This window comes from Microtus pennsylvanicus, chromosome 11 (assembly GCF_037038515.1).
Source record: "Microtus pennsylvanicus isolate mMicPen1 chromosome 11, mMicPen1.hap1, whole genome shotgun sequence".
Taxonomy (NCBI): domain Eukaryota; kingdom Metazoa; phylum Chordata; class Mammalia; order Rodentia; family Cricetidae; genus Microtus; species Microtus pennsylvanicus.
Window position 1 is genome coordinate 58,790,305 of NC_134589.1, and position 141,127 is coordinate 58,931,431.

The 141,127-nt window shown below is 48.5% G+C and overlaps 5 protein-coding genes, 1 long non-coding RNA gene and 3 other non-coding genes across 20 annotated transcripts in view; 2 read left to right on the forward strand and 7 right to left on the reverse strand.

Moving 5' to 3' along the window:
• Positions 1 to 18,009: 18,009 nt before the first annotated feature.
• LOC142860669 (membrane magnesium transporter 2-like) lies at positions 18,010 to 35,179 on the reverse strand. 9 transcript variants are annotated; one of them, XM_075992235.1, is made up of 4 exons: positions 35,045 to 35,156; positions 30,970 to 31,059; positions 29,690 to 29,733; positions 18,010 to 19,667 (listed from the first exon to the last, which is right to left on the reverse strand). In XM_075992235.1, exon 4 carries the CDS (start codon positions 19,483 to 19,485, stop codon positions 19,111 to 19,113), a length of 375 nt encoding a protein of 124 aa, XP_075848350.1. In that variant the 5' UTR covers positions 19,486 to 19,667; positions 29,690 to 29,733; positions 30,970 to 31,059; positions 35,045 to 35,156; the 3' UTR covers positions 18,010 to 19,110. The 9 variants fall into 9 exon arrangements, with proteins under 9 accessions (XP_075848350.1, XP_075848346.1, XP_075848352.1 ...); XM_075992231.1 differs by having other exon boundaries at positions 29,571 to 29,733; XM_075992237.1 differs by lacking the exon at positions 30,970 to 31,059 and having other exon boundaries at positions 35,045 to 35,179.
• Positions 35,083 to 76,604, forward strand: Lrrc75a (leucine rich repeat containing 75A). 2 transcript variants are annotated; one of them, XM_075992215.1, is made up of 4 exons: positions 35,083 to 35,748; positions 63,537 to 63,665; positions 70,913 to 71,028; positions 74,571 to 76,604. In XM_075992215.1, exons 1-4 carry the CDS (start codon positions 35,083 to 35,085, stop codon positions 75,100 to 75,102), a joined length of 1,443 nt encoding a protein of 480 aa, XP_075848330.1. In that variant the 3' UTR covers positions 75,103 to 76,604. The 2 variants fall into 2 exon arrangements, with proteins under 2 accessions (XP_075848330.1, XP_075848332.1); XM_075992217.1 differs by lacking the exon at positions 70,913 to 71,028 and adding an exon at positions 64,005 to 64,011 and having other exon boundaries at positions 74,578 to 74,984.
• On the reverse strand, positions 76,034 to 77,894 carry LOC142860670 (uncharacterized). The gene is made up of 5 exons (XR_012912385.1): positions 77,623 to 77,894; positions 77,376 to 77,425; positions 76,888 to 76,936; positions 76,402 to 76,482; positions 76,034 to 76,195 (listed from the first exon to the last, which is right to left on the reverse strand). It is a non-coding gene; the product is annotated as an uncharacterized LOC142860670 (long non-coding RNA).
• On the reverse strand, positions 76,264 to 76,335 carry LOC142832066 (small nucleolar RNA SNORD65). Its single transcript, XR_012907157.1, has one exon. It is a non-coding gene; the product is annotated as a small nucleolar RNA SNORD65 (small nucleolar RNA).
• LOC142832046 (small nucleolar RNA SNORD49) lies at positions 77,013 to 77,082 on the reverse strand. The gene has a single exon (XR_012907139.1). It is a non-coding gene; the product is annotated as a small nucleolar RNA SNORD49 (small nucleolar RNA).
• LOC142832047 (small nucleolar RNA SNORD49) lies at positions 77,504 to 77,572 on the reverse strand. Its single transcript, XR_012907140.1, has one exon. It is a non-coding gene; the product is annotated as a small nucleolar RNA SNORD49 (small nucleolar RNA).
• A 1,031-nt stretch (positions 77,895 to 78,925) lies between the features above and the next one.
• Trpv2 (transient receptor potential cation channel subfamily V member 2) lies at positions 78,926 to 101,155 on the reverse strand. Of its 3 annotated transcripts, none has more exons than XM_075992212.1 (16): positions 100,951 to 101,155; positions 100,469 to 100,669; positions 98,092 to 98,373; positions 95,557 to 95,690; positions 93,528 to 93,818; positions 92,139 to 92,437; positions 88,610 to 88,783; positions 88,217 to 88,372; positions 87,327 to 87,425; positions 86,762 to 86,832; positions 86,171 to 86,336; positions 84,596 to 84,662; positions 83,477 to 83,808; positions 82,294 to 82,421; positions 81,210 to 81,289; positions 78,926 to 80,272 (listed from the first exon to the last, which is right to left on the reverse strand). In XM_075992212.1, exons 3-16 carry the CDS (start codon positions 98,277 to 98,279, stop codon positions 80,184 to 80,186), a joined length of 2,274 nt encoding a protein of 757 aa, XP_075848327.1. In that variant the 5' UTR covers positions 98,280 to 98,373; positions 100,469 to 100,669; positions 100,951 to 101,155; the 3' UTR covers positions 78,926 to 80,183. The 3 variants fall into 3 exon arrangements, with proteins under 3 accessions (XP_075848327.1, XP_075848328.1, XP_075848329.1); XM_075992213.1 differs by lacking the exon at positions 100,469 to 100,669 and adding an exon at positions 100,301 to 100,436 and having other exon boundaries at positions 80,077 to 80,272; positions 100,951 to 101,068; XM_075992214.1 differs by lacking the exons at positions 100,469 to 100,669; positions 100,951 to 101,155 and adding an exon at positions 99,867 to 99,885 and having other exon boundaries at positions 80,077 to 80,272.
• Positions 101,156 to 121,311: 20,156 nt separating this feature from the next.
• On the reverse strand, positions 121,312 to 123,580 carry Ubb (ubiquitin B). The gene is made up of 2 exons (XM_075992220.1): positions 123,196 to 123,580; positions 121,312 to 122,612 (listed from the first exon to the last, which is right to left on the reverse strand). The coding sequence occupies exon 2, from the start codon at positions 122,604 to 122,606 to the stop codon at positions 121,461 to 121,463; it is 1,146 nt and encodes a 381-aa protein (XP_075848335.1). The 5' UTR covers positions 122,607 to 122,612; positions 123,196 to 123,580; the 3' UTR covers positions 121,312 to 121,460.
• Positions 123,581 to 137,011: 13,431 nt separating this feature from the next.
• Cenpv (centromere protein V) overlaps positions 137,012 to 141,127 on the forward strand; it is a 14,557-nt gene continuing 10,441 nt past the window's right edge. Inside the window, exons 1-2 of the mRNA XM_075992228.1 lie at positions 137,012 to 137,629; positions 140,098 to 140,196. Of these exons, the coding sequence (XP_075848343.1) occupies positions 137,286 to 137,629; positions 140,098 to 140,196 (443 nt within the window). The 5' untranslated portion in view covers positions 137,012 to 137,285. The remainder of the gene's footprint in view (positions 137,630 to 140,097; positions 140,197 to 141,127) is intronic.

Genomic DNA, 141,127 nt, shown 5'->3' on the forward strand with positions numbered 1-141,127 from the left:
AGGTGTTTGCCACGTAAGTCTGGTAAGGAAGAGAACCAACTCCACAGATTTGTCCTCTGACCTCCATGTCACACAGAGTACATAACAACAAAGGTTTGTTTTCCAGTGCTACCTAGGAGCTGGTAGATGTGTTGATGGGTAAAGAATTGCCACACAAGGCTGATGACCTGGATCCAACCCCTGGAACTCACCTAAAGGTGGAAGGAGAGAACCATGTCCTTACACCTCCAGACAGACACACACCACGGCACATGTCCTCCAGACACACATACACCACGGCACATGTCCTCCAGACACACATACACCACGGCACATGTCCTCCAGACACACACACCACGGCACATGTCCTCCAGACACACTCCACGGCACATGTCCTCCAGACACACACACACCACGGCACATGTCCTCCAGACACACACACCACGGCACATGTCCTCCAGACACACACACACACCACGGCACATGTCCTCCAGACACACACACACACCACGGCACATGTCCTCCAGACACACACACCACGGCACATGTCCTCCAGACACACACACACCACGGCACATGTCCTCCAGACACACACCACGGCACATGTCCTCCAGACACACACACACCACGGCACATGTCCTCCAGACACACACACCACGGCACATGTCCTCCAGACACACACACCACGGCACATGTCCTCCAGACACACACCACGGCACATGTCCTCCAGACACACACACACCACGGCACATGTCCTCCAGACACACATACACCACGGCACATGTCCTCCAGACACACACACACCACGGCACATGTCCTCCAGACACACACCACGGCACATGTCCTCCAGACACACACACCACGGCACATGTCCTCCAGACACACACACCACGGCACATGTCCTCCAGACACACACACACACCACGGCACATGTCCTCCAGACACACACACACCACAGCACATGTCCTCCAGACACACACACACACCACGGCACATGTCCTCCAGACACACACACACCACGGCACATGTCCTCCAGACACACATACACCACGGCACATGTCCTCCAGACACACACACCACGGCACATGTCCTCCAGACACACACACACCACGGCACATGTCCTCCAGACAGACACACACCACGGCACATGTCCTCCAGACAGACACACACCACGGCACATGTCCTCCAGACACACACACGCCACGGCACATGTCCTCACACACATCTTGGAGTCACATCACAACAATAGATTGTTAAAGCAGTCCTGGAAAGTGCATCCATTCTGAGGGGTCACAAGAACCCCTAATGTGGAGATGCTCCAGAGTACTAGGAAAAGCGAGGTGGTGGTGCAGGCGCTCGCCTTTAATCCCAGCACTCCAAAGGCAGAGGCAAGCAGATCTCTGAGTTCAAGGCCAACCTGATTTACAGAGTGAGTTCTAGACAGCCAGGGCTACACTGAGAAACCTTGTCTCAAAAAAACAAAACCAAAAAAAGAGTACTAGAAACCATGCCTACGGACTCACCCCTCCTAGGGGGGGAGCAGCATGAAGGGTTCACTTGCAAACCAGAAAAGCACCAAGAAGCACACGAGGCAGTAAGGGCTATTTGGATGAAAGAGTCATTCAAACATCCATTATGCAAAGTCCTAGCCACAAAAAATAAAAGTATTCTATGGATTTACTGTCCTTGGGTCACCGCTGCTGTGATGAAACACCATGACCAAAAGCAGCCGGGGGAGGACAGGGTTTATTTTGCTCACACTTCCACATCACTGTTCATTGTAAAAAGAAGTCAGGGCAGGAACCTGGAGGCAGGACCTGATGCAGAGGCCATGGAGGGGTCTGCAGACTGGCTTGCTCCCCATGGTTTGCTCGACCTGCTTTCTTCTAGGACCACCAGCCCAGGGGTGACACTACCCACAGTGGGCTGAGTTCCCCCCATCAATCACTAATTAAGAAAATGCCCTAAGGGCTCACCTACAGCCTGATCCTATGAGGCATTTTCTCAACTGAGATTCCCTCCTCTCAACTTTATCTTCGATCGAGTTGACATAAAAGTAGCCAGGACAGATACTTCTAGGATAGACTCTCAACCATACAATTTATGATATGAAGTAATTTATCATTAAAACATTCACACAAGCAGCCGCACAGGCCCTGAAATTAATATTAATAATGGCCCCCAAACATATCCAAATTCCTGAACTTGTGAATGTGGAACTCTTTGTTTTGCTTTGCTTTGTTTTGTTTTATGCAAGTGCCAGGAGAATTACACTGGGGATTGGACTGAGCTTTTCGTGAGAGCTGGGCAAGCATTCTTACTTAACGGAAAGTGGTGGGGAAAGAGGGCTCATTGGGGATCTAGAGATAGGAAAAGTCATCCTGCATTGCCTGGAAGTGCTAAGTGAAGTCACAAACGCATTGGAAGAGACAAGGGACAACTTCGCGAAGAGAAAGTAACGTGAGCGCACTGAGACCAAAACACACTCAAGCCACAGAGGAATACCAGCCACCGGAAAACGGCCAGGACGCGGCTCGATTTCACCACTAGAGGGAGCAACGGCTCCGACATCTTGAGGCCTCGCTAGTGAAACCAGCAAACTCCTGCTCCGATACCGCAGTCCAGTCAGTTCACTTGCTCAGCCATAGCTAGCCATTGCCAACTTCATGATTTATGCCCCCATATCTTGACAGAAGGAAATATAGACACAGAGTCATTTTTCTGCTGCTCTTTGTTGGAAAACAAGTCGCACACGGTAGACGCATCTCTCCGCCTCGGGTTTTCACCTGAAAAGACACCGCAGATTCCCAGGAACTGTGTCTTAGATTCGCACCCCTCCATGTGCCAACTTTCCCTGGATTATTTTCAAAGTCTATCTAACACAAATTTCTGTTCTTCCCCACCCTGTTTCCCGCCCGCTCCTAATCTTAGTAACTAAAATCCTAGCACACACCCTCCCGCTCTTGCTCCTTCATCCTCCATTGTCTTACTTACAGACTACACGATTCTGTATATAAGATGAGGAAGACTCCACTAAAAAACCCTTGGTATTGATAAACACTTTCAGTCAAGTGACAGGATATGAAATTAGCACACGAAAGTCAGTAGCCTTCCTACCAACCATAATAAATATGCTGAGGAGGAAATCATAGAAACTGCCCCATCCCAACAGCCTCGGGTAAGGGGACCACTTTGAAGTAAACCTAACAAAGGAAAACAAAAGACCTCTATAAAATGAGAACTTTAAAACAAGAGAGAGACATAGAAAACCAGGTAGAGGTGGCACATGCTTTTTAATCCCAGCACTCGGGAGGCAGAGGCGGGTGGATCTCTGTGAGCTCACGTCCAGCCTGGTCTACAGATCGAGTTCCAGGACAGACTCTAAGGCTACACAGAGATACACAGTTGAGAGAGAGAGAGAGAGAGAGAGAGAGAGAGAGAGAGAGAGAGAGAGAGAGACTGAAGGCGACACTATGGGGTGGAAAGACTTCCCATGCTCATGGATCAGAAGAAACAGTATTGTGAAAATGTCTCTTACCTATGGCTATCTATAGATCAATGCAATCCTCATCAAAATCCCAATCTTGTTCTTCCCCATTCCCCGCCAAAAATAAAAAAATCTTAGAATTCATTTAGAAGCACAAAAGATCTTGGCTAGCTAAAGTAATCTGGAGGCAAGAAGGAGGAGGGCTGGATAACTAATCGGGTTGTATTTAGTTGAGTCCTAGGAACCAAGCACATGGTGCCGCACAATGACAGACATGCTGATGAATGGACAGAAGGTTCGGATACAAACGTATGCAGCTAAGGCCTCCAACACGATGCTGGGAAACCTGGGTATCTACATGCAGAAGAACAAAACCAGAGCCTTACCTCTCACCCGAAACAAAAATCAAACTCCAAATCAGTCAAAAACCTTCATATAAGACTTGAAACTCAGAAACCATCAAAGGAAAAAGTAAATAAAACACTTCAGATGTCTGTGTGGGTAAGGACTCCCTGAAAAGGACTACAGTCACTCGGGAAATAAGGCCAACCGTTGATAAATGGAACCCCCTAAGATTAAATAGATCTTATATGCCAGAGGAAACCGTTAATCAAGTTAAGACACAGTCTACCGAACAGGAAAGCAATCTGCTCGCTACACGTTCAACAAAATAGCAATATCCAGAATATCAAATAACTGAGAAAAACCAAGCCACTGGGGCTGGAGAGATGACTCGTGATTCAAAGTACTGACTGCTCCAGCAGGGGACCTGAGTTTAGTTCCCAGCACCCGTGTTGGGCAGCTCACAAGTACTTGTAACTCCAACTCCAGGGTATCAGATGCCCTCTGACCTCTGCAGGAAACATCACTCACATGCCCAAACCCACGCATAGGCACACACATATACCTATAATTAGACTTTTTAATTCTAAGGAAAGAAAAACTAAGCAACAAGGAAATAAACAGTCAGTACACATTAGTATCGGGCTTTCTTTTGGGCCACCAGCCAATTCCCAGATCATGGCACTGGAGACATTATTAGTTATGAAAGCTCGGCCTTAGCGTATGCTTGTCCTGCTAGCTCTTATCATTTAATGTGACCTGTTTCTCTTCATCGATGTTTTGCCTCGGTGCTTTTTACCTTTCTCTCATTCTGTATGTCCTACTCCACGTCCGGCTGGCTGGCGACTGCCCGGCTGGCTGGGCCCAGGCACGCCCTCTCTGTGCCCCTCATTCTCTTCTCTCTTCTCAGCTGCCTCCATCCCTCCTCCTTCTTATTCTCTCTGCCCAATTCCCCACTTATCCCTCTACTGCCTAGCTATTAGCTGTCCAGTTTTTTTGTTAGACCAATCAGGTGCCTTAGGCGGGCAAAGCAACACACCTTTACTTTGTTAAACAAATGTAGCATATACAAATGTAACACATCTTTGCCTAGTTAAAGTAATATTCCACAGCACATATTTTTTAAGTGTTCAACATCCATAGCCATCAGGGAGAGTCAAATTAAAATTATCTCGCCCTGTAAGAATGTCTATCCTCAAGAAAACAAATGACAATAATGCTAGCAACGCTGTAGGGAGAAGAGAACCTTTATCCTGGTAGGAATGTAGCCACACAAAAAAGCCTAAAATGGGACTCCTGTGTGACCCAGTTATTCTACGCCTAGGCATTCACTCGAAGGACTCTGTATGCTACCACAGAGACGCTTGTACATCAATATTTATTGCTGCTCCAGTCACAATACCCAGGAAATGAAATGGGCCTGGATGCCCATCAGCAGAGGAATGGCTAATGAAAAAGTGGCACATCCTCACAATGGAATTTTATTCTGCCTTAAAGAAAAATAAAATGATGAAACTTACTGTAAAATGCATGGAACTGGAAAATATTATATTAAGGGAGATAACCCAGACCTAGAAGGGCAAACATCACATGGTCTCATATGCAAGCATAGGCTCTCTCTCTTTTTTTTTTCTTCCCTTTTTTGGTTTATTGAGACAGGTTTCTCTGTGTGTATAACTGACTTGTTTTAGAACTCCCTTTGTAGACTAGGCTGGCCTCCTGCCTCTGCCTCCTGAGTTCTGGGATTAAAGGCGTGCGCCACCACTGCCCCACCCAGCTTCTCATTTTTATGTGCGTGTATGTGAGCCTGACTGTGCATAGAGGCCAGAAAATCAAAAAGGTGTTTACGAGGGGAAGAAATAAGAGGCTTTCAGGGACTGATAGAACACATCATATGGGGGGGGTGGTGGAGAGATGGCTCAGAGGTTAAGAGCACTGGCTGCTCTTCCAGAGATCCTGAGTTCAGTTCCCAGTTCACAACCATCCATAATGACCTCTTCCGGTGTGCAGGCCTACAGGCAGACAGAACACTGTATGCGTAATAAATACATCTTTAAGAAAAAAAGAACACATCATTTGAAGGTGAACGGAGCAATGCCAAGAGTAGGAAGGGCGAGGCCAACCAAAGCTAAGTATCTGTGAAAAAGCAATAAGGAAATCCATTATCTTTTAAGATAATCAAAAAATAAAGGTCAGGCAGTGGTGGTGCACACCTTTGATCCCAGCACCCAGGAGGCAGTGGCAGGTAATATCTATGAATTCAAGGCCAGCCTGGTCTACAGAGCAAGTTCCCGGACAGCCAAGGCTACACAGAGAAACTGTGTCTACACACACACAAACACACACAAGAAACAGGGATTTTGCAGATGTAATGACTAAACGAGTTTTCTTGACTCAAGTGAGTCCTTTTCCAGGGGCTGTGTCATCTTGGGGACAGAGACACCATGAGAAGAGATCACATGAAAAGCAGGGGTCAGAGTGCTGTGCCAACAAAGGAACACCCAGGTCCACTGTCAACCACCGAAAGCTGGAGAGAGCAGGGAAGAGATGTCCCTCAGGGCCTCCAGAGAAAGCAGCCCCACTGACATTAGCACCATGGGAGAATACATCTGTGTAGTTTTAAGCCACCTGTATGTGGGTCTTTTTATAACACTCCTACCACACTAATGAAACTGGGAAGCAAACAGAGATTAAAGGCCTGTAGCAGTTACATTACACACGCCTTCCCACTCTCAAAAGCCCTAATGCCATTTAAGAAATCCATTTTAACAGTATGGAATACAGGCTTCATGGACTTAGTTAGTGGGGCTCCTAGTGGAAGATGCTGACCTTGCCCCCAACTCTTGGCTTTCGACAGACTATTTTGTGTGTGTGTGTGTGTGTGTGTGTGTGTGTGTGTGTGTGTGTGTGTGGTGTCCCAGCCTGTATTTGTAATGCTTGACTGTTTAAGTGGAAAAATCAGAAGTAAATATGACAAAATGTTAACCACTGTTATGGATGACAGGCATGTAGGTGTTGTATTTACTGTAGGTTTTGGAATGTGAAATACTCTAATCAAAATTATATTCAAAAATCATTCAAACAGAATAAAGAAACGGTTCACTCAGCCTAAGTCATTCTGTGGAATTTCTTCTGATAACAGTCTTCAAGTGACATTCCTGCCAAAAAGCCTGTAATGATTCATAATGAAACTCATTATTTGGTATGCTAATGAAAAAAAAACTTTAAAAGAAAAAAGAAGCTGGGTTTGGTGGCTCATATCTGTAACCATAGCACTTGGGAAGCTGAGGCAAGGGATTACTTTAAGTTCTAGGTCAGCCTGATGGGCAAATGAGACCCTATCTTTAAAAACAAAACAACCAAAAGTATCCAATAACTGTTCCTCCGTGTGCGTGTGTGTGTGTGTGTGTTCGTCTGAAGAACAGCATGCAGAGGTTCTAGAACATTCACACTGTTAACAGGCCTCACACCATCTAGTTCCATACTACCATTCCCCAGCCCTCCCTTCTCCAGCTCCTGCTGGCCTCTGCTCTGCTTTCTGTCTGTGAGTTTAGCTGTTCTGGAAACTTCGTGTGAATGGAATCACTCAGAAAGGCCTCTTGTAGACAGCATCTTTGAATTATCATTTTGGGGGTTCACCCACATTGTCACACCCGCTGGCTCCTCCTTCCTTCTTACAGCCGAGTGACAGCCGCCATGCGGATGCGCCACACTCTGCCCACTCATTGTGGGGCTTCTCCGCTGTTTCTTTTTTTATTATTTTCTTTTTCTATTTATTTATTCATTATGTATACAATATTCTGTCTGTGTGTATGCCTGCAGGCCAGAAGAGGACACCAGACCTTATTACAGATGGTTGTGAGCCACCATGTGGTTGCTGGGAATTGAACTCAGGACCTTTGGAAGAGCAGGCAATGCTCTTAACCTCTGAGCCATCTCTCCAGCCCCCTTCTCCGCTGTTTCTGCCCTCTGACTTCTATAACTTGTATGTTATGAAAGTTTACGATCGGTTTGGTTTGGTTTGGTTTGGTTTTAGAAGTTTTGTTTTCAAAAGGTAGAGCCAAGTGGGAAGAAATGAGGCCTGTCCTTGAAGGGGATATTGGGAGGGCAACCCTTTCCTGTTCTTCTCTTTGCTGGCTTCTGGGAGGTGAGCAGCTTCGCCCCACCACAATCTTCCTGCCCAGACACTCTGCCCTGCTGTGGAATGCTTCCCTCTGACCACAGCAGCTATTATCGTCTCCAACGGAGAAGCGGTGACTGCTCACAGGTGACCCTCAGGATCAGGCCTGTTCCCTTCCCTCACAAAGCCAGGTGAGGAGGAGGGTCACTGGATCCCGGGACTCCCATCTGAGATCGCAGCCCCTTCCTCCCCACCCCTGTCTGTACCTGCTGGTAGCTGCACTAGGCTTGGAAGCACAACTGAAGGGGAGACTCTGTGCAGCTATGAGGAAGTCACTACCCATGCTAGGATGAGATGCTCCAGGAATACAGCTGTTTTGGAGTCACCTCCACTCCTGTAAGTAACTTCTCACCCATGAGCCTATAAGCCAAACAAACTCATTGAATCACAGAGGTAGACCTGGCTAGAACCGTCCCTTTGGTTGGCCACTGGTGCCTTGTCTGGGATAAGAAAGTATGTGTTTCGATCTCCCCAAGGAAAGTTCCTGTGACATTCACCACAGGCCCAAAAAGAACAGAGTGAGCTAACCATGGACTGATACCTCTGAAACCGTGAGCCCAAACAAATCTGCCCTCTCTGTCTACACAGAACAGAGGACACACCTCCAGAGCAGGTCTTTGCAGCCACCTCATCCGTGCTGAGTTAGCAAGCACCAATTCTGCATGCATGCAGTTATCCCCCTCACCTGAGGGGCTGTCTTCCAAGACCACAGTGGGTGCTCAAAGCAGAAGACAACCGCAGCCCTACCTACGCTGTGCTTTTCTTTCTACACACACTTAGCACACAGTTTAGTTTACACATTAGACCCAGGAAGAGACTAACAGCAACAATAAGATAGATGGACCATAACAAATTGCACTTTGAGGACATTGTCAAGGAAAATATAGGCACCTGGAGCACAAGCATGGGTGACCGCGGCAGTCACTCTGACAAACGGGATGGGCTATTAGCATATGTTCACACAGATACACTGGACAAAGGGATGGTTAATGTCCTGGGTGGGACAGAGCAGGACAGAGCCAAATTCATCATAATATCCAGAATGAGGCATGATTAAACATTGCTTACTTCTAGAATTTTCCATTTAAGGGTTTGGGGGGGCATCAAATGGATGTCTGTGAATTCTGAACTTTTTTTACATTTCCAAAGGCCAGCCTCTGATGGCATTTGCAGCTGGTAACATAGTTATGGTGACATAGTCCTTGCAGATGCCAAAATGCCACAGGTTTCTGTGTACTGCTGATTGCGTAGCTGAAGTGACCAGGAGCATGTTGCCCGGGACTGAGTATCAGCACAGAGTGGTCCTGCGTTTGCTGCTTTCCTCTTTCCTCCCCCTGGAAACTCTTTTCTCCTGGCCATCCCGCCTATGGTAATCCTCTTATCCACCCAGCAGATGGCAGGAGAGGGATGCCTAGCAAATCCTCCACCTGCCCTGCACCACTGTCCACAGGCACAGGCATTCTCAACCAGCCCTGACGGCCTCTCTACCCACGCTTTTGAACTCTCAGGAGCGCAGTCCATACTGACGGAGGTTCCTCTAAGATGAGGGAGGGTTGTTTCCTGAGGTGCAATGAGAGCAACAGCCACGTGGAAGGAGACCTGGCAAAGGAGGATCACCGAGCAGAGGTTCTGGACTGAGCTTCCCTGCAGCCTGGCTGGCCACCATGGCAGAAGTAATAACCCTCCACCTGCTCTGTGACCCCACCTCGCTGCTCTGTCTCCTCGAGAGGACTGGACATCTAGGTGTGGCAGTACAGGCCTGTGATCCCAGCACTCACAAGGTAGAAACAGAAGGAGTCACCCTCAGCTACATAGCAAGTTCAAAGCTAGCCTGGGCTACATAAAGCTCTATCTTAAAAAAAAATGCTAATGGTGAGGATGATGATAATACCACCATTGGGTAGGAGAGGCTCCTCCCAACCAGGCAGCCCGACCTTTTCACTGGGCTCCTCGGGAAGTTTGAGGACAGAGACACAGGAAAGCAAGCACACAGACAGGACCTGGCTTCTGAAATGTAGAACGCGGCAGGTATGCATTAGGGCACCGTTCTGCTGAATCCTCCTGAAACTTTACTTCTTCCTGGTGTGGTGTGAAGATTTTTCAAAACATTTTCTTTTGCGAGGGGTGGAGGCAGAGACAGGGTTTCTCTGTGTACCCAAGGCTGTCCTGGAACTCGTTCTGTAGACCAGGCTGGCCTTGAACTCACAGAGATCCACCTGCCTCTGCCTCCCCCGCGTGGTGTGCACCACCATGCCCGGCTTCAAAGCATTTTTTTTTCACATATACACTACTGTCAACAACGTCACCAAGGCCAGGTGCAGTGAGTGGACTGGACCAGTTCCCAGATTCCATCTTCTCAGAGGACTCTGTGGCACAGGTGACGTAGAGGACCCCCTGCTCCTCTGAATCACCAGACAATGTTCATGCAACAGAACCTCTCTGAGTTCTGGAAACTCAACTCCTTTAGTTTTACAGTTCCAAACTGTTCCAGGACTCTGGCTACTCAGCGTTGCGGCTTTGCCTCTTTGGGCCCTTCAACATCTGTGCCAACTATTTCTTATAGTAAAAATTCAATTTTGAGAGAGAAAGAGAGAGAAATGGGGTGGGCATGGCTCCCGAGCTGGTTGAAGCAGGGATGAAATTAGCAGACGCTGGCCCCTGCCTTCCAGCTATTCTCTTCGTACCATAAAGAACTTTAGAAGAGACGCTGATGGATTTTCTCCAGCTTCCCCATGTCTTATCTAACTCAAGCTCCATCGCTTACCAGCAGTGTGATCATGGCGATGTGATTTGACGAGTCCAGGCCTTGGTGCTTCTGGGAAATGTGGATTTGGGTTGTACCTATATCTCAAGGTTACGGTAAGAACAAATGAGACTGTGTGTGCCCAGGGCTTTCCATGAATACAGTACTTTATAAATGACAGAATTTAATGCCACACGGAATATGTAACGGTCAGAAAAAAACTATTCATTTTTAGATGGTCAACGATGGGGCTGGAAAGATGATTCAAGCAGTTAAGATCACTGGCTGCTCTTCCAGAGGACCCGGGTTCCATTCCCAGCCCCCACGTGGCAGCTCACAGTACTAAGGGATCAGACACCCAAAGACATAAAATAAAATAAATAACAAAGTTAAAAAATAATAGCAAAAGGCTAGGTGAGGCCAGGCGATGGTGGCACACGCCTTTAATCCCAGCACTCGGAAGGCAGAGGCAGGCGGATCTCTGTGAGTTCGAGACCAGCCTGGTCTACAAGAGCTAGTTCCAGGACAGGCTCCAAAGCCACAGAGAAACCCTGTCTCGAAAAACCAAAAAAAGAAAAAAGAAAAAAAAAGGCTAGGTGAGGTGGTGCACATAGTCTGAGCGCTCAGAAGGCAGAGGCAGCTGTGTCTCTTGAGAGTTAGGGGCAAACCTAATATACCTAGTGAATTTCAGGCCAGTCACAGCAACACTGTGAAACCCTGTCTGATAAACGTAAATAAAATTAAAGTGACCAAAGGACTTGAATAAACATTTCTCCAAGAAGAAATAAATATAAGCAGGCAATGAGCAGGGCTGGAAAGGGAGTGATGGCAACGCTGGTAACAATGAGCAGGGCTGGGGAGTGGCAACGCTGCTAACATGTTTACTATCCAAGCATGATGACCTGAGTTCCGCCGCCAGCACCCTCAGGATTTTTTTAAGTGGCTGCGGGGTTGTGGTGGCAAGGCGGTGTGCATCTGTATTCCCAGAACCAGGAGGTGAGACAGGAAGATCGATTCCCCTGGGCTTTCTAGTCCATCAGTCAAGACAAATCAGCAGGCTTGAGGTTCAGAGAAAGATGCTGTCTCAGAGAAATCCGGTATAGAGTGACGGAGGACCATGTTCTGTCTGTACCGCTGGTTTCCACATACAGGAACACTATGGGCACACACAAGATGTGGGGGGTGTGGAGAAAGGAAGGAGAGACAGAGAGACAGAGGCAGAGGCTCTCAGAGAGGATCAACATCACATCTCAACAGGGAAATGCAAGTCAAAACCACAATGAAATGCTGCTTCATACTTCCTGGCACGGCTACCATTAAAAAACGCAGAGGACTTGGAGCCGTCGGGGTATAAAGGATTTGTGGTGCAGGGGTGCGGAGCCCACACAAAAGCCAGCAGGCATGGTGACCACAGGAACACTGGGATCACAGCATTTAGAGGCAGACAGGGGATCCCCAAAGCAAGCTGGCTAGATAAGCTAGTCAATCCAACAAGCTTCGGGTTCAGTGAGGCCTGAGAAAATTCAGGAGAGTAACCAAGGAATCGACTCGGGGTCAACCCGACCTGCATGGACACACATACTTGGCCACACCACACACGGATACACACATGAGAAAACAAAGGAAAAGAAAGGGATGCTGGGAGTGTAGCTCAGCATAGAAGAGGCCGAGTCCTGTCCCTAGCAGAGAAAGAGGGAGGAGGGAGAATGTGGGACTTTGAACATCACCGGCAGATTTGGGAAGGTGTGCAGCCACTAGGGAAAACACTATGGAGTTCCTCAAATTAAGAGTAGATAGGACAGCAGGATGGTGGTGGCCACATACCTTTAATCCAAGCACTTGGGAGGCAGAGGCAAGTGGATCTCCAAGTTTGAGGCCAACCTGGTCTACAAAGGGAGATCCAGGACAGCCAGAGTTATTCCGAGACACCCTGTAGAGAAAGAAGACCAGATATGACACAGCCATCCCAGCCCTGGATATTTATCCAGAAGAACTGAGAACAAGGTCCCGCTCCACTCTTGGGACGTACAGCAGTACCCGTTAGTGGGTTTCTCATCTGTGCAGGCCTGTGTTCATTCACACCAGTGAACAGAAGGGAGCACCTCAGATGTCCATCAACAGGCGGGTGCATAGAGACAGTGAGGCATGCAGACCCTAAGAGCCTGCAGGTTTTAAAACTAAGGAAATCCTGTCCTACAGCACATGGATGGAGCTGTGAGGGCATTGTGCCAGTTACGGGACAGGATTGCACTTATACAAAGGATACAAAGAAACAGCCAAACGGGGGGGGGGGGGGGGGGGGGGGGGGGGGGCTTCCTCCCCTCCCGAGAGCCTGAACAGCACAGGAATCAGGAACAGAGGAAGGCATCCTTTCCTTCTACCACACTTCCTGTTGTTCGCGGTTTATTTACTGGATAAATGTTTGTCCAGGATCTATTGTCCGCTAAGCCCCACGGTTGGCTCCGGAAACAACAGTGGTAGGGAAGGCAGAATGCTGCCCTCCAGTCACCTACTTCCTAGTCAACAAAGTGACTTCCGGAAGTGCAGCTGTCATGCTGAGGAGAAACAGATCTGCCCGGATCAAGGAAGACGACGTGAGAAATACCAAGCCAGGAGCAATGCTAACTCTGACGGAGGAAACACATACGAAGCCCAGAGACAGAGGACAGTTCATCATGTCTAAGGAAGAAAGACCAGCATGGCTCGAGGAGAGGCATGGGAGCAGCGAGAAATGTGGCCTTAACAGACCTCCCCGCCATTGTAGGTGAGAAGGGAAAATGTCGGTAACGTAAGGGATTATCCTGTGAGAAAATCTCAGCTCTGAACAGCAGGACTTCCGGGAAGGATAGGCTCAGACAGCCCCACGGTCTCACTCCAGGTTCGTCTTGTGCCTCCTGTGAGCCCTCATCTGAGGTTTCTCAGAGTTGGGCATGCGCTTGGACCACCTAGTCGTATATAACAGACTCCTGGGCTGGCCCAGTTTGAGCAGGTAGATCTGGGCAGGGCCCGGAGTTTGCACGTCACACTCATACCAATACGCTGCTGATACCAACCGTTCTTCACCACACAGAAGATGACGCTGGTAGCAAGTCTGAGATCCTTCCAGAATGTCTCTTCTGTAAAGGTGTCCTTCTGTCCTGGTGGGCATGGTTACCAAACGAGAGGAAATATGTCTGGGAAAGTTGTGTATGGATGGGGGCGGGAGCACTATCTTCCTGTGTATAGTTCTGGCTGGCCTTGAACTCACTATGTAGCCCAGGCTGGCCTCACAGCCTACAGGGATCCTCCAGCTTTTGCTTACTGAGTGCTGTGATCGCAGGCATGTGCCACTATGCCCGCCAGGAACGCCTTTCATGAAAGGAAAAAGACAAACACATGGAATTACCACCTTCACAATGCGCCCCTCCGTCTGCTTCCTTCATGGGTTGTAAGAATTGTTCTCATCTAAGAGGAGCAGCTGATGGCTTAGGAACAAGGGCGGTTTTATGTCACTTATCCTAACTCCGATTCTTTGTGAACAAGGGAGCAGCTGTTTGCCCACAAGGCTAGGACGACAACTATCCTGCCCTGCCCTGGAGAAGCATTTCCTTACAACCACCTCTATTGCCCTCCTCACCGGTAGAGCTCCATGTCGCCTGCGACGACCCAGGGTTATTTTTGTCGACCATCATTTCATCCCACTCCTCCCAAACAAAGCTCTCCTGTGAGTCATCTGGGGAACCCGGAGGCACGTGACGGCTGCTCAGCTGGTATCTGACCATTCAGGAGGGGAGTATTAAGATTCCCTTGCGCTCGGTTGGAAAAACAATACAAATTCGTAAGCTGCTCAACATTCAAGAATCTAGAATATACATCTATGATAAACGCTTAGTAGGTGTATGTCTGTTTATATTCACAAATTCAGTAAATATTTGGGGACTATGTACCAGACACTGTCTTAGGTTCTACACGCACAACAGTGTACAAAACCACACAGCCGCCCTTCCGTGGGGTTTGTCTTGGAACACACAGCAGCACCCTGTCTTCGAGGCTTTGCTTTTCATAGTCTCAGTTACCTAGTGTTGACTACAGTCCAAAAAAGTATTAAAGGGAAAAGCCTAGAAACAGTGGATGCATTTTAAACTGCACGCTGTTCTGAACGTCATGAAATCTAGGCTGGCCTCATGTGAGTTCTCTCTTTATCCGGAGTATCCGCACAGTATATGCTCCCCATCTGGTAATCTCTTAATGGCTGTCTGGGTTATCAGACTGAAAAATAAAACAATCCATATCTAATGGACTCAGTACTTTGCAGACATCTATTCTAGGTCTTGGATGTCTTCCCAGTGGGTGAGGAGGAGCAGTGATTTCTGAATGTGTACTTGTGGGTCAGGTGTTGGCAGAGGAGACAGCCATGGAATCAGATAGGTAAAATTAAATATAACAGGGATTTGGTGGAGGTGAATATGCACCGGGGTACGATAAGGCATGAAGAAGGAAGAGTCCTAAGCAGGCAAGCCAATTAGGTATTCAATTGTGGGTGTCATTTTCCAGGTCACTAAGGGGAAGCTGTTGTGGGTTGAAACTGAACTCCACAAAATTCATACGTTTAGGGGTCCTAACATGTGACCTTTCTCGGTTCTCCTTTCCTTTGGACTTTGGAAGTCTAGGTCATATTTGCCCCACTAGTTCATTTTGAAAACGTGTAATGCATGGTCTAGTTTCATAGTTGGAGAGAAACTTTCACTCAGGAAGATCCATACTTGGAGTTTATCCAACACACAATTTAGGTGAGCTATTGGGAGTTTATCCAACACACAATTTAGATGAGATATTGAACTTAAAGATGATACAGGAAAGAGTTAGGATATCTGTGGTTGTGAGAATGGGCTGAATATATTTGCCTATGACAATTACATTTTGGGAGGTCAGGAGGAGGCACATTACACAGGCTGAACAGAGGTCCCCCAAAAGTTACACGTTGCCGTCCAATCCCTAGAACCTACCTAAGATTATGAGTGTCTTTAAGGACGTAATCATGCTAAAATGAGGTCACTGGTAAGGGTGGGAACCTTATGAAGAGGACAACAGGATACAAAGACACAACGTGAGGTCTACGTGAAGACAAAGGAGAAAACATCCACCTACAAGTCAACCAGAGAATCCTTGGAGGAAGGACCAAAGCCAACTCCCTTGATCTTGACTCCTGGCCTCCAGAATTATTGAAAACTAATTCTCAATTCTTGTCACCTAGTCTGTGGCACTTTATCAGCCCTAATAAACCAATGGAGTGTTCTAGTTTCATTTCTATTAGTATGAGAAAACTTCCTGATGAAAAGCAACTAAGGAGAGAAAGGGTTGACAACTCAGAACCCATTGCAACAGAGCAGAAGGACCATCACATCACACCCACCGTCAGAAACAGAGAAATAAGTATACCCACGTCACCTGCTTCCTCTCATCTACTCTCCTGTCCTACGTCATTCAGGACCCCTGCCTAGGAAACCTATCGTGGGCTCTCTTCCTAATCAGTTAACAATCAAGTCAAACCCCCCCCCCCAGACAAATCTGATAAAGGCACTCAAGTGCAGTTCCCTCCCCAGGTGTTTCTAATTCGTGGCAAGCTGACATTTAAAACTAACCTTCACAAGAGGCTTTCTGTGGAAAGGAAGCAGCCTGACACGCTGGGCACACCAAGCACCTGCAAGTGTCGTCCTGAGGACGTGGAGTATACCGTGCATGGGATGGAGAGGAGGCTGGAGAAGTGGGAAGGAGTTCAGCTGTGAAGGAACTCCAATGATGAGGATTTGGGCTTAATTTTTATTCATGGTATCCTGGTATTGGAAGGCTGAAGTCAAGAGTATTACAGTGCTGTGCAACAGAAGACCATTCTAGAACATTCTAGGACTGTACAGCTAAGGGAGATGGGATTATACTTATAACATAGGTTATGTCTATGAGATGTTAAATGATACAGCCTTGTACTAAACAAGGATTGCCTGGATGGAGGGGCAGAGTCCCAGAGAGAGGCAGAGAATGTAGATCTGACAGGTCTTGGCTCCCCTTTAAAATCCTGGGGGAAGGGAAACAAGATACAAGTCAGGGGAGAACACTGCTTCCATTCCACACAAATGGAGTCAGAGGCGGATGCATGTTGCCAAAGGACAGGAATGTGCACCAACTAAACAGTCAAGGACCAGCCCACAAGAGGGCAACTGAGCCCAACAGTGTTAATTTTGTGGTCTGAATAAGAACGGCCCCTTAGGCTTGTAAGTGTGAATACTTGATCCCCAGTAAAAACCATTTGGGAAGGATTAGGAGGTGTGGCCTTGATGGAGGTGTGTCACTAGCAGTAGCTTTGAGTTTTGAAAGATTTGCACCATTGCCAGAGTGTGTGTGTGTGTGTGTGTGTGTCTCTGCCTTCTACTTGTCGATCATGATGTTAACTCTCAGCTGTTTGTGCCACCGTGCCTTTGCTCTGCCACCATGGACGTCAACCCTCTGAAACCATAAACCCAATTAAACACTTCTTTTTATAAGTTGTCTTGGCCATGGTGTTCTGCCACAATCGGAAAGGAACTAAGGCAGGTGTCCTAGAATGGGGAGATGGCCACAGACAGGTCAGAAGGGCCAGATGGCATTTGGAGGAGGAAGAAAATCTCTGGAGAAGTGACGTCAAAGGAAAAAGGTACCAAATACAGGTTTTCCATTACTGCATCATGGAAGCCAAGGGCAGAAAATTCCAGACAGGAAGGAGCAGCAACAGTGGTAAATGTTGCAGACCAACCAACATGGGGTCTTGAAAATTGGGGTTCTCAGAGTAAATTGAGCCTCTCTTGATAAATAGATCAACTTGAAAAGTCAAGTATGGTTGTGCATACCTTTAATCTCAGTACTTGAGGCAGAGGCAGGTGGATCTGTGTTAGTTCAAGACCAACCTGCTATATACATATTGAGTTCCAGATTAGTCTGGATCTCTCTCTCTCTCGCTCTCTCTCTCTCTCTCTCTCTCTCTCTCTCTCTCTCTCGCTCTCGCTCTCTCTTTCTCTGCTCTGTCAGTGTCTTTGTCTCTCTCTCACACACACACCTTCCCCCTCCAACATACCACAAGCAAGGGCACACCAAGCACTCTGATGGGCATGGGGGACACCACAAGGAACCAAGACGAACAGGATCTGGCCCTCAGGGAGGTGACACTCTTGTAGAAGTGGAGTATAAGGACAGGTAAACAAACCAAACACAGACACAACCAACTGCTAACCAAAAATGGGGGGGGGAGGATTCCATCTGTACTGAACATATGCAGATGTTTCTTTATTATTATTCCCTAAACAACGCAGCATGACAACTCTTTACAGAATTTACATGGCATTAGGTATTACATGTAATCTAGCGATGACTAAAAGTACTGGAAGGGTAGGCATGGGTTATAAGCAAATACTATGTCATTTTCTAAAAACAAACTTCTTGAGCACTGGAGGATTTTGGTTCCTGTCGACGGTTGTAGACTCTGCTCTGTAGACACCAGGGGATAGTTTTACACAAACACGTACCCCTGTTGAGTCTTGTCCTCTGACAAACTTAACACAGTTGCAGATGACAGAGTCTCATATGGAACCACAAGCACAAAAGGGAAGTGGGAGGTTAGCCAGACCATAGCAAGTGACACATGGAACCGGCCACAGGGATGGCTGCTCTGGCGGGGGCAAGGCTCGCTCCACCTCTCATCCCCACTGTTCCGGGAATGCTGGCTTCCTTCTCTCCTTCACAGACAGGCCTCTTCACACAGCATGGAAGATCATCATCCTGGAGCTTATGGCTCCCAGAGCCTCTAGCTCATCAGTCTGAGAGCCTAGGAGAAGCCTGTGGTGAGAGAGGCAATGAAGAACTGGACCGCACACTGTGAGGACCTACAGGTCCCTCAAGACTGGAGTCAGCAGGCAGAGCCCAGCAGATTCCAATGCAAGTCTGAGAGCCAGCAGGTTCAACATGCAAGGGCTGACGTTTGGGTTTAGAGGACAGAGCCAGAGGAAGATCAATGTCTCAGCTCAAGCATGCAGGCATATGTCTTCCTTGCTAAGCCTTCGGGTTCCACTCAGCCCCTGGACTGGCTTAGGTCCACTTGCATTATCAAGAGCACTCTGCTTTACTCGAGCTGAGGCTCCAATGTTCACCTCACCCCAAATCACCTCACAGTTGGTCAGCTTCCTACAGCTGTCACGGGATACCTAAGAGAAAGAGCTTTTTGATTTTTGTTTGTTTGCTATTTGGTTATAGTTTTTTTTTTAAATTAAGTCTGAAATATCACTAAAATACTGATGTGTAGGGGGTTTTACATTCCAAATCCCAGTTCTTAAGTCTGCTTCTGTTCTATTTACTTGATGTGTAAAAAGCTGAACTTCAAAACTTCAACAGTATGTCAGAAGATGATGCGCTGATGTTTGAAGAACGAGCTGTATCCGAAGGCTGGGACAGTCCACGGACATGACGACGACGAAACACATAAAAAGACGGGCGACTCCTTAAGGCGTCAAACGTCTTACTCCTTAGTTCTGAAGTGGCATCCCTGTCCTTAAACTCCCCTGCCGTATGAACTACGCCATAACAGGTAACCACAAAGGCCAACAGCGTCTGCAGAACTATGTCCGCCGGCAGCGACTCACTCCCCTCTTCCGTTAGTCGCGCGTGCGAATGATGCTGCGCAGCCGAAAAGGCAGCGTGGGCCAGCGCGAAGAGGCCGATGCCTATCAGCCCCTTCCACAGCCACGGCACCATGGTTCAGAAGGAGCGGTAGTCCCAAAGATAGTCTTCCACACCGGGATAAATATCTTAGAGACAGGAAAGATTGGTCCTGGCCCACGGTTTCAAAGTTTCCGTGCCCACTGGGCCTCGTGGCTTCAGGCTTGTGGCGGTATCATGACAGGTGCACTTAGAACAGGGTGTTCAGCTCACGGCCGCTAGGAAGCAAAGAGAGAGAAAGGATCAAGGACATACCCCCAGTGACTGAACCTCTCCGCTAGGCCCACCTCTTTTCCTCTTTCTGTGTCTCATGGTGTAGCCCAGGTTGACCTCACACTTATGGCAATCCTCCTGCCTCAGCTTCTTGGGTACTGAGATTATAAATATCGCACCACCACATCCTGCTGGTCCTGCCTCTGAAATGTTTTCCCACTTCTCAATGGTGCCATAGGCTGCAACCAAGCCTTTAACACACGGGTCTTGCGGGAAACACTGCAGACCCAACTGGGGCACAGAAATAGAACAATTATTTGGATATCCTGTGGCTCAATCAAGCCAACCAACTTGATCTAACTGGATCACAAAGAGCAGGAAGGGCCCCTTAGTGGCGAGCTTGGCGTGGACACTAGGCCAACCTCTGGGACAAAGAGGACTTGCATGCTTCCCCACCCCCTCTTTGGTTGTTGGAAACAGGGTTTCTCTGTGTAGCTCTGGCTGTCCTGGAACTCACTCTGTAGACCAGGTCAATCTCGAACTCACAGATTTGCCTGCCTCGGCCTCCTGAGTACTGGGATTAACGGCAAGCGCCACCACACCCGGCTCTGGCTTGCTTCTCCTAAGCATAAGGCTACTTATGTCAAAACAGGTTAGAGGGAATCTACTTCTTTATTTTTAGTTGTGGGGGCAAATTATTCACTGAGATGAGATACGCTTTTGTGGCACCTACTGACTAAAAACAAAAGCTCCCTCTTTTCCAACATATCTGCAAGCCAGACAGAGTGGCTCGTGCCTCTAATCCCAGCACCTGTGACTCCTAGCACCTATGGTGGTCACAACTCTAGTCTGGGGGATCCGACACCCTCTTCTGGCCCCTGAGAATACCAGGCATGCATGTGATGCACAGACATTCATGCAGGAAAACCATGACAAACTAAAACTCCAGTTTCCAGGGGATCTGATGCCTTCTCTGGGCCTCCACAGGCACCAGGCATACATGTGGTACTTAGGCATGCATGCAGGCAAAACACACATACACATAAATCTTAAGACAAACATTGTTCTTTTTGGTTTTGTTCTGTTTTCAAAACAGAGATTCTCTACATAGCCCTGTTTGTTCTGGAACTCTGTAGATCAGGCTGGCCTTGAACTCAGAGATCTGCCTGCCTCTACTTCTTTTACCTCCTCGGGTTTTTTGTTTGTTTTTCAAGATAGGGTTTCTCTGTAGCTTCGCAGCGTGTCCTGGAACTAGCTCTGGTAAACCAGGCTGGCGTCAAACTCACAGAATACAACCTGCCTCTGCCTCCCAAGTGCTGGGATTAAAGACGTGCACCACCAGCCCGGCCACCCAGCTTGTTTTTACGAACTATAGAAATGATCCCTGAAAGTATAGTCTTCCAGCTTGTTTTTAAGCCAGATTCAGTAGCACACATTGTAGTCCCAGCACTCCTGTGGCAAGATGAAGCCTGTAAGCCTGGGGGCCAGCTAGCCTAGAATACATAGAAGGATGAAAGATGTGAGACCCACACCTCGACAAAGTGGAAAGAGAATCAGCTCCCAAAAGTTGTCCTCTGACTTCCATAAGTATTCTGTAACACATGTAACCAGCACACACATAAATAGTGATATTTTATTTGTTTTAATAAATAAACCTTGCTTGAAGGCCAGAGGCAAAGCTAAAGCCACTAGAGGTCAGGTAATGGTGACACACACCTTTAATTTCAGAATTTGGGAGAGTCAGACGGATCTCTGTGAGTTCAAGGCCACCCTAGGCTACACAATCTCCACACAGAAACAAATCCAGGTGGGGTGGCTCACACCTTTAATCCCAGCTCTATAGGAAACATAAAATGGGGAGAGAGGCTTAGTCTGCTTAGTCTGCAGTTACCCAGTCTTGGGAGAGGAAAGACTTCTCTAGTGGCTTGGCTATTTTGCTTTTCTGTCTCTGGGTTTTTATTATTCATGCTACACACATACACATCACATGCACACAGTAATACAATGCCACCTATATTTGCAGTGGATGGCAGCTGCCCCAGATGCTGACTCGGGGCCCAGGCCCCAACTGTGGCTCTCCCACAGACCCTAGCTATCATCTCTATCTCGTCAGAAGAAAGGGAGAGAATCCTCAGAGGGGCGTGGCACACTTCATTTCAGGTAATACAGCATTGGTAAAAACCAGTCACATGGTGACGCTGCAAAGGAGGTTGGGATACGTACTGGTCTCGCATGGGAATGAAACTCAATTCTGCGTCAGGCTTTTTTTTTTTAATTTTGCATATATATATATATATATATATATATATGTGAACTTCGTGTATGCCCCCGCGGAGAGCAGAAGGTGGTGTCAGATACTCTGGAACTAGAGTGACAGATGGCCTTGAGGCACCATGGAGGTGCTGGGAACTGAGCCTGGGTCCTCTGAAAGAGCAACAAGTGTTCTTAACTGCATGGTCAACTCTGCAGCGCCCATATCACGGCTTTTTAATTTTGACACCACTGACGTGTTAGATTGCATGATTCCTCTTTATTTTTTATCTTATTTTAGAGAGAGGAGGGTGTACAGTGCGGAGCAGGATACTGAATAACACCTCTGGCTTCTACACATCTGATGCCAATAGTATCCCAGCCCCAGTAAAAAAATGTATTTTCAATCAGGCAAGATGCCACATACCTTTAATCCCAGCACCGAGGAGACAGAAGCAGGTGGATCTCTGTGAGTTCATAGCCAGCCTGGTCTAGGACAGCCAGGGCTATATAGACAGACCCTATTTCAAAAAAGAAGTCTCGCCACACAGATATCATAGCAGCACACATAAATAAATAAGTGTAACAACGTTTTAATGTCTCTAAGAATTAGAAAATGTAACTGGAGTTACAGAAGGTTGTGAGGCACTTATGGGCTCTGGGAACAGAACTGAAATCTCTGCAAGAACATCAAGAGCTCTAACAGCTGAGCCAGCTCTCCAGCCCCACACCTCATGGCTACAACCCCGTGTCCACTCTTCTCTACAAACAGGGCAAAAACTCCAGCTTTACGACCTTTTCACTTGCTATTAATGCGTTTGGAAACCTTGGGCACAAACTCCCCCCAACACAACTAAGGACAATTGCTCTAGATAAGAAACGGTCAGGATATCTGTCGGCTAGATATGAAATGTAACGAAACAGCATGCTCGGTTTATCACTTACAAAGCTCAGGGGATGGCTGGTAGTTTTTGCTCACAAAGTGACTGACGGAACAGTGGAGGTGCTGAGCGAGAATCCAGAGAGAGTGCCTGGTGTTTCCTAGAATATGAGGATAATCTCCGGAGACACCGCGCTGCCTCCTTTGCAATTTAGTGTGACCATGTGACAACCACAAAGTGACCTGAAGGGATGTGTGCCACTCCTTGCTAAGGTTTCTAAGATTTCTCTTCCCCTGTGACTGGAAGTAAGCCGCCTTTGTTTGCTTATTTTGTGAAGAACAGACTTCCTGAGCTAATTGCTGCAGAGTCCCTGACATTTCTGCACAGAGACAAGAGTCGTTTTTTTAAATAATTTGCCTAATGTAAGACAATATTGGTCAGCACCAGGGCAATTTTTGTTTTTTTCGGGGGTGATGAAATGGATTCTCAGGAAGGACAGTATTTCCAGGAAATGCACTAACTGGTGAGGACTCCTCAGGAAGGGGTAAGAGCCAGCCAAGTCTTGGGCTGCCGACAGTTTGTTTTGTCTCCTAGACTCCTACCCGCGGTGTGCTGCTCTCCTAGACTCCTACCTGCGGTGTGTGCTGCTCTCTAGACTCCTACCCGTGGTGTGCTGCTTTCCTAAGCAGCTTTCCTGGCTGTAGCGGATGGGGCATTCCTTCACACTCCACAGAAAGCGTGGAGACAAGTGTCTGGGTTTGAGATAAGTGTCTGGGTTTGGTTTGCAGTCCCAATGAACTCCAGGTTTGCAGACAGCTACCAATATGAAGTATTAGTCTCTGTACTCAGAAAAAAACACAAGGATCTAGAAACTAAGTAAAGGTGGTTATTGGAAACAACTTGATTGTGAGGAAATGCAAGATGTTAACAACAAAGATGAATCTGAAACACGACTGAGAAAAAATAATCTAGCTGCTGGGGTTTCTGTGAGATAAGGGTTCACGTGTCAGTCCTCGTGTGTCCATGCTGCGTGGAACAATTTGGATCTGAATAAGAGAAAAATTTTTTTTTTTTGGATTTTCAAGACAGGGTTTCTCTGTAGTTTTTGGTGCCTGTCGTGGAACTAGCTCTTGTAGACCAAGCTGGCCTCGAACTCACAGAGATCCACCTGCCTCTACCTCCCGAGTGCTGGGATTAAAGGCGTGCGCCACCACCGCCTGGCATAAGAATTTTTTTTTTCCAGCTAGCCCTCATTTTATTGTTATTTTTTTAGACAGAGTCTCACTGTGTAACCGCAGGCTGGTCTAAACTTGCTCTGTAGGCTGGCATAAGAATTTTTTTAAGTTTTTTTTAATTTAATTTATTTATTTATTAAAGATTTCTGTCTCTTCCCCGCCACCGCCTCCCATTTCCCTCCTCCTCCCCCAATTAAGTCCCCCCCCCCCCCCAGCCCGAAAACCAATCAGGGTTAATGTGTTTGGGGGCAGGTTTGTGTATGCAAGAGCAGTGCCTGCAGAGGCCAGAAGAGGGCATCCAATTCCCAGGAACTGGAGTTACAGGTGTCTGTGAGCCACCATGTTCTTTTCAGGGGGCCTAGGCAAGAACAAGTACTCTTAACTGCTGAGCCTTTGCTCCAGTCCAACAATGGATGACTTACAGCCGCACATGTATAAACCTCTACAAACAGGCCTGAAAACACCTGTCTTTATTACTTTCTTGTTTGGTTTTTCGAGACAAGGTTTCTCTGAGCAACAGCCTTGGCTACCCTGGAACTCTGGGAGAGCACCTGTTTCTGCCTCCCAAATGTTGGCCTCCCATTTTTATAAGACTGAAGCAATACAAAAAGAAAATCATTTATATTACAAAGTATTATGAATCTGCTCACTAATTAATTTGATTGGTCTTGCTGTGTCCTGACATATTTTTTACAATTTAAAATTTTTTTCACCATGCATGACTAGATGACATTTTTATGTAGATGCTTGTCAGCTGACTTAGGTTAGCTGTTGTGAATTAGTTGTGGGTTTTTTGTTTGCTTTGGGTTTTGTTGGTGGTGGTGGTGGTTGGTTGGTTGTTTAGAGACAGGGTCTCACTATAGAGCTCTGGCTGTCCTAGAACTCTATGTAGACCAGGCTGCAAATGCACAGAGATCCACCTGTCTCTGTCTCCTGAGTGCTGGAACTGAAGGTGTATGCCACTATGCCTGGCAAGTTCTGCTGTTTTAACCTATCAAAACTGTGGTACTTTGTTACAGCCCTGACCTCAAACAACAACCCAAGAGACACAGGTAAGAATTACAGTCACTCAAGAGAAAAGGAAATAGGCGGGTGTACGAAGGGGTAGTCAAGGCTCAGGTTGGCTTAGCTCGTGCCAGTGTAACAAGCCCTCAGGATGGGTGGTAGAAGAACAGGAATTTAAACCCTCAGTTCTGAAGGATGAAAGCTAAGGGCTACCATGTGGAGTTCTAGTAAGGATCCTTCTCAGCTTCTAGCAGCTTCCTCCTTGCTGTGTTTGAAATGGCCTTTCCTTAGGAACAGGAGGGGACACAGCAAGCTCTCAGGTCTCAAGACTCAGACCTGTAGACTTCACCTAAAGCTAATTACTTTCCAAAAGCCAGGCCCTAAATAGCATCACAATAGGGGCTAAAGCTTCGGCATGTGACCGCTGAGATGAAGCTTTCCGTTCAAGGCCCACAAAGTTTCTTTCTGAAGAGATTAATTGCTCAGCAATTCAGAGCACTGCTGCTCCCCCAGAAGACCCAGGTTTGATCCCCAGCCCCCATACAGCAGCTCACAACAGTCTATAACTCCAGTTCTAGCGATCCATGCCACTGATTTGCAAGGCACCTGCACACAGGTGCACACACCCACTTGCAGGCACGCACACCTACATAGCTGGGCAGTGGTGGCACACACCTTTAATCCCAGCACTCAGGAGGAAGAAGTAAGTAGATCTCTGTGAGTTCAAGGCCAGCCTGGTCTACAAAGTAAGTTCCAGAATAGCCAGAGTGGTTACACAGAGAAACCCAAAAAAGCAAACAAAGAAAAAACAAATTGTTAAAATTAAAAATAAATCTTTTCTTTTAAAAAGAAAAAGTCAGAGCAATGCTCTTCACAAGAGCGAAAACACATGAACAAACTGAGCAGCACCAGCAACAGAGTGGACAGATAGGCAAGGAAAGCGCGTGCGATGGGGCCTTACAAGAAAAGCGCATGCATTGGGTCCTTACCAGGTACTCATGTGTGATGGGCCCTTACCAGGTACGCGTGTGTGATGGGCCTTACCAGGTACGCATGTGTGATGGGCCTTACCAGGTACGCGTGTGTGATGGGCCTTACCAGGTAAGCGTGTGTGATGGGCCTTACCAGGTACGCGTGTGTGATGGCCCTTACCAGGTAAGCACAAGGGGTCCACGCTGACACACCCTGACACACCACAATGCAGAGCTCTACTGATACACCAGTGCATGCAAAGTTGCCCCATGAAAACTTCATACAGCAAGATAGATTTTTTGTTTTTCGAGACAAGGTTTCTCTATGCAACAGTCTGTCCTGAATTTGCTTTGTAGACCAGGCTGGCCTCAAACTCACTGAGATCCTCCTGCCTCTGCCTCCCAAGTGCTGGGACTAAAGGCGTGCGCCACCACCACCAAGATGAATTTTTATAAAGTTAAAATTAACCTAAAGCAAGAACAGATACCCTTTAGAAACACACTGAATGCAAAACTACCAGAAAGATGAAGAAACCACTGGGCCAGGGGCACAGGCCCCCCATCCCAGAGGTTCAAGGTCCACCTGAGCCACAGAGGAGGTCAAGGCCAGTCTGAGCAATTTAGGAAAACACCACCTCAAAATAGAAGTGTACATAGGAGCCTGGGGCTGTAACTCAGGGGCAGAGCGCCTACCCAGAAAGCACTGGGCCCTAGGCTCGACCAAGCACCACAAATGAACAACCAAACAGAAATGGGGAGGGGATGAAAGGAGATAGAGCGAGACCAGACGATTCTCTTCAGCTGGGAATGCGTGAAGTTTTCCCCTTGAGTAAATCTAAAATAACACACAAGGGAAAAAACAAAGATTGATAAACGCCGGATTCAGGGTGTGGGTTACTCAAGCAGCAGGAGGCAGAATCTTGGAATGGAAGAGACACCTACAATTCCATGTCAGCTCCTGCCAAGTATTAGCTAACTTTCTGTTACGAGCAAAATATACCCTGTTAATCAACTTACAAAGATGAACGGTGTTTGGTGGGAGGGCTCATAATTTTGGAGGTTGAGATCCCAGCCCATGGTCCATGGCACCACTGTTTTCTGCATCTATTTTACGTGTGGGGGTGTTTTGCCTGCATGTGTATCTGTGCACCACTTGGTGCCCTCAGAAGCCAGGAGAGGGTATCAGGTCCCTGGGGACTGGAGTTATAGACAGTTGTGAGCAGCCATGTGGATGCTGGAGACAGAACTGGGATCATCTATAAGAGCATCCACTTAACCACTGAGCCACCACTCTAGCCCCTCCACAGCTTTGGAGTCTGTGACAAGGCAGCAGCATATCTCGGCAGGAGTAGAGGCAGCTGGGAAATGAGAGAAAGCAGTTTAAAAAAAAAAGGTGTGGGGAGGGGAATCCTTCAAGGGCATGCCCACAATGACCTAATACTTCCCAGCAGGCCTCGTTGATTACAGGGTCCACCACCTCCCAAGAGAGCCAAGCCTGGGACGAAGCATTTAGCAAACATCCCAGGCCCAAATGATACCATCCCATATCTGCTGTGGCTCAGTTTTGTTTTGGAGGGTGAGTTTATGAGTTCCTATTATAGAACAAACTAAATAACTAGATTAAAGCAGGCCATGCGTGGAACAATGAAAAACCAATTAGCAGAAAGGAGAGCATGAAGTCACTGTCCACAGCTCCTGGGTGTGTGCCTCTGGCTCTGTGCGGAGACAGCACAGACTGGAGACGTGGCTGCTAGCTCTCCTGTCCTTCCCTGACTCGCCCTCCCTGGAGGGCCGTTTCTTTCATCAGCATCTCTGATCATCGACTGTAGACTGACCAGCACAAGTCTGGGTGAAGTATTCTCAGACTTCTAGACTCCTGATTAAAAGAGGTGCTGGATGCTTAGGATGTCACATAAGCGGTTGGCTTGGACTACCCAAACTTCCGCCAACAAACAGAGGTTGACATCTGTCCCTGGCATATGCGTTTGTTTAGGGACTGTGGTTGTTAATGCTAACCGTCAACTTGCCAACATCTAAACTCACCGAGGAGACAAAGCTCTGGGCATGTCCGAGAAAGTTTCTAGACTGGGTTAACACAGAGGTTGGAAGATCCATCCTAAATGTGAGTAGAACCATTCCATGGGCAGAAGGCCTAGACTGAATAAAAAGAAGGAAAAAAAAATGTCTGTTGGACAGTGGTGGCATATCTTTAATCCCGGTACCCAGAAGGCAGAGGCAGGCAGATCTCTGAATCAAGGCCAGCCTGGTCTAAAGAGCTAATTCCAGGACATTCGGGGCTGCACAGAGAAACCCTGGCTCAAAAAGAAAAAATTGTATTTTTAGATAGGGTCTCTCTGTTATGCAGCTCTGGCTGGCCTGGAACTCAGAGAGACTGGCCTGCCTTTGCCTCTGCCTCCCGAGTGTGGGATTAAGGACATATACTGTCACACCCAGCCAAAAATCTAAGAAAAAAAATAAAGAAAAGACAAAGAAATCAAGTGAAGTACCAATGTCTATCTGCTTCCCGACTGCAGATGTGATGCGACCTCCGCTGCTACGACTTTGCCGCCATGATAGACGGTGAGCCAAAATGATCCCTTCCTTCATCAAACTGCCTGTGCCAGGCACCGCGTCACAGCAAGGAGAAAAACAACAAATACCGGGGCACTAAAGCATTTTACCTACCGAAAGAAGGTACCGGGTGGCACCAAGGTGCCAGAAATGTGATAGAGAAATGACTGGGCGACTGTGGACAGACACCCCAGAAAGGCCATGACTGGATTACCATGGCCACCCTAGAAAAGAGACAAGACTTCCTCTGAAGAGAAAATGAACCTGTCAAAGAAAAAAAGTTCAATACTTGTAAAAGCAGCACAAAGAGAGCCTTATTCAAGATCACGTCCCCAAACTGGAGAGCAGGCAACAGACTTTCAGTGCAGAGAGAGGACAGCACAGACGGGCGAGGGTAAGGGCCAGCAGATGGAAAATTCCCAAGAGGAAACAGGAAAAGTGAGAGGGAATCTGGCTAAACTGACCTGACAGGATTCTTACTGACGACGACAAGCCGGCATGAACAAGCACCGCCTGCGACTTGGTGCAAAATGAAAAAGACTGATCGTAGGCGCGATCACATAATGAAGACACAGGGTTCTGGACAAACGACCTGGGCAGAGTTCTTTGCTAAAACTGGATTCTACCAGGAAATACACAGATGGACCTAGGACAGAGCTCAAACTAAAGAGACTGGCTAACATTTGATCAAGCAGAAGATCGTTGACAAGAGAACAGAACCCTCTGTTGTACAGAGGCGGAGGGACTGATGTCCACTGAAGGTCGGTCCTAACGTCCTCATAGCCCAGAAAGGACCGTGAGACTGAAGAGTCAAGCTCACACTTCTTCTCCCACAGCCCAGTTCCTCTAGCGCTAGTGTGGTCCCTGCCTGACCCGAGCTGATGGGCAGCCTAAGCATCTACGACTCCTCAGTGCTCATGCCCTCAGTGATTCGGCACCACTCTGACCACACCAGCCAGAAACAACCGGAGCAGGGCAGGTTTGCTTTGGCTCACAGTTCCGGGGGTCTCAGGGCCTCACGGAAGGGAAGGCAGGCAGACAGGTAACATGACAGTAACAGCACATGGAGGAAGCTCAAGATCCTCATGTTTAACTTGACTGGATTCAGAATCACCTAGGAACACATCTCTGGGCAGCACCGTCCCATAGGCTGGAGTCCTGGACAAAACAAAAAGGAAGAAATAACAACAAAAAAGTGGGCTGGACATCAGCATTCCTCTCTCTGCTTCCTGAATCTGACACAACGTAACCAGCCACCTCACACGCCAATCATCATGCCTCTCCTTCTCAAACTGATTCAAAATAAACCCTCTTCCCTGAAGCTGCCTTTGTCAGGAAATCTCTCACCAGCAACAAGAAACCAACAACAGCTGTTCGAAGCATGGCGGACTAGGAAGCAGGGTCTCATTCAACAGCTTACTGAGCTCTCCCAGTGTTTTAGGCCTGGCTCTGAGCAAGCTCTGGACCACAGCTGCCACGGATGACAGCTCTGTTACTACATTAGCATCTGGTACAAGCAGAGGGACTTCAGGATGCTCAAGAGGAACACCTAAGCTTGGCTAGGAGGAGGCAAAGCAGTCCTGGAAGCCATCCCAGAGAAAGCGACACCAAGTGAAGTCTCAAAGATAAAGAGGGATTAGCTGATGAGGGGATGAAGGATATTTGAGGAAGAGGACCCTGTGCAAACAGAAGCACCAGAAACGCCACCGTCCCCAATGGAGTAGTCACCTAAAGGTGGGCATGGGGGTCTCACGTGAAGGAGGTAACACCTGAGTCTTGGGGGATGGCTGAGTGAAGAAGGAAAAGAACATTCCAGAAAGGATAACGCAATACACACAAAGATGCAGAGGCACCTTGGAAGATGCATGAGTGACGAAAATAATCAGGAAGAGGGCACAACAGCTCCTCGGGGTGATCAATGTCACTCTTAATAACTTCAAGTGAAAGAGACAGAAAAACCAGAAGAGAGGAAAGCACTATCCTTTGAATCTTAAATGCCCCCCAAAGGTCTCTAGTGTGGTACTGTTTGAAAGCAGTGAAAACATTAAGAGGTGGGCCATAGTGGGAAATCTTAAGGCCGCTGAGGTCGCAGCCGGTAAATGAACTGTAGGGCGCTGACTAATCCCTCTTTGACACACCAGACATGCAGTCAACAGTTTTGTTCCTCGGTGCATGCCCCACCAGTGCTACCAAGCACCAGAACAGGGACCTGCATTTGTGCAGGTAAAGCAGAAGGATGGTAAATTTGAATTCAGCCTGAGCTACGTAGTAAGACACTATCTGGAAGGAAGAAAAAAAATGTGTTTTAAAATAAAAACGGGAGCTAGAGAGATGCTCAGAAGCTGAGTGCACACTGCTTTTGCAAAGGACACAAGCTTAGTTCCCAGCACCCACCTCGGTGGCTCATAACCACCTTTACCATCACGCAGGGAACGTGATGCCCTCTTCTGGCCTCCAAGGGTAAGTGCATTTGGATGCATATACCTATAAACAAATAAAAACATACACAATTAAAAATAAAATAAATATTTTTTTGAGACGATGTTTCTTTCTGTAACAGCTCTGGCTGCTCTAGAACTCATTATGTGGAACGGGCTGGCTTCAAACTCAGAGATCTGCCTGCCTCTGCTTCCCAAGTGCAGGGATTAAAGGCGTGCACCACTACCACCTGGCAAAATAAATCTTTTCTAATAAGACAAAAACAAATAAATAAAATCATGAGCCAAGATAAATCATTTTTCTTTGTAAGCTGAATCTCAGGTACCTGCTATAGTAAAGAAAAGCTGACTAACAGAGAGAAGAGAAAGAACAAGGTCAAAGGGCAGATCCTCCACCAAGGCAATAGCTGTCTATCAGACAGGGATGCCTTCTACAAGAAAGACCAATGGTATGAAGGACTGACAACACAGGCTGCCAGACAGACCTCAGTTCGACTCTCTGCCCTTCACTATCTGGGTGACCATGGGCAACATTTAAAACCAGGCTAGGACCCCATCTTTCACCTGGGAAATCAGGAAGCACAAACAAAGCAAACCTCACAGCTGCAGAAAGGATGAAGGGCCAAAATATATGCAAATAACACAACCCAAAACACAGCCTGTGGAGAAACAGAGACAGGCAGCGGAGGGGAGCCGCCGACCTTGGTGTTGGTGTGAGCAGATTTGGTTAGTTAGGTGCAGGTACTGAAGGAGACGATCAAATGCACACTCACTCCAGGGTCTCTGGCCTGTCCCTGAAAGCGAACAGAGACAGGGGTGCTCTACGTGAGCAACAGGCCTGGGAGAGGACAAGGTCGCTGGGAGAAGGTGAAGGGCCCGCTGTTGAAAGACAGTCCTCCAGGAGTCTGGCCCTCTCTCGCATCTTGTGAATGGACAGACTCTGCCTCTTTTTCCCTGAGCCTCTTCTCAGGGTTGTGTTTATAAGAAGCAACCTTGAAGGATAGAGTACTACCTCCCTCTAGGATGAAGAGCAGTCTTATGTGCGACTTCCTTTATAAGCAGTAGGTCGTCCATCCCCCCCTCCCCGTCCCCCTTCCAAGCTTCATGTTTCTCAGCTACGACACAAACCATCTGCACATGAAGCATCCATCTGGGCCCACCACACTGCCCCTGCAGGACTTGGAGGCAAGAAGAACTTATACAAACATGTTGATGCTCCTGCTACTTGCTCTGCCCAAGCAGTAAAGTCCTAGGTCTCTAACCTCAGAGTCTCGTGTCTTCTGTCAATAACCGTGAACCAATGGCGAGTTCAGTTATTGGCTAATAAACTAGAAAGAACTGGAGCCATCCGTGTGTGCCTGGTGTGAAAGCCGTGAGTATAAACGGCAAAGCCTACAGTAAGGATTCATGCGTTACCTGTGTGTGCCAACACGTAAGACAGGGGTGAGAAAGAGGACTCCAAAAGACTCAAGGAAACACACATGAGGCTCTGGGTTCCAACTCCAGCAAGAGGAAACCCACAGAGTAGCTCCTTTTCAGTCTTTCCCTATAGCTCAAGTTGTTCCAGAGTTCACTGCGTGGCCTCAAACTTGCTATCCTCCTGCCTCAGCATCCCAAGTGCTGGCATTACCATCATTCCACACTAGAAAGAAGTTTCGACCAAAACTGAGTAGGCAACAGGATCAGATGCTGCATCTTCGTAAGATGAAGACTGAAAGTAGCCACTGAATTTAGCAACTAGGTCACTAGGCAAGACACATTTCAATGATGTGCTGTGGCCAGAAGCCAAACGGTAGTGGAAGGAGGATGGATGGAGGTAAAGAAGTTGGAACGATAAATACGAGGCGTTTCGCAAAAGCGTGGCTGAAACAGAGGGCAGGAGGGGGAGCCCTGGTGGCAGGAGCAGGTGGGGGCCAACTCAACTTGTCTCAACAAATGGAGGAGGTCTGAATGATCATTTCTGAGAACAAGCCCAGAAAGGGAAAAACTGGAGGAGGATGGATTCAGAGAAAAAATGACCTCAAATCCTGGGTGAGACTGCATCTGCCCCAATCATACATCCTCAAGCAGGTCAAACTGCTGGCTCAAGGTAGGGTCTGTCTCCAGGTAGATGGTGTCTACTCTTTCCTGAAAAAGGACCCGCCAACAGGGGTCCCTCATGGCTACTTTCCTGCAGAGATGAGATACAGGGGTACAAACAGGACTCTCAAGACACCAATAGAAGACACATAGAAGCACCAGAAATTTGGAATGCTAAGCTAAGCTGTGAGGCCGGAGTAGTGTTCTCAAAGAACGTCAGAGAGTGGGCTGTGCAAAAGGAATTTGGGGAGACCCAGGACCTCCTCAGGACACTCGGGGTTGGCAGAGAAGACACCTCTGGGAGGAAGGAAAAGAATTCTCCTACGACACTGATAAGAGTCTCTGCTTGGCCAAACTTGTCAGGCTCCATCATGTAGGTCCTTGTGTAATCCAGTTTCTGTGAAGCATTTTCTCCAGTCAGTTCAGCTCCGGATGGCTGATCACCTTCAATGTCTGATGACACTTTCACCCTCTCCCAGCCTGCAGGGGACATTGACTCACTGTCTTCAGTGATTCTGTTCGGCCAGTTGGGCCAGGGTCCCCTTCCACGTCGGGCTTCCACGTAGGCATTTTCCATCCATCAACACCCACCCGGCTGTTTCGCTGTAAACTCAGAACCAAGCTAGGTCTCTCTCCCCTAGTGCCAAGCCCCGAGGATGTTCCTAGCTAACAGGTGTCATTACAAAATTTTTCCGCGGGACTGAGAGACTGCTCAATTGGTAAAAGTACTTGCAAGCAGGACCTGAGTTTGATATTCATAACCTATTTTTTTTGGAAGAACTAAATTTTTAATTGATTTAAATTTTAAATTTAAATTTAACTGGGCAGTGGTGGCCTACGCATTGTCAAAGGCAGGTGGATCTCTGAATTCAAGGCCAGCCTGGTCTGCAGAGTGAGTTCCAGGACAGGCAGAGCTACACAGAGAAACCCTGTCTCTAAAAATCCAAAAATAACGAAATTAATTTTAGATTTAATTTAAAAATAAAAATGCCCCACACCTTTATTCCCAGCACCCAGAGTCAGGTGGATTTATGAGTTCAAGGCCAGCCTGGTCAATGTAGGAAGGTCTAGGTTAGTCAGGGACAGTGTAAAAAAAAAAATCTAGTGTCGTAGCGTTAATCTAACAATCCTAGGCTAGGAAGGAGGAAGACAGGTGGATTCCTGTGGCTCATTGGCCAACCAGCTAGCTTCAGACCAGTGAGAAACCTTGTCAAAAAAAAAAACAAAACAAAACAAACGAAAAAAAAAACAGAGAGAGAGAGAGAGAGAGAGAGCGACAGCGACAGAGAGAGGCAGGCTTTCCTGATATGGCTCACCAAGTGGTTGACTTCAGCCCTCTCGCCTAAAGCAGACCTAAAGAAACAAGAGCTAAGAAAACTGCGGCCCCTCCTACAGCTAAGAACCGGGCAGCCATAGGCCTCCCAATATGCCTTATTCAAGCACCATGGGTTCCCAGGGAGTTGGCAGAAGAACCCCGGGATGAAGGCAACAGGAACGTACAACTAGAAGCCACATTTCCGCTTTGTGGCAGCAGGACGACCTAAAGGGCCCCTCTCGCAGACAGAAAACAAGCATGCAGAATTCCCAACAAAAAAAAAAAAAAACCAGTTCGGAGGATCCGGGTCTAAGTCCGTGCAGCAGCCGCCATCATCGACCAGCACGCACCCTAAAAGCCACCGGGGCTCCAAGGAGTGAACATCGGAACCACCCAAGACGCTGGCTAAATGTACATTTCCAGGCCCAGAGAAGAGACTCATTCATTCATTGCGTGCCGAACCAGGCCTGCGAGGCTGCTCTTCCAGCCAGCGCCTCGGACAACCCGAGTACTGGTTCCCTGGGAAGCCCACTCGGAGAAACCAGACTCTGGGACGAACAGGGTCTCCAAGTTCCAAAGTTTCCCCCTCTCGCTAGGCGCACCGACCTCCTCCCACCACCACCACCCGGGGCCTCACCCGTACGCGCGGTCACGGAAGCTTCGGGGATCTCAGTGATGGGCTCAACGGCCTTTGCCAGGGCGCCGCGGGCCCCTAAAAGCGCAGCACGGTGGCCGGCAGGGGGCGCTGCAGCAGGGACAATGCAGGGCGGGGGCGCCGGGCACCCCCAGCCCAGAGCCGCGCGGCGGGAAGGAACGGGCGCCGGGGAGGGCGGGATCCACGCGGCGGCGGCGCGAGGGCGGGGCAGCCGGCGGGGCGGGGCGGGGCCGACGGGCTGGCGGCGAGCGCCGGGAGAGCGCGCCGGCCGGGCCAGCGAGGAGGGAGGAGCGAGGGGAGCGCGGGCCGCAGCCGCCCCCGCCCCGCGCCTCCCGCGCCTCCCGCGCGCAACAGTTCCCCTAAAGTTGCCGCCGGGGAGGCGCGCAGCCGGCGGGGGACGCGGCCTTGGCCCGGCGCGCGCAGCCCCGGCGGGCGACGGGATGGGCACTCGGCAGACCAAGGGCAGCCTGGCGGAGAGAGCCAGCCCGGGCGCGGCGCCCGGCCCCCGCCGCGAAAGACCCGACTTCTGGGCGTCGCTGCTGCTGCGTGCCGGGGACAAGGCGGGGCGCGCGGGCGCTGGGCTACCCCCCTACCACCGGCGGGTCGGCATGGTCCAGGAGCTGCTGCGGATGGTGCGCCAGGGCCGGCGGGAGGAGGCGGGGACGCTGCTGCAGCACCTGCGCCAGGTGAGCGCGGAGAGGGGGTACGGGGGGGGGGCGCGGCCGCTACCTGAGCGCCCCGCCCCTGCGAGGTGCGGCGTGGGGGGGGGGGCACAAGAGCGCCCGGCGGCACCGCCCAAGGTCCCCCTTCGGCGGGGGATGGAGCGATGTGACAGCAGGTGCCTCCGTGTTCCCGCTGAATTTGGGGCCTCAGGCTAGGGCGAGGAAGACTGACCCGGCGAGGGGACCTGTTGGACCATTGTCCCTGCTCCTTTCCTCCACAGGTCCCCAGGGATAGTTGGTGAGAGAGGACACAGAAATGCACGCCTGGTCTGGGCCAGGGCTCTCTTCTTCCTTTCTGCCCACTACCGATCACCCTCTTCCAAGGGTCCCCAGGGTTGCGCAGTTTTCTGCTAAAGCCGGCTTCTGAGGCATGTCCCTCGGACTGGTAAGATTTCCTAGGTCGTTTGCCACCTGGTGATATTTTGTATTGTAGTTTCACCTTCCCTAACTTTGGCTGGTCCTGGCAATGAGCTCCTACCGAAGTCTTGGCCGGAATGAAGCTAGGCTTGGTTTCTTGACCAGCAGGAACAGAGGCTGCCTGTGCCTCAGCCTTGTCCTCACCACTGGTTAGGGGCAAGCTAGAGATCTGGTCAGTTCCCTCAGTTCAAGGCCTGATGCTGTCACCCGCCTCTCAGTTTTTGTTTTTCTTTCTCTGTTTCTTTTGGGGAAGGCCATAGCCTGTACTATAGGGTCTTGTTGAGTGGCAGGGGCGGGAGGGCGCATAGTTTCTCTGCAGAACAGTAATGAAATTGCTTTGGTCTGGCTTTGTGGCCCAGAATCACAGAGACCCTGTATTTTTGAAGGACCCCAGTAGTCTGCTGCCTATAGGGGAGGAAGAACCTCAGCTGACCTTTGTGAGGTTTTCCCATTACTGATGGAAGAGGCTGTAGGAACGAACAACTTCCTGGGAGGAGCTTCCAGAATCTCTAATTGGATCCACATCTCCCTGGATTCTGTACCATGGCTTCCCTCACACCCGTATGTTTCTCTGGAGTTTGTTCCTAAGGTATGCACGGCTGCAAAAGAGAAGGAAGTAGAGGAGAGGGCACTTGGAAAGATGTAAGGCTTCCACCTTTGCCTCTCCTTTCCCCAACAACGTCCACAGCGATGCCCCAGAGGCTGCTGGAGCCTCAGGTACTCTTCCTGGGTTGAATCATCAAAGAAAGATGACATTCTACACCACATAACTTTAGTGATGTGTGCTTCTTTGTCTTTTGGAAAATTAGAAGCCAACCTTGTATGGCCTGCATGGTCACTCTGTTGCTTTCACACAGAAAATGGATTTTTCCAGACCATCGTAAACCATTTGCACACTAGTCAGTAAGAGGGTTGTACAGATCCCATGCTGTTTCCCCGGTCCTGGGAATGCCACTCTGACGAATACGAAAGCCTGGAAGGAGCAAGCCTTGATGAGAAGCCCACCGGAGGAGGCTGATGTTCTGGGTCTCTGGGAGAATCACACATTGCATTGTGGGAACCGGGGCGTCTCCCTTTAGGGTCTTCTGCTGGTGTGCCTCTGGCTCTCTGGCACCTCTCCAGCCACAGGCCTGGGAGGGCTAAAGGGAGGAGGCCGGGTTAATTAGACTTCCCTCTTCTCTGAGGCTCTCTTGCTCTGTGGCTGACAATGAGGGCCGTGGACCTGGAGAGCCACCCTGTGTTGCCTGTAATGTGGGATCAGGGCCCTTCCAGGAAATGGTCATTGGCCTTAAGCATGTGGGAGTGGAGCTCAGGGCTGTCCAAATGTCCGTGACAAATGAGAAGGGTGTTTTCTAGGACCCTGAAACCAACTAGCAGAATGTCTAGGCAGATCTGTGCTGCAGTCTGAAGTGGCTCTCCCCTCAGAGCCTATTTTCATCTTAGTTCATCTTCGTCTTCTCCTGGCAGGAGCCAGCGCAGCGTTGACCACCCCCATGCCCATAGTACTTTCTGCTATAGTTGTTAACATGTTGGCACTAAATGTTTGGGTTTGGGAGTTCTTTTGAAACAAGGTCATATATGTCCCAGGCCGGCCTCTAACTCAAAGTGTAGCCAGTGATGACCTTGAACTTCTGATCCCCCCAGCCTTCACCCCAAAGTGCTGGGATTATAAGCATGAACCACCACACCCGGTTTCTTCGGTACTGGAGATGGAGCTCTGGGCCTTGTGTATACCAGGCAAACATTCTTCCAATTGAGCGACTCCCTAGGGGTTGACATGGGATTTCTGTGTGTTCAGAGTGTATGCAGGGTTAGAGAAAGCGTTGGTCTGTAACTCCTGCGATCCTCAAGGAATTGAGTCCTTGATCTTTCTGAGACTCCAGAAGAGCCTCTCCTCGAACAAACGCACCTGACCTTGCAAAGACTTTGAAGAGGTTCCCAGAGCCTGTGAGCACCACCTATAGAACCCACGTTTGCAGTCACCACTTCTGTCTCAGATCGCCGTTTCCCCGGCTTTGCGGTTCGCATATAGAAATAATCCAGAAGCATGTGTGACAGCCAGTTCACGGTGAGCTGGTGCATTCTGGCTGCCGGTGCCACTTGGCGGACTCGGGGAGTGTTTCCTTGCTTGGAGACTCTCCAGCTTATCCTCTGTGGCAAGGCCTCACACACCGATTAAAGGGTGCAGGCAGCGTGCCAGGCAGTTGCCTTGAAGGATCCCAGAGCCATCCCTTCCCTTTAGGAACACTGTGAACTGAGAAAGGGCTGGGACCAATGATCGTGGCTTGCCTTTGGTCCTCAGTCTGCTGTGACCTTGGGCCCAGTGGTAACCTCCTGAGTTGTGTTTCCTCATTTCCCAAAGAGGGATCCTGGGTACTGAGCAGAGCAAGTGCGATCAAGTGTGTGAAATTTTGTTGGCACTGCCAATCAAGAGGTATTCTCATGGCAACCAGGAGAATCTGGCCTACTTTGGGTATAGCTGGGCTAGGGGCAAGGTCATGTGGCCTTTCTCTTCAGGCCTAAACCTGAAGCAGTCTGGAACAGATGTCTGGGGGATGAAAGATTCCATTCCCCCACCCTTTCCCTATCACGCCCCTCACCTCGGCCTTTGTCCACCATCGTGGGTTTGGGGGCTCAGACTTGCCGTCTGTAAGGAGTCCTGGGGAAGGAAAGGTTTGATGAAGGATAAATGCTGGACTACATGGAAGGGAGCATTGTCACTGTTTCAGCCCGGCAGTTTCTCTTCTATCCCCAAAATTCCAGACCGTGTTGTCCTGTTTCATGGAGCAGCAGCGTAAGAGGGATTGGCATGCTATCCGCTGAGGTGGCCCGTCTCTGAGTTCAGCAGCATCTCAACTGTGTTAGTCAGATGCTTCTATGACAAAATCCCCGAGGTGGTCGGTTTATGGGCAAGGCTCTGTTTGGGTTCACAGCTTCAGAGGTTTCAGGTAGTGGTCATCTGGGCCTGTGACAGGGCAGTACTTCGTGGCAGGGAGTGTGTGGCTGAGGAAGCTGCTCACCTCGTAGTGACTGGGAAGCAGAATTAGAGAGGAAGGCGCCAGGGTCCCAGGACCTCCCAAGAGTCCCCACTTCTTAAAACTTCCACAACCTCCCAAGAGTACCACAAGTTAGAGACTTGTGGCCTCTGAAGATGCTTCTCCAAACCCTAGCACCCACTTCCCTGTAGGGAGAAAGTTGGCTGGTTTAATGCTGGTTTGGCCTACCCGTAGTCGGCAGAGCTGTTCCTCTGTTTGCCTGACTGGCCGTGAGGACCTCAGTGTGGCCTGGATTCATGTCTCTGGGTGCTGTCCAGAAAGGCAGGACTGACCAGCCTCCTATGCCCGAGAGCAGAAACCACACCCACAAACACAAACAAGAACACGGGGCTCTCGAGCGTTACACACGTCACTGTCACCGACCCAAGAGGAACTGGAGACTCTTGCCCCAGAGGTGGAACAGTGACCTTTGAAGGTCATCTTTTCCCTTCTCTATCCCTCCTGGGAGAATCTCTAGGGTGTGCCCGAGGGAAGGCCACTGTCCCTTGAGCAGGCAGGTCCCCTCTACGACCTCTAATTCTTCCTCTGCCTGGAATGTAGCTCCTTGTTTCCACACGTGCTCGTCACCTTCACAGGCCCCCTTCTTGGGCACGTCAGCCCACGCTCTGGTGTCTAGTCAGCACCCCAGGACCACCATAGTGTGAGGTGTTTAGTCACCTGTAGCCCTCCCCGTAACCTTTTGTTTGCCAGACAAGGTCATATGCTTACTGAGAGACCCACCATCACCAGTATTCATGATACAGTATTAAAAACCGGCAGGCTGCCGGGCAGTGCAGCCCACGTCTTTAATCCCAGCACTCAGGAGGCAGAGGCAGGTGGATCTCTGGAGGCAACCTAGTCTACAAAGCAAGTTCCAGGCAGCCTGGGCTATGCACAGAAACCCAGTCTCCAAAAAACAACAAAAAAAAAAGAAAGAAAGAAAAAGAGAAGAAAGAAAACCTTCAGATTTGTGATAGTCCTTACTGAGTCTTTGTGCGATAGAGGTATGTGGATAGACTGTCACCACGGTGTGTCCTCAGACAGCACGTGGATGCCCTGTTTCAGCCCTGCATCTGCTTACCAGACTGCCGGTATGGCTGTCAGATCCTGTGCATTTGCTTGTAGGTTTCTGGGCATGTCAGTTTCCAGGAAATCCCCAATGGCCATAAGCTTGACTGTGCCTGGCATCCTGCCAGGCTGAGGTGTTCTTGGAGAGAAGAGTGGCATGGTGCCCAGCCTTGGCACCACAGGATCCCATTGGGCAGGTGTAGTCTGGGGCCTCTGCTGAGGTGGCAGGCGGAGAGCAAAGCCTGCTGGGATGGTGCCCCCTCCCCCCCCCTTTCCTGGCTGGCTCCTGCAGAATTGCATATATTCCCTTCACAAAGGAGCCTTCCTTTTTGAACTCTACCAGTCTGTCTGGGCTGCATGCAGGCACTCCCAGGGATGAAGGTACAGAGGCTTCTGATGGGACCTGCTTTGTAGCTTTCCACGGCTGCCAGAGACACTAGCCAGAGACACTTGGCCTCCAGTGGCCAAACTAACCACAGGGCGTATAGTAGGCTAGCTCTCTGACTTCGTGATCTGGTGGGGCAGAGGAGGGGTTCCTCCTTTTGGAACAAATGCCATCCTTTTGGAGATTACCAGAAGCTGTTTTTAAATCTGCTGTTTCTTCTGAGCTTTTGCCATGTCCTGGCCTCCGCCTCTGATGTGCAGGGCAGTGAAGCCAGACCATCCTTCCCCGAGTATCCTTTCTGCGTGCGCCTTCCTGGGACTGAAGCCAGAGACTGGGTACCTTGACACGTGGTCAGGTTTCAGAAAATCCTTGTAGACTTGTTTGTTTGGGTTTCTTCTCCTTCTTCTTTCTTTCTTTTCTTTTTTTTTTGGGGGGGAGGGGGGCTAGGGGCATCAGTGGCAGGATCTCATTTTGTAGTCCAAGCTATCCTGGAACTTCTTGTATAGACCTGGCTGGCCTTGAGCTCACAGATCCACCAACTGATTAGTATCCCTCTACGTAGTTCCCTCCTCTAAGTAGAGAGTTCAGGCAGCCGTCTGACTCTCCTTCCCCACCAGGAACAGGTCTGAAGGTTTTATGTGAAAAAACACAGGTGCACACAGGGATATCCACAGATACTTGTATTTGTGTGTGTTCACTGGTCCTGGCTATAGATCATCCTGGCTGTGTTTGTACCAGTTATGTTAGTTCCTTCAGGCTGCTAGAACAAAATACCAGAGGCTCACTAGCTGACCAACAACTACAATCCAGAGGCTAGAAGCCCGACATGAAGGTATCAGCAGGTTCAGCATCTGATGTGGACCCGGGCTGTGGTTCTGAGTGCCCTCCTGTGGGCAGGAGCAAAGGCTTCTTTGGGGATGCTTTTTTAAGGGCACTGGTTCCAGGACCCTTGTAACATTAGCCTGTCCTGAAAGCCCCAGCTGGGAGGTTAGGGCTTCAGCATATGCTTGCAGAGGGGAGGAAACCTAGCTGTTCTGCCTCATTCTCCTGCTGAGTACTGGAGGGGGAAGGGCCCAGTCATTTACTCAAGGAGTTGAGTGTTCAAATTGAGGACGAGACCTTGGCATGCTGAACAGGGGTGGGACCCTTCTGACAGCGCCTGCTTTTCTCCCCACCCCACCCATCCCGACTGAGTGGTGCCCACGTGGCTCTCTGGGAGCATTTCCCAGCTTTGCTTTTTCCTTTTTTTTTTTTTTTTAACTTTTATTAGCTCAGACTCCTGGCTGCTGCAACCATATGGAGTTCCGCCGACAGCTGCTGCTCAGAGGGATGTGGCATTTTGATGTTTCTAACTTTATCTTCACCAGGATAGACATAGGAGTCCAGCTGAGACCCGGGAGTACCCAAGTGTGTTTCCCTGCAGAGGCGGACTCACTTTAAGCTGGAGGTCCATGTGCCATGGTTTGAATGTGACCTCCCAAAGATCCTGTGTTGCACAGCTAACCCCCAAATTTGTGATGATAGTATATAGGGAATGTGACCTTTGGCAGGTGATGACAGTAAGATGAGGTCATGAGGATGCCTACAACAGACTAGTGGCTTGATCTGCCACATGCTTGCCCTGTCTCCCAGTCGAGACTGGTACAATACAGTAAGAATGCCTCTCCAGATGCTATGCTGTGGGCTTGGCTATCTGACCTTCAGATCTGCCATCTCAATAAACCTGGAACTCTGTTTTGTATAAATTACCAGCCTGGGACATTTTGTCACAGTAAACGCCCTGCTCACCCGGAGAGCTGCCCCTCGCCCTGTGTCTCCTCCCGTGTTCATCTTCATCTTCCTGACGCTCTACTTTTTGCCTCTTTTTTTTTTCTTTTTGGTTTTTCGAGACAGGGTTTTTCTGTGGTTTTGGAGCCTGTCCTGGAACTAGCTCTTGTAGACCAGGCTGGTCTCGAACTTACAGAGATCCGCCTGCCTCGGCCTCCCGAGTGCTGGGATTAAAGGTGCCACCACCGCCTGGCTTACTTTTTGCTTCTTGTGGCTTCCCTTTGAGCCTCTGTGTCTCTCTGAGTCTCTCCCCACTTAGCATCTCTGATTTCCCAGGGTAAAAAGCGGACTTTGAGGATGTCTCTTGGGACTAGATATGGTGGCATATGCCTTTTATACTGGCGCTGGGGAGGTGTATAGAGAAGGATTAGAAATTTAAGACCAGCCTGGACTACGTGAACCTCTATCTTAAAAAAAATAAAGCTAAGCCAAGCTTGGTGATTCACACCTTAGGCTGGTGGATCTCTGTGAGTTTGGGGCTAGCCGTGGCAGTTAAACAGAGAAGCCCTGTCTCCAAACAAAACAAATCTTTCTTGTTAGTCTGCCTGAGTTTGGTGGACTTCCCCTATACCTCTCCAACCCTACACACAGGAAGCTATGAGAACTGGAGGGTGTTCTAGGAGACACAAAGGGGTCTTGACTCGTTCCAGTTGTCTAGATGGAAATACAGTGTGTAGACAGGGCGAGCAACCTCTGGAGATGCAGTCTCTGTGGGTTCCTAGTCCACAAATCATATTCACTCATTCATTCACTTACACATTCTCTGTCTTCTTAAGTCGGAGTGTCTCATATAAGCCAGCTCGACTCTATAGAGCCAGAGATGACTTTGGATTTCTCATCCTGCTGTCTCCACCTCCTGAGTGCTGGGATCACTGGCACATGCTACGCTACCATACCCGGTTCATGCGGTGCTGGGGATCCAGCTCAGGGTCTCATCTAGGCTAGGCAAGCACTCTTCCAATTGCTCTGCATCTCTAGCCCTTTTTTAATTCCTTAAGTATCTGACAGTTTTTTCAGACAGAATCTATAGTTGTATGCCACCATGCTCCTTTGAAAAAAAATGTGGGATTAATATAGTGTTATTTAAAGTAAAAATAGTAGGCTTTTAAATATACTATAAAAAGCAGTATTCAGTCATTATGGAAAATACGAAGATATAGGTGAGCAAAAAGGAAAAAGAACAATTGGACTAATGTATTCGGTGATTGAGTGCTTGTTCTTCAAGGAGCGGCTCCAGATACAGGGGTTCCAGTACTCAGCCTGGTGGGAAAGGCCCCAGCAACAATTGTGCCCTATCTCACAGAGGGTGGCTGGGACCCAAGAGGTCGTATCAGGCATATGTATTCAGCCATGCAGCGTGGATGCTTTAGCTGGCAATCAGAGCCGGCCTTTCTGGGCCAGGGTGCTCATTCTAGAAAGGATTAAGGAGCAGAAATGGCCTTGGTGGCTGGTGGCCAATAAGAGCTGTGTATGATTCCAGCCCCTGACTTACTTCTGATTGAGAGTGGCCCGGGGTCCACACAGGTACACTGGCCACTGAATGCCCCCCTCCTCCCTGTGGGGCTTATAAACGCTCGCAGACGCTCTGGCCCAGCTGCAGAGAGCCAGGCCACCTGCCACTTTCTAACTAGGACTTTGTCTCACCTGTTGTGCTGGGTCCTCTGATCTGGGACTTTTCCCAGCTCCACAGTTGATGTCTCCATGGCTCACTGTCTGCCCATGAAGGTCCTTCAGACACCCCTCCTCCACCGAGGGACACCAGGCAAGGGTTAGGACCTCAAAGGGAGAACCCCCCACCTCCCACAAATCTCTGGCCATTTAAGTTCACTGTCTGGAAGAAGCCTGTATTTAAACTACCTGTTGGAAGGTGGAGCCTATGACTCCCCCTACCTGTTCTTACTTCTAAAGTTTGTCTATGTATCTTGTGCCTCATGGAGCTCTGGGCTTGAGCCTCAGGTTGTCTCCTGGGCAGGAGCGGAGCCGGATGCCCTCCCTAAGTGCTGTGGGTAGGTACCTAACTCTTAGACGTAAACAGTTTGAATTCTCACCCTGGACCTGTCCAGCCCAGCACCTCTCCTGCCATGACCTATGGTAGTCACAACACACCTAGCGCCCCGCCCCCGTGTCCCCTCAGTAATATAAGCGTGAAAGCTGGGGTTGCGCTGGGAAGTGGTGGCACACGCCTTAAATCCCAGCACTCAGGAGGCAGAGGCAGGAGGATCTCTGAGTTCGAGACCAGCCTGGTCCACACAGCTAGTTCCAGAATGGCCAGGGCTACACAGAGAAACCCTGTCTCAAGGAGGGGGGAGAAAAGGAAGGAAGGTGGGCAAGTAAGCTGGGGCTGCAAAGGATACTTGAGAAAGCTTTCTATTCCTCCTCCCCCTCTCCCACCACCTACACCAGGTAGAGCTAGCTCAAGGCAGTTCTGATAGGTTCCTTGACCACCTTACCCCACTCTGGCTATGATCCCAGCACCCTGGATCCAACAACCCTTTCTCTCTCACTAGAAGAATGGACGGTGGATGAGAGAAGGCGCTCCTCTACCCCTTTTCGGGGAGAAGCCTTGGAAGCCTGTGTCTTCCAGTGACTTGTGCAACATTCTTCCAGGCTCCCTGGGTGGGGACAGGTAACTTGGGTCCCCTGCCAAGAGCAGGGTGAAGAGCTCCTCCTAGGGCATAGAGGCCCCGCTGTGCTGTGGCAGGCGCAGGAGAGTGGTAAGGGCAGGGCAGACGTTGAAAGCTGGTGAGCACTGCTATCCTGAGCACGTTCTCTGGCTGACACATCTCTGGGCAGAACCTCATTTCTTAACCTAAAGTATGAGAACCATGAGGACTGGAATGATGAACTGGCATTTGACGGCTCATGACCTCATGTTGGAGCTTAACTGTGCCTCTGCCCCTGGCAGCCCAGCAACACCAAGAAGGTAGTAAGTACTAAAGCCGTTTGGTGAGCGAGGCCAGGTCCCCATCTCTTGGGTTTCCTGCACCGGCAGCTTTCTGCCCGGTCCGCACCATTGTAATTCAGCCCCACTCACGTCCCCGTGCCCAGCCTCCCCTGCACGGCTGCCGTAGGAGCAGCCTTGGTAAGCATGTGTAGAAGTTCACACTTTATGAGCTGAGGCTGGTCGGGATCCCCACTCCCTCTACCAAGTCCTTCAGCACAGCCTCTCAGATCACCTAAGAGGGCAATGGGGGAAAGGCAAGAACAGTGCTATGAGACAGGAGCCAGAGCTTGACTTAAGCGTCTCAAGCAGCGCCTGCCATTGGCCTCTTGACTCTTCGGGGCAGTGCTTCTCAGTCTTCCTAACACTGTGCTGAGACCCTGTAACACAGTTCCTCACGTTTGTGATGACCCCCAGCCACAAAATTATTTCATTGCTACTTCGTAACTGTAAATTCGCTACTGTTATGAATCGGTAATGTAAATGTCTGATATACGACCCATATGAAAGGGCCATTGGACCACAAGGGAGTCACAACCCACAGGCTGACGATTGCTGTTCTAGGAGGTCCAGCTCAACACTCCTACCTATTAAAGAGCGTCAGCTAGAATCAAAGACACCCTGAGTGGATCTGGACTGCATCTAGGGCTCTCAGGACACAAGCAAAGATATACTGAGCGCTCACAGACTGCCAGGGTCCAGGAATCCTCTCCCCTCTTCCCAGACTGCCCGCATTTATTTCTCCCTGTAGCAGTCCCAAGGAACTTCAGTCTGGGTGCGCCCCACACCATGTCCTTAATCCCAGTTCCTCCAGACTCTAATCCCAGCCCATTCAGTGTTCTGGGTTGTGCCAGTCTGCTGAACTTTTGTTATTCCCAGCTGTAGATGTGAGTCGTTCATGTCCTCCTGGAGCAGTGGTGGGCAGCACACTTGCCCAGGGGTTTCCAGGAAGCTGCAGACCCATCAACCTTCAAGAACCAGAGGGGGCTGGCTTGGGATATGGGAACTCAGACACAAAACCATCTAAGTTACCTTTTCCAAGAATTCCCACCTCTCAAGAATGGCTTTTGCTGCCTGGAGATCGGCCCAGTTTAACAGGGCGAGGATGATAGAGTAGAAATGGATTGGATGAGGTAGGACGTTTCATCAGGAAGTTGCTCCATGAATTCCATGAACAGAAGAAGGGACTCTGGAGAATGGGACCTCGGCAGGACGGGACCCTGGAAAGGAGAAAGAAGGCATTAGGGTGGGATTTCAAACAATTTTCCCGGCATAGAATATGTGTGTGTGTGTGTGTGTGTGTGTGTGTGTGTGTGTGTGTTGCTATCAGTCAAGCCCAGAGCCGGTTTCTTGCTAATTACACTATCACTGAACCCCACTTCCAGCAGCCAGAAATTGTGCTAGGAAACTGTCAAAAGGCCAACAAGGAAACACAGCAGATCCAGGACCACCATCAGAACAGGTGTAGAACAGAACTGTAGTGGGTTCTGCCTGGCTGTGCTTCTGTTGTGGGAAGTGTTGTGGGCAGTGGTAAAGGACACTGGCTGGGCGCACCGGACTGCTGCTAGCCTCTGACCTTGGCCGTTCCCCCTCCTGCATCTCTTTCTTTTCTACTTCACTCACTTCTTTCCTCCCTGCCAGTGTCCATGGAAGTGGTGGGCACGCTCAGGAGCCTTCCGGAAACCAGGTGAAGGTCCCTCCCATCCTTGGGGAGCATGACTGCCTCCTCCTGTAGCTTTGCTAGCTGCTTCCTTGCTGCTGCAGCAGTGGTGACAGTGATCTCTGGACCATCCTGGAGCATCAGGTCCTGAGGAACAGGGCTGTGTGGGGACGATTCTACCTGGCTGCTGGTGGGGGTTGGGGCGTGGTGTCCCATGATTCCTGCTGAGAAGCACTCAGGAAGAGCACCTGAGACTGTTCCCACTGTCCAGAGTGACAGACAGCTGAGCTCCACTCAGGCAGGGCCTTACTCAGCCAGCCGAGGGTCCTGGGGGATCCCTCCCCTTTCTGGAGCTGGGAGTGAGCTGGATTCCAACTGAGTTCCTCATCTATTCTGAGTCATTTCTCAGACCCAGAAGAAGAACAGCAAGAGGTCTGGGTCCAAATACTGGAGATTTGGCTTTGGCCTTGTCGAGATTTAAAATGATAAAGACCGTCGTTTCACTGTGGTACAAACTTTCTGTGTCCCCTCGGCTAGACTGTGACACCCACTTTGATCAGCCATTAGTCTAGATGTGTCTGGAGCTGTCTTTAAATGTAAGGAACATGTAAATCAGTAGACATGGCGTTTTAAAAAGAACATGTCTTCTGCAGCATGGATGGGCCACGTTCGGTCAGCTGAAGTCCTACAAGAAAAGACACAGGCCCCTGAGAAAGAAAGAGTCTGCCTCCACACATCCTATAGCGGCAGAAACAAGACAGCTATGCCAGGTCTTGGGTAGGCCTCCAGCCTGTCCTCCTGCTCCACAGATTTCAGAGTTGCCAGCCCCCACAATCACATGACCCAAGTCCTTAAAATAAACCAAGTTCCCTCTCCCTCTCTCCCCCTTGTACACATGCACATACATCTATTGGTTGTTTCTCTGGAGAACTCGGTCTAATATAAGTAACTCCCAGGGGCTGGTGGCCAGGAGAGGTGGAGTTAGACACTCCTGGGGGCTCTGGGCTCCTTCTGTCCTGACTACTTCCTCACTGAGGGAGACGACCCTCTCGACCTTATTTCCTCACTCTGAGAAAAGGGCTGTTCCAGTAATGTCTTCCTTGTGAAGGAGCCAGAGGGTCCTCCAAGTCATCCCTCAGCCTCTCCTTAAATCCTTTGATGATGGAACAAACCTTTCATCTAAATGGACAGACTTTACCATGGGACAGGATAATGGACTTGAACGGGTTTGCCAGAAGGTATAAACAGATGATTTTATTATTTCCCAAGAGGAAATGCAAAATGCCAAGAATTCAGGGAATTCAGGAGCCCAAGGACCTCTGGGACTTCTGCCCCTGCCTGTTTTTCTACAGAATCCCAATTGTACAAGAGGCTCTGGGAAAGAGAGAGACTTAGGGGATCAGTTGGGGGTGTACTGTGAATGCTACACCTGTCTGAATCAGAAAACCCAGGAGGGCAGCGAGACTCAGCTGCAAGAGAACCGCGCACAGAAGGTCTGTGCAGTCCTAGCACTGAGAGGAGAATCACAGGAGCCAGATGGGGGTGGGGAAGAGTGAGTTCTTGAATTCTTTGTGTTTCTGCTCCCCTGCTTCCTGCCACTGGGCTCTTTCCAAAGAATGACTGGGGAACTAGCCCAGAACTGGGTCTCATGTCTGTCTTGACCCTGGGGAATTAATCCAGTTCTCTGTTTTCTTTTTCCTTTTTTTTTTTTTTTTTTGGTTTTTTGTTTTTTTCGAGACAGGGTTTCTCTGCAGCTTTGGAGCCTGTCCTGGAACTAGCTCTTGTGGACCAGGCTGGTCTCGAACTCATAGAGATCCGCCTGCCTCTGCCTCCCGAGTGCTGGGATTAAAGGCGTGCGCCACCACCGCCCGGCTTTTTATTTGGGGGGGGGAGGGTTTGAGACAGGGTTTTTCTATGTGACAGCCCTCACAGTCCTGGAACTTGCTATGTGGACCAGGCTGGCCTCTAATTCAGAGATCCGCCTGTCTTCGCCTCCCAAGTACTGGGATGAAATCTGTGCGGCACCACCACCAGACTGTCCTCTGTTTTTCTAAAGAGAAAGCATTCTTTTATAGTTACTTATTATTACTGTAGTTTCTTAGGTTATAATTAAGTTACACTTGGCAATGATGGGGTATCTGTATCTAAAGAAGGCATTTTTTTTCTAAGACTTTATTTAATTTTAAATGTATGAATGTTTTGCCTGCTGTATGTCTGTGTATCCTGGTGCCCTTGGAGGTCATAGGAGGGTGAAGGATCCCTTGACAGTGGAATTTAAGGATGGTTGTGCACCAACATGTTGGTACTGGGAATCAAACCCAGGTCCTCTTGCAAGAGCAACAGAGCTCTTAGCTGCTAGTCCATCTCTCCAACCCCCAGAGTGTGTTGTTGTTTTAACCTTTCGTGGGTGGGGAGTGGGTGGGTGGGTGCATGCATGCCACAGTGAGTATGTGGAGGTCGAGGGTAGCATGAACCAGTTCTCTCTTTCCACTATGAAACTATCAGACTCGCTGGTAAGGGCCTTTACCTGCTGAGCCATCTTACCAGCCCAGAGAATGTCATTTTTAAAGACTTAAAACATAACTGGCCAGGTGGAGTAATGCACACCGTTAGTTCTAGCGTTCAGGGAGCAGAGGCAGGTGGATCTCTGTGAGTTCGAGGCCACCATGATCTACAAAGCAAGTTCAAGGACATCCAGGGCTAAACAGAAAAAAACTTGTCTTGAAAAACCAACACACACACACGCTATAGCCAGCAGACTTCACTGGGTGAAGCTATCAAACACTGCCCATAGCATCTTGCTGAGTGGAAGAGCCACAGGAGCACTTACCATCACTGAGGGCCAGTATGCCTGATGCTTGGCTGGAAGAACCTGCAAGGCTCCACAGGCCTTAGCAGAGCCTGAATGTGATAAGCTATTCCTTGGAGGGCAGTGGCCATAAAAGGGGATGTGAGAACCCCACTTTGCCCCTGTCCCTCAGCCATACTGAGGAGATTAGACGGGGCTATAGTGCCTCTATTAGCGGTTCCCTGCCTTGATTTCCACGTAGTAGTCTGGCTGGCATGGGTCAGCTGGATGCTGATGGACTTCTTCTAGGCACCAGGCTCCCTGGACTTGTGAGCGTGGTAGACATGAAGCGAGACTACGAGACCGAAACCAAGGGTAGGTGATGCCATCCTGGAAGGAGGCTTCATCTTCAAATGGGGCCCTTTATGCACACACGGGGGGTTCTCTTGGGAGCGGGACTATGGCAGTTATGTTTATTTATGGTATATATTACTTTTGCAATTGGCTTTGCTTTGGTGACCCCCAAATCTGAGTAGTGTGTTTGGCTCTCAGTCTGATGCCCACCCCCATCTAGATGCGCCCACTCTCCGTGATCCCCCATTTGGTGTTGTTAGGGAAATGTTTGAGTGAATATGCACACATAGGCTACTTACTGAGCGCACCTTCTGTGAAACCCATCATTGGGTGTTTTTATTATGCAGAATCCTAGAGTTACATGCACGTACCCCGGCGGTACCAGGTGGCTCAGTCCACGCGACCTCAGTTGCAGTCAAGAGTGAGGTCACTCAGGAAGTAAAGGTGCTTACCACACCAGACTGGCAACCTTAGTTTGATCCCCAGTGGAAGCAGAGAAACAACTCCACAAAACTCTCCACATGTGTATCTGCAGGCACACGCAACACGCATGCATACATACAGGTGAAGGAAAAAAGCAGGGGAGACACGGTGAGTCTGAATGTGGTGGTGCTCTAAGGAGGTGGGGCAGAACGACAGATCCCAGGCTAGCCTGGGCTACATAGACAGAGAGGCTCTCTTTAGAAAAGAAAGAGAAGGAGAAACACCAGATAGATCCTAGGCAGCTGCTGGTGCAACAGTGTAGCATCCTGTTTCACAGTGAGGTTGCATAAGGAGGAATACAACTAAAATAGCAAGAGAAATAGACACCCCACATGCAAGGCCAGAAAAGCCCGGCCCACCCACCAAGAATCTGCATCACGTGACTTGGGCTTCTAGCCTCCAAAACTAGAAGACTCTCCAAGGAAAGTTAAGAGGAACCAGCCAAGATTGTGAAGTCATCCTGACCTAGGCCTAGGTAACTTAGAATAAATTTTGTTCGTTACAAAGTGAAATTCTCAAGTGCCTTCGCTTCTGCGGTTTTTCTGTCTTTAAAACCTTATTTTTAGGGCTTGAGAGATGGCTGAGTGGTTAAGGACACGTACTGTTCTTCCTGAGGACCAGAGTTCGGTTCCCGGCACCCAAGTCAGGTAGCTTACCTTACATCAGACTGGCCTGTAAGCCCAACTCCAGGGGGACCTCACACCTCTGACCTCTGCAGGCACTTGCATTTGTGTGCACATACCTACCTCCAAATACACATAATTAAAATAATAAAAATATTTTTTCACCTTATTTTTATTTGTGTGTGTCCATGATGTACATGCGGGGGTGCACATGTCACGGAATGTGTGTGCAAGTCATAGGATAACTTTGGAGTCTGTTGTCTCCTTTCTCCTTTCCATGGGTTCCAGGAAATGAATTCAGATCCCCAGCCTTGCACAGCCAGCATCTGAGCCATCTTGCTGGCCCTTTTTTCCTTTTCATCCTTTCTGTTTTTAAGAGTCAAGTCTTGTGTAGCCCAAGCTGTGGTCAGACTCTCTCTGTAACCAAGGCTGGCCCTGGACTCTGGAGCTTGCCTCTGCCCCCAGGCACCATTCCCACCATGATACAGTGTTCTCCTATGTCATGGTGTCTGTGGTGCCGCCACACAGTGGGAGTTTGCTGTGTTTTGTTGTTATCTCTGGGACCTCTGTTTTGTTCCTGGCCCACCATTATTATGCAGTTTGTGCCTGCACTGAGATTTTCTCAAGTAATATTCAGCATGCCACAATGGAAAAATCTAGGGTTTCCTTAAGCATTTATTTATGCATTTATGTATTTCCTTTTTGGGTTTTTTGATACAGGGTTCCTCTGTGTAGCCCTGCTGTCTTGGAACTCACTTTATAGACGAGGCTGCCCTTGAACTCAGAGATATGCCTGCCTTTGCCACCGCTCTACACCGACACCACCCAGCCTGTTTCCTTAAACTTTTAACTTAACCAGTTTCTTGATCCCTATCATGAATCTAGTAAACTTATACAACCTGCTTCCAAGGGCAAGGAGATATTAACTTAGGTAATTAAACTTTCCTAAAGGTCTTTTTCTTCTGCAAGTGCTGGAAATCAAACCCAAGCATTGGACACTGGGCACATACATTCCCATAGATCTCACCCCAGGTCTCCTAAAATTTTTGAAATGATTTCCTAGATGTAACATATCCCATTTTTTAAACATATTTTTATTTTTTAGAACTATGTATTTTATTTTATGTGTGTGTTTGCCTGCATGTACATGTGTGTCCATGGAGGACAGAAGAGGGTATCTGATCTCCTGGAACGGAATATTGTGAGCCGTCACATGGGTTCTGGAAATCGAATCTTCGTTCTCTGTGAGAACAGCCAGTGCTTTTAACCACTGAGTCGTCATTTCTCCAACTCCCGTATCCAATTTTCTTAAGCTTATCAATACCCATCCTCAAAAAGCAGGACTTCTATGGATTTCTAAGCCATTATTAAATATCAGTAAATTCAGCTTTTAGATGTGGTAACTATGAAGTTCTCTCAACACATTTTAAGCTGTCATAAATTTAACTGAATTTCCTTTCAGTGTTCTGCTTAAAATCTAAAGACCAAAATCAACTGGTCATTTTTTATTACTTTTGTGTGTATTGGGCGTGTGAGTGTACACGTGCCAAGGCCCACATGTGTGGTCCTGGACTTCTTCCCCACGTCTCTTCTCTCCTTCTGTAATACAGGTCGTCAGGCCCGGCAGCGGCACCTTCAAATGCTCACTGAGTTGTCTTGCTGGGCCCCTCTTTTCTGTTTTGTTGGGTTGTTTGTTTGTTTGTTTGTTTGTTTTGGATGGTTTCACGTGTGTATACAATGTAGGCAGGACAGAAACCCCAACAAGCAGGCCCTCATGTTACACCACATCTGTAAGTTCTACCACATACTAATAGTACCATGAGCTGGAACCAGGAGGACCCTGGTTCAATTTCCAGCACCCGCAGTGGCTCACAGCCATCTCTAACTCCAGTTCCAGGGGCACTTAAGTGCTATTTTCTGGCCTCCAAGAGCACTGCTTACATGTGGTATACAGACATACATACAAGCAAAGTATCACACATAAAATAATAAAATATGTTTTTATAGGGGGCTGGAGAGATGGCTCAGAGATTAAGAACACTGGCTGCTCTTTCAGAGGTCCGAGTTAAATTCCTAGCACCCACATGACCCCTCACAACCATCTATAATAGGATCTGATGTTTTCTTCTGATGTACGAGCATACAAGCAGAACATTCATACATAAACTATAAATAAATCATTTTCTAAAACATTTTTATAAAAACATCAACACTAAACAAATTTACCTAGACTCAGAGATCTACCTACCTCTGCCTCCCAAGCGCTGGGATTTAAGGTGTACACCACCACACTTGGCCTCCATGTCTTTGAGGGGTTTTTCCCCACTTGTTTTCCCCACTTGGTATTTTTCCCAGTCCTGAGGGTAAATCCCAAGGATTCATATGTGCTGAGCAAGCATGCTGTTATTGAACATCTCAATCCCATTCGGGTTTTTTTGGCTTTTGTTTTGTTTTAGTTTGGGTGTTTTTTTGAGACCAGGTTTCTCTGTAGCTTTGGAGCTTGCTGTGTAGACCAGGCTGGCCTCAAACTCACGGAGATCTACCTGCCTCTGCCTCCCAAGTGCTGGGATTAAAGGTGTGCGCCACCGTCCAGCTCCCACTCGGGTTTTTAATTACATGTAGTGGGACTTTGTATGCATGTGTGTATATGCACCACCTGCATGCTTCGTACCTGAAAGGATCAGAAGACGGTGTTGGATCCCCTTAGACTGGAGTTATGGATGGTTGCAAACCGCAATCTTGCTGCTGGGATCTGAACCTGGCTCCTCTGCTCTCAACAGCTGGTACATCTCTTTTGTTTTTCTTATCTTATTTTTATGTGTATATGTCGTTTGCCTGCTTGTATGACTGTGTACCACATGCATGCCTGGTGCCTGTGGAGGCCAGAAAAGGGCTTCAAATCCCGTGGGACTGCACACAATTTTGAACTGTCCTGCAGGTGCTGGGAATCAGGCCCACGTCCTCCGGAAGAGCAGCCAATGCTCTTAGCCTCTGAGCCATTCTAGTACTGAGCTGCTGTGTGACCTGATCACTGACAGGAGCTCCAGGACTGGGGGAGAAGCAGTGCCAGCCTTCATGGCTCTCACTGACCTCAGCTGGTGTCAGCAGTGACTCAAGAGCCCCCGTTCACCTGTTGAAGCCTTGAGAAAAGGCCACCACGGCCTCAAGCCACTGTGCTAGGTGTATAAGGCTGCTGGGACAAATCACCACCAACTGGGTGGTCTCAGACAACGGGATTTTGTTTCCTCCCTTAGGCTTCAAGATGTCACCACCTCCCTCCCGGGTCTGCCTCTGACCTATTCTCATCCACTTCTCAGTCTATTCTGAGGACCCCTGGCTTGGGTTTGGGGAACCCTGGAGAAACAATGGCGGTGTCTTCTCAGAGTTCTTAAGTTAATCTCGTTTATGAAGACCTTTTTCTACCAGTGAGGTCACCTTCGCAGTTTCTGGGTGCAAGAGCATGAGGGTGTCTTGGGAAGCAGGGAGGGCACTGTTTAGCCCTCTGCATCCGTGGATCCGTGTGTGTTTCTCACGCTGGATGTGTGCATATTATCGCCGGCCTCCCTGCCTTCCCTGTGACACTTGGCGACCACCCTTCCTCCCAAGACACCCTTCTCTTCCTAGGAAGTTCCGCTCAGGATCTTCAGCTCAAACGGCCCTGGCTTCTCTCCCTGGAGGCTTCTGGAGCTGTTTCCTAACGGCTCCTAACATTTCCTCCCCTGCCCCGGGATTCCCCTGGAAGGAGAGTTCAGGCACCAGCTGCAGTCAGGTGTCTCCCTGGCTGGTCCCCTCCCTGGGTGCCCCTGGGCCTGGAGGAGAGTATGCCTAGCTGCTTCCTGTTTGTCCTCTGGACAGTAATTTATTTCTGCGGGGTGGGGGGAGTGGGGGGCTGTGCTTGGTCACAAGCTTGTTAGGCAATGCCCCGTATGGCATCTGGGCTCTTGTCTGCCACTCCAGTTAGTATTCAGAGTGGCCGCCTCCCTCCTCTCCCCACTGAGTTGATGCAGAAACTGTGGAGTCATGCCTGGAGGAGAAGGAGACGCCAGCTTATACCCTACAGGGCAGGCCTTTGAAAGAAGAGGGGGAGTTGAGGTTTAAAATAGAAAGTGTCGCCGGGCGATGGTGGCGCACGCCTTTAATCCCAGCACTCGGGAGGCAGAGGCAGGCGGATCTCTGTGAGTTCGAGACCAGCCTGGTCTACAGAGCTAGTTCCAGGACAGGCTCCAAAGCCACAGAGAAACCCTGTCTCGAAAAAACCAAAAAAAAAATAAAATAAAATAAAATAGAAAGTGTCTAGCTGCCCCCTCTGTGGCTTCTCCTGCAGAATTCCCTTCACACACCTCAGTTGACAGCCCCTCTCCAAAACAGAGGACCAACCGTGAGAACCCTGCATACACAGACAGCTCGTGGAGCTGGTCCTAGAAGGAAGGGATACAAGCTTCCTGAAGAAAGGTCAGAAGCCACTTTCTCCCTCAGCCTGAGGATTTCACCAACCACAGGTCAGAGATTGGCCTTAGAGTGATGTTTTGGGGGTTCCCTCCCCTCTACACGCCCCCTCCCATGCCTATGTCTGCATCCTTTCAGAAAGAGCAGCTCAAAGTCCACATGCAGGAAGAGTGATGGGAGGGGGTGTGAAGACCGTTCACACGTGGTCAACACAGTGCTGAAAATGCCCTGCAGGCACGTTGTGACTTCCCTGGACCTGGCCTATTTCGCACCCATTGATGTGGAGATCTGAGTTGTCCCTTTTCCAAACCAGAGTCGCAGCAGCCCAACGCCTAGCCAGCAGGAGCTGAACTCAGCTCCCATCCTAGGAGAAGGTCATTCCGAAGTTCCTAGGTGTCCCCAGATAATCACCTTCAGGACTGAGCACATGGGGTGGGGAAAGGAAATAGGATAACTACCATGGAACCTGAGCCTCCTTTCTGAAATTGAACTGCAGGGTCCCAGGAAATGAGCTCCGTGGGAAAGGACAAAAGAGATCAAGGTGGGGGGGGCACAAGGTGAGATGCTAAGGAAGATTAGCGAGCAGAGGAGAACCACAGAGAGCTGGGGTGCTAGCTGACTCCCATCCTTCCCAGCAATGGCGAATGTGGCAGTGATACCACCGAAAGTGAGCTCAGAGGTGTGCAAGGCCCTGAGACCACGAGCTACTGAAAATTATCCAGAAAAGATAAACATAGAGGCATTGAGAGCCAACATCAGTTTGCCTCAGAAGGCAGAAGCGGAAAAAACTGTAAATAGAAAGAAAGATCCCAAGCTTTCTCTTGACAGTGATTTAGAAGAGAAATATTCACCATTGAACACAGGAAAAAAATTGACGTCCAATCAAGTACACACCTTCATCCCAGCTGCTTTAGAAGCTGAGACAGGAGGATCACTTAAGTCCAGGAGTTTAGGACCAGTGAAAACAATAACACAGTAAGGGCTTAACTCTTAAGGAAAAAGAAATTTAACAACCAAGTATAATAACTAGGGCTGAGAAAGCCAGGCTTTCTTCTCCCTGCCTAAGACAGTATGCATATTTGCTGGCCTGAGTCTTGCTTTCTTTTTTCAAATGGAGGCAGAACATACATGATATAAAGCTCATTAGTTTAACTTCTTTAGTGTTTTGGTGTGGTGCTAGGGATGACCCTAGGACCTTAGCATGCTGTGCAAGCATCTTCTGCTGAGCCATAGCCCAGCCCCTCTCAAGTTAAGTGTAAAGTTCATTCAGACCATGCAGCTCGTCTCCAGAGCTCACCTTGCAAAGCTGAAACTCAGCATCTGTTGATCAGTAGTCCCACAATCCCCCGCCTGTTCCCAGGCAACCACTGCTGTGGTGTCTCTGTTAACTACTGTAGAGGCCTCACATAGGAGACCACAGAGGATTTGCCCCTTCCATCCCTAGCTTATGGCATTCACATTAATGTTCCCTTTCCTCTCTTGTGAGTGTGCAGTGTCTCCGAGACCCTGCCTTCAACTCTCCTGGCTGTGGATCCAGACATGGAATTGCTGGATGTTATGATAATCCTGCATTTAATCTTTTAGAAACTGCCATTCCACTTTCTGCAGCAGCCACCCCAGTTCACATTCCTACCAGGAACACACAAATGGCCCAGCTTCTCTCCTTTTTCCCAGTGCTCATGACTTCTGGGGACCTTATGGAGGGCAGGGTGTCTTGGATCTACAAAGAAGACAGGTCGGTTTCTGTTGAGCAGAAAACTGAGTGACTAGGGTTTGGGAGGCAGGGGTGAGCACTGAGAAGCTGTGGGACAGTAGGGATAGATGGAGAGTCGGGACATGTTCTAGAAATTTGAGATCATCGCGAATGGGATGCTTACTTGATGACCGAGAGAGCGTCACGACAATACCAGCTGTCCTTGGCCTCCTGGGAGACACAGCGAGGGTTTAGTGTGTCAGCGTTGGGCCTATACAATCCTGGTGTTGGAAAAGTAGCTGGAGAAACAAAACTGCAACAGCCTCAGGGGTCTGCATTACTGAATACCCACGGGTGGCCAGATACCTGACATTTTGACGTTTCTGTTGAGCCTCATTGTCTTCAGGTGTGGCTTTGACATAACGGAAGTTTCATCGTCTGTGTCAGGAAAGAGCCCTCTGTCTACTGTGAGGGGAATGGGTGCTGGGTGACTGTGGGCAAGAAGCAATGGGGAGTGTCCAAGCCCAGTGCTGAGCTCTGGTGCCAGTGAGTGCACAACTGAGTATCCAGCGCCAATTTTAGTCAGCATGCTACGTTCACATTTAAAGTAACACCAATATAATAATAGAAGCCAGGGAGGCCGCTCGGTTAAAATGCCTGTCCTGTGGGCATTAAAGACTAGGAGTTCCGATCCCCAGAAACCCACTGTCTTAGTCAGGTCCCCATTGCCGTGACAAAACACTGTGACACAGACAACTTATAAAATAGAGCATTTGATTTGAGATTCACAGTTCCGGAGGGTTAGAGCCCATGACCGTCATGGTAGGAACATGGCTGGTGCAGGCAGGCAGGCGCGGCTCTGGAGCAGTAGCTGAGAGTTTATATCTGAATCCACAAGTACCGGGCAGAGAGAGCTAACTAGGTTTGTGTGGCCTGGGCTTTTGAAACCTCAAAGCCTGCCCCCCAGTGGCACATCTCCTCCAACAAGGCCACACCTCTGATCCTTCCCAAACAGTTCCACCAACGGGACCAAGTATTTAAACACATGAGCCCATGGGAGCCATTCTCACCCAAACCACAGCCACAAACCTATGGGGTAGGTGTGTCAGCCAACCTGCAATTCCTGCCTCAGATGGCAGGGACAGATCCCAAGACCAGCCATCTCAGCAAGCTCTGGGTTTGATTGAGAGAGCCTGCCTCAGTGCACAGGTGGGAGGGCAAAGGCGCTGGCTCACACCAGCCTTATGCGGTGCTCATGCACCCACACACATGCAAAAGCGTGTCGTGCACACATGCGAAGTGGGGGGAAATAACTGTGACAATGACAGCAATAGCAGCCACCTAGATCTGAAGCCCCCCGTTATAGTAACAGGCTGCAGAAGGAATGCGCTGGCCCAGACGAGTGTTGACATTAAAGAGCTTTTACTATTTCACAGACGGGAATGGATTCTCTCGCGCGCGCACAGGTTGTTACAAAGTGGGTCAGTGCTTTATCTGCTCGGGTTCATGCTGTGCGATGCTGTCTGCAGTGTCACAACAAAGTGGGAGACCTTTGCCAAGTGTGACCACCCTGCATTGAACTCCCCAGTCTCTAGAAACATGAGCTAAATATAAATTTCTTGTTAAGTTACACAAACTCAGGCATTCTGTTATAGCAACAGAAAATACAGGGAGGCAAGTTCCTGGCCCCTTGTCCCCATGTTGCGAGCTCTCTCAGGTGGAAAGGCTAGGGTCCTAACCCTTGGTTTGAAAATGTTTTTCCTCGCAGACACCAGCTGTGGGCATGGCCCCCTCTCCACTGTACCACCACATAATCCATGCCCACATAGGCCAGGCACTTCACTGGAGGGTGGGGCATAGTAGTAATAGGCAAAGCTAGCCATATACCCAGAGGGGTTTTTCAGGATGCAGTCAAAGCCTTCTCTGGGTTCAGCTCCCAGCACCTACATGGAGGTTCACAACTGACTGTACCCCCAATTCCCTCCTCTGGCCTCGCTAGTACCAGGCACACATGCAGTACACATACATTCAGGCAAACACTTGTTCACATAAAATAAAAATAGGTAAATATTTGGTGGGTTGTTTAGTTTTCTAAAGGCGGGGTTTCTCTCTGTATCTCTGACTGTCATTCAGTAGACTAGGCTGCCGTGAATTCAGAGATCTGCCTCCCAGAGGACTGGGATAAAAGATGTGTGCCACCATGCCTGGTTAAGTTAAGTAAATCCTCTTTTTTTTTTTTTTTTTTGGAGGGGCTCTAAAGGACTTGCTTGTTAATTTAAAGTTAGTAGCAATAAAAAAGAGGGCAGTGTTTCTGGAAAGATCTATAATTACAGTTAGACAACAAAAGGAGAAGGAAGTCCAGAATAGGAAATACATAGAGACAGAAAGCAGGTAGGTGATTGCCCTGTGCCTGAGAAGGGAGAATTGGGAACAGGGTAGTGGTTACAGCGTTTCCTGGTAATGAAGATGTTCTGAAATCTATTGCACGAATGAACATGCTAAAAGCCACTGAATCTTTTTATTTTTTTGTTGCTGAGAATTGAACCCAGGGCCTCATACATGCTGAGCATACAATCTGCCGCTAGCCATGCCTCAGCCCCAGACTCTGTCCTATAGATGAGTAAATCATATGTGGATCACATCTCATCAAAGCTGCTTCTTTATATTTTTTTAAAAATTGATAACAAATTTACATATGAGAGAAATAGATTTTTACAAGAATTTTCCGAAGGAAAATAAAGGCATAAGAAGAGGACTGTTTCCTGTTGCAAGTGTCTGGTGCCTTGCTCCCTAGCAGCAGCTGGTGTCCAGGGCTGCAGCTGCTGCGTGCCGGCTGTCACAGCAGGTTGCTAGGCCTGGGATCTGTGCAGAAGGTGTGGGGTAACAGGTTACGTCACTGGAAGAGGCCCTTGAAGAGCCTCGGATTTCTCAAGGATCTCGGGCTCCTCCCAAGGGCTTTAAAGGCTCTGACTTCAAGTATAAATCTATACTTGTCCTTTGGAAGTCCATAGCCTTGGCCGTGGGCTTATTATTGCTTGTCCCGTTGCAGAATGTTCCCCAAAACCTTATCCAAGCTCATGTCATGTGGGGCCCCACCTCCTTAGGATGTCACCTCTAGACACAGCCTTTCAAGTCAGGGAGCAGTTCGTGGCTTGGGGCTAGCCCAGCTACACCCTTCTAGCGGAGCTCCCCCAGCAGTGACTCAGTGCCTGCTGTTGGATAACACTCGCCCAGACTTTCTGGTGAGCAGCCATCTGTGCACACAGTTCCTAGAGATGTGCTGGTTAGAGCCACCACTGCTGTGAGGAAGATAAGATCCCCGGGTACCTCGCTGGTGCAAGACAAGCCAGCCCCTCCAGAGCTAGCACCTGCAGGGGCCACCTCTGGATTTGATTCTTCCAATACCTTCTCGCAGTACTGGTGTCCTCGCGCCTACAGTCAGGGGAGCTGCTTTCCCCAGGGCTGTGGCCCAAACTGCAGTCACCTGAGACACCCCGAGGGACTAGTTAGCTTCTCTCCCTCATGTCCAGTTTATGGACCATGACACAAAAGTCCCCAATGCACCGTGCTAGAGGGAGAGACCTAGAGAAGAGACCCAGATACTAGGGTTTGCCCTGAAGTGGCACCAGCGTCCTTGGACACAATTACAGCCGGAAATCAAGCAAGCAATAAAGAACAAAAAAGAAAGTTTGTGTCCGGCCCCAGGCTAATGTTTCCGGCTGTAGCCTTTAGACCTTTGGAAGCTCCACCCCAGCTGGAATTCTTTGGGAAGATATTACCCTGTGCCTCAGTTACCCAAACGCCCACTTCTGGTGGGGGCATCCTCTCCCATCAAAGAGCTAGCCACTGTCAGCCACAGGGCTCCTGAGCTGAGGGGTAGAGGAAACACCAAGGCAGGACTGCACAGTCTTTGGGTTAACCAGTGGTATGTCTTAGTCTTTCCAAGAATATGATGGCCTGGAATGTGGGGGGGGCCTGCAGAGATGGGACCCAGTGTGACTACACAGAGGGCGGGAAGCCACTTTCGAACTCTTTGGCAATAGTTTGTTTATTTGTTTGTCTGAGACCAAGAGCTTCTCTGCCTCCCTCAGCACTCCCTGTCGACCCCAGGACCTCAGCACACAGTTTGCTAACTTTTGTAACCTGTCCATTTCATAGGAAGAAAAAAAATACATCCCAAGTGTGTGTGGGGGGTCTCTTGCTAAGTAAGCCAAGGGATCTACAGGGGCCTGAGAGCATTAGGTGTGAATCACCCCAGGGACAGATGTACACGGGTGAGGGACAGACACTAGCATTACGTCATCAAAGGGGAGCAGGACAGAGGAAGAGAGAACCCTTCGCTGGGCAAAGCCTTTATTCCCAATATAGTTGGGAAACCGAAGCAAGAGGGTTGCAAGTTTGAGGCCAACCTGGGCAGCCCTAAAGGAGAGGAAGGGCAAGAAAAAGAAAAGAAAGATCCCCATACCCCTGTGTTTCTTCCCTTAGCTGTGAGCCTAGCCTCTAATCCTGGGGATCACTGCCATGCTCTCCCTTTTCCTCTGCTTCCTGTCCCCAAGAAGGGAGCCTTGACCCATAAGCAGAGGTGATCGCTAGGCTAAGGCCCTTGGACCACAGTCAGGGTAGAGGTGTGTCTTCCTCATTGCCGGGGAATAGTCCTAGAGTTCTGCACAGCCCAGCACACCCTCTGACACAGGGCCAACAGGGAATTGGTAGCCAAGGTCCCCGTCCTGCCCTGACGGCTGTATTTTCTCAAGAGCTGCAGGGCTTTCTGCACGTTCTCAGATGGCTCTGTGGGTCAGAGGAGCTGCAGGTGTGGCAGGGAAGGGGTGAAGAGCAAACGGGGTCAGGAGGGGTTTGGGGGAATCACAGGGGACACAGGTCTCTGCCAGAAACGCAGCACATGTTGCTTAGCTCTGTTTCCTTCACCGATTTCTGATGCCAGGATCACTGTCTCCATTATACAGAGGGGGCACGGGCCTGGAGCTGTTAGGTAGATTACCTGAGGGGCTGCATCGCGCCTGAGGGGTTAAACAGGTAGAGGACAGGGGCCAAGGCAAGTGTTACAGTTGCCAGCCAGCTCATCAGAAGGCCCTGTGCTCAGCCACACGGCACCTTGTGTCACTGGGTGCCAAGCAGAGACATGGCACATAGCACTCTGCTTGCCCCCAAGCCTGGTGCCTGCCCATTGGAAGGCAGAGCTCTCCAAACTGGCCCTTAACCCTGGGAGATAGAGAATACTCTAGGAAGTGCCCTACAGAAGAGGGGGCTTGGTGCCCTGGCCCCTCCGGATCCATGGCGAATTCTTTGCTCTCAGGTGCAACCACCAAAACCCACAGCCCCCTTTCTGTCCTGTATCCATCGTCACTGGCCTGGCTCACCCTTAGCAGTGGATGAGCAGTGAGCAGGCCTTGCAAAACAGAGTGGGGACTGAGGCCTGGGCCCACCCCCTCCCCAAACAGCAACGATGTAGGAAGCCAGCCTCTATTTCTTCATCTGCAAATCCAGATTTATTGATTGGCTGCGCCTTCCTTAAGGTGTTTCTAAGATTATAGACCTGAGAAAGATATCTGAAGAAGTTTAAACTACCCCACCAAATGACAAGAAGGCCCCTCTCCCAGAGCTCGGCCAGTTATCCCTCCTCCTACTCAAAGCCTAGCAACTTTAGTGCCTAATCCAACAACCCCAGGTGGACCGTGTCTGCTCCATTATCCCTGAGCTGTGAGCTCAAACTTGGGAGAGGGTTGGACTGGCCTGTTCCTGGCATTGTAGAAGAATCTTAGAAAGTCCAGCATCCCAGAACAGTAGAAACAGGACTCCTGGATCCTGCGACTCTTGGCCATGCTCCAGCCGTCCTTGAGCCCCGGGGGAAGTTCTGTAGATGGAGTGCGGTACCCCCTGTGGGAGGGGGAGTAGTGTCTTCCTCACCCTTCCTGAAGTTAATGGCTAAGACACTGCAGTAGAAGGCTCCCGAGAGGGAAATGTTCAAGGTAAGTTGGATGCTCCTGACCTCTGGGCGTTCTCTTCTCTTTCAGGACCTGGGCATGGAGTCAACCTCGCTGGATGATGTGCTGTATCGCTACGCCAGCTTCCGGAACCTGGTGGACCCCATCACACACGACCTCATCATCAGCCTGGCCCGCTACATCCACTGCCCCAAGCCGGTAGGCAGCTGTGGTCTGAAGCAGCCAGGTCCTGCAGTGTGAGCTGGACCGCTTTCTAGATGGCACACCCCTGGCCATGGTTGCCCAGGGAGTTGGATCTCTGCTCAGGGGAAACTTCTGAGGTTTACCCCCATCTGTGGCTTCCTTTAGGACCTTCTCTTTGGCTGCTGGAACTGTCTGGTGCCCAGATCTAGAGAGGAGGGGGGCTGGCTATAAGGGACGCAAACTGGCAAGAGTCGATCAAGACAGGCAGAGAAGCTATGAGTCCAGTACGAGACAGCAAGAAAAGCCAGTCGTGAGGGTTGGTGGCCTGGGAGAAGAGCTAGTTGGTGCCAAGAGCCACAGGGTACCAAGTAGCTGAAGCCGGCAAGAAAGTACTAGAAACGGGCCTCTGAGGAAGCCCTGCAGTTGACATACCCGTCTTTTCTAGGATAGGAAGTTAGTTGCCCAAAGATGAGAGGCGTGATGGGTAATAGAGCTCTTCAAATAATAGTTGAGAAATTATTGTCATGTCCATTGAGAGTTGAGGGAGACAGCGGCATATAAAATGTGGTCCCCACGGGCCCGGTCTTAGAAAACAGCAGGGTTGCCGGGCGGTGGTGGCGCACGCCTTTAATCCCAGCACTCGGGAGGCAGAGGCAGGCGGATCTCTATGAGTTCGAGACCAGCCTGGTCTACAAGAGCTAGTGCCAGGACAGGCTCCAAAGCCACAGAGAAACCCTGTCTCAAAAAAAAAAAAAAAGAAAAGAAAAAGAAAACAGCAGGGTTGCTCTCTGAGCAGGATTTCTGAAGCAGCAGAATGGGCCAGCCCTGCTGGGGGTTCAAGGGCCAGTCTTGGATGCTCTGGGACTCCCCCAGGTGTGGGTGGGACAGAGAAGGAAAGGACATCTGATCTGGTAAGAAGGCAGCCCCACCCGAGCCGCCTGCACTGACGCAGGGTTGGCTGGGCTCCCTTCTCGTAGGTCTTTGTATCAAACTCTCCTAGATGCTCATGTTGTGGCCTGGATGTGTAGACAGAGGTATCACAAGACCACCAACTGTTACAGGAGTCTGTTCATATCATGGTGGACCAGAAAAAGGCTAGAACCGGGGACTAGGCCGTCATCTTCAAAGACCTCTAGAGACCTTCTACCAACTAGGGCCCATCTCCTAAAAGTTCCACAACCAAAATGTTCCCGCCAGCTGGGAAACAGGCATTCAAAACAGGAGCCTGGGCGGTAGGTGGACATTGCTGGTTCAAACCACACCTGCAGTGATTTAGCGCCTCCCACTAGACGCCTGTCCTAAAGGTCTGTCTCCCAGTGGCACCAAGCTGAGGACCAGGTCTTCAGTGTGTGGCCTTTTGTGGGTCTGTAAGATCCTAATGAGCCCACATTCGCTTTTCACCCACTAGAACAGCGACTTAAGCCTGAAGTACTAGCTCTGGAGTGTAGACCAGAGGCGGATCTCTGTGAGTTCACAATCTGCCCAGTCTACATAGCAAGTTCCAGGTCAGGCAAAGCCGCAGAAAGAGACCCTGTCTTTAAAAAAAAAAAATACTCAAAGGATTATCTATCCATCCTGTTCACAGTTTTGTCTTATAACGGGCAGGAAGCAGCATGCTCCATTGTGAATCTGTGCATGTGCGTGTTCGAGCGTGCAAGCATGCATGAAGGGGTGAGATGTGAGCTTGTGTCCAGATGCATGCCTGCACCTGTGTGCATGGGCTCATAGAGACCGAGGGACCCTCAGGTGCTTGCTCTTCTCAGACACCTCTACCTTTTGTGGAAAACAAGGTCTCTCACTGGCCTAGAATTTCGCCAAGCGTGTTAGACTAGCTGCTTCCACTTCCCCTGTCACCTCTGCCGGAATGACGATCAGGTGCCTTGACCATTGTCCTCTGACCGCTGTGCGTGTGCCATGGCATTCACATGCACCCACATGCTCGTCCTCATACATACACACAGACATAAAAAAAACTTAATTTAAAACAAGTAGGTAAAACAAAAGCCCAGAGCAAACATTTGTTGTTAAACAGTCTCTGCAGGGCAGACATCCAAGGCTCTAAGTGCCGGGCTTGACTGGCGCTTGTTAATGCACACCACGGGGCCTCGGTTTGTTACCTTGTGGGTGTTGCCCCAGGATTGGTGAGTGTCACAGAGCTAGCCAGGATACCTGTCCTAGAATTCACATACCATCCCTCTGGATGGTTCTGATAAATCTTGGAAAGAGACTGCGTGGAGCTGGCTCCCGGGAGCCAAGGGCAGGGTGGCCTGGGAGGCTCTGCACATGCTGGATGAGATGACTTGGCCCTTTGTTCCTCCTGACCCTCGATTGCTCCCATTAACTGAGCCCAGCTAGAAACCAGGGACAGGAGAACCTGGTGATACACTTTTCAGGACAGTCCCTGTAAGCAGAGAAGGACAGAAAACAGACTGGGGTGAGGGTGGCCAAGGAAAATGAGCAGGCAGTCACCTAAATAGCGTCCAGTGTATAGTAAGGGAAGCAGTCCGGATCTGATTAATGAGTGAGTACATTTATGAATGAGGGAAGCCTTTGAGTGGCAGACAGGGTTGTTGGGGTCCTAGGTGCTGCTATAGAGGCGCCTGGGGAATGAAGGTGGCAGATGAGACCAGGGAAGGCTGGAGGTCGGCCTTGAGCCCTGAGCCTCTTTCCAACAGATCCTGGGGAAGTCCCTCAAACATCCTCCCCCAGTGTTTGAGGACAGTGTCACTGGGCAGTGCTGGAGTCCTGCCAACTGTGCCGGGCTGCCTCTTCTTCCTTTGCCATGGGCGGGAGGAAGAGCTGCTGGGAGTATTCCACAGTCCTTCTGCATGGCTAATCGCAACCAGCAGACACCCACGCAGTCCAGCGTCTTGTGGACCCAGAGGCAGCTCAGCATTATGGAGGCTTTGGGACTACTGAGCGAGTCTGTCCATCCCCCCCTGCTCCATTACAGTTTCTCTTCACAGGGCTCATTCCCACCCTCCCACATGGTTAGGGAATATGACTACCCACAGGCCCTGTTCACTTGTCCAGGTTCCAGTCCCTACAAGACGGCTCATTTTCACTGTTCCCTGCTGTGCTGGGTTCTCTTTCAGCCGCCACCACCACCACCACCACCACACACACACACACACACACACGCACACACATATGCACACACTGTCTTCTGGGCCAGCCCCACTCGATCCTATTCTCTGGAAGGCCTTTAAGGAGCCTGAAAGGGAAGGAGCTGGGCAGAGGATGAAAGCACCTTGAATGAATATGCAAAGGGCGGGTTCGTAAGGAAGGGAGTGCAGTGGGTAGCTTGGTAGGAGCTAGGGGGCAACATCTGGACTGTGTGTTTAACTGTGCGCCTCTGTTCCTTAAGTGGGAGCGGTGGGACTGTGCCCCAGTGGAGGAAGGAGATGCATAACGATTTCTAGATGCTAGGTAAACGTTGAGGGCAGGAAGCGTGGCCGGTGCTAGTGTAGGCCTGCCATCTGAGGCCAGGGTGGATCCCAAGCACCACAGAAACAAAACAACAAAAGACCCATGGTGTATCTAGTTCAGGCAAGCAGAGGGGAACTAATCCCTGTGCTTTTTACAGTTACTCTCATCTCTAATTGGCGAGCTCAGCTATTGTCCCTGTTTAGCCAATGAGAAGGCTGAGGTTGACTCCAACTCCCTCTGGTAGCAGCAGCCTCGCCCTGTGCTCGGCTGCCCTCTTGTGGCCGACACCGTGCACTACCAGCTCTCTTTATGCCTTTGTTCTCTTAAGATTCTACTGCCTGAGCTCCTCAAGTTTGGACAACTGAGGGAGAGGGCGCAGCCTCGGGTATTCCGAAACCCAGGAAATTGATTGAAAGAGGAGCCAAAGCAGAGGAGCTCTGCTGTGGGCTTTGGGCGGGTTTCTTCTGGAAACTAGCAACAGTTCTATTCCAGAGCATCCTAAAATGAAGCTGGGCGTGCCCCCAATCCCATCCATTGGCTCTTCCGGTCCTTAAGGCCCCTGAGCCCTTGCTTCTCCACGGGTTGCACAAGGGAATCGCTCTCCCTGCAGGACTAGGATCCAGTAAGAAGGAATGCGTAGGCAGGGAGCAGTCGGGAACAAGCAAGGGAATGGGAGTGAAGACAGACATAACACTGCGGTTTTCCCAGAGTGTGTATGTCGTCAGAGCAGAAGGGGGCTGTTCAAGCGACAAAGGGACCAGCAAGTGGGAGGAGGAGGGTCAGAGGAGAGCCTTAGGGGAGAACGTATGAATAAGCTGTAATAATGTGTGTATGAAAATGTCATAATGAAACCTATTATTTTGTACACTAACTAAAAATAAAGTTAATCCACCGCCGGGGGACCCGCCCACTCACCGCTAGCACCCGTTTTCTAGGGTACCCCGGGAATCCAAGATGGGAAATGAACTCTCAATGTGGCATCTCTGTGTCATGTCCTAGCCTCATATCCAATTCTTTTGCCACCAAAGTCAGGTGTCACCATTACCAGTCAGCACTAGTACTCCTCACCCCGGGAGGCAGAGGCAGTCAGATCAGATCTCTGTGAGTTTGAGGCCAGCCTGGTTTACATAGTGATTTCCAGACTAGCCAGGGCTACACAGTAAGACCCTGCCTCGAAAACAACAAAACATACACACGTACACAAAACACAAAACAAGTTTACATGTGAGCCCAGGCAGAAATGACCTTTGTTCTTTAGCACCGAAGCTCAGGTTACAATGCTGGTCTTCCCGTGGAGGATGAGCACCAGGACCCTGTAAATCAAATGCACGTGTCCCCTCATAAAGCACCATAGGACATGTGTCCACCCTCCTTCACAATGAGCATGCCCAGATAGATGCTATAGGAGTAACGGTTGTGCTACAATGTTTAGGGAGTAATGACAGAAAAATAAGTCTATTCCAGGACAGACATAGTTCTTTTCTGGGTGGGGTCTCTCCTGGCTGTCCTGGAATTCACTATATAGACCAGGCTGGCCTCAAATTCACAGAGATCCTCCTGCCTCTGCCGGGATTAAAGGTGTGCGCCACCATGCCCAGCTTCTGGGTACTCTTGATCTGTGGTTGGTTGAATGCCTGCATGTGCCCACAGCTGCAGACTGTGTTCAGTGAGCAAGCTTGACTTGCGTACAAAGCACCTGAATAGTACTGACTCGGTTACTCCTCCAAACCCATGTGAATGCAGTGTTGCTGTCCCTGCTTCACAGATGAGAGCTGAAGGGACAGAGAAGTCACGTTAACTCGCTTAAGGCCACAGACAAAACCAGGACATGGAACGTCACTATTTGGTCCCAAGTCTGTGTTCTAAAGGATTGCATAGGCTGCTTCTTCATTAGCAGAGTGGCGATGGTAATCATAACTGAAAAGCTGGTGCTGCTTGGTACGTTGAAGCTCACCACCTCCCTTTGGTGGTTTGCACTGGAGTCCCAGTACCCTCTGGGTCTTGGCCCTCGGCACTGGATCTTTCGGCAGGAGCACACTCTTGCCTGTTCCTGGGTTGGGACTCATACCTCTCCACCCAGCTTAGATCTGGTACAGGGCCTGTGTTGAATTGATTGTCCTTGAGATGGAGTTGGTGTCTCTCTATTAAGTCTTTCCACTGCAGTTAACCCAGTGACTTAAATGACAGAAATGAATGCCCTTTCTGCTGTAGAGGTCAGAAGGCCAAGACACAGCCCCTCCTGGCCTTTTGTGAAGGATTTTTCCCTGCACTCACATGGATCTTTCCTCTGGACATGTGTGTGCCCTGGTCACTTCTAAATACACTAGATATGTGGGATTAAAGCCCATTCATATTGTCCCATTTTTACTTTAATTACCTTTAAATGTCCTGTCTTTGAATGCAGTCACATTCTGGGGAATTGAGTGTTAGGAAATCAACATAGAACCAGGCAGTGGGGATTGAACATGCCTTTAATCCCAGCACTTGGGAGGCAGAGCCAGGCAGATCTTAGTTCGAGGCCAGCCTGGTCTACAGGGTGAGTTCCAGGTTAGCCAAGGCTACATAGAGAAACCCTATCTCAAAAAAAAAAAGAAGAAGAAAGAAAGAGAAAGAAAAAATATAAAAGGGAACAATATATAATTGTTGAAGGGACACAGTTCAGTCCGTGGTACTCAGGGTCACAAACTCAAATGTTGATGAAAGAGGGCTGGAGAGATGACTCAGCAATTAAGAGCACTGGGTGCTCTTGAAGAGTACCCTGGTTCGATTCCCAGCACCCACATAGTAGCTAACAATCATCTATAATTCCAGTTCCAGGGACTCTGGTGACCCTTTCTGGCTTCTGCGGGTACTGCATGCATCTGGTCCACAGTCATACATACAAACAAAACAACCATACACAAAATAAAAATAGTTTTTAAGCCTGGCAGTGGTGGAACACGCCTTTAATCCCAGCACCTAGGAGGCAGAGGCAGGAGGATCTCTGAATTCGACGTCAGGCTGATCTACAAAGTGAGTTCCAGGACAGGCTCCAAAGCTACACAGAGAAATCCTGTCCAAAAAAAAAAAAAAAATTCTAAGTGCTAATAAAGCAGACAGTGTAGATGGGCAGATTCCACTGGAAGAGATTTGGCCCTCTGAGATTTCTCTTTTCCCACTTTGGGGAAAGACATAAGTAAAAATAAGTTATTTTATTATGTGAAGTACAAGAACCTTTGTTCATAACCATAGCCCTGCTTCTTAGTAGCATAGGTAAGATGTGTTGTGTGAGTGGACAGAATGGCTTTGGATACTACAAGTTGGCAGGGGCCTACAGTGTCTAGCTCAACAGGTGTGTGCCAGCCAGTCATGGTCAGACCACCTGCAATCCAGACTTTTTATACAAATGTCACATTTTCACATTTTCCAGCCAGGGGGTGGTGGCACAGACCTTTAATCCTAGCACTCAGGAGGCAGAGGCAGGAGGATCTCTGAATTCAAAGCCAGTGTTGTCTACGAGAACTAGTTCCAGGAAAGGCTCCAAAGCTACAGAGAAACCCTGTCTCGAAAAGCAAAAAAGTAACATTTTCCAATGATAGCAACTAGTTCATAAGGCACAGACTCAGAGATTAACTCAATGGAGTAGTTGCTTAGCATGTTTGAGGCCCTGGGTTTGATTCCCAACAAAACACACACGCACACACAGTTTGTACCTGCTGCTCCTGCCATAGGTGCTCATTGGGGCCAGCAGAGCAGGTCTTCCCAGAGGGCCAGGGACTCTAGAGTGGGGATCAGGGCCCTCCCAAGCCCTCCAGGGACACCTCCCAGACCTGTGCCTGTGATTGCCTCTGCAGGAAGGTGATGCGCTGGGTGCCATGGAGAAGCTGTGCCGGCAGCTGACCTACCACCTTAGCCCTCATTCACAGTGGAGGAGGCAACGAGGGCTGGTGAAGAGGAAGCCACAGGCCTGGTGAGTGGCAGTCCCTATAGTCTGCCCTGCCCCAGCCCTGCTGACTGATACCCTTCCTGGGGCACTGTGTTGAGGGCCCAGGTCAGGGGGAGGATGTCAATAAACTCATCTTGAAGAAGGGTAATATCGTGCTAGATTTAAAAACCAGAAAAGTAACTTGATCATTCCAGGTACTTGAGAGATGCTGAAAAGGAGGTCCCTGGAGTAGGAGCTGGGGAGCACGGCCTGCAGATGGATAGGTGGGGATGGGACATGAGGAATTTCTAGTTCTAGTATTCTGGGATGGAAACTGGGCATGGTGGCGTACCTCTGCAATCCTATATTTTGAAGGCTGAGGCAAGAATATTGCTTCAAGTTGTGGCCATCAAAACCCACTTCCAGAAAATTCTCTGGGATGTCTTTCCGGGGAATCTAAAGTCTAGCCTTGTCTCATCCATGCAGCAGTGAAGACCCTCCAGGGTTTTATAGTCCTAAAGACCAAGAAGATAGAGGGCTCAAGACACAATACCCAGAACAGGTCTCATGGTAGGCAGCAAGTGAGCCCAGGCTGAGGCAGGCTTCCTGGAGGAGGAAGCACTCAGTTTTTTACAGGTAGCACAGGTGAGTAAGTGGCTTGCTTGCTCAGGCTGGCAAGGCCATGGTTCTATGCCCAGATTATCCAGGTGGCTCCCAGTGGGCTGGAAAGGAGAAGACAGTTCCCTTCTCTCTTACTTTTTTTTTTGTTATTGATTGATTGATTGATTTCATTTCATTCCCTGTGGCTTTGATAAAACACCCTGACAACAGCAGCTTCAAGGGGAAAGAGTTTATTTGGCTTACAGTTCCAGGTGGCAGTCCATCATTGTGGGAGAGTCAAGATGGCAGGAAATTAAAGCCACTAGTCATATCCATAGTCAAAAGCAGAGAGAAAAGGAATGCACGCATGCTTAACTCTCTCTCTCAGCTCTTTTTCCACTCAGAGAGCCCTGGACCCAAACCCAGGGAATAGTGCTACCTGTTAGACTGAGTCCTCCTGTATCAATTAACACGACCATCCAGACAATTCCCCCACAGACATTCCCAGAGGTCATCCTGATCTAGACAGTTATGGAAGCTCTTCCCAAGTGTTTCTAGACATGGACAATTAAAACTAAACATCATGGGGCTGGAGAGATGACTCAGTGCGTTAGAGCACTGGCTGCTCTTGCAGATGCTTCAGCTTCATGTTCCTGCCACCCACAGACTCACAACCATCTGTAACTCCAGGGGACCCAACACCATCCTGGCCTCCTCAGGCAACACACATTCACATAGTACACAAAAGCCCATACACATTAAATAATATTTTTAAAAATTAAATGCATGTGTGTATGTCTGTGTGGTGATGTATATGCATGTGAGTGCAGGCGCCCTCAGAGTCTAGAGGCATCAGATTCCCCTGGAGCTGGAGTGACAGGCAGTTGTGGCTGCCTCACAGGGTACTGGGAACCAAACTCAGATCCTCTGCAAGAACAGTAAGTGTTCTTAACTGCTACGCCAGGCACCTCTCCAATTCTCCTTACCCCTGCACCTTTTTTGATTGGGTTGGGGGGGCTGTTGGTATTTTGTTGTTGTTGATCTTGGGGGTTTGTTTGTTTGTTTTCAGACAAGGTCTCACTACATAGCTCTGGCTAACCTTGAGCTCAGCATGTAGACCAGGCTGGCCTTGAACTCACAGAGACCCATCTGCTCCCCAAGTGCCACAATTCAAAGCATGCACCACTATGCCCGGGTTTGTTTGTTTCTTTGAGACAAGATCTTTGATATGTAGCCTTGGCTGACCTAGAACTCACTATACAAACCAGACAGGCCACAAATTAATTCATAAGAGATCTGCCTATCTCGTCCTCCCCAATACTGGGATTAAAGGCATGTGCCACCATGCCTGCTTTCTGAGAATCTCACTGTGTAACCCAGGCTAACTTTAAACTCACAATGCCCCCTGCCTCTGCTTCTTTCCAAGTGCTGGAATAGCAGGTATGTGCCAACCATGGTCACCTAGGTCTTCCGTCTGCCAGTGCCCACACACAGAGGCTCAGTCCATTCTCCATTCGGGAACCGTGTGAATGAAACCTGCTCATTCCTCTCAGGGGCTTCTCATCACACTTGAATGAAATGGAAACAGGACTGTGTGATCAGCCAGTGCCTCCTCTCTGTCCTCACTCCTCTGTGTTCCTTCACTTGGAGTACAATGACCCTCCTGCTGGTGTTCACACACACACACACACACACACACACGTACGCACACTTGACAGCTAGACTTCCCACTTGACACTGCTTGGGTTGGAATTCTTAGCCAGCTCTTCTAATGGCCCATGCTATCTATTCCTCCTCCAATTACACAGCCCCAGCCCCAAAGCTACGTTGTCATCTGCACCTGTTCCCTGTCTCCCCGTGGTAGGAGGAAATGGGGCTCCTATCCCCATTGTTCACCATTGTGATGCTGATGCCTAGGACGCTGCCTGGCACATAGTAGGGCCATAACAAATATTAGAGTGAGTAGGGTAGGAAATTGTTGCCATTTGATTGGCCAAGAGCCTAAAGTTGATAAGCAGTGGGAATAGATTGAAATCCGTATCTATCTGACTTCAGGGTGTAGACAGTCAACCATCTTCAGGATGCTGGGTTGATTGGCTTCGTTACTGACACTGACATGGAACCCAACACTAATGTCACAACCAACAAATTCCAGGCAGGATGCTAGGCAGTTAAATCTCATGCTCTGGAGGGTTTTACCTCCAAATGCAAGCAACAAAATGAGTTAATATCCCAGCTTCAAGAGGGCCCCAGGGTAGCTGCTTTGGTGAGGCTGTGACCCTTGAGCTACCAGCAAAGGCGTAACTTTGGCAGCAAGTTGAGCCATTCCCAGGGTAGAAGGGTCAGGGTTTGCCTCGGGTATTTGGAAACTCAGAGAATAGTTATCTCACCAAGGGGAACGGGGGTTGGAGGCACACTTAGCACCAAGCCAAGTGGTCTGGGCTCCAGAACATAGGAGCAGCAGATAGCAAGGGAGGGGATGGAGGCATGGAGCCTCCAGGGGCCTTTTGCTCTCACCTCTGAGAGCTTACCTCAGCTCTTGGAGGCAGGTCAGCTGCCACACAACTGTGGAAACTCAAGTGACTAACACTGACAGCATTTACTCATCTGCCTTGTAACACTTAGTATTTAGTGTTCCTCATAACCCTATGATAATGGCAGGTTTTTTGTTTTTTTGTTTTTTGGCAAGCAACTGAAGCACAGACCTTTAGTAACTAGCTAGAGAGCACAGGATAGGAAACTGCAGGCACCACACAGAAACATAGGCTTGGAGAGCGGCTGGAATGAGTTTCAAATCTGATGCTCTGCCCACTCTGCTGAGCCTGAAGCAGGTGCTGGGGATTCCCTAGTTTCCCCATCCTGAGAAGGGATAGAAGAAATGAAACCCCAGGTCAGAGTTAAGCAGAGGCCAGTTCTGTGGTAATACACACTCCTGCCTCCAATAAAGGCCTGCCCTGTTTGCTTAGCCTGTTCCTTCTTTCCTTCAGTCTTAAGGCCCTCCTAGCTGGGAGTCCTCCAGACAACATGGTGGACCTGTCAGGCATCCCACTGACCTCACGCGACCTGGAGCGGGTGACCAGCTATCTTCAGCGCTGTGGAGAGCAAGTGGACAGTGTGGAGCTGGGCTTCACAGGCCTCACAGACGACATGGTCCTGCAGCTACTGCCGGCGCTCAGTACCCTGCCTCGCCTCACCACACTAGCCCTCAATGGCAACCGGCTGACCAGGGCTCTGCTGAGGGACCTCACTGACACCCTGAAGGACCCCAGCAAGTTCCCCAATGTCACATGGATTGACCTGGGCAACAATGTGGACATCTTCTCTTTACCCCAGCCCTTCCTGCTCAGCCTGCGCAAGCGCTCTCCCAAACAAGGCCACCTACCTACTATCCTGGAGCTGGGTGAGGGGCCAGGTACTGGGGAAGAGACCAAGGAAGGCACAAGTGAGCAGGACTCTGGAGGAAGCCCTATGACACCTAGCAGAGACCATGACAGCAGGGAGATTGTGACTCAGACATGATTTGGAAGCAGGGAGAACTTGTCAGGATGGCTAAGGCAGATTAGGGGTTTCTACCCATCAGGATGCCTGAACCCCACCCACCACCCAAACACCAGGATGAGATCAGAATACTTTTTGTCCCGAACTCCCAATACCATGCCCTGAGAAGTCATCCCTTGCTCTAGGGATGTTCTCCAGAATTGTGCAGCTGGATCAAGTACTGTCCCACCAGTACTGTTGAACCCCCTTAGAGTTAATTTAGGGTAAGACCCTTGAAGAATCTCTCCAATTCCAGGGGCCTCTTGGAAAGGGTGTGTGGTTAAGAGCATTAACCAGTCCAAGCTGCAATCCTCCCTTTGCTTGACTGGGGACCTTACTGTGAAAGGCAGTACCATGCCTAGTGCCCTTACCCAACCAGCACAACTTTTTCCTTTCTACCAGCCAAGTTCGAGACCTCATTCCCAGGACTTAATCCCTGGAATGGCTTTTCAAGCACTTAATCCTTATCAAAAGGCTCTAGGACTAGTTCAGCCCTAGCCTTTTTTCCCCATGTTCCTTATTTCCCACAGCAAACAGCTCCTATACTCACAGGCAGTTATGAATTTGGGGAATCAAACCCTTACAGGCCAGGTAAGCAAACAGGCTTAAAGGATCTGGGTGAGTTAGGGGCCTTGCATGGTACTGCATAAATCGTGAAGGGACCAGAATTGGAAGTGTGGGTGCCTTAAATGCTTTGGAACCTTTGCCCAAGTCCTAGGTTGTGAAAGCAGCTTAGACTGACCAGAAGTTTACAGTGCTAAAGCTAGGCTGCTTAACACCTGACATATTTCAGTCTTCAAATACAAGTTTTTAAGGACCAGCACCAGAGGCCCTGCTTTACTGTAGCACTCGCTGACTCAGGTAACTGCTGCACACACACATTGACTTGTGAATTCAACCAATACAGTGGCAATCATTTTGGAAACAAATTTATTAAGTAGTGTAAATGTCCTGTGGGGCAGGATATCAGAGGTGCCTGACCAGGACAAGGTGGGCAGACACACTTGGGAGTTTTTTCATGAGGTGGCCTTCAGTCAGAATCTGGTGAGTTGATGGGCACTCCTCTGGAAATAGCCTGCAAAGAGACTAAAGTTCAGAATCACATTTGCTCCAACCAATGGCCTGCAGAACACCTAAAGATATCTTCAGAGAACCATAGGCTCACCACTACCAATCTGCCGGTAATTCCAGCTATTTTAGGTGATCTCATCATTTGATATCCTTTCAGAGTAAGGAGAGCTCAGCTAGCTGCTGGAGGCGATCACTGCAGAGCAAGCTTACCTCCTCCTTCTCCACTGCTGCCAACACTGCATTCTAGCACTCGGTCCTCCAAACTTGAGGAAGGGACACTCCTAAAATGGACTGCAGAAACAGGATGGATTAATGATAGCCCCACTGAAGCCCAGCTCTAAGCACAACCTACCAAGAGTACCGAAAGCCTTACAGAGGGTCTATTTTAAGTTATTAAAATATAATCTTAACTACCAGTGAGACGGCTTCTGATAAACCAGCCCACCAAGGTTCAACCCATGGAACCCAGATGACAGGATCAGTGGAAACTTAAGGGCTGGGAAAATGCAACTGGACCAGGCTTGATTCCCAGCACTCACAACCACCTCTAGGGCCCTTTTCTAGCCTCCGTGAACAGATAAAGATGGCCAGATGCACACCCCACCTTGATTTAGCCCAACTACAACCAGCACTGAGTACAAGCATTCCAAACCAAGCTAACAAGGTCTGGCCCAACTAAAATCAAGGAAAGCTTACCTCATGGGAGGCCAGGGCTGCGAGAAGTCCTCCACTCCAAATTCCCTACCTAGAAAAATAAAGCTGTTGTTACAATAGAGGCTGAGCTAATCCTAACGGCCAGGCAATGGTGAGCGCTTGACTGCAGTCAGCCAGGAACAGTTATCGTCAGTTATCGCCTCTGACGGCACTTCCTATAGCGATCTCATCACAGCAATCAAGTGTTCAGGTGTCTCACTCCAACCCGTGCCTCCAGCCATTAACTGGAGACCCTGTGGGTGCGCAGGAATGTTACCGACGGCAGCACACGGTGCTTTCCCTGGCGCTCAGACTCCGAGTTAAGGGGGTATGGGCCACCCCACCTGGGCACAGTATGATATAGTAGTAGGCCTCTTAGCAACTGAGCCATCTAGGGCCAGGAGCCGTTTAGGTTAAGAATGGCTGGAGGCCACAGGTAGCGAAATTACAATCTTGGCCACACCGTGACCAATGGCCCCGAAAATTCTTACCTCAGGGTGGGATCCTGGGCCTCCTGTTCGACATTCTGTCCATCCCCGGTCTGAAAGGTTAGAACGGGAGTTCAGAGCCAATTCCAACACTCGGGCTCAGCAGTCCGTCGCCGAGGGCTGACGACTGCGGTCAGCTAAGGGAGCTCGTCAGTTCTCGCCTCGGACGGCACTTCCTAATCCTCATTATCATCAGAGCAGTCGCCACCCCGTCCACGCGCGGTGCCCCGGGACGCAGACCCCGACCTACCCGGCTCCCTCAGGTGTGCGCGGCGCCCACGGAGGGGCTAGAAGGCCGGGCCGCCAGCTCAGCATCGCACCGGCTCCGCTCTGCTAGGCCCAGGCGCCAGACCCAGCTGCAAGGTGCAAACACAAACGTCGTGGCGTCAGCAGAAAGAGACCGTAACCGGTGTGCGCCCCCGTCTTAAGGGTTCGGAATAGACCACTTCTCACCCGAGGGAGGGTGAGGGTGGCAAAGGCTCACGGGAAGTCTCCGTGCACTAGGCCCGCCTCGCGACCCACGACTCCCCCCTTCTGTTGAGTGAGTGGTCTCTGCCGCCCCGGGGATTCTGGGTAGTGACGAGCGCAGCGAGATCCAGCGCGCCTGCGCGAAGGCTTAAGCGCGGGTTTCTGAGTGTGTCTACTGTGCTCTGCGTATTCTCAATGCTTTGAAAACGCCTGTGGAGTTAGATCTGACAGCGCAGGCCTGAAATCACAACTGTTTAGGAGTCTGAGGCAGGAATTTGAGTCCAGCCTAGGTGATTTAGTGATCCCTGACTCAAAATAAAACAAAAGAAAAAGGAGGAAGGAAAAGGGAGCCAAAATAATCTAATTGGGTAGTGGAGAGCCTGCGGACCTGGGATTGGAGGGTTAAGACATTGTTCCGGGGCCTGCCTGAGATATCATACCCAAAACTGCATTCAGAGACAATAAAAAACAGTAGCTGCCGCTAAGGATTCGGGCGGTTCTGTGCCTCATTTCTGTTAAAGCATATTCACAGAACCTCTCAAGACCCTATGCAGACAGCCCTCATCACATTTCTTAGGGAATTATAGTTAAGAGGAAGTCTTGTTGGGTCTATTTTCGTTGTCCCCTGCCCTTTCTGCTTCAGACTCGAGACTTTTGCATCGGGTTTATCTCCCGGGCAATAGAAAACCTCCGATACTATCCCATCAGTATGCGAGCACGTTCGGGTGTCTCGTAAGGGTTGGGGACATAGCAAACATGAAGTTCTTAGTTCCTAGTTCCATCCCCAGCACCTCATAAACTGGGTACTGTGGCAAACTCCCAAGTTCTGGGGATGTAGAGGCAGCAGAATCAGAAGTTCAAGGTCTTTTTCGGCTATATAGAGAGTTTGAGGGCAGCCTGAGTTACATGAGCCTGTAATCCTAGCGTGCAGGAGGCTAGAGTAAGGTTCTTGTAAATTCAAGAACAACCTGGCCTACAGAGTGAAAACCTGTCTCCAAACACCTCAGTGCAGTCTGATAGGACTATTATATACGAGATGTATCGTATGTGAGATGTTCCAACCAGCAACACACACATCTGTGATTGCATACACTTCGTATGGATTTATTTACTTTTTGTTTTTTTCCAAGACAGTATTTCTCTGTGTAGCCCTGGCTGTCCTGGGACTCTATTTGTAGACCAGATTGGCCTCAAACTCACTGAGATTTGCCTGCCTCTGCCTCCCAGCCTCCTAAGGGCTGGGATTAAAGGCGTGGGGCTCCACGACCAGAAACACAGATTCATGTTTCCCCAAATACCATGTCCCATTTTGGAAGTGGGTTCATGCGTGTTTTTAGTAACAGAACAAGGAGAGTCATTTGGAAAGGACCACAGTTGGCCAGTTACAGCAAGAAGGGCGCTGTCTGCTGTGGGTTTCAGGTGCTGTCTGCTGTGGGTTTCAGGTGCTATCCAGTGACCTTCTTAGCTTCTGGGTTTGTGGAAATTAGTGGTCTGCTAAGAATAGTTGGTGTAAGGTTTTGATAGTCACAAGACTGTTAAATCAGACATGGGGGAGAGGGGTCAAAGAAACCAAGAATAGCACAAGATCGTTTAACTCTGGCTTGAAAGACAATTTCAGACAAGTCATTCGGCCTTGAATCTTTAACATAGGGGCTGCTCTCCCCTTGCTCTCTTCCTTCTGGGAGTTTCAGGTCATAGAAACACCTACAAATGCCAAGTCAGAGTCAAATGTGAGGCCCTTCAGGCTTCGTGAATGATGAAGAGAAAGTACTAAGGACTTTTCATCAAATTCCCCTAGAAGCATAAATTGTAGGGGAAAGAGGGGGAGTCTGGGAATCACAGCAAAAACATGCAAGGCTGGGGATATTTCTCTCGGGCTTTCAGAGTTCAGAGGTGACTTGCCTGTCTTCTGTCTCAAGAAGGCCTCTCTGGCTTTCCTGCAAAGAGTCATTGGGGGAGGGGGAAGCTGAAGCCCAGGTGTGTGAAAGAGTGACAATCTAGCGCTTAGCAGAGACTTAGTCGTCCTCTAGGTGGGAAAGTGGCTTCATTTGAACCCAGCTCTCAGCCTGCCACATAAAAGAGGACTGGGCTGGAACTGAGGTGTGGCCAGCCAGTGAGGTTTCTGAGCAGACTAGCCCCCGAGCTAGGTGGGCACTTAGAGACACAAGCACATATCACCAGGTGCCAGGCCCCCGTGATTTTGTTCAAATAATACTTCTAGAACACTTAGTTATGCAAAAAAATATTTATATTTCCACCAAAATTCAGTAGCCTCGGAGCTCGTGGGGGTGGCCAGAAGGGTTCCCTACTCTGCCGTGCCAGCCTTCTGCCGCGTCTGGGCCATCAGTGGGACTGGAGGACCTGGAGGGGCAGGTGATCTTCCTCTGAGGCAGGGCTCTTCCCAGGTTTAGAGGTTGGGTTCTTTTCATAACCTGTGAACAGAATAAGGAACACTGTGGCTTTGCCCTTGGTGCATCCCAAGCAGTAGGTGCCAGGGGAACAAGAAAGCCTGCCATGTTCTGAGTATAACAGCCGATCCTGCAGTGTCGTCTCCCTGCTTTGTTCCTGCTACCAGAATCTCCTGAACCCCTTCCTTGGGCTATTCACGGTCTCACCACAGGAACGCAAAAGCCCCCACAGCTGACAGGCTCTATCAGAAACTGGAAGACCCGAGACATACTGAAAAACAGGGAAAGAGGTAACCCTTCTTTAGTGTTGGGGTGGGTAGGGACACCCTGAGAAGAGGAGCGCACAGAGAGACAAGAAGGTGTCAGGGAAACAAAGAACAAAGAGTATCACAGTGTGAATGGCCACCATGTTGACAGAACCCTGAGGAATGAGTCAAACAACAACTCAGGGCCTTGAGCTCCACACTGAAGACTATTCGTGCCTTCCGGAGCTGTGTAGTGGGGGCCCTGTGAAGTCCTTGTCTACATTAGCCAGAATGGAGTGGGACAGGCCTGAAGCAGAAAGCTTTGTCTGAAGGTGGAGGTACATGTTGTAGCTACTGAGACACCTTGCAGTGGGTACAGAGGTGCAAGGGTAAGGGGATGGCCGAGAGGCCAAGGATGTCAGGATCAGGTAGGAGGGATGGACAGAGAAGATAGCGGAGAGGCCAGAATGAGGCACATAGGCAGAGCGTACTTCATGTAAGCTGAAAATCTTTCCCCTAACAGGCCAGCAGGACACCTGCCACAGAGAGGAACTGAGGCACCAGTCCCTACAGGAGAAGCAGGTGTGGGCACAGCTGCGGAGCAGTCACACAGCAGGGCTGAGTCCCACCCTGGCCTCTCAAAGGCTGTGTTGCCTGCAACCCCACAGCACAGGCTCACAAGAACCAGGGCAAGGGCTGGTCCCAAGCCTACTCACCAGGGCTGTTCGCCCCTGACGGATCCTCAGACAAGGTGGGGAGTGTCTTCTCCCACGCAGCCCAGTTCACCTCCTCCACCCTGCAGTTGACAAAACAGCTCTAAGTTCAGGGAAGCTTGAAGTGCCTAGCAGCCTTTGCCCTTGGGAGGACTCACCTCCCTTCTCCCACGGGACTGTACATGAGGAAGACGGTTTTGTTTTCTTTGTTTCTGCCCTTCTCTAACAAGGCATTGGTCCACCCACATCCTACAAATTCTGTCCTTGTGACTCTGAGATGACATACAGCCCCTAAGGACAGACGTGTACGTGAATGGAGAAGTGCCCTTCTCTCCAACTGTTCTCAGTGTCTGGGTTTCTCAGAGCAACCAGAGGCAAGGGAGCGAGATTAGGTGTATCTTTTTGTTCATTTGTTTTTTGTTCGTTTGTTTTTGGGTTCTTATTTTTTTTTTTTTGAGACAGGGTTTCTCTGTGTGGCCCTGGCTGTCCTGGAGCTCACTTTGTAGACCAGGCTGGTCTCAAACTCACTGAGATACTCCTGCCTCTGCCTCCTAATTGATGGGGTTACAGGTGTGCGCCACCACCACCTGACTGATCAGGTATATCTTTGGGCTTCAGGTTCTGGGCTCTTTTGTGGCTACTTGTCACAAATACGGCCCTCATCTTCTCCCCTGCTCAGCTGCTGCCTGTAAAGGTGTCAGCTGTGACCGGACATTAGGTACCACATTCCCTGTCATGACGGTTTCCTCTTCTCTGAACACTAAAAAGCTTGGTTTCCATGGAAGGGGATATAGCTCCAAGATCAGACTGGAAGAGCTATGGATGAGGGTAGCCACAATAACCCCAGAGTACTGGCTTCTTGGCCTGATAGAAGTCAGGACTCACCAGGGAGGGACTTTAAGTTTACACCGCTGGTACGGCAGGGTTAGACAGGTTAATACACAGGCGGCGGCAGTGGGGCCAGGGAGTGGGGTCTGTGTCTCTTAGATCCAGCATCCCTGATCTTACCTGCCCAGGTAGAGTACTTGGGTTCTCCTCACTCTCCTGGGCTATCCAGGCCCCGCCCTGTCCTGCCCACTTTGCTCACCTGAAGCACCAGCGCTCATCAGGGACACCGTCCCATCTGGTGCCGACTTTCAGCAGCCTCCCTGAGCGATGCCTCTTCCTCCTGCACCACCAGTAACCATTTTCCATCTCCAAGACAGAAATGGCTTTCTGGGGACAAAGGAAACAAAATGTCCTGGTACCCTGCCTGGAGAAAGAAGCACCCAGAGCAAGGGAAAAAAAGATGCCCTCACAGAACTTTACAGAATGAAAAATGAATATATGCAAAATGAATATATTATATATATATATATATATATATATATATATATCATGTGAGCTGGAATCTAGCTTTGCAATATCTGATTTCTTGTGGGCATGAGGGTCCAGTCCTCTCAGAATGTCAGTTTCCCCATCTATAAACTAAGGGAAAGACACCTCGGGTGGTGTTGGTGGCATACACATAAGGAATACTCAACAGTGATTTGTTCTGCACGTCAGACTCCAGACCATATCCCCTCTCTCACGGGCATGCCCACTCGCACACATGCCAGGGCATCCCAGACCCCACTGGTGCCACCACCTGAGACTCAAGGAGGAAATGGCCCAAGGACAGCAATAACATGGCAGCGGAATCCAACCTCCAGGGCAAGGCTCTCCCTGGCCAAAACCTACACAGCCTTTCTTTCATCAAGTAAGACACGTCTAATGCTTCTGTAGTGGGGGATGTCATATCAGACCTCCAATCTCTCCCCTCCACCCACATCAGTCTAACTATATTTTACATATGTGGAGCTCAGGAGGGGCCTTTGTCTTATTCTCTGTGGGGCTTGTCCTACATAACCCTACCAGTATAGGCATTCAAGACACACCTGATATTCAGGCATGGTGACGCACTGCACTCAGAAGACTGAAGTAATCCCTGCACTCACAAGCCTGAGGTAGGGGATTGCTGTGAGTTGGAGGCCAATCAGTGATACATCGTGAAACTCTGTCTCCATAATAATGCCAACGGATCATAACTGACTCAGTGAGCACCTTCAATGTGCCAGGCACTATCCTGAATGCTTCATATTCCTGAGCTCATATGATCCTTTTAACAACCCTACAATGCAATGAATGGCTGCAATCTAGAGGTTGGTCTGGCTGGGCTGAGCTCACGTGACTGGGTGCTGGGCCCTCAGCAAGGTCCCAAGGGTGAGAGAGGAGCGCCTCACGGGCAGTACCTGCAGCTTCCAGATGCTCCAGCTGTCAGTGGCAACGCTGTTGACGGTCTCGCTCATGAGGGCGATGAGCATGTTGAGCAGCAGAACGTAGGTGAGAAGAACATAGGCCAATAGTAATAGCAGCACCACCCCGCGAAAGCGCAGCTGCTCCTGGAAGGCCAGCTCGCCCATCCCGATGGTGAACTTGAAGAGCTCCAGTGAAGCATCCAGAATGCCCCCGTATGGGACCTCCTCCTCCTCTTCCTGGCCCGCCACGGGCTGTGCTGTCACCGTGGCGTTGTTACCGGCAGGGGCTTTAGGGCTTTGGGCCTCCCGGCTCAAGCTCACTAGGGCTGTGGGTAAGGGAGAGGGAGGGTCTCAGTTTGGGAGACAGGCAGGCAGGCTGCAGGGCAGGGGCAAGAAGGGGCATCTGGACCGGGGAGATGGCTCAGTGGGTAAAGGTACTTTTGTTGCCAGCATGAGGGCCTGTGTTTGAAACTCCAGCACCCAGGCAAAAAGCTGGGCATAGGGCTGGCAAGATGGCTCATGGAGTTAGGGTGTTTGCCTCCAAATCTGATGACCTGTATTTGATCCCCATTTTTCTGATGGAAGAAAAATAATCACCTCCTCATAAGTTGTCTCCTGATCACCCCCAACACACACACAAATAAATGTAATTTAAAAATTTTAAAGTCATATGTGGCTATAACCCCAGCATTACAGGACAGAGACAGGCAGATTCCTAGCACTCCCTGACCATGCTAATCAAAAACCAGCAAGCTTGCCGGGCGATGGTGGCGCACGCCTTTAATCCCAGCACTCGGGAGGCAGAGGCAGGCGGATCTCTGTGAGTTCGAGACCAGCCTGGTCTACAGAGCTAGTTCCAGGACAGGCTCCAAAGCCACAGAGAAACCCTGTCTCGAAAAAACCAAAAAAAAAAAAAAAAAAAAAAACCAGCAAGCTTCCATTTCAGTAAGAGATGCTGTCTCAAGGCAATAAGACAGAGAACAATAGCAGAAGACACCCGGTATCCTGCTCAGGTCTCTCTGTGTGCATACACGTACATTCACAGACCCTCGTGCGCACACATGCAGGCACTGCACAGGAACACACACGCTCAACGGCTAGAAGAGTCTTTACCTACAGCGAAGCCGAAAAGGAAGACTAAGTAGACCAGCAGGAATCGGAGCAGGTCGCGAAGAATGACCTGGAACACACAAGCCCAAGGGGAAGGAAGACTGGGTGAGTGACCCACGGCATACCAACCTCCCCCTCCCCCGGAAGTCGGGTTCCCTCTCACAGACTGTGTCTGCACAAACATAGGTCATTCTGAGCTGCGGGAGCTTTTCAAAGAATCTGCCTCCAGCTCAGATGAAAGTGGGTGAAAGTGCTTGCCCACAGGCATGTGAGCCTGACTTTGATTCTAACTGCTGAGCCATTTCTCCAATCCCTCTTTCACCAGAATTTTAAAACCCCAGGCACCCCCAGCCACCTACTCCCTCCCCACACTGGAGCTCCTTGGCATTTCTGTCTCGATGGCTGTCTCCTGGCTGTCTCAAGCACTCGCTGCTGGTTCTGGCTCTTTGCCTTCCCTTTTCCTATTCCCTCTGAAAAGGATGCTTCCTCCTCCACTCTGAGGTGACTGACTCATTCTTCCAGGTCACCACTAACGACTGTGGGTCTACCTCAGTGGTAAAGTGCTTGCTAGATTGTATGAGGGTCCGGGTCCCATCCTCTACATTGTATAAAAAGAAAACTTAAACACTCCCAGCCAGGCAGTGGTGGTGCACGGCTTTAATTCCAGCACTCGGGAGGCAGAGGCAGGAGGATCTCAGTGAGTCTGAGGCCAGCCTGGGCTACAGAACGAGTTCCAGGACAGCCAGGACTACACAGAGAAACGCTGTTTCAACAAAACAAAACAAAAATTCCTCTTTAGAAAGGGTTTTGTCTTGAGGAAAAAAAAAAAACAAAAACAACAAAAGGTTTTGCGCACCAACCCTCTAAAGTACCATCTGCCACGGTTCCTCTCCATAGTACTGTCCTGTGTGTTTCTTCTGTAGTCAGCAACACCCTGGACTGTTTCCCTAGCAATTTCATTCCCCACACAGGAACATCAGCGTCAAAAGAGGAAGGACTTTTTTTTTTTTTTTTTTGGTTTTTCGAGACAGGGTTTCTTTGTGGCTTTGGAGCCTGTCCTGGAACTAGCTCTGTAGACCAGGCTGGTCTCGAACTCACAGAGATCCACCTGCCTCTGCCTCCCGAGTGCTGGGATTAAAGGCGTGCGCCACCATCGCCCGGCGAGGAAGGACTTTGTTTTGTCACTGCTGTGATCCCAATGCTTAGGACAGAGCCAGGACCACAGTGGGCACTCCTAAACACTCGTGAAAGAGATGGGTGCAGACTGATGTAGATGGCCTCATGTCCCATGGTTCAGACATGGATAAATGCATATGAATATGATCTGCTCCTTTATGAAAGATGCCCATGTTCCTATGTGGACACCTGCCAACAAACATATATATATATGCATCTGCATATGTGTGAAGACATCCAGGTATGCATGCCTACATCTGCAGTAGTGTTGGGCAAACTCTCTTCTGCTCAGATTAGCTGTCGAGGATAGCTCCTGCCTCATGGGACCAAAAGGAGTCCTACTGGGAGGTGGTGTCCAGGCCGCCCTAGTCTAACTGTACTTGGTCCGCCCTCATCTCTCACCTTCTGGATCATGACACTGTAGATGCCTGTGTGCTGGAAGCCACGTGTGTAGTAAAGCAGGTTCAGCCAGCCCAGCACCAGGGACGACACCAGCAGGGGCAGGTACCATTCAGTCTCCACAAAACGCAGCACCTGGGACAGCACCGTGAGCAGAGCCTGGACAAGGCTGGGAGAAGACAAGATGTGGATCAACCTCCAGGCCACTTGGCAGCAGCCACCATTGACTGCCTCTACCACCTCTGGTGGACTCCGTCTGTCTGGAGCTAGATCAATCATAGCCTGACCTCCACCCTGGGTGAGTTATTTACTTATGCTCTGGGCTTCCCATTTGTAAGAATGATACCTGAATCAGAGAATGTCTTCAAAAATTGGAACGCTACATGGAAACAGGTTCTACAAAGATGGGGACGTGAAAGGGCCTATCCAAGCTCGCCCACACCCAGGGTTCTCAAGTCTGGTGAACACTCCCATTATTGTCCCCTAGAACAGCTTGGAGTCTTGAGTCCTGGTCTCTACAACCAGCTTGGAGCTCTCTACCACACCTGCCGCGCCCAGGCATCAGAGACAGTATAGGAAAGGAGACTCACGTACAAGAGGATTTCAAAGTAGCTGTCGATGAATGAGATCCAGATGAACAGACGGCGGCGCCAAAAGTACCACAGCTGTGGGGAGAGAGAGGTCAGAGGGTGACCCTTGCTCTTCAGTTCTGAGTGCAGCCAGAACACCCCTGTGGCCTGGATTGCAGCTCCCCCGACTTGCTTCACAAGTATTTAGGAACCTAGTGAACACCACCCCAAGGGCTAAATCGTTAGCCTCCCTCCCTCCCTCTCAAAATGTAGCTTGTGCTGGACAGTTTTATGTCAACTTGACATAAGCCAGAGCCATCTGAGAGGAAGGAACACTAACTAAGGAAATGCCTCCGTAAGATGGAGCTATAGGCAGGCAAGCCTGTATGTAGGGCATTTTCTTAACTAGTGATTGATGGAGGAGAGCCCAGCCCATTGTGGGTGGGGCCACCCTGGGCTGATGATCCTGGCCAGTGTGGAGGTTTGTTTCTCCAGCAGTGAAGAGAGTATAGTTAACTCCCTGTAAAGTCCTGTCTTGCTTCAGTTGATTGGGAGCTACATAGGCAGGGGAAATAGGAAGGTGTCCTTACCTGGCCCAGTAAGAGGTAAATACCCCCAAGCAGAATCAGGATGTGGCCCAGCAGCAGCATGGATTCCCCAAAAGTCGCTTTTGATGAGGGAACAGCTGGCTAAAGAGACAGACACTCCCATCAGACCTAGAGTCTTTTTTTTTAAACATTTTATTTATTTTTTTATGTATACATATTCTGTCTGTGTGTATTCCTGCAGGCCAGAAGAGGGCACCAGACCTAATTACAGATGGTTGTGAGCCACCACGTGGTTGCCGGGAATTGAACTCAGGACCTTTGGAAGAGCAGACGATGCTCTTAACCGCTGAGCCATCTCTCCAGCCCCAGACCTAGAGTCTTGGGTCCCATCCCTAACGGCTAGCCGTCCAAAGACATCTAGGTTAAGACATAATTCTGAGCCTGCGCTGTGGAGAGGCCACTGAGCATCAGAGAGGACACAGGCTCTGGGGAAAGGCCCTGATTCCAGTCCCTTAGAAGCATAGAACAGTTATTAGTACTGGGTTTAGAGCCATATTTTCTGGGCTCAGATCATCTCTATCACTGAGAGTTTTTATTACCTTAGATAATGCACTTAACCTTTCTATGCCCCTCCCTTCCCTCGGTAGGAAACTGAGAATGGCGGCCCTTCACCCCAGAGGTTGGTGTGAGCCATCATTAGTCAACAGATGCTGACCACTTAGACTACTGACGCACATCTGGCAAGCACTCAGGAAGAATTCGCTATCATTGCTGTCTTTACCCTGGGGGACTCTTTCCAGAAGAGCTCAGGGTCTTATCCCTCAGGCCGCCTAGCCCTCAGCGTCAGCTGTGGTAGGATGGGATGCTTCCACTTTTCACCCCAGGGTTGCTTCGAGCAGGGGTGCCCCAGGATGGCCCCGCCCAGTTCTTGCCTTCTCCAGGGAAGGTTGGTGATAGGCAACAATGGTGAAGATGAACATGTAGACCAAGTAACAGGCGAAGTTGAAGAAGAATCTCGGGATGAGCCGCTCCCATTTCTCCTGCAGAAGCTTGTTCAGGGGCTCTAAAACCACCATGCGGTGCCGGTGCTGGGGTGGGAGAGGGAGAAGCGAAAGCACAATGTGGGAAGGGCGCGGCTGGCTAGATGGTACGACAAGCCCCCACTTCACGGCAGGCTTCATGCAAGGGCTAAGGGAGATGGAGAGGAGCAATGGGGAACGGGTTCCCAGACCCAGGATCCCTGAAAGGTGCTGCCCTGTACTACGGCGGCGGCATGAAGGAGGGCTTGCCCTTTGCCAGAATCTCTAGGCAGACCATGGGCTTACCGGGCTCTTGCAGTGAAAGGCAATGATTTCCAGCACCGAGTTCTTCTCCCAGCTGTCCACGGAGGACAAATCGTACAGTGAAACCCGGACAGGACCGTAGCACCACTCTGTGAACTTTCTGGAAAGGGGCTGGTACAGTCCTGAGAACTCCCGCTGCAGAATGTGCCTGAAAATCTACAGGGCAGTCACATGAGCTCACCTGCTTGCTAGTCACCATCCCTGTTGCTGGGCAACACTGTGAGCCCCTGCAGAGCACAGACGTTCTAGCACAGTTTCAGCTCTTCCGTATTCCCGACCCAGGATGAATTGTCGAGTTTACGTTTCTACACAGGTGTAGGCTGACAGGCAGCTTGACTCTTTCTTCCCCAGTCAGTCCTGCCTCCATGGATTTTATTTCTGAGCTCCTCGGATAGCACAAAGATCCCAGCTGGGGACTTAAGGTCACTTGAAATCAGAGACCACCAGTTATGCATGTGTGTGGGGTCCCTACTCCAAAACAGGTTAAGAAGTCTTTGCTCACACATGAGGAGTGAGGGCAAAAAGGGTGCAGATGAGGGAGCAACTTACATAGGCCATAGAACTTTGCCTTTTTTAATTTTTCAAGGATTTATTTATTATATATAGTGTTCTGCCTGCATGCATGCCCACAGGCCAGAAGGGGGCACCAGATTTCATTATAGATGGTTGTGAAGCACCATGTGGTTGCTGGGAATTGAACTCAGGACTTTTGGAAGAGCAGGCAGTGCTCTTAACCTCTGAGCCATCTCTCCATCCCCAATACTTACTCTTTCTACTAAAAGTACTTTCAAGCCAAACAGTTTCAGACATTAAATATGAAACCATAGGGGTTGGAGAGATGACTCAGTGGTTCAAAGCTCTTGTTAGTCTTACAGAGGACCTGATTCTGCTCCCAACACCCATATAGTGGTTCACAATCACCCACAACTCTAGTTTTAGGGTATCCATCCAATACCCTCTTCTGTCCTCTGCAGGCAAGCCACTCACACACACAGAATAACAGCACCAGGTATGATGATGCACGCCTGTATCCCAACACTGGGGAGGCTAAGGCGAGGGACCAAGAGTTCAAGACCAGGGCTGACAAGTTGGCTAAATGGGATAAAGGTAGTTTGATCCCTGAAACCTACATGGTAGAAAAAGAGAACCACCCCCTGCAAGTCACCATTGAAATTTCACATACATGCTATGGCATGTGTTCACATTTATGTACACACAGGATAAATGTACATAAATAGAGTTCAAAGGCAACTTAGGCTAAGACTCTATTTCAAAGCAAACAAAAAATAAGCTGCAAAAGTCTGGAAGAAAATAAAGATGGGTATATTAAATATAATGATCACACATACATAATCACGCTGCTATATAGCATACAATACAAGCTACATACTGTGATGGCTAATCTTCTTAACAGGATCTAGAACCAATGAAGAGACAGGTGTCTGGGCATATCTGTGAGTAATAAATTATCTAGATTAGGTCAATAGAGATGGAAAGACACATTCTACGTGTGGATGACACCGTCCCACAGCTGGGATCCCGGGCTGAATGGAAAGGAGAAAGCGAGCTTCACAGCAGCGTTCATCTCTCTCTACATCCTGACTGCAGACACGATGTGACCAGCGCCTCATGTCCCTGCTGTCATGCCTTCCCTGCCATGGGGGCCAGCACCCTCAAAGTGTGAGCCAAATAAACCCTTCTTTCCTTAAGTGTTTTTTGTCAGGTGTTTTGTATAGCAACATGGAAAGTAACTAATATACATAGGTATCAAGTATATAAAATAATGGTGCCAGAGGAATGGCTCAGCAGTTAAGAGCACTGGCTGCTCCTTTATAAGGACCCAGGTTCAAGTCCCAGTACCCACATGGCAGCTCACAGCTATCTATAAGGCCAGTCTCAGGGGGACTAACACCTTCTTCTGGCCTCCAAGGGCACCAGGCATGCATGTGGTGCAGATAATCCATGCTGGCAAAATACTCATCCATATGAAAATAAACAATTTTAAAACACTATTTATTATATACAATATATGATTTTTTTAAAGATTTTTGGGTTTTTTGTTGTTGTTTTGTTTTTTTAAATATTTATTTGTTTATTATGTATACAATATTCTGTCTGTGTGTATGCCTACAGGCCAGAAGAGGGCACCAGACCCCATTATAGATGGTTGTGAGCCACCATGTGGTTGCTGGGAATTGAACTCAGGACCTTTGAAAGAGGAGGCAATGCTCTTAACCTCTGAGCCATCTATCTAGCCCCTGTTTTGTTTTTTTGAGACAAGGTTTCTCTGTGTAACAGCCTAGCTGTCCTGGAACTAGCTCTTGTAGACCAGGCTGGCCTCGAAATCACAGAGATCCACCTATTTCTGCCTCCCAAGGGCTGGGATTAATGGCAGAGGCACCACCACCACCTGGCTTTTTGTTTTGTTTTGTTTTTATGCTTTTGTTTTGATTTTGATTTTTTTGAGATTTATTGGGCTGGAGACCAAACTCAGGTCCTCTGCTAGAATGAGTGCTCTTCACTGCTGAGCCATTTCTCCAGCCCCAACCATACAGTGGAGGAAAATGTGAATGTCACGGTGGATAAAATCTGCACAAAATCGAATAGCAAATTATACAAAATCTAGAAAATAGGTGATTGTGTTAGCGTGAATAAAAATTTCCCCTAGAGGCTACGGTGTCTGAATACTTGGTCCTACCGAGTTGATGGTGCCGTTTGGGTAGGTTTAGGAGGTGTGGCCTTTCTGGAGAACACATGTCACTGTAGGTGGGCTGCTTTGAGCTTTGAAAGTTAGGTTGCCATTCCCACTTCATTCTCTCTTTCCTACTTGGCTGTTGAGCTCTTGACTTGCTATTCCAGCCACCGTGCTTGCCTGCTAGCATACTTCCTTGCCCTAGTGGGGATGGACTCATGCCTCTGGAAACTTAAGCCCACATAAGTTACGTTGATCATGGTGTTTTATCATGAGCAGCCAAGCAATAACTAATACAGCTATCTTCCAGATGCTGGAGCCATCACTCGGTGGTTCCCAGAACTTGCTGCTTCTCCAGAAGATCCAGGTTCAGTTCCCAGCACCCACATGATATAGTCATGTTATAGTGTATAGTCATCTGTAATTGCACCCTCTTTTGGCCTCCACAGGCACCAGACGTTCTCTCAGTGCACAGATGTACATACAGGCAAAATACTTGTGCACATAAAATAAAAATAATCTTTTTTAAAACGTTGTTTCTTGGGAAGAGGTAGTCATTGGCACCCTGTGAGCCTTCAGGGTACCGATGGATAGTTTGAAACCTACAATCACACAGATGGCCCGGTTTAAACTCAGTTGAACAAAACAAAACAAAAAGAACTGAATGTGAGAAAGGAATGTAAAGGGATGACAGGAAAGGGGGGAGATAATGAAGGGCCCAGGACGGGAGAAACCAGAATGTGTTATATACTTATAGGAATTGTCTGCTCGGGTTCTGCTGCAGCTGACAGAGGCAGGAGAGGGAGGGGCAGTACTCACCTCGATTTTGCCTTCTTTGGCAGCTAGCTTCAGGGGCGTGAGGCCTTCGTGGTTGCAGATATCCTCCAGCTGCACAGTGGGGCAGAGGCGGACCCCCACTTGGAGAAGCCCGTCGTACATGTGGATCACCAGCGCGCTGTTCTCAGGCGAGTTATCTGCAATCATGACCAGCGCATGCAGGACCGTGTTGCCTAGGGAATCAGTGGCCTCCAGGCTGGCAGGCTGGTGTGGGTTCTCCAGGAGGTAGGTCACCACATCCCACTGCTTGGTGCATGCAGCCAGCGACAGAGGTAGCTCGCCTGCGGACCAAGAGGGAAGCTTGAGCTTCTGCTTTCACCTCACCATTCTTCCTGCAGATCGGGAAGAGTAAGAGGCAGACAACGGGCTGCGCCCCCCCCCTTGCCTCTTTCATTCTTCTTTGACAGAGTCAACTCACTACCCCTTAATGCGAATTCTTTTTAGTCAGATTCATTGATTTAGTAGGTTTTTTGTTTTTTGGTTTTTTTTTTAGCAGTGATAGTGGGTCAGTTTTTTTTTTGCTGTTATTTACTTATTTGTTTGGATGATTTTGGGGGAGTGTTAAAAATGGAACCCAGGGGGATGGGACAATAGCTCATTTACTATAGTGACTGCCACGGTAGAATGTGGTGTCACCTTTAATCCCAGCACTTGGGAGGTAGAGGCAGGTGGATCTCTGTGCTTGAGGCAACCATGGTTCACAAAGAAGTTCCAGGACAGCCAGGGCTACACAGAGAAACCCTGTCTCAAAAGGAGCCCAAAACAACAACAGCAACAACAATAACAAAAAAAGACAGAGAAAGAGGTAAAGGCACCTAAAATCAACTTCTGGCCCCCACACTCAACGTGAACACACATGAACAAGTATTAGGATATACACCACAATTTTAAAAGGTGAACCCATGCATGCCAACCACATGCTCCACCACTGAGTTAGACACTCTGAGTCTACATGCTCAGCCTTGGCACAATCCAGTTCCTGCAGCCCATCCTCTCCCCTGTCTGGACATGGGTACGTGCTGAGTTTCCATGCCTAAAAGGGGACTAGTGGTGGCACACACCTTAATCCCAGCACTTGGAAGGCAGAGGCAGGCGGAGCTCTGTGAGTTTGAGGCCAGCCTGGTCTATAAGAGCTAGTTCCAGGACAGACTCCAAAGCCACAGAGAAACCCTGACCCAAAACAAACAAACAAAAACCCAAAAACACAAAAAGGGGAGGGGGGAGGCTAAGCATTCTTTAAACAAGTTGTAGTTAATTGGTCTGGTTAGAGGCAGACAGACTGGGGCTCACTGCCAGCTCTGCTAACCATGTAACCTAGGACAAAGCTTTACGCATTCTGCATCTCACCATGGCTAAGAAAAGCTCTCTCACCAAAATAGAAACAAGTTCCTTGGTGTTTCTGGAAGAAGCGGCCACAGGCTCGGGCATGCACATCTGCCCCGTTCTCCACCAGCAGCTTCACGCACGGCAGGCTCCTCTTCTCTATGGCAATGTGCAGCGCACTGTGGCCGCGATAGAAGTCATCGGTGCACTGGGCATTGACCAGGGGCTGAGGGTTGCCAGAATTCCTGTCGATCTGCAGCAGGGGCAGGATGCAGGCATTGACCCCGTCCTGAAGGTTCAGCACAGCCTTCATCAGGCACGTCTTCCCCGTGGAGCCCTCTGCAAGGAGAGAGGGGAAGGCACAGGCAATGTTCAGACCCAGCAAGGCTGGACCGTCTGCCAGTTTGTACAGCAAACTTAGGGAGGATATAAAAAGATCCCTACTTTATGCAACTGGTGAGAACACACTTGGCTACAAGATATTAAGACTCCAGAGTATGGGCATTAAAATACCACCAGGCATGAGTACAATTTCTGCCTCAACACCAAGTTTCTAAGACGTAATTCGATACATATGCAACACTAACACTGTCTGTGTGGGGTTTTGGTGGTGGTGGTGGTGGTGTGTGTGTTGTTTTGTTTTGACACAGGGTCTTACTTTATTAGTTCTGGCTGGCCTCGAACTCACAGAGACCCTCCTGTCTCTGTCTCCCAAGTGCTGGGATTTAAGGCATGAGCCACCACACCTGACCCTGTGACATTCATTGTCTGTCCATGAATATCCAGGGCAGGGCTGAGGACATTGGGTCTGAGCTCCAGCAGCACGTGCCTGTAATCCCAGCACTTGGGAAGTGGAGACGAGACCAGAAAACCAGGTCATTCTCAGCCTCCATAGCTGAGGCCAGCTTGGGTTATATGAGACCCTTATTTTAAAAAAAAATCCAGTGCAGAATTTGCAAGTGGCTCCCTCACTTAAGGACTGTGACTCCTTCGGGAAGTGCCATGGCCTCTTTTAACCTATTTTCCTTTATGATGAAAGGAGATATCCTAGGGTTATTAGGAAAAGTTATGAGAATAACATAAACAAAGTGCTTAGCACACAGAGGGCCAAGCACGTAGCAAGCTGCGGTCTCAGGCTGCAGTCTGAGCAGTCATACACAGGCACTGTTCAATGAAATGACGGTCAGTCTCCACGGAGATCACCTGCACCGTGAAGCTAGGCGTGGTGGCTCACGCCTTGCGGCACTCGGGAGGCTAAGTCAAGGCTGGCCTCGTGAGCTACTTAGTGAGCCCCCATCTCAACAACCAAATAAATAAATAAGATGTATCCAGAGGGGGCTGGAGAGATGGCTCAGTGGTTAAGAGCATTGCCTGCTCTTCCAAAGGTCCTGAGTTCAATTCCCGGCAACCACATGGTGGCTCACAACCATCTGTAATGAGGTCTGGTGCCCTCTTCTGGCCTGCAGACATACACACAGACAGAATATTGTATACATAATAAATAAATAAATATGTATCCAGAGGAGAGTAGAGTAGCATATTACACATTATTGCATGTGGAACTCTTTATGTATCTAACCTTCTGGGTGAATCTGAAAAGATGCCAAGCCATGAGCAGTGGCCCAAGATGACAGGCTGGTCCCCCCCCCCCAGCTTTACATATTTCTTTACCATTTGAATCTTCTACAGTACATTTTTTTTTCAATTTGGTTTTTTGTTTGTTTGTTTGTTTTTTTTGAGACAGGTTTCTCTGTATAGCCCTGGCTGTCCTGGAACTAGCTCTTGTAGACCAGGCTGGCCTCGATCTCACAGAGATCCGCCTGCCTCTGCCTCCCGAGTACTTATTTTATAGTGCATGCAGTCCCATGAAGGCCAGGAAAGGGCATCGGATCTCCAGGAACTGCTTTTATAGATGGCTGTTAACTTCCACGGGAGTACTGGGAATCTAAGCCAGGTCCTCTGGAAGAGCAGTCAGTGATGGTCTCAACCACTGAGCTATCTGTCTCTCCAACCCCAAGAACAGTACAGCTGCCTCTCTGACCCTGAGCATAAAGGCCACCAAAGGGTAATGGGCTACCTGTGTACGCTGAGTCAGTGAGGTACTTGCTGGTCCGGCACAGGTATTCTGACAGTCCAGCCAGCTCCTCAGGGACACCCCGGGAGACCACACTGAAGAGTCGGTCGCGGTCAAACCGGTTTGGGTCCTGCTGGCTGTGGAGAATGTGTTTTGTGACTCATGTTGGAGAAAGGCCACAACCCCTCCAGCACGAAGCCTCCTCCTTCACGGAAGTATTGTCAGTACTCCTCTATCTAGCCCTGCACCTCGGGTCACACAGTAATTCTTTGGGAGGCCTTTCCTAGGGCTCCAAAAGTTCAGACTCCTTAAGAGGAGAAGAAACCGGTCTGGACATTACCCTGCCGCAATACTGCGGCCCTACTCATCTCGGGCAATTTTCGGCGTCAAGTGCATCACCTCTCAAGAGACTCGTGATTCCGCAGGAGTCATCCAGCTCCCACGCCTCACAGTGGCCCTCGGACATTGGTATGGGTCTGGACAGCATTGTGTGAGGTGCCTGCAAACTAAAGGCTGCCTGCATCCCTGCCCTTGAGGATGAAGCGGAAATGAGGATGGAGGCAGAGCTCGGCAGGAAAGTGTCTGCCTGGTTGGCACGAGGCCTCGGTTCATCGCCAGCACCAGTGAAAAAGCTGAGACAGTAGCTGCTCAATGGTTAGAAGTCCGCACTAACTCAGCTTTACTCCAGCCCTACGGGCATTGACCCACCGGGCTCTCCGTTAGGCAAGCAAGTAAAGTAACTTAGCTAGAGTCACACTGTGCAGAACTGGAGCGCCATGGAGGCTGCCCCATCTCTAAACCCCAAGAGAGGGTCTCGGCTGGGCAAACAAGATGTTTCCCAGAGTTAGACTATCTTGGTCACCCAGCACTAGATAGCATAAGACCATGGTGTTACTGAGAAGCTGCACTTCCTGGAAATCTCTTCCACAGAGCCCAGAAGAGGCTTCCTGGGGCTCATCTGACATGCTCTGGGGTTGTCTTGTGATGGGGACAGTGGCTTAGTGAGATGGCCCCATCTCCTCCACAAGTCACTTAACCTCTCTTAACCTATGTTGCTCCTTGAAAAATGAAAATATTCCATGGTTATTATAAGGACCCAAGGAAATATCATCAAATAAAGTGATTAGCCCACACAGTGTATCTGGCATAGTGCACAAATGTGTCTAGGCAGCCCATTCCTAGGCCGTGTCAGGATCCACAATGGCCTGCCTAATTGTGGGGCCCCTAGAACTATGAAAAGAAGACATAAGGGGAGAGAGGTCAAAATAAGAAAAGACAGCTACTCTATGATTTAGAGACTCTTAAGTCCCAGCTTAACATTTATGGAAAGCTGGGCATGGTAGCACATACCTGTAATCCCACCACTCATGAGGCTGAAGCAGGAGGATCACCTCAAATTGGAGGCTAGCCTGGGCTATATAGCAAGAGGTTGCCTAAGAACAAGAAAGCAAACAAGCAGATCTGAGGAATGAATTGACCAATAAGAACTGGTGACTCTGACACACAGGGTGACTAACGGGGTCATCTACTCCTGAAGCCATGCCGTCATGGTGTCTAAAGCCAGTCCCCACATCTGCTGTGCCACGCAGGGATGCGTCTGCGTCATCCTGGCTAGATGAGCACCCTTCATCCAGTTAGCCGCATGGCCACATGACAATGAAGGGCTCCGTCACAGCAGAGACAGCACAGTACAGCCCTGTCTGTCTGCTTAAAAATTATGGCCATTTGGACAGTGCTTCTTCCCACCAGGGCAGGAATCGAGAGGCAAAGAAAGGCACAGACTGGGGCTCCAAAGGGCATCGGGGAGCCCATTCTAACTCTATGAGGCCAGCCACACTACAAACAAACACCTCCCATGCACCTGTCTGAGCTAACATAAATCTGGCCACAGTTCTCTGCCACAGACAACGTAGCGGGCCAAGGCTGGTGGCCAAGTCCGGGATGAGCAAGGAGAAATAGGCTTTCCTGGCAGTCTTGCTGGCCCATGAGGATTCGATTCTGGGAAGCCAGGTACAGTTTCCTAGCAGGACTAGAAGCAATGCCCCCCCCCCCCCACTGAATTGATAGTGAGAACACAGGAAACTCAAAGCCCAGATGACCCTGAGCAGAAGCCTACTGTCCTCAGTTCTCAGGGTTCACGTTGCCTGAGAGACCATGCCAGCTTTGGAGCAAAGCAGAGATGCCCTCAAGACAGTTCCAGGTGTCTCTGTCTCCCTGGATGCACCGTGGATCCAGCCACCACCCCAGCTACCACACAGGGAACCTTAATAGCGGGGAGTCAAACATCAACAAGGGGGATTTGATTGTCAGTTGCATACTTGGTATTGAATGAGAGTGTCCCTACCAAAAACCATAATCTTGGCCAAGGCCCACGTATGGAGACCATTCTGGAAGGAGTGTCCCTAGGGAAGAGAATGTGGGACTTAGGAGCCACCATAGCTAGGCAGTGAGGAAGAGGCAGGTGCTGGATTGGTCACTGAGTGACTTTGGGGTGCTGTGTGGGAGCCTCTCTTGTCCCAGCCCCATCTTCTGCCTTACCTGACACCTAGTCCCTTTCGGTAGTTGAGATTCACTTTGATCTGAGGGGAGAAATTACGGTCCTCGCCCTGGAATGGTGACTCCATTGGGGGTGGCTCATGCTTCCCTTGGTTCACTTCAGCACTGTCTTCTTGGTCTCCATCTGATGTCTCCAGCCTGAAAGCTGGAGGGCTGGAAGGTGAAGTCATCCTGAGAGAGGACAATGCTCCTTACAGCCGGAACTTCTGTGGCGATGGAGATGCCAAGGCTCTCATCCCGCAGGGGAGCAGACTCGGCTGGGACCTGGAGAAGTGATAGCGAGAAGCTGAGAGTAGGAGCTGGGGAGGAGGGGCAGTTAAATAGAACACTTGTCTGCCACGCAGGGAGTTCTGGCTTCTGTCTTCAGCAAAGCATAAGCCACCTGCGATCCAAAGCAAGATGCTGGAGAGATGGCTCAGGGGTTAAGAGCACTGATTGCTCTTCCAGAGAAGCAGGGTTCAAATCCCAGCACTACAGGTTGGCTCATAAGCCCTCTGTAACTCCCTTTCCAGGGCATCCAATATGTTCTTCTTACCTCCACAGCTCCCAGACCAGATACACACGCAGTGCACAGACACTCACACACAGAAAATAAATAATTAATTTATAAAATATTTTTAAGAAGAGGTAGGAGCATCAGGCAGTGAGTGACCTTTAATCCCACCACGTAGGAGGCAGAGGCAGGCCTGGTCTACAGAGCTAGTTCCAGGACAGACAGGGCTACACAAAGAAACCCTGTCTCGGAAAAACAAAACCAAAAAAAGGAGGGGGGGGAGGAGGAGCAAGAGGATCAGAAGTTCAAAGTCATCCCCAGCTACATAGAGTTTGAAGCTAGCCTGGTCTACTCTGCCTCAAAAAATAAGAGAAAGGAAGGGATAAGGAGATAGTTTAATCAGTAAAGTGCTTGCCACACAACCAGGACCTGGACCCCCAGTCCCCATATAAAAAGCCAGACACTGAGGTATATCTTTAATTTCAATGAGAAAAGGCAGAGACAAGAGACTCCCTGGGGCTCGCTGGCCAGCCAGTCTAGCTGAATTGGTGAGCTCAGTGAGGTATCCTGGCTCAAACAATGAAATTGAGCATGCCGAGGAGGACATTCCATATTTACCTCTGGCATCTGCACACATCCACATCCACAGGAAAATAAAGGAGCTGGGTGGTGGTGGCGCACGCCTTTAATCCCAGCAGTAAGGAGGCAGAAGCATGCGGATCTCTGTGAGTTCCAGGCCAGCCTGGTATACAGAGTGAGTTCCAGGATAGGCCCCAAAGCTACACAGAGAAATCCTGTCTCAAAAAAAAAAAAAAAAAAGAAATAAAGGAAGGAAGGAAGAGAGAGAGAGAGAGACCTCAAACCCCATTGGGGGTAACTCCACCCTTTCTCTACGTGACATCAAACCCGGGGCCCAGTGGTTCAGACAGATAAAACAACGTCAGTTGCCGGGCCAGGACAGGTCGCTCAAACCTTCATTGCAGAAAGGAAGATTCTCCAATGGAACCATTGGCCTACCAGATCCCTCCTTTTGCTGCCAGAACAACTGAGGCTCAGAAAAGGGAAGCAATCTTCCACTTTGCTTTGCTTTATGTCATGGTGTTCCTCTTCAGTTCTCAAGACCCAATTACATTTCCTGTGTGACTCATGTCTGAGGGCATCAGATGCCACCTCTGTAGGGGCTTTAGATTGGCGAGCTCCATCTGCCTTCCCACCTCAGATGCCATACTGGGTCTAGGGTTAACTGACTTAATCTCACCCTCACCAGAAAACTGCAACCACAGCTTCCATCACGTGAGATGGCTGGGCTCTAGTTAGAGCTGGGGAGCTTCTGTCTTCCCCAGAGGGCAGAAACGGAAGGAAGAAGAGAATCAGAGCCGGGTCAGGGGTGGGAGAAGGGGGTAGGGAGCAGGTGGGTGAAAGAAAGGTACCAAAAAGAACAGGGCTGAGATGAAGTGGCAGTGTGGCCTGGGCCCAAATTGTTACAGGATCCCAGTACCCTCAAAGAATTGGGTGGGGCATTTTCCACAACAGCCAGGGGACCTGATGGTTACCTCCACCTTTCTGCCCACATTATGGCATGGGTTCCTGCAGCCTAGCTTCTGTCCTCAAGCAAACCCTGGCGCCTGCGGCCTCTGACACCATTTTCGCTCCCCCTCCCCCCAGCAGCAACAACTGTCTCCCCGGCTTCTACCCTACCTCCTGGGATCCCCATTTTGGCAGCAGAGGAGGAGGCCTGGGGGCTCCAGGGAGCCAGATCCCACGCAGACCCTTCCTCAAGCATGGAGATGCACGGAGAGCCACCCGATCACCGTCAGACGTCCAGACGCAGCCCCTAGGATATTCCGAAATTGCCAATCGACTTACCACGCAGCCTGAAGCTGAGGCGTGGAGGCAGCAGACTGCAGGCCACTAGGATCACCGAGCTTAGCGGGGCTCCCCAGCAGCGACAGCGGGGACTGAGAGAGGAAGTGCAGCCGGGAGGGGCGCGGCCCGGCGCTGACAGCTGTGGGTTGCGGGAACCTCCGCAGCCTGCTCCGAGCTCTCTCTGTGTTGTCCACCCTCAACCTGTTCGTCGCGCACAGTGGACAGTGCGGATTTAGCGCCGACCGGTCAAGGACCAGTGACTGGCCATCAGGCTTATCATCTGGACCACTGGCCACACCCTGCGCTGGGGAGACACGCCCTGTCCCTTCATCGGTGCACTTCCACCCCGACTCATGGCCAAAGAAGCCCCCTGGGGCTATCAGAAGCAGTCCTAGGGTGCTGGGACCTTGGCTTGGGTGGGAACTGGTATGGGTGTGGGATTCGTGCCCCAAGACACTGACCCCCACCCTCCCGGTTCTTACCATCATGTGCCCCCCAGAAGTCATGAGGTTCGTAACTGGCTGACCCATAAAGGAGGGAGAGAAGAGTGTGATAGCCCCAGGGAGAGAAGAGGTTCAGTCTAACTTTTGTCCCAAAGAATGCAGCCCCACCCATCCAGCCATATTTCCATCTAGGGAGAGATTTCCTCAGCGTCCTGACCCCAGGGATCTTCAAGGCTCCAGTTATAAGGGCACTTCCAGAAGCAGCCAGCAGGTGGGGACAGGGAGGCCAACAGGAGGGGTTGATTTTGTCAGCCCTTCATCAAGCCTTGTAGAACAGGGACTAGCTCATCCTCCTCCCCGCCCCCAACTTTCCCTTACTCCCCCTCCCCCCTTCCCCCGCTTTTCTCTAAGATCCCTGTCTTTGTTCCATGTCCAGACTTTTGTCTGAGTGGTCCAAATCACCAGTTTCTCTCACCTGAGAAAGTTCTGCCATCTCCAAATTTGTCTCTCAAGCCCCCCTTAAAATATATTTCTGAGCCGGGCGATGGTGGCGCACGCCTTTAATCCCAGCACTCGGGAGGCAGAGGCAGGCGGATCTCTGTGAGTTCGAGACCAGCCTGGTCTACAAGAGCTAGTTCCAGGACAGGCTCCAAAGCCACAGAGAAACCCTGTCTCAAAAAACCAAAAAAAAAAAAATATATATATATATATATATATATATATATATTTCTGAAACAACAAACTCCCATCATGAAGCCTATCATCAAGGATCACAGCTGACATTCCAGAGCTCAGGAGGCTAGCACAAAGGGATTACAGTGACTTCTAGCCATCCTGACCTACAGTGAGGCCCTTTCAAAAAAAAAAAAAAAAGTCGAGCATGGTGGCACACACCTTTAATCTCAGAACTTCAGAACTCAAGAGGTAGAAGCAGCGATCTCTGTGAGTTCCAGGCCAGCTTGGTCTACAAAGCAAGTTTCATGACAGCCAAGGCTGTTACAGAAAAGAAACGCTGTCTCAAAAAAAACAAACAAAAAAGCATTGACAAGGATCTGGAAGAGTTGGAACCTCATTGATGATAAAAATGTAGTGGCTGTTTCTCCAGAAGACTAAATATAGAATTAACATGGTGACCCAGAAATTCCAGCCCTAATCATTTCTTAAAAGAAATGTAGCCGGGCGGTGGTGGCGCACGCCTTTAATCCCAGCACTCGGGAGGCAGAGGCAGGCAGATCTCTGTGAGTTCGAGACCAGCCTGGTCTACAAGAACTAGTTCCAGGACAGGCTCCAAAACCACAGAGAAACCCTGTCTCGAAAAACCAAAAAAAAAAAAGAAAAGAAAAGAAAAAGAAATGTAACATGACTGCATGACTGCACAAATGCTGTACATAAATGTTATAGCGGCAGCATTATTTATACAAGAAAAAGAGAGGACACCACCAGGGGATGGAGAGAGAAAGGAACCCCTCACTATGGAGTCTGATTGGAGCTGAGCGTCAAGAACTCCAGCTCAGTGAGCTGGAGGTGGGTCATCAGTGAAGAGCGTTTGTTGCTCTTGCTGAAGATCCAGGTTTGGTCCCCAGTACTTGCATGGTGCCTCAAACCGTTCACAACTCCAGTTCCAAGAGATCTGAGGTCTTCTGATCTCTTCGGGCACCAGGCATGTTCATGGTGCACATACATGCATTTACATACATTTGGACAAAACACTTAAGCAAATTAATATATACATATATAGTTCAAGTAACAACATTTGCTGTGAAGGTTGCCAAACTAGAGATTTTTTTTTAAATTTGGAAACAGGGCTTCTCCATGTTGCCCTGGCTAGCCTGTAATTTGCAGATCAGGCTGGCCTTGAACCCACAGTTATCCACTTGGCTCTACCTCCTGAGTGCTGGGATTAAAGGCGTGTGCCACCATACTCAGCATGAAACAATATATAGGGATATTTCAAATGAGAATTTTAAAACAGCAATGACTCATGCTAAAGGTCAAGTATATATGGCCTTTCCTCTTTCCCAGCTATAAACATGTGGTTGTTAGGAATTTCACAAGAAACCTCATTTGTATTAATACCCATGTTGTAACTCCCTGTGCAATCCTTATGACCTGTGACTTTGTCTTACCAGATTGGAACTGTATCCAAGGCTCCTCCATAACCACTCTGTAATCTCATTTACTGAAAAGGGGAAAAGAGAATGGGACGGTTGAGGCATACGCCTTGAATTCAGCACTCTGGAGACAGAAGCAGGTGGATCTCTGAGTTAGAGGCTAGCCTGGTCTATAGAGAGAGTTCAGGACAGCCAGGAACACACAGAGAAACCCTGTTGCAACAAACACCAAAAAAGAAAACACCTAAAGAAAAGAAAAGAGAAAAAGGGATCAAGGAGGGGGATCCTTTAGAAACCAGTTAGTTAATCAACATCACTCCCAAAGCCTCCAGAATCTTAATATATACACGAAGACACTTAAGTGTGAATCTCCTTTGAGAAGCCCTTACCCATTCTTTTGGGTGTGTATAATTCTCTCCATGAGGGCTTCCCTTTCTAATAACAACTGCATTCAAATCTATATTTTTTTTTTTTTTTGGTTTTTCGAGACAGGGTTTCTCTGTGGCTTTGGAGCCTGTCCTGGAACTAGCTCTGTAGACCAGGCTGGTCTCGAACTCACAGAGATCCACCTGCCTCTGCCTCCCGAGTGCTGGGATTAAAGGCGTGCGCCACCACCGCCCGGCTTCAAATCTATATTTAAAAAATCTTTTCTACCCAGTTGTAATAGCATATACCTTAAATATCAGCACGCTGGAGGCAGAGGGCAAGTGGATTCTGTGAGTTCAAGGCCAAGCTGGTCTACATAGTGAGTTATGGGTCAGTCAGGACTACATGTGAGACCCTGTCCCGAAAAACAAACAGACAAAAACAAAACAAACAACAGCAACAAACCTTTAATGAACTCTAACTCTTGCTTCAATTAATCTTGTGAAATTGATTTCTGTGGTGAAATCAAGGATCCAGCATCACATGCATGGAGGTCTCAGAAAGGGAAGTCTTCGGGCTGTTGAGGCAGTAGAATGGTCTGTGTTTTCATCTGCCCTACCACAGACGAAAACAGCCTAAACGTCCACCAATTGGTGAATGAGTGCATAAAATGTGATATCCACACAGCAGAATGACATTTAACCTTAAAAAAATGAAGTAAGATACATTTTACAACATGTAATAAACTTTTAAAAACTAGGCTAAATGAAAAATTCCAATCAATAACAAAAAAATCAGTAGCCCTTCTTTATACAAATTATAAATGGGTTGAGAATGAAATCAGAGAAAAACATCACCCTTCACAATAGACACAAACAGCATAAAATACCTTGGAGCAACTCTACCCAAACAAGTGGAAGACCTGGATAACAAGAACTTTAAATCTTTGAAGAAAGAAATTGAAGAAGACACCAGAAAATGGAAAGATCTCCCATGCTCTTGGGTAGGTACAATTAACATAGTAAAACTGGCAATCTTACCAAAAGCAATCTACAGATTCAATGCAATGCCCATCAAAATCCCAGTAAAATTCTTCACAGACCTCAAAAGACCTCAATATAAAACCAACAACACTGAACCTCATAGAAGAGAAAGTGGGAAGTATACTTGAACGCATTAGCACTGGAAACCACTTCCTAAATATAATCCAGTAGCACAGACATTGAGAGCAACAATTAATATATGGGACCTCCTGAAACTGAGACACTTCTGTAAAGCAAAGAACATGGTCAAAAAGACAAAACAGCATCCTACAGAATGGGAAAAGATCTTCACCAACAAGACATAGGACAGAGGGCTGATCTCTAAAATCCAATAAAAAATAATGGGGTACAGACCTAAACAGAGAACTCTCAAAAGAGGAATCTAAAATGGCTGAAAGACACTTAAGGAAATGCTCAACATCCTTAGCCATCAGAGAAATGCAAATCAAAACAACTCTGAGATTTCATCTTATACCTGTAAGAATGGCCAAGATCTGGGAGGCAGAGGCAGGTGGATCTCTGTGAGTTCGAGACCAGCCTGGTCTACAGAGCTAGTTCCAGGACAGGCTCCAAAGCCACAGAGAAACCCTGTCTCAAAAAACCAAAAAAAAAAAAAAAAAAAAAAAAAAAAGAATGGCCAAGATCAAAAACTCTGATGATAGCTTATGCTGGAGAGGAAAGTGCACTTTCCGCCATTGCTGGTGGGAGTGCAAACTGGTACAGCCACTTTGGAAGTCAGTATGGAGATTTCTCAGAAAATTAGGAAACAACCTTCCTCAAGACCCAGTAATACCACTTTTGGGTATATATCCAAAGGATTCTCAATCATGCCACAAGGACATGTGATCAACTATGTTCATAGCAGCATTGTTTGTCATAGCCAGAACCTGGAAACAACCTAAATGCCCCTCAGCCGAAGAGTGGATAAGGAAAATGTGGTGCATTTACACAATGGAGTACTACACAGCAGAAAAAAATAATGACATCTTGAAATTTGCGGGCAAATGGACGGATCTAGAAAATATCATATTGAGGGAGGTACCCCAGACACAGAAAGACAAATATAATATGCACTCACTCATAAGTGGCTTTTAGACATAAAACAAAGAAAAATCAGTCCACAATTCACAATTCCAGAGAACCTAGACAACAAAGAAGACCTTAAGAGAGACATACATGGATATAATCTACATGGGAATTAGAAAACGACAAGATCTCCTGAGTAAACTGGGAGCATGGGGATCATGGGAGATAGTAGAAGGGGTTGGGGGAGGAAGGGAGAGGAGCAGAGAAAAAAGTATAGTTCAATAAAAAAAGATAAAATAAAACAATCATGAAAAAAAGAAAAATGCCAATCAAAATAACACAGATTACAAAACTCCTTGTTTTTTCCAGTGCTGGAGACTATATACAGTTGCCTCTCACATGACAGGCAAGGAATCTACCGCTGAAGCCACATTCCTATATCAGGATGCTCTGTGGCATGCTCATGGCTCATGACTGTGAATCATACACTTCACACTACTGTGCTGAGTATCTGTTTTATCTTTTTTTCCCTTAAAACCCCAGGCCTGGAGAGGTGACGGGGTAAGTGGGTAAGAGCACTTGCTACTTTTGCAGGTTTGGTTTCCATCACTCACAGGTAAGCCCACGGCTGTCTGCGACTCTAGTTTCGAGGGACTGACATTCTCTTTTGGTGTCTGAGGGTGCGGAGGAGCGCACGGGACACAAACACATAGGCAGGGAAAACACCCATAGGCGGTGGGGAGCTGATCTGAGAAGCAAGACTTCCTCAAGGCCCACGCTGGACTCAGGTTTCAAAAGCTTTTTTAGTTTCAAGCAAAGAAAGTCTCTCCCTCTTTCTCAGGGCTGTCTTGTATAGTGCTTGCTTGATGTCTGGGAAACTCCTAACTCTGCACCTCTGCCCCTATAAAATACAAACTTCTCAAACTGGCTTCTGTCTGCCTGGTTCCTATTATGCTTCCTTTCATTTCACATTTTGTAGCTTTTGTAAATGTTTCTTTTATTTAAATTTATTTTCACATAGTTTTGCTTTGTTTTTGTTGTTTTGTTTTGAGCCAAGGTTTCTATGTGTAGCAGTGTCCCGGAAACAGGCCGACCTGGAACTCACAGAGATCCACCTGCCTCTGCCTCCCGAGTGCTGGGATTAAAGGCTTGCACCACCATGCTCAGCTTTACTTAGTTTCTTCATTCCATCTCTTGTCTTACTTTATGCGTATGGGTGTTTAGCCTGCCTCTCTAGAAACCACTGGCATGCAGCAGATCCTGTGGAAGTGGAGTCACAGACAGCTGTGAACTGCTATGTGGGTGCCGGGAATCAAACCTAGGTCCTAGGGAAGAGCAGCCAGTGCCCTTACACACTGAGCTGTTTCTCCAACCCCGTACATCACCATTTTTAAAAAAAATAAAATGTGGCCGGGCAGTGATGTCACTCGCCTTTAATCCCAGCACTTGGGAGGCAGAGACAGGCAGATCTCTGTGAGTTCGAGACCAACCTGGTCTACAAGAGCTAGTTCCAGGCTCCAAAAGCTACAGAGCAACCTGTCTCAAAAAACAAACAAACAAACAAACAAGCAAAAAACCAAAACAACAACAACAGAAGGAAAAGTGGAGCCTGTGAGATCCGAGGGAGGTGGGTAACAAGCCAGGACCTGGGCTCACTGACTTTAATTTTCTTTGTACCAATCCCCAAATTTGCTCAGAGCCAGGGATGAGGCAATGTCTACAAGCCAGATGGAGCTTCCTGAAGCTGAATGTCTGAAACTGACAAAAGGAAAGAAGCCAGCTTCCTTAGACTAAACAGGCTTCCTGGAGCAAAGGAGGTGGGACTAGAGTCTGGGTGACAGGGGAGGATTAAAACAATTGATTTTCACAAAGGTACCCTTAGAGGATCAGTCTTCCAGATCAAGGGTCCCTTATGAAGAAAGAAAGCAAAGTCCTCCTGGCCAGGGACAATGTGCTGGGCCTGGGAGAATCCCTACCTCTCACAGAAAGTGGACTGTCCCTTCCCACACCTCCCTCGGGAGCCCATGCACAGAGAGGCCTGGAACTGTGCCTCTCTCTCTATCTCAGGATCCAGAATAGCCCCCAGGCAGGCCCCACGCCAACTTTGAGAGCCCAGATCCAAGCCCTGACCCCTCTGGCAAGTTATCGTCCCAAATAGTCAGTGCCCAAAAATGGACATCTGGTTTTAGCATGAGAAGACCAAGACAGGAAGACGTTTCGTCGTCTGGGAAACCGCAACAGAGCAAACGGGAGCAGGAATCTGAGTAGTGGCAAACGGGGAGCAGAGAGACAGTCACAACCAGGAAACTGAACCCGGAGCAGCTACAAAGCGAAAGGCCAGGAGCAGGCGGCTCAGTTCCGGCCAAGGCTGCGTCAGACTGAAGCAGAGGATGACTACAACCCAGGAGACAGCAAAGGCAAGGAAGGACCCCAGGAAGCAGAAGGCAGGTCCACAGCCCCAGTTTACTGCACCCTACCGCTAGCATGCTCCAGCAGCCTACTCCCCCACCCCGCACGCATTCTCCACCGCCCACCCCCACTTCCCTTCCCCCTCCCCCATGTCCCCTCCTGTTCCTGCTCCCACTGTTCCATTTTCTCCCCAATCCCTCTACCCCTTCACCCTGCCTCAGTCACACTGCCAACTCTCCTGGCAACCCCCTCCCATCCCACCCGTCCACCGCACATCTGCTGCCATCCCTTCAAGCCGGCCCTCAGCCCTCCCGTCTAAGAAATCTCCGTTAGAAAGGTGTGTGTGTCCTCCCCCGCCCCTCCGCGCACCTCCCTACTATCCCACTTCTCAGAATGTCAGCCGGGGTTCGCATCTCAGCAAGGGAGCAGGTGGGCGCTGGAGTGGGTGGGGAGCATGTAACAACTCCCTTGCACACACAATGTGTGTATGTTTGTGTATGGATCGGGTATGTATGTACACGTGTGTATGTCAGAGGACAATCTTAGGTGTTGCTGAAGACAATGTTGCTGCTGTTGTTTGCAGGGAATGGTAATGTCAGCCTTTAATCCCATACCTCAGAAAGCAGAAGCATATTTTCACGAGTTTGAATCCAGCTTGGTCTACATAGTGAGTTCAAGGCCACCCTAGTGTTACACAATGAGATCCTGACTCAGAAAAAAGATGGGGAGTAGTTAAGGCAATGTGTACAGCCTTTTCCTTGAAGGTTTTTCACTTTATAGAGAAGCAAGGAGATAGGCATTAAGTGGAAGGAGATGGGTGGGGGTAGCAAGACAGTTCAAAGCTGAGGCAGGAGGATCAACGTCAGTTTGAGGAAAATCTGGGATACAAAGTGAATTGCAGGCCAGCCTGGGCTACAGAGTAAGACTCTCTTAAAATAATTAGGGTTATACAGCTCAACTGGTAAAGTGTTTGCCTAGCACACATGAAGCCCTGGGTTCAATCCCCAGCATAGCATAAAACCAGATGTGGTTAGACATATCTATAATCCCAGCTACTCTGAATGGGAGGTAGGAAGATGGAAAATTCGAGGCCTGTTGTAAGAGGCCACCTGTTTGTTTCCCGGCCACCCAGACTCCCAAAATAACCAAACAGAAACTATTAATTAAATCACTGCTTGGCCCATTAGCTCTAAATTCTTTCTTTCTTTTTTTTTTTTTTTTGGTTTTTCGAGACGGTTTCTCTGTGGTTTTGGAGCCTGTCCTGGAACTAGCTCTTGTAGACTAGGCTGGTCTTGAACTCACAGAGATCCACCTGACTCTGCCTCCCAAGTGCTGGGATTAAAGGCATGCGCCACCGCTGCCCGGCTAGCTCTAGATTCTTATTGGCTAGCTCTTACATATTAATTTAACCCATTTCTATTAATGTGTGTATTGCCACAAGGCTGTGACTTACTGGGTAAAATTCTGGTATCTATCTCCTCTGGAAGCTCCACGGCTTCTCCTAACTCCACCTTCTTCCTCCCAGCATTCAGTTAATTTTCTCACCTAGCTAAGTTCTGCCTTGCTATAGGCCCAAAACAGTTTCTTTATTAATCAGTGATAATCACAGCTTATAGAAGGAAATCCCACATCAAAGGCCTACGTGGGCTACAGAGTAATTTCAAGGCCAGTCTGGGTAATTTGGTGAAACTACGGAAGAAGAAAAAAAAAAGGTTGCGTGTGTAGGTCAGTGGCAGAGCTGTTAGTGTAGCCTACACACGTCCCAGGGTTGCATCCTCATTTCTGGATTAGTCGGAGTCCTCTAAAGGGACAGAACTGAAAGCGTGAATGTGTGTGTGTGTGTGTGTGTGTGTGTGTGTGTGTGTGTGTGTGTGTGCATGTACGTGCATATGGCATTTATTAGATTGGCTTACATGGTACTGTCTAGGTTGTCCCACAGAGGGTGAGAACTAGGTAGCTGCTCACTCCGTGAGGCCGGACATCTCAGTTGTCCCACTCCGGTGGTGCTGAAGGCCTGAAGGATTACCGGAGAGTCTCTGTTGGAATCCCGAATAAATTGGTTGTGATATCGGCAAAGGAAAGCCTCAGCTAGAGGAAGATGGACTTGTCAGCGAGAGGGAGGGCCAGCAGGCACAAAGCCGTTTCCTTCTTCCCCGTCCTGCTATCTGGGCTGCGAAAAGATGGTGGTGCCCTCATTCTGAATGGGTCTTCCTGCTTCAAATAATCAGATGGAGAAAAGCCCTCATGAGGGCCCAGCAGCTGAGGGGTTGGTTGATCCCACTTGCAGTTGACAACCATGATTGCCAATCACAAATGCACTCCTTGTCGGCTGTCATTCCCCACAATCTATCTGTCTTCTCGACAGGCCAGTGAAGAGAGTTAAAGGGCGATGTGGTGGGAGCCACCACCCCTGCATCTTTCAGGTCCTTGATGTTGGCACGAATTTCTGAAATTCTTTCTGGGGTGCAACATTGCTTTTGGGTCACTGTTTTCCCCACTAGGAGCAACTCCAGTGGCTTCTATTTGGCCTTTCCCACCATAAAGCCCTCACTCCAGTGTCAGAGAACCAAAGTGGGAATTCTGCCAACTTCTGACTTTATCTGTTTCAAATGCATATTCTGGAACTGGGGAAATAACTACAGGATGAGCTTGAGGACCTACTGAATTCACAGTTAGACTTCAGCCAAAACTCTATGAATCCACTGACCCACCAACAAGCCCCTGTGTTAACCAGAGGGCCACAGTGTTTCTTGGAGTCTCCTGGAATCAAGTCAGTGCCAATTCAGAACCAGTATCCAGTAAGCCCCAGAGTGTCAGATTGCTTCATTTTCTTCAATGTACCGTTACCCTTGTAAAATGTTCTATGTTCCTCTGGGGAAGGATGGGAGAAAGGCTAACATAAACCTGTTTAGCAAGGTTAGGTTTAGCAAGGTCTTTTTATTATCATTTATAAAGATAACTCAGGTGACCTGAGGCCGGTCCCATGAGGAGCAGCGGTAGGTCACACAAGGCCTCGGTGGCAAGTGGGCAACCATGGCTGGTGAGAGACAGACGGATACATACACCATGCAGAGAGAGTTTGGGTATAGAGTTTATTTAGTGGGTTATGGAGGGGAAAGGGGAAGTGAAGGGGGGAAGGAGAGAAAGGGGGAAGGAGAAGAAGAGAGACAGGTAGAAGCTGCCTCTCCAGAAGAAGGGCAGAAGGGAGAGGAGAGAGACAGAGACAGAGAGAGAAAGAGAGAGGAAGAGAATTGAATAGGAAGTGGGACAGAAGAAGGGGGAGGTTGGGAGTGGGTGGGGCTTGTCTCTTAAAGGAACAGGGTACCCAGGTGACAGACCAGGCCAGCAGATTACACCTTCCTCTAAGACACCTGGCTTTTCCTTCATTCAGGGCCTTCGGCCTCTGTGAATTGAGTCTGGAAATTGAGTTCATCAAACAAATTTAGTTCATTTATTCTTGAGTTTTCCTGTTATTCAGATTAAATAAAAACAGTAGGCTTGGGGCTGGAGAGAGAACTTGGCAGTTAGAGCACTGGCTGCTCTTGCAGAGAACCTGGGTTCAGTTCCCAACACCCACACAGCAGCTCACAGCAGCCTATAACTCCAGTTCCAGAGGATCCAATGTCTTCTGGCTTCTGCAGGCACTAGGATGCTTGTGGTGCTCATACATATACGCAGCAAATTCCCATATATGTGAAACAAAATAAATAGAAAATATTTTTCAATATCTGGATTTGGTGGTTTATACCTTTAATCCCAACATCGGGAGGCAGAGGCAGGCAGATCTCTGTGAGTTTGAGGCAAGCCTGATCTACAGAGTGAGTTCCAGGACAGCCAGGTCTACACAGAGAACCCCCGTCTCCAGAAACAAAAATACCCAAAACCACTACCAACAACAAAAATCCATAGTAGGCTCTTATCTATTTTCTTCCTAGAAACATCATGGCAGACAGTACCAAAGGTCCATACCAACTAGGCCATTATAGACCTTACTTAATTGATGCGCCCATGACCGTAACTATGCTCATCTTGCCTTTGACAGTTCAGTGCTGCCACCTGGCCCTGCTACTCCAGGGCCCAGTTAAACCCATTACATTTAATTCATCCAAGCAAGCAGCAGCATCTCCAAGCCTAGGGTCTGGCACAAGAGAACAACACTGGCATCCTTCTCATCATCCCTCATTATGTATGACTCGGGTGCTGGGACTGAGGTGCTGAGAGCTGAATTTGCTTTCTCTGCAGGAGCAGTATGGAGTCTTAGCTGCTAAGTCATTTCTCCAGGGTCTTCTTCATTCCTTTCTATTTTACTTATTTATTTATTTTTTGGTGGGAGGACAGCCAGGAGATTTTATTGGTACAAGGTGGGGAACCACGGCAGTCTATCATTCTGGTAGTTCATCACACTTTAAAAATGTATATTCTTTCGTTTAATTTATTATTATTACTAGTATCATCATCATTGCTGATGTTATTGTGTGTATGTGCATGCGCATGAGGGGGCAGGGCACTTGCGTGTCAGGGCAGGGCATGTGTGTGCGTGTGTGTAGGACAGAGGACAACTCCGTGGAGTCACTTCTCTTCTACCATTATGTGGGTACCAGGGATCAAAGCACCTCTATCTACGCAGCCATCTGGATCCATGACGCTTTTATTTCTGAAGTTGTTCTTTTTCAGCTACACTTTCGAGAGATGTGATGTCTGTGTCTTTCTGGTCATTGTCCCTTGCACTCTTCCCTCATTTTGGGGATGTTTGGGCTCAAAGCACCTGAAACACTTTCTGTTGGAGTCTGCTGGTATTTATCTTGCCTTCCTCCAGGGCCATCTGGGTAGGGAGGGGGTTAATGCTGAGCAAAGAAATCCTTAACTCAAAAAAAAAAAAAAGAAAAGAAAAAAAAAAGAAATCCTTAACAACGTGTTTATGTGTGTGTGTGTGTGTGTGTGTGTGTGTGTGTGTGTGTGTGTGTGTGCCTGTCCCTCAGGGAGGTTAGAAGAGGTGTTGGGTCCCCTCCTAAAACTGGAGTTACAGAAGGTTTCAAGCCACCAGGTAGGTGATGGGAATTGAACCTCTTGAAGAGCAATCAGTGCTCCTAACCAGTAAAGCTATCTTTCCAGCTGCCTGTGTGAGGCTCTCTTTCACAGAGTTCAGGAGGAGGAAGTGCTTGGTTGCTAGGAGTTTAATTTCAAGGTTCTCTATCTTCATTGCGCACGCATCCTAAAGCAGTTAGATCTGGACTGACCCTCCACCCTCCATACCTGGAAGTATCAAGAATGTGTTTGAATAGAAAGTGTCCAAACTTGATTGTCTTTAGGGGGAGAAGAAACTTGTTCCATTGTTTTGAGAAGGGGTGCAGCTTGATGCAGGGGGAAGGGCTGGGTGTTAATAGGTTGCTGAGTGCCTTGTTCAGGGAGGCCCTGTATACAGCTCAGTGCAGGTTGGGTTCTCAGGTTACAAGGTCTATCGTTAGGACTGGGATGTGTACACACTGTGTGACGGTAGGGTTCTCAGGCTTCCGAGTGCATACTTAGAATAGGGGTGTGCACATAGCTCAAAACAAGTGGAGTCCCAGGCGACTAAACTATTCCCTGCGCTTGCCTGCCTCACCTCTGTCTCTACCACATTTTTTCCTCTGGTAAAAGTTTTTTGTTTTTTAAGATTTTTACTTTTAAGCCTGCTGTGATGTCACACACCTTTAATCTCAGTACTCAGGAGGCAGAGACAGGCAGTTCTCCAGGAATTCAAGGCCAGCCTGGTCTACAGAGTGAATTCCAGGGCAGTCAGAACTGTATAAAAGAATACATATATGTACATACATAATGTGTGTGTTTATGTAAACACTGTGGTGTGGGTGTGTTTAGTTTATGTATACTGTGTTGTGCTGTGTGAGTGTGTGTGTGTGTGTGTGTGTGTGTGTGTGTGTGTGTGTGTGTGTGTACGCTCTCCCCTGTAGAAGCTAGATTCCCAGAAGCAGGAGTTACAGGCCATGTGAGTCTCCTGAAAGTTAATTCTAGGACCCATACTAGATCCTCAGAAGCGCAGGAAGTACTCTTTACTGCTGAGTCCTTTCTCCAGCCATCTCCGCACCCCTGTAATTCTTATCCTGAAAATAAAAAGCTATAAATTTTTTCTTTAGAAAGCGGCAAGGCTCTTGAAAGCCCTTGGGATTCTTCCTTGGAAATTCATTTCCCCCAGGAGGTCATATTCAGCCAGTCAGAGCAGTGGCAGGGGCTGATGGGGTGGGAGGTGAGGGTTGGGGAGGGGAGGGGTCGGGGGAGCAGGGTAAAGAGAGAGGGGCCTGAGAAACACTTCACTCAGATCAGTTTTTCACATTTTGCTTTCCAGGGCGCAGGAACACAGGACTCACTCCTGAAAAATAAAAAGAGTTCTGAGTGTTTAGAGGAGGAGGGAGAGGAGGCAGCCACAGAATGTCTGACTGAGTTTTCTCAGAGTAGCGCAATCCCGGGACGACTGGGCAGCCCTGGTTCCCAAGCAAGTGTGTCAGAGCAGAGGTCTGACTCACTGCTGGTGTGGAAAAGGTGGAAGCAAGTACTGTCTGTTCCCAGTCATGGTGTAGAACCCCAGGATGTTTTTTCAACGGCTCGCCCAGCAGCTGGGCCTGACCCAGAGGGGTCTGGGTTCCTTGTGCTAATATCTGTTGCTTCTCAACTCCATGACCGAGCACATTTCTTGGGGTAGTCAAGTGGCCAAGACCAGTTTTACTTTTATAGATGTGAGACATAGAGTAAGGCTTAGAAGATTTACTCAGCAAGCAGGCGGTTGAGCTCACTGCTTAGCGCTGTTAGCCTCCCCTACATCCTACCGTTAGGAATCTGCACCCACGGTCTACTTACTTGATTGTATATCTTTAGGCCCAGGCTCTCATTTTACTATGAATTTCCATGTTTAAAGATCAGCCAGCACTCACTGAACCCAAGAAACAGAGCTTGGGGCTTCCTTGTGCTCCCCTAGAAAGTGGGAAGATCAGGACTGACCTAGAAGAGGAATTATCTTGGGTGCATGAAATCAGTCTTTCAACCCATCAGCCACTTAGAGGAAATCAGCACATTACTGGAAACTCAAAAGCAGCTTCACCCGGAGGCCTTGTGGGTTTGCGGCAAGAAAAACCAGCCAAGCACCAACTGCATGGCAGTAGCCAAGGCCCAGAGAGGCAAAGCAGGCGAGCTGTGCCAAAGTCCTTGCCTCTTCAGACTCTTCAGGCATGGATGTCGCCCCTCAGATTCTCTCTCTACGTATTCAGGGCAGAAGAGTTGACGCAGCAATTAAACACTTTCTGCTCTTATGAGGACCTGGGTTCTATTTCCAGCACCCGCCTCAAGAGACGCACAGCGGCAACTCCAGTTCCAAGAAGATCTGATGCTCTCTGTCCTCTGAGGGCATGCGCACACACATTCACAGAGTGCACATAAATGCAAGCACACACATAGACATATATAAAAAGAAAAATCTTTACAGCTATATTATTATTGTCTCTGTGTGTGACACACGTGTACGGTAAAGTGCGGGAGTACACAGACATGCTTGCCACGGTGTGCAAGGCGAGGTTAGAGGACAACTTCAAGAGTAAGTTTTCGGGGGGCTGGAGAGATGGCTCAGGGGTTAAGAGCATTGCCTGCTTTTCCAAAGGTCCTGAGTTCAAGTCCTAGCAACCACATGGTGGCTCACAACCATCTGTAATGAGGTCTGGTGCCCTCTTCTGGCCTGCAGGCATACATACAGACAGAACATTGTATACATAATAAATAAATAAATATTTTTTTAAAAAAAGAATACGTTTTCGGGGCTGGAGAGATGGCTCAGCGGTTAAGAGCATTGCCTGCTCTTCCAAAGGTCCTGAGTTCAATTCCCAGCAACCACATGGTGGCTCACAATCATCTAAAATGAGATCTGATGCCCTCTTCTGGCCTGCAGGCAGACACACAAACAGAATATTGTATACATAATAAATAAATATTAAAAAAAAAGAGTAAGTTTTCGCCGGGCAGTGGTGGTGCAGGCCTTTAATCCCAGCACACAGGAGGCAGAGGCAGGTGGATCTCTGTGAGTTCAAGGCCAGCCGGGCCTACAAGACCTGGTTCCAGGACAGCTAGTACTCTTACAAAGGGAAACCCTGTCTCAAAAAAAAAAAAAAAGTACGTTTTCTCCTCCAGTCATGGATCCCAGGATTGAACTCCGGTCATCAGGCTTGGGTTGCAAGTGCTTTGGCTAGCTAAATCAGCTTGTTAGATATATTTTTTTCTTTTTTTAAAATTGAGACAGGGTCTCATGTATCTCAGGGCTGGCCTCACATTCTACACAGCTGAGGATAACTTCAAACTGTAAAGCTTTTCCTGCCCGATAAGCCTCTCTGCTGATGCAATAATCCAAATCAGACCAAATCAAACCAAATTAGAAACTCCCAGGAGGCCCTTAGGGAAAACATGGAGGGAGGGGGGAAACCAGAGAGAGCAAGTGTTCATTCTCTGGGGAGCAGTTTAAATAGCCTGTGGGGGTGGTCTTGACTCTCCCTGGAGAGGGGTCACAGTTTGGCAGGTTTTCTCTGAGGTGGAGTCTGGTATAAGGCAACTCCCAGGGGAGGGGGCTTGAAATGGAACTTTCCACCCAACATTGCAAAATGGATGCCAGGAGCTGGGGTGAAGCCCCACCCAAACATCCCAGACCCTTTGGATATAAGGATGTCAGTGGCTGGGGTGACACTTATATCCAACCAAACACAAATTTCTATCTGCCTCTCTCTCCCTCCAAAGCGGTAGGGTATGAGCAACCACCACTGTACCCAGTTTACCCAGGGCTTGGGACTGAACCCAGTGTTTTGTGCATGTTAGTCAGGCCAGCTGAATGAGCTACCAAATGAGCTGAAGCACCAACCTGCCCCCCCACCTCCCCTCCGACATTGTTAATTTGTAGAGTGTCTCATTGAAGCGCTCAGACTGGCCTTGAACTTTATATCCTAGGAGGCTTTAAACTTCAAATTCTCCTACCTCACCTAAAGGGATTCTAGCCAGCTAGAGCATGGCAAACAAGACTCTGTCAGGCCTGCCCTTCTCCCCCATTCCCTCTACTACCACGCTAAAAAGAAAACAAAACAAACAAACCGAAAACATTAGATTACACTACCAGAGTTAGTCACCTCCTGAGGCTGATTACCAAGCGCATCCAGCAATCAAAAACCTCTTCTGGCTGCCCTAACTAACATGCTCAATTAAGATGAAAGGGCTCATCCTCCAAGGGCTTTCCCTTTTACCTTTACAAACCGCCTTATCCAGAGGCAGTCCTTTGTCCTCAGAACAAACGCCTTTCCCCTTCTGCCTTGGCCTCCATCTCCTGCGTTCAGTCTCTTATTCCCTGCCTGCTCTCTCTTCTGTGTTGAGAACTTGGTCTTGGGGTGTCCTGAGCCAACACTCGTCCCTTCCGTCACCTCCCAAATAACTAGGATAAAAGTCTGCTCCTCTGGGCCTGACTTCTTTTTTAAAAAATTGTTTTGTTTTAAATAGTTTATTATTTTTATTTTTTATTTTTTGAGACGGTGTTTCTCTGTGTAACAGTCCTAGCTATCCCGGAACTCACTTTGAAATCCAGGCTGGCCTTGAACTCACTGAGATCTGCCTGCCTCTGCCTCCCAAGTGCTAGGATTACAGGCATGTCCCACCATCACCCGGTTTATTATGTATTTTTATGTACTTTGCCTGCATTCATGTCCGTGCATGACATGTGTGCCTGGAGGCCAGAAGAGGGCACCGATCCCCATTGCTGGAATTACAGATGGTTGTGAGTCACCATGTGGGTATCTGGAATTGAACTTGGTTCCTCTAGAAGAACAGTCAGTGCTCTTAACCACTGAGACGTGTGTGTATCCAGGCCCCTTGTTTTGAGATAGAATCTCTCTGTGAAGCTCCGACTATTGTGGAACTCATTCTGTAGACCAAACTGGCCTCAAACTCAGAGATCTGCCTGCCTTTGCCTCAAGGGCTGGGGTTAAAAGTGTGTGCCACCATGCCCCGCCTCTTTTTAAGTCTTTAATTAACATAGTAATTTTACATATTTCTGGGGTTCTGTGTGACATTTCAAAACATGAGTATTGCTCTGACCAGACATATCTTCCACTTGAGGCATGATTATCTTGTGTTCAGAGTGTTTGCTCTACTAGCTATTTTGAAATATCTAATTATTGTCAACCATAGTTACAAGTGAGTCTTCCTAACCTACTTCACGCAGACTACAACCACCAGCCAATCTCTCTCCATTTAACGTCCCTGCTTTTCTTTTATCTGCTGAGCCTGGAACTGCTGTAGTTGCATCAGCCTCCTGAGTCTGGGATTGGAGCAGTTCTCAACCTGTGGGTTTCGACCCCTTTTTTTGGGGGGGGGGTGTCAAATATCAGATATCCTGCATATCAGATATTTACAGTATGATTCGTAGCAGCAGCAAACTTACAGATATAAAGTAGCAATGAAATAATTTTATGGTCGGGGTCACCACAGCCTGAAGAACTGTAATAAAGGGCACAGCATTAGGAAGGTTGCGAACCAGTGGATTAAAGGTGGGTGCTGCCACACTCAGCCGTATCTTTGTTTCTCTAAGATTCCTAGCTCTGTGCCTTCTCCCTTCTCAAGATCTTGGCTGCTGTGGGAATAGGAGCCACGCACACTGTTCCAGTAAATCTTGCTACCTGCTTCCAAGAAAAGCCCAGAAGGAGGGACAGAAGTTAGTTAGGCTAATCAAGAAGTCAATTTTAAAAATCTGAACCAAAGTGTTGGCTGTAAAAGAAGAGCAGGCCAGCTTCTGACAATTACACTGAGGCTTGGGAAAACAGCCTCCAGGGAAGCCGAGGACAGAGCAGGTCTTGGTGGCTGCTGGCTAATCCAGATAGACTTGAATTTGGTCCACAGCAAAAGTGGAAGGAGAGTCCTCTGGCCTTCACATGCACACCACTGCATGCACACCCATGCACACACACACAGAAAAATTAAAACGATTGTTTAAAGGAGTCCAGAGCTGTAAGTGGTGGACCACTCCTGCAATCCCAGCACTTGGGAGGTGGATCCAAGAGAGTAAGGCCCTATCTCAAAAACCAAAAACCAAACTACTCTTTCTCCTCAAAAATAAACAGAAACTTTAGCCATACTTTGCTATACAGGGCATCTGAGGCCAGCCTGGACTATATAAGACATTGCCTCAAATAAATAAAAGACTGGAATAGCTTAAGTGGTAGAGTGCTTATCTTGCATTGATCTCTAGCGCGACATCACACACACACACACACTACCCCTTATTGGCTTTCTTAGAGGGTGCCAGCTTGTTCTGTGAACTCAGCAATCTTTTTTTTTTTAAAGATTTATTATGTACAGTGTTCTGTCTGTATCCTTGCTGACCAGAAGAGGGCACCAGATCTCATTACAGATGGCTGTGAGCCACCATGTTGCTGGGAATTGAACTCGGGACTTCTGGAAGAGCTGTCAGTGCTCTTAACCAGCCCTGAACTCAGCAATCCTAAGGCAGAGATTACCGTCTTATGTAAGTCGTTCGTTCTATTAACAACCAGGACTCATGGGTCTATGAGGGAAACTGAAGCCACTTTTTTGTTTCTTTAGTGCCTTTCCCGTGTTTTTTTGTTTTTAGATAATGTCTCTTAGCCCTGGCTGTCCTAGACCAGGTTTGCTTCAAATTCACAAAGATCCGGCTGCCTTTGTCTCCCAAATGCTGGGAATAAAGGCATGTGCTACTATGCCTGGCTCCCATGTTTACTTGTGTTTTTTGAGACAAGGTCTCACTGCATAGCCCTGGCTGGCCCAGAGTTTACTATTTAACAAGGCTGGCTGACGTCACTCAGTAGTTTTACTGCTTATGTTTCATTGCTGGGATTAAAGACATGCACCAAGAAGAGCCCATGTATTCTTTAGCATCTGGCCAGACACTGGCTTTAAACATTACATCTATTTGTACATGTGCATGCTAGAGGCCAACTTGTGGGAGTCTGTTTCCATCCACCATGTGGGTCGTACTTCAAACAACCCACTCCAGCATAGCCTGGAGCAGAATTACCTCAGCCTTCAGGGTGCTGGGGGTTATAGGTACATACCACCATGCCCAGCTCCAAGAAATCCTGTCAACTCTCCTCTTGCTATACTATCTCAGAGCAAAGGTTCATCTCCTAGTCACATTTCTCCACAAAGCTGTATGGGCGTCTCTTTCAGCAATCAAGAGACCCTGGGACCACAAACTACAGTAGCCTTTAAAAAAAAATGAGCACAGAAGATTTGGAGCAAGTCTTGCTATAACTCACCCTGACCTTGAATGCCTATTTGACCCTATCAGTCTCTTTAAGCACAATCATGTCACTTACTACACTCAACAAACTCAATTAAAAAATTTAATAGCCAACATGTAAGTGCCCTTTTCCCGTTCAAACTCCAACTTTGTATGCAGTTCGATTAGATCTGCAAGGTTCTTAAAAACTACCTGGCCAGGGGCTGGAGAGATGGCTCAGAGGCTAAGAGTACTTGCTGCTCTTCCAGAGGTCCGGAGTTCAATTCCCCACAACCACATGGAAGCTCACAACCATCTGTAATGAGATCTGGTGTCTTCTGTCATGCAGATGTACATATAGACAGAATACTGTGTACATAATCTTTTAAAACTACCTGGCCAGAGCCACAATATGTAAACTAGGCTGGCCTTCTGATTCCCCAGGGCTGGGATTAAATACAAGAATTTCATTTACTTTACAAACCTTAATCTCTAGCTGGAAAGTAGTTACAAAAGCATTAACTTCAACTGGCAGGATTGGTGGGTTTGAGTTCTTGGTGAACCTCTAAGATGTAAGCCTTTAAGCCCCATTTGAAAATGATTGCTAACGCTAGGTAAGTATATGGGTCTGAACTGTAAGCCAACTATTTAGACTGTCTCAAGAATATTCCCAAAAACTTTGCCGACTGAGGGAATGTAAACCAGATTTCACCACAGGTGTTCACTGTGAAGGCTTCTAACTTTCCCACTACTTACCACTGCTCAAAGTATAAAAGGGTCTTCTTCCTAGCAAAGGGAATTACCCCAACCAGCCAGTACCTTACCAAAGCAATGGAGCCATGTATTTCAGTGTCATTAGCCAACAAACCCCTCTCCCTCCCAAAGTACCCAAACACACCAACATCTAAAGAGCTCAACCAAAACTCTGGCTATTTCCCTCCAAAGCCTTTAAAATGAGCTTCAGACAAGTATGTTTGCTTCCCTCAAAGGCTGCATGGGAACGACTCCCATATTGTTGCAAATTGATATTATAGCTTTGTCATTAACTTTTAAACTCAATTCCCAACTCATATAAGATTAAGTGTTGCAAACTGTAGTCAATACCAATCTCTACAGGTAAAGACAACCAGTTGAGGTCCACCCCCACCCAAGCCACCACAGAAATCTCACAAGTGACACCACATATGCTTACCATGCAACAAAACCTTTATTAACATTTTTTAACAGGTTCAGCTATTACTGAAACTTGTATTTTCTAAACTTAAATTGGGACAAATGGCCATAGTGCAGAGTAAATGCCACCATTGCCCACTGGGAATGCAGACTGAAGAATTAATAGCCACCCCTGAGACGGAGGACCAGGTGCAGAGTGGACTCTTTCTGGATGTTGTAATCAGAAAGAGTGCGGCCATCTTCCAGCTGCTTGCCGGCAAAGATGAGTCGCTGCTGGTCAGGGGGGATGCCCTCTTTATCCTGGATCTTGGCCTTGACGTTCTCGATGGTGTCACTGGGCTCCACTTCCAGGGTGATGGTCTTGCCGGTCAGGGTCTTCACGAAGATCTGCATGCCACCCCTGAGACGGAGGACCAGGTGCAGGGTGGACTCTTTCTGGATGTTGTAATCAGAAAGAGTGCGGCCATCTTCCAGCTGCTTGCCGGCAAAGATGAGTCGCTGCTGGTCAGGGGGGATGCCCTCTTTATCCTGGATCTTGGCCTTGACGTTCTCGATGGTGTCACTGGGCTCCACTTCCAGGGTGATGGTCTTGCCGGTCAGGGTCTTCACGAAGATCTGCATGCCACCTCGGAGACGGAGGACCAGGTGCAGGGTGGACTCTTTCTGGATGTTGTAATCAGAAAGAGTGCGGCCATCTTCCAGCTGCTTGCCAGCAAAGATGAGTCGCTGCTGGTCAGGGGGGATGCCCTCTTTATCCTGGATCTTGGCCTTGACGTTCTCGATGGTGTCACTGGGCTCCACTTCCAGGGTGATGGTCTTGCCGGTCAGGGTCTTCACGAAGATCTGCATGCCACCCCTGAGACGGAGGACCAGGTGCAGGGTGGACTCTTTCTGGATGTTGTAATCAGAAAGAGTGCGGCCATCTTCCAGCTGCTTACCGGCAAAGATGAGTCGCTGCTGGTCAGGGGGGATGCCCTCTTTATCCTGGATCTTGGCCTTGACGTTCTCGATGGTGTCACTGGGCTCCACTTCTAGGGTGATGGTCTTGCCGGTCAGGGTCTTCACGAAGATCTGCATGCCACCTCGGAGACGGAGGACCAGGTGCAGGGTGGACTCTTTCTGGATGTTGTAATCAGAAAGAGTGCGGCCATCTTCCAGCTGCTTGCCAGCAAAGATGAGTCGCTGCTGGTCAGGGGGGATGCCCTCTTTGTCCTGGATCTTGGCCTTGACGTTCTCGATGGTGTCACTGGGCTCCACCTCCAGGGTGATGGTCTTGCCGGTCAGGGTCTTCACGAAGATTTGCATTTTGACCTTGAATTTAAAAGGTTAATTGTAAATATCTAGGAAAAATTTCGACTTTCACAAAATACCTCTAGGGAAAACCCCTCCCCCGCCGTTTCATCACAACGCAAAATCTGTTTTGTCATGGTTCAAAGATGCGAAAGCATTTTAAAACACTAAACTGGCGTCTAGAATCGTCACGGGCTGCGAGACTTCCGAATCTGCCAGTAACAGCCGAGATAAATGAATAAAAAAACCCAAACCACAAGGCCGTTAGTAAGAATTCTCGTTTAAACAGAAACACATAACTCCTACAATGAAATTAGCGTTAAGCCTGGCCGTTGAGTCGCCAAGTACCTCCTTTCTGCATTCCCCCACTGAAATAACCGCGATGGTCTCTCCATCGGTTAGGCGTCCGTTAAGCTCCCTGGCGCGCGCGCCAGGGCCGCCCCCGCTCCGCGCACGCGAACAAGGCCCACTCTTCCCGGAAGGCCCGTTGCCGCGTCACGACAGCTCGCCCTCCCCTCCCCCACCCCTAAGAAAAAGCCCGTCTAGCTTAACGTAAGCCCCTTCTCCCAGTCCTCCTTCCGACTCAAGCGCCGCTGACCATTACCCGTTAACGAATGCGATGAAACGAGAAAACGCCGAGCGCGTAGAAACACCGGGACGCGAAGACCACCGAGCCGCACAATGCCTCTCGTCACTGAGCTCCGCTGCCGCGCGAGCACTATTTAAGCAGCGTCTGCTGCGGCACTCAGCACGCTTACGTAGCCGTCGTCTTCCTGCGCCACCGAAAGTAGTCCCTCGTCCACCACCTCCTACCACTCAGTTAGACTTTTCACCCAAGGGCCCAGTTCTTCACAACCGAAGAAAAGAACACTAACAAATAAAAGACCCTTATTTCCGGCGACCCTTCTCCTCCTGAACAAAAATATGGACAAAATCATCGGGCGGATGGATTCAAGTTAAAGGGCCCTGCCTCGAAAGCTCTGGAAACTTCCCTGCTGCGTCAGCGCTGATTGGTGAGGCGACAAAGATTAAGCCGGCGCTGATTGGTCAGGGCCACGGGCCGCTCGATTGTTGCTGGGCACGGCTCTGGGGCAGTTTATCGTCGACGTTGCTAAGTAACCGGGTGCGCCTGCGCCGCGACTCATTTTCGAGAAGTACCGTGGTTTCCTGCCTGAGGTGGGGGAGGGGGTCTTCCCGCGTCCCGAGTCCTGCCCTCCCCCCCCCCCCCCCCCCCCCCCCGTCCCCATTCCCCTGTGGGCCTCTCGCACCCCGCCCTCGGCGGGCTAACGGCCAAGCGTGAACTGCGACCCCACGCGGCTCGCACTGCTGGAAGTTAGCCTTCGCTCCGGCCCCTGCAGGGTAGACATTGATGCTTCTGCAGCCAGAGCCCTTAGCGGCTTTGTCTTATCCCTATCCGCCCGCAGGCTCAGACGGGGGAGTAGAGCGCCAGCGGGGCTGGATGCTGAGGGCTCTGCTAGAGACCCGGCCGGGCAGATTCTCTTCCTCCTCAGCAGTCTTTAAACAATGAAAGAAAGGAGGGCACTTGTTCATTAGACTCAATACCCGGGGTTCACACACCTCTCTAATTGGGGGTGCCTATTGTGCAAAGGAAGGGGAAGGAGCAGTTTAATCCTAGAACCTCAGGACTGGGTTCAGACATCCTGGGTGTGGCCGTTTTTCCCTCTCGAGATAAACAAGGAGCAATCAGGAATGCGTGGACGGCGACGTCGTGCGGAGTCACGAGGGTGGCCACGTAAATAACCTTGAAAACAGCTTTGTTTGCCCGGGCTGCCAACCACCTTTCAGTAAGACCTCTAGCTGTGTAAAATTAAGTAACCTTCACTCTGTAAAGGTTCACTAGTTTTTAACATAGAACTGAACGAAACGTTTGGAATTTTTCTGGTTTGCCAAGCGCGAACCAAAAGTCCCCAGCTTCGATTTCCCCAGCCCTGTGTCTACTATTTAGAATAAAGAGTAGGTAGATTTTAATTTGAAGTGGATTAAAGTTTAGAAAATGTCTATTTTACATAGTACTTTATTCTTATTAGGCCTCATGAGTTGGACCTTGTTTCACGAAGCAGAGTACGTCCTGAGTCAGACATTTTGACGTGCAGGTTGAGCGACAATGCAGATCTTATGACTGGTGTGATGACTTCACTGGGTTATATTCTAGCAATTTCCAGAACGTAGTCTTATCACTTCCTGGTTTATTGTTTTCTCAAAGTAGATCATTTGATTACTTCACCACAGCAATGATGTTTCAAAAGAATGGCATCTGGACTCCTCCTAACGCAGATGAGATGGCATTTTTTTAAAGATTTTATTTATTATGTATACAGTATTCTGGCTGCATGTATAATCATACATGCCAGAAAAGGGCACCAGATCTCATTACAAATGGTAGTAAGTCACCAAGTGGTTGCAGGGAATTGAACTCAGGACCTCTAGGAGAGCAGCCTGGGCTCTTAACCTCTAAGCCATCTCTCGAACCCCAAGATGACTTTTTTCATAGTATAATTTTTATTTGGTCCATGAGTCCTTGTCTCTCCCTACTCCCCACCCCCGACAGGGGGGTCACTGTGTAGCCCCTGGTTGGCCTGAAACTACAGTGTAGATCAGGCTGGCCTACAGCTCAAAGGGATCATCTTGGCTTTGCCTTCTGAGTATTGGAATTAAAGACCTGGACCATCATTCATGCCCAACTGTATGTATGAGTGGTTTGTTTTTGTTTTTTTGTTTGTTTGTTTGTTTTTTTCCGAGACACGGTTTCCCTGTATAACAGTCCTAGCTATCCTGGAACTAGCTCTTGTAGACCAGGCTGGCCTCCAACTCACAGAGATTCACCTGCCTCTGCCTCCCAAGTGCTGGGATTAAAGGCATGAGCCACTACTGCCCGTCCGAGTATTTTTCTTTTCTTCTTTTTTCTTTATTTATTTATTATGTATACAATATTCTGTCTGTGTGTCTGCCTGCAGACCAGAAGAGGGCACCAGACCCCATTACAGATGGTTGTAAGCATGTGGATGCTGGGAATTGAACTCAGGACCTTTGGAAGACCAGGCAATGCTCTTAACCTCTGAGCCATCTCTCCAGCCCCCCGCCCTCCAAGTGTTTTTCTTACATGTATGTTTCTATACGACCCTTGTACCTGGTACCTGAGGCGCTTAGAAGAGGGTGTCAAATACCCTGGAACTATATAGACAGTTATGAGCACTTGTGTGGGTACTTGGGAATGGAGCCCCAGTCCTCTGGAAGAGTGGCCAGTGCTCTTAACTGCTGAGCTATCTCTTCAGCCCCCCTGTAAACAGATTTAAAACAAAGCAGACAAACAAAAGAAAAAGATTGTGTCATCTTTAGGCCCTAAAACACACACAAAAGAAACAGTAGTATGATGTATGTTTGTGTATTTTTGTTCTTTTGAGACAGGGTTTCTCTATGTAGCACTGATTGTCCTGGAACTCTGCAGACCAGGCTGGCCTTGAATTTACAGAGAAATAAAATAAGCTGGGCAGTGGTGGCGTACACCTTTAATCCCAGCACTTCAGAGGCAGAGGCAGGTGGATCTCTGTGAGTTCGAGGCCAGCCTGGTCTACAAGAGTGAGTTCCAAGACAGGCTCCAAAACTACACAGAGAAGTCCTGTATCGAAAAGCAAAAAAACAAACAAAATAAAAACGAACAAAAAAGAAAAAAGGTTTATTGACAAACTTGACTTACCTGCTGAAATGTCTTACTAAAAACCAGAACAATACTCTTTCCTGCTCTCATACCACAACATTAGTTACAAGCATGACAATTCTTTAAAGGGTCAGTAGTTGTTGGGGAACATTATGCTCTGGTATGTGACTTTTTATTTAAGATTTATTTATTATGTATACAATGTTCCTCCTGTATGTACACCTCTATGCCAGAAGAGGGCACCCGATCTCATTACAGATGGTTATTGAGCCATTATGTGGTTGCTGGGAATTGAACTCAGGACCCCTGGAAGAACAGTCAGTGTTCTTAACCTCTGAACCATCTCTCCAGCCCAGGTATGTGACTTTTGTTTATGTTGTATTTAACTCTGTGAAGCTGTGATACATTGCCTGTGTAGAACACCTGATAGTCTAATCAAGATCTGATCAACCAATAGTGAGGCAGGAGCAAGGAGAGGCTGGCAGGTGGAGAGACTATATAGAAGGAGGAGACCATCAGGGGCCAGCCATCCAGCTACACAGCAATCAACGGAGTAAGAGTAAGGTTTGCAGAAGTAAGAGAACAAGCCGGGCGATGGTGGCGCATGCCTTTAATCCCAGCACTCGGGAGGCAGAGGCAGGCGGATCTCTGTGAGTTCGAGACCAGCCTGGTCTACAGAGCTAGTTCCAGGACAGGCTCCAAAGCCACAGAGAAACCCTGTCTCGAAAAACCAAAAAAAAAAAAAAAAAAAAAAAAGTAAGAGAACAAGAAAAGCTCCAAGGCAAAAGGTAGATGGGCTAAAATAAGTTAAGAAAAGCTGGCAAGAAACAAGCCAAGCTAAGGCTGTATGTTTATAACTAAGAATAAGCCTCGTGTGATTCATGTGGGAGCTTGGTGGAGGGCCCCCAAAGGAGTAAAAACATCAGACTACTATTACAAGTAGTGCCTATTATTAATGAATAGTTCTCTGAGTGCCAGATCTATCAAACTGGCAGAGCCATCCCAACACCACCTCCCTAAAGTCAGATCTCGCCTGAAAACATGTAAGGGTCACATTTATAAACTACATCGGAGAGGATTTTTATAAATCTTATTTTCTAGAAGGCAAACCATTCCAACATATTAGCAAAAATGTACAAAGTCAGACAGTACTAGGTGCTGGCAAGGATCTTAACCTGGAAACCCTGATGATGAGATGACCATCTCTAATCCTCAGATCCAAACTGCTCAGAAGTTGTGTATTTGTTCTTGAAAAGTTTCAAATTTCAGGGGCTGGTGAGATGGCTCAGGGGATAAAGACACTTGCTGACAAGCCCAATGCCGTGTCTGACCCCTGAAGCCACATGGTGGAGGAAACAGACTCCACTAAGCTGTCTAAGCTATCCTCTGACTCCAGAAGTGCACAAGACGTGCACACACACACACACACACACTCACACACACATACACGCACACATACACACTCACACACGCACACACACACAGACACACACACATACACACTCACACACACACACACGCACACACACACACTCACACACACACACACGCACGCGCACACATACACACTCACACACGCACACACACGCACGCACACACATACACACTCACACACACGCACACACGCACGCACACACACAGACACACACACATACACTAAATTTTAAAAAAGTTCTCAAGTTCTATTATGCAACAATATGTACATACAATAATACATACAGTGAAAAATGGTTTAAATGGTTTTATTCTGTTTTTGAGACAGTCTGTAATTGTTTGGCTTAAAACTAACAGAGACCCACCTGTCTCTGCCTCCTTAGCATTAAAGGCATGTGCTACCCTAGCACCTTTTCTTCCACAATTAAAAAATTTTAAATCATCAGGTAGGTGTGTTTGCACACACCTTTAATTCCAGCACTCAAGAGGCAGAGGCAGACGGATCTCTGAGTTCGAGGCCAGCCTGGTCTACAAGAGTGAGTTTCCAGGACAATCGAGGATACACAGAGCAACCCTTTCTCAAAATAAAATAAATCTGGAGCTGGAGACCCAGCTTAGAAATTGCTAATACTGTTCTGTAGTTGAAGCAGTATGTGTGCAAAGCCTGCATCTAAATACTTGAATTCATAAATTTAACTGCTCAGTACCAGAGGTGGCAAATCTCATGTGATAGAGGACTCCTGCCCTGTTCCATACCTTCATGACTTCACAGTCAAGATCAGCAGGAAGCTCATTGGGCACCTACATGGTGGCCTCGCCATTATTCTGTCTCTCTTGGAACCATGTTCAGTTTCTTTACTATGCAATAGACAGTCGTTGTTTTGTACTCGGCTAGCTTTGTCTTTCTGTTACACACGCGGTGATTCTGATTTATTTACAATATATGCTGTGCCATTTTGATTTTTATTTTGTTTGGTTGGTTGAATGAGTTTGCGACACTCAGAACACTTGAGGTGATAGTTAAAAAAAAAACAAAACAGTACCAGTATTTGATCCAGTCTCATCTCAGCCGTGTTATACCTGGACATTTTAGATGTTTATCAAAGGTCTTTTAAGGGGAAGAAAGTAAATCTGGAAACGATGGGTGACGTTTATGAGTAACGCTGGCTCTGAACAAACTTCTGAAAACTTAGTTGACAATGTTTGGGCCAACTGAAAAAAGCATGACTTTTGGAATCTCTGAACGCCTTGGTTCTCAGTATTATCACTCTATTGAATTTTTTCTTATTAAAATATGTAGTTTTTAAGACTTTTTTCCTGACAGTATTACATAATTATTTAGCGTGGGTAGATGGGAGTGTCGCTGGTATATTACAGCTGACATGAATTTTTGTCTATTCTTTATTATCTTAGTAGTTTCATGCTATGTATGTACCATAACCAACCTATTGCCTATGAGAAACATGAAAGATAATGTATTAACAGCCATTGTTACAGGTTTATAATATATTTTTCTATCTTGTTTTATATGTATGTTATATAACATTCAGAAGAATTTTTTTTCTTGATTGAGAAAAAGGATACAAGATGCAAAATCCCAGCACTTGGGAGGCAGAGGCAGGCGGATCTCTGTGGTTCGAGGCCAGCCTGGTCTACAAGAGCTAGTTCCAGGACAGGCTCCAAACCTACAGAGAAACCCTGTATCAAAAAAACAAACAGGGGGCTGGAGAAATGGCTCAGTGGTTAAGAGCACTGCCTGCTCTTCCAAAGGTCCTGAGTTCAGTTCCCAGCAACCTCATGGTGGCTCACAACCATCTGTAACGAGATCTGATGCCCTCTTCTGGCCTGCAGGCATACATGCAGACAGACTGTTGTATACTAAATAAATAAATAAGTAAACAAACAAACAAAAACAAAAAGGAAGAAAAAATAGAAAGAAAACAAAAAAGAAAAAGAATTTTTAAATTCGATAAACACAACTCTTTAAAGTTTAAGCAAGTTGGCAGGTACACGGAGCTTGTCGCTATCTCCATAATCACAGTCCATAGTGTTTATTGCAGCAGCTGGGAGAGAACCCAAGGCATTGTGCTCTACTGCAAATGTTCTACTATGAAGGCCAAATTGAAATTCTTTGAGGTCACCCAACACAGCCCTGGTTTGCTCTAACTTGTGATCCCCCTGCTTCAGCTTCCAAAGTGCTGGGATTGTCTATAATTCCATCACCTAGGAAGATCACCAGGATTAAGAGTTAAAAGCCAGCCTAGTCTATATATTGAGTTTGGGGGCTAGCCAGGGCTACATAGTGAGATCTTGTCTCAAAAAAAAAAAAAGGTATGATAGTATTTTATTCTGTGTTCATTTGGGCATTCAATATAACAATTTTACATTCTTATTTTTTTGAGACAGTCTAATGTATCCCAGCCAGGCCTTGGACTCACTATGTAGCAGGAATGACCTTCAACTTCTGGTCCTCCATCCTCTGTAGCTGAGGATGACCTCTGCCCTGTGCTGAGAATTATTTTGGGCCTGCCAGGAAAGCACTCTACCAACTGAGCTATATACCTTCAGCCCTTCTTATTGTCTTGTTTTTTGTTTTTTTTTTTGAAACAGGGCCATGCTTTGTAGTTTAGGATAGCCTAGAACTCACTATATAGCTCAGGCTGGCCTCAAACTCTTGACAATCCTCCTGCCCTAGCTCTGCAAGTGCTGGGGTTTATAGGCATGAGTGACTGACTATACCTACTTTAAAAATTCTTACTTGTGATGGGTGGTGGCACACACCTTTAATCCCAGCACTCGGGAGGCAGAGGCAGGCAGATCTCTTTCAAGGCCTGCCTGGTCTACAAGAGCTAGTTCCAGGATAGGCTCCAAAGCTACAGAGAAACAATAAGCTAATTAATTAATTACTGACCTGTAGTAAATTCTGCCTCCTGTGTTAAGCAAATAGCTACATACCCAGTGCATTTCCGGTGTGCAGAGTTGAGAGGGCATCACCTGACACAGGTGCTGGGAACAGAACTGAAGTCCTCTGCAAGAACAGTAAGGGCTCTTAACTCCCAAACCATCTCTCCAGCCTCCTAATATTACATTTTAAATATCGCCACAGACCTGCATGGTACAGTCAGAACCCAGGCCCTAGCAGCCCTAGTAAGCTTATTTTAGGCACCACCGCCTGGAATCCCAGGACTTTTTTTTTTAGGTTTTATTTTTAAATTATGTGTCTCTTTGTGAGTATGTGCATGAGACTGCAGGTGCCAGCAGAGGCCAGAGGTGTCATATCCTGTGGAGCTAGAATTACAGGCCGTTGTGAGTCACCCGCATGGGTGCTGGGAACCGTATTGACTCTACTGCAGGAACAGCACCTGTCTTAATTGCTGAGCTGTCTCTTCAGACACAGGAGAAATTTTTTTTTTTAAGATTTATTTATTATGTACACAGTGTTCAGCCTCCATGCCTGCAGGCCAGAAGAGGGCACCAGATCTCATTACAGATGGTTGTGAGCCACCATGTGGTTGCCGGGAATTGAACTCAGAACCACTGAGCCATCTCTCCAGCCCCTGCACCTACTTTTTGAAGTAGGCTGTTTGTTTTTGAAGTGTACCATGCATTGGCATTAAATACAGAACTTTTTCATTATCTTAAACAGGAACTCTGAAGCCATTAAATAACTCCCCATTCCCTTGTCCCTTGACCTCTATGAACCTCTCTTTTATTTTCTGTTTCTATGAGTTTGAATCCAAGCAGAATTTAGTGTCATTTCTGGTAGGAAACATTTCGATTGTCTACAGATGATACGTTTCCCATTGCCAACTAGAACTCTTCCATCCAGAAGAGAGCCCATGTTAAATAGAAGCTATCATTTGAACAAACACATGGATACTAAAGAAAAACATTCAGAAATGATGCAGATAGAAAACATATGAGATCCTGTGATGAATCACTGAGTTCAGTGTGTTCTGTTTCAGTCCTGAGGATTGAACTCAGGACCTTATATATCATGAATGCTAAGTAAGGGCCCCACCACTGCTATATGCCCAGGTTTTTTTTTTAACTTAACAAATTGCTGTAGATATTTGTGTGTGTGTGTGTGTGTGTGTGTGTGAGAGAGAGAGAGAGAGAGAGAGAGGAGAGAGAGAGAGAGAGAGAGAGAGAGAGAGAGAGAGAGAGGAGAGACAGCCATGGTTGTGTGAATGTGGGCACACAAATGCCATGGATCACGTGTGGAGGTCTGAGATGGTTTTCAGGAGCTGCTTCTCTCCTTCCACTATGAGTTCTTGGGCTTGAATTTGTGTGACAAGCACTTTTTCTTCCTGAGTCATCTGGCTGGCCCATTTTTTACTTTTTGAGACAGGATTTCAGTGTCTTCCTCTGTCCCCTAGGCTGGCCTTAAACTTGTGATATTCTGCCTTGGCCTCCCTACAGCCTTGGGATCCCAGGTCTGTGCCATCACATTCAGCAACTTTATTTTGTTTCTGTGGTGATATTTTCTTATTTATTTTTTATTTCTTTTTGGTTTTTGTTTTGTTTTGAGACAGGGTTTCTCTGTGTAGCCCTGGCTGTCCTGGAACTCACTCTGTAGACCAGGCTGGCCTCAAATACAGAGATCTGCCTGCCTCTGCCTTCCTAGTGCTGGAATTAGAAGTGTGAGCTACCACTGCCTGGCACAAATGCAGATTTTGTTTTCTGTTTTCTTTATCAAGTTTTAGCAGGTATCTATTTTACTGACACAATTTGTCTAAAAAATCCTAGAAAAATTCTTGCCCTCCATGAGTAAAAGGACACGTCTACAGATTTCACACTGGGGGAGGAAACTATTTTTATGAAAGAAAGCAGGTAAAAAATAGTGTGGGAATTCTCACATGCTGCACTTAAAGCTGGAAAGTAGAATAATATGTGTATGTTTTGAAGAGGAAAGTATGACAAAAAAATCAGAGACTATATCCCCAGACAAAAATTTCATCCCATTTTGGGGCAAAAGAAAGACAACTTTAGAACCAAGTGCTTAGAACATTTATCAGCCATGACACTAGCTGAGGACATTGTCTAATCAACTGATACTTGTGATAGAGAAGGGGTGAGCATGGCCCTGTGAGCAACTGACCTTGTAAGTATATATCTAAGTGGGTAGTTCAATCATTCAGAAACAGACTCAGCCTTAGCCAGGCGCAGTTCTGACAATGTGGTAAACTACAGATAAGAAATTCTTCCTGTAAAGGTTCAGGAATGAGTCAAATAGCATCCTTAGGGGAGCTGGTTCAATGGGAAAGGAAGAAGAAAACACAATTTCTCTCTGTGTGTGAGTACATGCATGTGAGCACCCGTGTGTCTATGCAGAAGCCACAGAGAAAAGTCTGCTGTTCCGCTGAGATAGTTTGTCACTGAATCTGCACCTAGCCAACACAGAAAGCCGCAGCAATCCTCCTGTCTCTGTCCCACCCCCCAGCACTGGGCTACAGGTGTGTTACAGCCACACACCTTTTTACATGGTGCTGGGAATTTGAATTTGGAGGAACTTTACCCGACTTTACAACTAAGGACTTAAAGAGAGTGGTATTAGTGCGAATGAGGATGGGTAAACTACAGCAGGAATAGAAAGGAAGGTTAAGATAGACTCCAGGTAATGGCTCAGCGTGGCAGGCTTTCTCTTGGGCCACCAACCAGCTCCCAAATCATGACAAAGAGACTATTAGTTATGAATGCTCGGTCTTAGCTTATGCTTGTCCCACTAACTCTTTTTTTTTTTTAAATATTTATTTATTTATTATGTATACAATATTCTGTCTGTATGCCTGAAGGCCAGAAGAGGGCGCCAGACCTCTTTACAGATGGTTGTGAGCCACCATGTGGTTGCTGGGAATTGAACTCAGGACCTTTGGAAGAGCAGGCAATGCTCTTAACCACTGAGCCATCTCTCCAGCCCCCCCACTAACTCTTATAACTTAATTTAACCTGTTTCTCTTTATCTATGTTTTGACTCAGGGTTTTTTGTTTGTTTTTTAACCTTTCATTCTGTATGTCCTACTCCATGTCTAGCTGACTGGAGGTTGCCTAGCTGGCTCTCTCTTCCCTTTTCCCTCTTCCCTCCCTACCTCCCCCATAGATATTCTAGCTATCCCTCCCCTTACTTATTTTCTCTGCTGGCCAGCTCTTCCTATCCCTCTACTACCTAGCTACTCGCTGTTCAGCTTGTTATTAGACCAGTCAGGTGCCTTAGGCAGGCAAGGTGAAACAGTTGCGACTTATCTTTTTAAAAATAACTTATTTATTTTTACTTTTATGTGCATTGGCGTACATGTATGTCTGTGTGAGGGTGTCAGACCTTGGAATTGCAGACAGTTGTGAACTGCCATGTGGGTGCTGGGAATTGAACTCGGGTCGTCTAGGAGAACAGCCAGTTCTCTTAACTGCTGAGCCATCTCTCCAGCCCCCCAGTTGCGACATATCTTTACATAATTAAACACGCATCATTACACCATTAAACAAACACAGCATAGACAAATATAACACACCTTTACGTAGTTGAAATAATATTCCACGACAGATCAGTTGACATTTGACAGAGAATGCAGTTCAGTGTGTATATGATCTTTTCAATAAGCCAATGGCAATTAAACAATCTTTGTGGAATCGAACTTGACTTCTACATATACCATATGTAGAAATTAATTTGAGGGAGCTGAAGAGATGGCGCTTGTTGCTCTTGCAGAGGATCTGGGTTCAGTTCCCAGCACTCATGTGATGGATCATCACCATCCATAGTATAATTAGTTCCAATTCTTGGGGATCTGACACCCCCTTTTCACTTCTGTGGGCACTGGCATGTTAGCAGTGTATGTAAGTGTAACCAAAGCACTCATACACAAATAAAAATAAAATAATAAATCATGAAAAATAAAAATTTTAGAAGATAGACGTAAGTACTAGAACTAAACTGAAATATTACAAGAAAATGTTCATAACCTTCAAGGTAGGCAGAGTTCTATGGAAACTAAGAAATAAAAGAATTCACAAGCTGAACTTCGTCAAAATAAAGAATTTCCACTCATGAAAAGATGGCACTGAGGAAGTGGAAAGACAAGCTGCCACTGGGGACTGCACCCTTCACATGCATGTCTGGCAGGGACGCGGAGAGTGTATATCAAACTGTTCCGGTTAGCTTTTGTATCAACACAAACTCAGCTCATCTAGGAAGAGGGAACCTCAGTGGAGAAAATGCCCCCATCAGATTGCTGGTCTGAATCAGTGTGGTGGTCTGAATGAGAGTGGCCCCTAGACACAGGTTTAAACACTCGGTCCCCATTGGTGAAACCATTTAGAAAGGATGAGATGTAGCCTTGTGAGAGGATGTGTGCCACGAGGGCTGGCCATGGAAGTTCCAAAAGTCCAGCCCAGCCCAGTCTATCTCTCTGCCTGCTGCTTCTGAACCAGATGTGAGTTCTCAGCTCTGCTCCAGTGCCATCCCCGCCTGTTGCTGCCATGCTCTCTGCCATGCTGGTCATGGACTCCAACCCTCTGCAACAGTACGCCCCGATAAACAATTATAAATTGCCTTGGTCATAGTGTCTTATCACAACAATAAAAAGTTAACTAAGACAATAAATTTGTGGGGCATATTCATGATTCGTGATCGATGTGAGAGGGCCCGGCCCATTGTGGACAGTGTAGCCCTTGATAGATGGGTCTAGAAACCCAAGAAACTCATTCATCCATAGTCTCTGCTTCACTTCCTAATTCCAGGTTCCTGTCTTGAATTCCTGCCCTGATTTGCTTTCTTATATGATCCAGAATCCAGGACCACTTGCCCAGGGTTAGCACTGCCCACTCCCTCATCAGCCACGAATCAAGAAAATGACCCACATGCTTGCCTACCCATTAATTGGATGGAGGCATTTCTCTTTTTCAGTTGTTTTCCAGATGACCCTTGCTGGAGTCACATCGGCAAAAACTAATCAGCACAGATCATAAATATTGACATCAATATATGCATGCAGAATGATCTCCAAACGTTGAACAGTATTATACTTAACGGTGTAGATGCTATTTTTGAAATACTGTGGTGGATCACACATATAATTCCAGCACTTAGGAGGTTGAGGCCGGGGGATTGCTACAGGTTTGAGGCCAGCCTTAGCTAGACTAGGCTACAGAGTGAAACCCCGACTCCAGAAATCAGGGCATCTGAGTAAAGGTGACTGATACCAGACAGCCGGTTTGGTGGGAGGGGGATCAGACGGCACAAGCTGGCCTCTGTTCTCCATGTGCGCTGGCTTTCCTCCCTGAAGAAATATTTTAAAATGTAGTATGTATCAGGTGGCAGAAGCAGGCACATCTCCGTGAGTTCAAGACCAGCCCGAGCTGTATAGTAAGTTCCAGGCCAACCAGGGCTACACACTTGGACCTTGTTTCTAAATAAATATACAAAACATGTAAAAGTAATTTACGGTGATAAAAGTCAAAATAGGGGTCACTTTTGTTTTCTTTTTGGAGATATTCTAGTGTGCTAGGATGTGCCACATCTGAATTGGTGGATGTAAATCTGTACATTTAAGATATGGGCACTTTATGTCAACTACAAATCAAAGGAAACAGCAAAACAAATTGTGTATCTAGGAAGTTTTAAGAGGCGAGATCTCTGTGTTAAAACTTCATGAAGATTTATAAATTGATAAAACTATACTTAGGAAAACTCTATAATCAACATTTTCGTTGTTACAAAGACTGAAAATAAATGGATTCTATATTCCAATAAACGTACGAATGAATAAAAACAACTAAGAAGAAAGATGAAAAGGAAAAATGCAAGAAAATGAGTAAGAGCAAATGTTTCTTTGAAAGCCTGAGAGTGACTAAGGATTTGGAGACTCTCTGGGATGCCCTGGAGGAGGGGTTCTTGTGATTTTTTTTTTCTTTAAACTTCAGCATCGTATTCTACAAAAGCGTAGGAAAAGAATACAATCCTGGATCCATTCATTTATTTAAAAATTGAAAACGAAACCCGGGCCTGGGAATGTGGCTCAGTGTAAAGTGCTTGCACAATACTGTAGGACCTACTCCCTGTTCTGCAAAAACAAAAATCAAAACCAAAAATCCATTATCAAACGGATTCCAGCTGTCATTTATACTTCAAACAGCAAGTGCCAGACCACTTACATACGTTAGCACATATTAGGTACGTGATGGCTTCTGCAGCGTTGGTAGTGTCACCACCTTGGAGGTGAAGTCGCCAGGCTTATCAGCTCTGATGTGGCAATGAACTGAGGCCTGACCTAGGCCTCCCCAAGTCAGGAAAGTAGGGTTGGAAGTCCTGGCAATAGTGGAGACGGAAGCACCTTCGCAGATCCAGCGGGCGCGGCTACCTGCAAGCGCAGGTGGAGGCGCGGTCCCGTTAGACCCTCCTCAGCACTAAGACCATACGGCCCAGGCTCTCCCGTTGCGGGCAGGCCGCAGCAACCGGTTCCCGAGCTCGCGTGTCCCGGAGCGCAGCGCTCCACCCCCGGGGCCTTCAGGTTGTCAGAGGCGGGGACGTGCATCAGCCAGCGGGGACGCGCAGAGCTGAGAGGCCTGTGCGCCCGGTTGAGGGAGACATGCGGCGGACGCGGAGCGCCGTGGCCACCGAGCCGCGGGAGCGGCGGCGCTCGGGTGCCTCCCGGGGCCTAGCGGGCGGAGAGAGCCGCGCCCGGCGCTCCGAGAGCAAGACTAGGGCCGGGGGCGGGGGCGGGGCGGCCGGTCCGCAGCCGTCGGCAAAGCCGCGGCCCAAGCCGCCGCCGCGGGCCCAGGAGGCGGCCGCCGAGGAGCCGCCGCCGGCGGACACCCCCGCCGCCTCGGTGTCTGCGCTCGACCTGGGGGAGCAGCGGGAGCGCTGGGAGACGTTCCAGAAGCGGCAAAGGCTCAGCTTCGAGGGCGCCGCCAAGCTGCTGCTGGACACCTTGTGAGTACGGCGGGGGCGGCGGGCCAGCACCTGCGAGGTGCGCACCGGCGGCCAGACCCGAGGCTGGGTGCGGAGCCGGGGCCAGGCGCCCGCTCCCCCGGCTTGCTGCTCAGGACGGTGTCCGGCTGCAGACGCGGGGGTGGGGGGCGCTCATCGGGAGAAAACATCCCATGGGTTCCCCGCCACCAAAACTGTTTTACCCGTATTTGCACGTGCTTTCGGAGGGCGGGCGGGAGGAAAGGTCCAAAGGGAGACTTGAGCGGCCTTGGGGAGCGAAGGCCCGTTGTTCAGGGCAGTTCCCGGGAGGGAAGCGCGCGCAAAGCGACGGTCCTGGACCAACGCGTGCGGGAGGGAAGGGGGAAGCTCAGACTTGGTGCTCTCACCCAGGGTCTGGGGTGGCAGGCTTTACTTTCTTCAGCTCCATCTGTGCTTCTGAAGTGCTTCCAGCCTTAGATGGCCTACGGAGCACCTCAGAGGTCCTTTTGTGGGAAAAGGGCTGGTAACTCCTCTAGCCAGAACTGCCTCCTTTTTCCCAAACGGGATGTGAACCCCTTCTTCCGTTAACAAAGGTGCTACAGAGAAATACTGCATACCCTAGCCATACAGGCTCTCACTCGCAGGTGAATTGAAAAAGAACAATAAAAGACGAAGAAAACTAATATTAACGATTGCTTTAAAAAAATCTGAACTGCTTTCCATAAACAGCAAGATGTTCTTTTTTTTCTTTGGTCCAGAAGTTCTCTTGGTTTTGGTGCCTCCTCTCTGAAACAGACGATTTGCTCAGCTTTCTTTGTGCCTTGCTTTTTAGTCTTATCCTCTTGGGCTATAAATTGAATACTTTAAACTATTAATTTAAAACTAAAGCTAATTAAAAATTAAAAGTGCCATTTGTGGAGTACCTGTTGTGTCCTAGCTTCTGGGAAGACTGAGTGACCCTCTGTAAAGATCCGTGGGGCTGGGCACAGTGGCACAAGCCTGTAATTCTAGTCTTTAGGAGGCTGAGGCAGAGGAATACCGCGATTTCAAGGCCAACCTGGGCTACAGAAACATCCTTTCTCAGAAGGGAGAGAGAGAGAGAGAGAGAGAGAGAGAGAGAGAGAGAGAGAGAGAGAGAGAGAGAGAGAGGAGGGAAGGAAGGAGGAAGGGAGGGAGGGAGGGAGGGAGAGAGGGAGGGAGGGAGGGAGGGGAAAGCAGAAACAAGCCAGGAGTCTGTGGTCCATACCTGTAAACCTAGTGCTTAGAAGGTGGGGGCAGGAAGAGCTGGACTTTCAAGGTCATCCTTGTCTCCATAGTTAATTTGAGGCTAGCCTAATCTGCTTGATACCCTGTCTCAAAATGAAACAAACAAAACCCCCATCCTCAGATGCACAAAGCAAAAGTTTGAGTTACTATTTTCCCCTAAAACAAACTGATGATGATCTAGGAAAAGATATACTAAAAATATTGGCATGAAAAAAATGAGTTTCACTCTCCAGATTAGCATACTGTATGCCTGCTTACATTTACTTTTATGTCCTCTAAGCTAACTTTTTTTGTGCCAAGAAATTGTATGTTATCTACACTAACGATTTTGTTCAAATACTGCATAGAAGAAAGTTTGGAAGAATGTATAGCAAACATGGGATTTCTCTTAGTAGGATGATGGCAGGGGCTCTCATTGTGTTACTAAGTATAAACATTGTCTATGGAAGAAGAAATTGAGATGCTAGTTTGTTAGAAAAACCCGGGAGAGCATTTAGTCTTGCCACTAATCAGGTGGCAAAGTAAAGCTGTAGTGAGCTGTTTCTTCTGGGGTTATTGTTCAGAAGCCACGGTGAAAGGTTCTCCCATTTATTACTGGCAGGAATATCTAGTCTTTTGGAGAAGGGGCGTCATGATGTTAGTTGAGTTTTAATGTTCGGTTATGGGGCTGGCTCCAACTAGGTATCAGAGTTGTGTAAAATGTCATGTACTTGAGAAGTCCTAGAGGAAAGTGGATGGGTTTTTTGTTTTTGTTTTTTTTTTTAAAAAAAGCTTTTGTTATCCGCCCAGAAAGCAGTTCTAAATCAGCAGACCCGACTGGGCAACCTGTTGTGTTTTCTCATAGGCACTTCCATATCTTTATTACAATCAAAATGAAATATGACTTGGCCACTCTGCTTGGTGGCTGCTTAAGGTTGGTAAGGTCTCTTCTTGGTGCTCAGCGTATACATATTTTTCTGTAATAAAGCTGTTGGCTAGGCTTCTTCTCTATCTTCATACTTACTGAGTTCTGGGAATGGTTTATTTTGCAGTCTTATAAAAGTCAAGGCAGTTCACACTGAAAATACTGCACCTCGTCCATGAAACGTACCTGATTGTCCTATAAAAAAGCCTTTTGTCCCAGCCTGGCTTTCTTTAAGAACAAAAAGACAGCATGAAGGATCCATGCCCTAAGGCCCTTGCTTGCCTGTGAGAAATTCTTATGCTCTAGTTTCTATTTCATTTAGTGAGTACCAGGGCCTGGTGAAGCACACAGGAGGCTGCCACTGTGGGGCCGTTCGTTTTGAAGTTTGGGCTTCGGCGGACTTACACATTTTCGACTGCAAGTGAGTATTTTATCTTCCCAGATGGGCTTAGAAGATTTGAGGAGCCAAAAGGCTGTGTTTCAGACCAGCCGGGGGAGTGGGGGTGTAGATGAAACTGTAGGCCATGAGCTGATAACTGTCACATCAGGTCCTGGGGACATAAAGGCTCATTGTTCTGTTCTTTCCCCTTGTGTGTATGACTTGGAATTTTCAGTGATAATTCAAAACAAGTTATTATATGTGTGTAGTATGTGTGTAGATCAGAGGGCAGCTGTGGGTGTCAGTTCTCTCCTTGGTCCTAGGGTCGTCCAGTCATCAGGCTGGTGGTAGGTACCTTTACCTGCCAGGCTACCTTGCCAGCCCAATTATTTAGTTATTTAGCTAGTTTGTTTATTTATTTATTTATTTATTTTGGAGACAGGGTCTCTCAGTGTAGCCCTAGCTAGCTGTCCTGGAACTCATTGTGTAGACCAGGCTGGCCTCAAACTCAGAGATCTGCCTGCCTTTGCCTCCTGAGTGCTGGGATTAAAGATGTGGGTCACTATCACCTGGCGCTATAGTTTTTACTTAAATTTATCTATTTAACACCTATGTTTTATGTGTGGAGCCTGTGCCTGTGTGTACATGTACTACAGAGCTCCCCAGTACAGTTCAGGTGGCAAAGCAGGGCTTTCAGGGCCGTGACTAATGGGCTTCATGCCTCTGATTGGTACTCCTGATTTAAGGGTGATTAGCAGGAGGTGGATCAGGCTGGCCATAATTCCCTGCTGCGATGCTGGGAACCCCATCTTGAACAGAATCTTCTTAGGCGTCTACTGCTGAAGCTAGATGGAGGTGATCGGGTGGAGAGCGTGTGCACCCAGAAGGTCCTAGAAGGTTTCCGTGTGCTGGCCCTCTCTGCCGCCCGGATCAGTGGCAGGCCTGCTCCTTAGCACCTTCCCTGGCATAATAA

Excerpts from the sequence above, each read along its gene's own strand:
- LOC142860669 (XM_075992237.1), bottom strand. The coding sequence starts at position 19,485 with ATGGTGCCGTGGCTGTGGAAGGGGCTGATAGGCATCGGCCTCTTCGCG.
- Lrrc75a (XM_075992215.1), top strand. The coding sequence starts at position 35,083 with ATGGGCTCAACGGCCTTTGCCAGGGCGCCGCGGGCCCCTAAAAGCGCA. Across the intron at positions 35,749-63,536 it reads TGCTGCAGCACCTGCGCCAG|GACCTGGGCATGGAGTCAAC; the intron begins GTGAGCGCGGAG and ends CTTCTCTTTCAG. Across the intron at positions 63,666-70,912 it reads ACATCCACTGCCCCAAGCCG|GAAGGTGATGCGCTGGGTGC; the intron begins GTAGGCAGCTGT and ends TTGCCTCTGCAG.
- Trpv2 (XM_075992212.1), bottom strand. The coding sequence starts at position 98,279 with ATGACTTCACCTTCCAGCCCTCCAGCTTTCAGGCTGGAGACATCAGAT. Across the intron at positions 88,373-88,609 it reads CCTTTCACTGCAAGAGCCCG|CACCGGCACCGCATGGTGGT; the intron begins GTAAGCCCATGG and ends CTCCCACCCCAG. Across the intron at positions 87,426-88,216 it reads ACCAACCTTCCCTGGAGAAG|CCAGCTGTTCCCTCATCAAA; the intron begins GCAAGAACTGGG and ends CTGTCTCTTTAG.
- Ubb (XM_075992220.1), bottom strand. The coding sequence starts at position 122,606 with ATGCAAATCTTCGTGAAGACCCTGACCGGCAAGACCATCACCCTGGAG.